General features: G+C 44.9%; 1 protein-coding gene across 1 annotated transcript; it reads right to left on the bottom strand.

Annotated features, from left to right (window-relative positions):
* Positions 1 to 37,635: 37,635 nt before the first annotated feature.
* emilin1b (elastin microfibril interfacer 1b) lies at positions 37,636 to 96,398 on the bottom strand. The gene is made up of 7 exons (XM_069930600.1): positions 95,944 to 96,398; positions 79,369 to 79,494; positions 74,717 to 74,892; positions 71,964 to 74,123; positions 60,547 to 60,588; positions 50,878 to 51,012; positions 37,636 to 38,390 (listed from the first exon to the last, which is right to left on the bottom strand). Exons 1-7 carry the CDS (start codon positions 96,096 to 96,098, stop codon positions 38,062 to 38,064), a joined length of 3,123 nt encoding a protein of 1,040 aa, XP_069786701.1. The 5' UTR covers positions 96,099 to 96,398; the 3' UTR covers positions 37,636 to 38,061.
* Positions 96,399 to 112,062: the final 15,664 nt, after the last annotated feature.

Raw genomic sequence — 112,062 nt, 5'->3', positions numbered from 1 at the left:
TGATTTCTCGCCTTTGTTTTTGTACAGGGTGATGATGGTGGCATCACGAAGATCCTGAGGCAGCTGCTGGCAAAGAAGCGAGCTGCCCACCAGGCTCACCTTACAAAGCCGTCCTGTCCAGAGAAGAAACAAGCCTTCCGCCGCGCATGCAGCCATCTTCAGCGCAAACTCCGGGAGATCCAAAATGAGTGGTGGACTAGCCTCGCCAAACGAACCCAGCTCAGCGCGGACATTGGCGACTTCAGGGGTTTCTACGAGGCTCTAAAGGCTGTGTACGGCCCCTCACCCCAAGTCCAAAGCCCGCTGCGCAGCTCAGACAGCAAAGTCCTCCTCAGCGACAAGATCTCCATCCTCAACCGATGGTCAGAACACTTCCAATCTCTTTTCAGTGCCAACCGCTCAGTCCAAGATTCCGCCCTGCTCCAGCTCCCTCAACAGCCCCTAAGGCTAGAGCTGGATGAGGTCCTCACCCAGGATGAGACATATAAGGCAATCGAGCAACTGAAAAGTGGCAAAGCAGCAGGTATGGATGGAATCCCCCCAGAGGTCTGGAAGGCTGGCGGCAAAACTCTGCATGCCAAACTGCATGAGTTTTTCAAGCTTTGTTGGGACCAAGGAAAACTGTCTCATTCTTCTAATTACAGTGAGTATAGACCCAGACAATTTCATTTGTTCTTGTGAAACTCTTCTGAATCAACTTGGGGACCCTCATCTGCACCATCTCCAAGTCCAGTTATTTTTCAAGTCCCCTGTGACTATTGCTCTACCTGACCACTCTCCCCTCTGAAGCTTGGAGCCAACCATGGTGTGGTTGGCGTGGCTGCTGCCTTACCCAGATAGGTCATCTCCTCAGCAGTGTCCAAAGGGGTATTTGTGTTGCTGTGGGGAATGGCCACAGGGGTGCCCTGCACTGCCTGCCTGCTCTCACTCCTGACTGTCACCCAGCTACCTTCCTCCTAGGTGTGATGTGTTGTGGCCACTGGAATCAATTTTCCTACAGTCTCCCTTAGCCTGTTCAACAGTTCCTTAGGATAATCACTGGAGTTGGAATGGTAGGGGATGAACTCCCCTGGGACCTCCAACGCTGTGCCATACATGAGATCCTCAGATGAAGCTTGGATGTCCTCCTTTGGAGTTGTTCTAAGGCCCAGTAATACCCAGGGCAGCTCATCAGCCCAGTTCATACTCTCTAACTGAGCCATCAAGGCTGACTTGAGATGTCGATGAAATCTTTCCACCACTCCATTGGCCTGGGATGACAGGGTTATTTTATTTAAAATATAGAAACCATGATACCTACAATCAAAAAGATAAACATTACAATCATAGTAAAAATACCCCCCAACCCATCACCCCTACCCCCCAACCCATCTCCCCTATCCCCCAACCCATCTCCCCTATCCCCAAACCCATCTCCCCTATCCCCAACCCATCTCCCCTATCCCCCAACCCATCTCCCCTATCCCAAACCCATCTCCCCTATCCCCTAACCCATTTCCCCTATCCCCCAACCTATCTCCCCTACCCTCCAACCCATCTCCCCTAGCCCCCAACCCATCTCCCCTACCCCCCAACCCATCTCCCCTACCCCCCAACCCATCTCCCCTATCCCCCAACCCATCTCCCCTATCCCCAACCCATCTCCCCTATCCCCTAACCCATCTCCCCTATCCCCCAACCCATTTCCCCATACCTATCCCTATCCTCCCACCCATATCTAACCCTTAGAAAGAAAGGAGATACAATCCACAATAACATAATTAATTAGTTACCAGGGATTAGAACACGACCACCCCAGTGGAGAATTCACAATTTTGAGCCCATATAATCCAAATAAAGGCTCCAACTTTCCGATTTAAAAAATAATTATCACGTAGATTATACGTTACTTTTTCCAACATTATACAAGATCTCAATTCCACCTGCTATCTAATGTAAAAAATCAAGCTCGATTTTCCATGTAGTTGCAATACACTTTCTAGCGAGAGCTAATGCCAATCACAAAAATGCTATTTGAAATCTAGTCAACTTCAATCCCAAATTCAATTTTTTAATACTACCTAACAAAAATAATAATAGATCCAATGGAATTTTAACCTGAAAAATATGCTCTAATAATTCTTTAAGTTGCATCCAAAAATATTCACTATGAATATAGTCGGGGTACCCGAAGAGAGTGAAGCTACTGCTCAGGGCCTTGATGACTGTAACCGAGGTCATATCCGGGAAGGGGATTACATGATCAAGTAGAATGTAAAAAAGGAACCAACCTCCTTGCGACATCTAAAACATAAATCTGAAGAAGATAAATTATATCTCTAATTTTTTCAGGGTTAAATATAATTGATGGATAAAATTATAATAAAGTAACAATCTCAGCCATACCTTCTACACAAATTCCTCCAATCATCAATCCCTAAATTTTTTTCCCATTTTATTCAAGACTTTTGCAACTCTAACTTAAGCAAATACATTTCAGATATAAATCTCTTCTTTCCACCTTCTGTAAGTAGAGTTTGAAATGGAAATGGTCAAGATAACCTCAAATTCCATCCTGGACATCCATGTCTGCACTAGGCATGCTGAGGTGCAGTGTCTCACGGACCGAGTTAGGGAACTGGAGCTGCAGCTTGATGACCTCGCTCTGGACAGGGAGAGGAGAGATAACCAGGTGGTCACACCAGGGCCACGGAGGAGAGTCAATGGGTTACAGTTAAGAGAGGGTGTTGGGTGCTATCAGTAGCCCCAATAATGACACAGATAAAGACTAAGGGGAATAATAGGCTTTATTGTACTGGAGACTGCTGGCCAGGTCCAAGGCTAAGAATGAGCGGGAAGGAGAGGGGACTCGACCTTTATGGCCTGGGGTCATATGGACAGGACTAAGGGAGGAGCCAAGGTAAAAGGACACCTGGAGGGCGGGACAGCCAGTACATATAATCATATCACTACATTCACCCCCCTTTTAAAAAAATGGAACCCATCGGAAAACAATCAACAAACTGGGGTGATAACAGCAACAAATTTGAACAATGACAGTACAGTAGCACAATAGCCGGAGTATAATCAGATAATAGAAGGGACGGAAGAACCAGACGCCCCCGCCAGCTAGAGATTGAGCCACACAGGCGGCTTCCTCTGTCTGCCGGACCGCCGTGGAACCAGTGTGTCCATAAGGCGCTCCTCCAGAGAGGGTTGTGATGAGGGAGCATCTACTGCAGGGACTGTCTGAGAAGGGGTGCCAGTGGTGGACTCCCATATTGCAGGGTGGGGGGGGGGATCCTCTGCTGCTGCATGGGGGGTAGATGTCTGGATGTCCAGCTGCAAGGCAGGCAGCTCAGGTTTCAAGGTCATGCTCTGATGCAGCACGATCGGGTCCGTGGCATGGTCAGTAGTCGACAAAGCAGTCTCAGGGTCTCCAGCCCTTGTCAGGTCTCGTATTGGCACAGTGTCCTCGTGGTCGTCTGGGTACCTCACAAATGCGTATTGAGGGTTTGCATGTATGAGGTGCACCACTTCAACCAGTGGATCCATCTTATGGCCCCTGACATACTTCCGAAGGAAAAGCGGCCCTGGGGTCATCAGCCAGGGAGGGATGGAGGAACCATTTGCCGATCTCCTTGGAAAAGCAAAGAGACGTTCATGCAGGGTGGTGTTAGTAGCGGTGCATAGTAAAGACCAGATAGGTGGAGGGCTTCGGGTAGAACATCCTGCCAGCAAGACACTGGCAAATCTTTGGATCTAAGGTCTAGGAGTGTCGCCTTCCAGATGGTGCCGTTCTCCCTTTCCACCTGGCCATTACCTCTCGGGTTGTAGCTGGTGGCCCTGTTGGTGGCTATGCCTCTGTTCAGGAAGTACTGACGCAGCTCCTCACTCACGAACGAGGTTCCCCAGTCACTATGAATATACTGCTCAGGGCCTTGATGACTGTAGCCGAGGTCATATCCGGGCAGGGGGTTACAAAGGGGAACATGGAGAATTCGTCCACCACCTTCAGGAAGTAGGCGTTCTTATTTATGGTTGGGAGGGGGCCCTTGAAATTGACACTGAGTCATTCGAAAGGGCGAGTGGCCTTGATGAGGTGTGCCTTTTCTGGCTGGTAGAACTGAGGCTTACACTCGGTGCAGATTTGGCAGCGTCTGGTCTTGGACCAGACATCCTCTACAGAGTATGGGAAATTTTGTGTCTTGACAAAATGGTACAACCTCGTGACTCTGGGATGGCACAGACTATTGTGCAGGATCTGGAGACGGTTGAGATGTGTGCTGGTGCGCGTCCCTCAGGATAGGGCATCTGGAGGGTTCTTTGAGCTTACAAGATGTCATAGTTGTAGTAGACAATTCAAACCTCCACCTCAGAATCTTGTCGTTCTTGATTTTACCCTATTGTTTGGCACTGAACATCAAGGCCACTGCCCTCTGGTCAGTCAACAGGGTAAATCTCTTACCAGCTGGGTAGTGCCACCAGTGGCGCACCGCCTCAACAATAGGTTGAGCCTCCTTCTCGACAGAGGAGTGCTAGAGTTCGGGACCGTGCAGGGTGTGGGAAAAAAATCTACCGGCCTGTCTGCCTGGTTTAATGTGGCAACCAGTGCGACATTGGAGGCATCGCTTTCCACCTGACATGCATCGTAGCCTTAGCGATGTCTCCTCGAATTTGGTCAAAAGCAGCCTGGGCCTCCACCGATAATGGGAAGGTGGTTGCACGAATTAGGGGGTGGGCCTTATCGGTGAGGTTGGGCACTCATTGTGCAAAATATGAAAACAGCCCCAGGCACCTTTTTAGTGCCTTCAGAGTGTTTGCGACAGGGAGCTCCAGAAGTGGTCGCATGCGGTCTGGGTTGGGGGCAATGACACCATGTGCCACGATGCATCCAAGAAGGGCCAGGAGCTCTGTGTTGAACACACATTTGTCCTTATTGTACATCAAGTTGAGGGACTTGGCCGTACGCAAGAACTTTGTGAGATTAGCGTCATGGTCCTGCTGGTCATGGCCGCAGATGGTGAGATTGTCAAGGTAGGGGAATATCGCCATCCTCCACCATCCAGTCCATCACTCTCTGAAAGGCAGAAACACCGTTGTAACCCCGAAAGGCACTGCAGGAAGTGAAAAAGTTTCCCGTCCGCCTCGAAGCCTGTATAGATTTGGTCGGCTGGACGGAGGGGGAGTTGGTGGTAGGCCGACTTAAGGTCAATGGTCCTTATTGATCAAGTCGGCTATCCGGGGTAGCGGGTATGCCTCCAACTGGGTGAAATGGTTGATGGTCTGACTATAATCAATTACCATCCAGGGCTTGCCCGCAACTCTGACCATGAGGCCCTCTACCCTTAAGGGACTGGTGCTAGGGGCTATGATCCCCTCCACCAGAAGTCATTGAACCTCAGCCTGGATGAATTGCATATCCTCCGAACTATCATGCCTACTCTTGGTGGTGATCGGTTTGCAATCCATGGTGAGGTTCGCGAACAGTGACATGATGGGAGGGGGGCACCCATAGCGTGGTGAGATTGCAGGATGGTGCCAGAGACTGGGTGCTGGGACCACAAGGCGGTGCCGGGGACTGGTGGTTGTGGACAGTCAGCGATGGTTGGGGGGTCCACGAACGCCGTCACGCTCCTGAACTGACTCTGAAAGTCGAGGCCCAGGAGGATCGGCGCACAGAGGCGAGGCATAATTAACAATACAAAATCATTATAACACTCCCACCCCCACACCGTCACCAACGCTACACAATAGCCCCGGATACTGGTCTGTTGGTCCCTTGCTGTCGGACCGGGAGGGAGAGTCTCTGGACCACGTCGGAGTGCATGAGCCTTTCCGTGCTGCTGCTATCGAAAAGACAGTTTATTTCATGCCCATTTACCTCGATCCACATCATGGAGTTCGAGATCGGATGAGGGCTGGCTTGATTCAGAGTGACTGATGACAGGATAGGCATCCCTTCATTGTCATCGACGGTGGGGAGGCCTTCCCAAGATGATGACCTCCATGTTGACCACGCAATGTTCAATGAGGAAGAAGGTGGAAGTGGAGTCATGGCGGTCGGAAGTGACGTCATCAGGCCGGTAGGCCGAGGTGATGACGTTGGGAGCGATGGCCAACAAGATGGGGCTCCCCTTACCATGCATGCAGTCAGCACCGGGAGCACCTCTGGAACACACGTCACACTGTTCCCGGACTGCGGTCGGGACCTGCAGACCTTCTGGTAATGGCTCCTCTTCCCACAGTCTGAACACATAGCCCGCCTCGCGGGGCAGTTGCGTCACAAATGCTTGGACTGCCCACAGAAGTTGTATCTCGACGATGCCATTGGTATGATTGCAGCCATGGTCAGGTTGGTAGCACCCGACGCTGAGTCCCAGGCCGAAGGCCCTTGTGGTGAAACATATCCAGATGGCCTGCTTCTGCTCGTGATCAACACCGCGTTGTGCTGGGCCAAGTCTAAAGTCCTGATTAAGTCAATAGCCATTCTGAGTGGGAGCGGGTCCTCCTCGAGGAGTCATTGCTAGATATAATCCGACCTCAGATCCAACACAAATGCGTTTCAAATCAGTTCTTCCACGCATTGGGTTAGGGATATAGTGGCCGTGGGTTCCCCCAAACAGTCTTTACCCAGTGTGACCAGGGACCGGATGATCTCTTCAGTGGACTCACCAGGCTGTTGATTTCTGGTCGCCAGCAGGTAACAGGAGTATACCATGTTCACTTTAGGCTTGTACAGAACCCGCAACTCAGCCATTGCCTCGTTGTAGGTCGCACTGGCTTGGATGGTCAGGAAGGCCCTCTGGCCGACTCATGTCTGAAGGATTTTTAACTTCTCATCAGAGTCGACCACCTCAGCAGCAGCGTCGAGGAAGTTATTGAAGCAGTTCATCCACTGCTCGAAGAGCACTGGCACCTGGGACTTGGGAGTCAACTTCTAGCCATTCTAGGTGCAGCAATTTCTCCATTACCAGAGACCTCCAAAATCTAGTACAATAAATTATTGGGCACAGATAAAGACTGAGGGGAACAATAGGCTTTATTGTTCTAGAAACTGCTGGCCTGGGTCCAAGGCTAGGAATGAGCGGGAAGGAGAGGGGACTTCACATTTATGGCCTGGGGTCACCTGGGCAGGACTAAGGGAGAAGCCAAGGTAGAAGAACACCTGGAGGGTGGACCAGCCAGTACATATAATCATATCACTACAGAGGGAAAGGGAGGAGACAGGTACAAGAGGGGCCCTATGACTGTAGCCCTCAACAATAGGTTCTCCTCCCTGAGTACTGTTGGTGGGTGGGGGGGGGGGGAACAGTCAGTTTTGGAGGGGGGATGATGGTAATAAATAAGAGTTGACCGTGAAGATAGGGACAAAGAGAGGCAAAGATGTGGGAAATATCTGAGATGCATTTAGTTCAATGCAAGGAGTGTTGTAAGGGTTCAAGGAGGAAGCCTGGCAACTATTGGCCTGTAAGTTTGACGTCTGTGGTAGGTAAATTAATGGAGAAAATTCTTAGAGATAGTACTTATAAACATCTGGATAGACAAGGTCTGATCAGGAGCACTCAACATGGATTTGTGGGAGGAAGGTCATGATTGGTCATGTTTGACCAATCTGATTGAATTTTTTGAAGAGGTGACTAGGAATGTGGATGAGGGTAGCGCAGTGGATGTTGTCTATATGGACTTCAGTAAGGCCTTCGATAAGGTACCACATGGAAGGTTAGTTAGGAAGGTGCAGTCTTTAGGTATAAATTTTGAGATAGTCAAATGGATTGAACATTGGCTGAAAGGGAGAGGCCAGAGAGTGGTAGTGGATAATTGTCTGTCAGGTTGGAGGCCAGTGACCAGTGGTGTGCCTCAAGGATCTGTATTGGGCCCATTGTTGTTCGTTATATACATTAATGATCTAGATGATGGGGTGGTGAATTGGATTAGTAAATATGCAGACGATACTAAGATAGGTGGAATAGTGGATAATGAAGAAGGTTTTCAAGGATTGCAGAGGGATCTGGGCTGCTTAGAAAAGTGGGCTGAAAAATGGCAGATGGAATTTAATGCTGATAAGTGTGAGGTGCTTCATTTTGGTAAGAAGAATCAGAACAGGACATACGTGGTAAATGGGAGAGCATTGAGGAATACAGAAGAGCAGAAAGATTTAGGAGTGACGGTACATCGTTCCCTGAAGGTAGAAACTCACGTGAAGAGGGTGGTGAAGAAGGCTTTTAGTATGCTGGCCTTTATCAATCATTGCATGGAATCTAGGAGTTGGGAGGTGATGTTGAGATTGTATAAGACGTTGGTGCGGCCTCATTTGGAGTTCTGTGTGCAGTTCTGGTCGCCTAATTAGAGGAAGGATATAAACAGAGTGGAGAGAGTGCAGAGAAGGTTTACCAGAATGTTACCTGGGTTTAAGCATCTAGAGTACAGGGAGAGATTGGACAGATTAGGTCTTTATTCTTTGGAGCGTAGAAGGTTGAGAGGGGATTTGATAGAAGTATTTAAGATTATGAAAGGGATAGACAGAGTGGATGTGGATAGACTATTTCCGTTAAGAGGAGGAAAGTTTAAAACAAGAGGACATGAGTTAAGAATTAAGGGGCAGAGGTTTAGAGGTAACATGAGGGGGAACTTCTTTACTCAGAGAGTGGTAGCCGTGTGGAATGATCTTCCGGGAGAAATAGTGGCGGCGGAGTCAATTGTATTATTTAAGAAAAGGTTGGACAGGTATATGGATGAGAAGAAGATGGAGGGTTATGGACATTGTGCAGGGAGGTGGGACTAGAAATGGGTGTTTGGTTCGGTGCGGACTAGAAGGGCCTAATGGCCTGTTTCCGTGCTGTAATTGTTATGTTATGTTATATATGTTATTGTGTAGGATAAGAGAAGCAAATGGGGTGATTATGGAAAATGTATGGATTAGGAAAAAATGGGTGTTGGAACTTTTGACGCATATATAGGTGGATAAATCTTCGGGTCCCAATGGGATTTTCCCCAGGACCTTTAGGAAAGTCAGGGAGGATATAGCAGAGGCTCTGACAGTGATTTTTCAAAAGTCACTAGAGGGGGGCACGATGCCGCAGGATTGGCATATCGCAAAAGTGGTTCCTCTGTTTAAAAAGGACTCCAGGTGGAGGCCCAGCAATTATTGGCCAGTAAGTCTGACATTGGTGGTCGGTAAACTAATAAAAAGTATTCTTAGAGATAATATGTATAAGTATCTAGAGGGATGGGGACTGTTCAAGGACACTCAACATGGGTTTGTGAGGGAAAGGTCATGTTTGACAAATCTTGTTGAATTTTTTTGAGGAAGTGTCTAGAAAAGTTGATGAAGGTAGAGTAGTACATGTGGTCCATTTGGATTTCAGTAAGGCTTTCGATAAGGTTCCACATGGAAGGTTGGTGAGGAAAGTTCGGCAATTGGTATAAATGTTGTGATAGTCAGATGGGTTCAGCGGTGGCTGGAAGATAGGCACCAGAGAGTCATGGTGGACCACTGTCTGTCAGGATGGAGGCCAGTGACCAGTGGTGTGCCTCAGGGATCGGTGTTGGGTCCCCTGTTGTTTGTCATTAACATTAATGATTTGGATGATGGGGTGGTAAATTTAATTAGTAAATATGCAGACGATACAAAAATAGGGGGAGTTGTGGATAGTGAGGATGGTTTCGGGGACTGCAGAACGATTTGGACTGCTTGGAAAAGTGGGCTGAAAGATGTCAGATGGAGTTTAATGTAGATAAGTGTGAGGTGCTTCATTTTGGGAAGAATAATCAAAACTGGACGTATGCAATGAAGGGGAGAGCACTGAGGAATGCAGAGGAACAGAGAGATCTTGGAATAATGGTTCATCATTCTTTGAAGGTGGAATCTCATGTAGATAGGATGGTGAAGAAGGCTTTTAGTATGCTGGCCTTTATAAATTATAGCATAGAATATAGGAGCTGGGAGATGTTAAGACTGTTCAAGGCATTGGTGAGGTCAAGTTTGAAATACTGTGTGCAGTTCTGGGCCCCAAATTATAGGAAGGATATCAACAAGGTAGAGAAGGTGCAGAGAAGATTTACGAAAATGTTGCCTGGATTGCAGTATCTAGAATATGGAGAAAGACTTGAGTAGACTGGATCTTTATTCATTGGAGTGAAGAAGGTTGAGGGGGGATTTGATCGAAGTATTTAAAATTATGAGGGGGAGAGACAGAGTAGATGTGAATAGGCTCTTCCCCTTGAGGGTAGGTGAGATGGGAAATGAGGGGCCATAAGTTAAGGGCAAAACTTTAAAAGTAACATAAGAGGAAGCTTCTTCTCTCAGAGAGAGGTGGCTGAGTGGAATAACCTTCCAGAAGTGATGGTTGAAGCAGCATCAATATTGTCATTTCAGAGGAGTTGGATAGGTGCATGGGTGTGAGGGGGTTGGAGGGTAATGGACAGGGAGCAGGTGGATGGAATTAGTGGAGTTCACATAAATCAGTGCGGACTAGTGGGGCCGAGATAGCCTGTTTCCATACTGTAATTGTTATGTGGTTATAATAGGAACATATAGGAACATAGGAAGTAGGAACAGGACTAGGCCAAAAATGGCCCATCAAGCCTGCTCCGCCATTCAATAAGATCATGGCTGATCTAATTTATGACCTAACTCCACCTACCTGCCTTCTCCCCATATCCCCTAATTCCTCTATCATGTAAAAATTTATCTGACCGAATTTTAAATATGTTTAATGAGGCAGCCTCAACCACTTCCCTGGTTAGAGAATTCCAAACATTCACTACTCTCTGGGAAAAACTATTTTTCCTCATCTCTGTCCTAAATCTACGCCCCCGAATCTTGAGACTGTGTCCTCTCGTTTTAGTTTCCCCGGCCAGCTCAAAAAACCTTCCTACATCTATCCTATCCATACCCTTCATAATCCTCTATGTTTCTATAAGATCTCCTCTCATTCTTCTGAACTCGAGCGAATACAATCCTAGATGATTTAATCTTTCATCATAAGTCAACCCCTTCATCCCAGGGATCAACCTAGTAAACCTCCTCTGGACCGTCTCCAAAGCCAGTATACCCTTCCTCAAATATGGAGACCAGAACTGGACACAGTACTCCAGGTGCGGTCTCACCAGAACCTTATACAGTTGCAACATGACCTCCCTACTCCTGAATTCAATTCCTCGAGCGATGAAGGCCAACATTCCATTTGCCTTCTTAATAACCTGCTGCACCTGCAACCTAACGTTTTGCGATTCATGCACAAGCCCTCCCAAGTCCCTCTGCACCACAGCATGCTGGAGTTTTTCACCCTTTAAATAATATTCAGCTCTTTTATTTTTCTTGCCAAAGTGGATCACCTCACACTTACTAACATTGTACTCCATCTGCCAGACCTTTGCCCACTCATCCAGATTAACTCTATCCCTCTGCAGACTCTTCACATCCTCATTACAATTTGCTCTTCCACTCAATTTGGTGTCATCCGCAAACTTGGCGACACCACATTTTGTCCCCTCCTCCAAGTCATCAATGTAAATGATGAACAGTTGTGGGCCTAACACTGACCCCTGCGGTACCCCACTTACCACTCTCTGCCAACCTGAAAAACTCCCATTTATCCCGACTTTCTGCCTCCTGTCAGACAACCAATTTTCAATCCAGGCCAATAGACTTCCCCGGACTCCACTTTCCTGTAATTTACTGAGAAGTCTCTTGTGCGGCACCTTATCAAACGCTTTCTGGAAATCCAAATAGACAACATCAACCTGTTCCCCTCTATCCATTGCACCCATTATATCCTCAAAGAATCCTAACAAGTTTGTCAAACAAGATCTTCCCTTTCTAAAACCATGTTGCGTCTGCCTGATTGAACCCTTATGTTCCAAAAGTTTCACTATTTCATCTTTAATGACGGCTTCAAGCATTTTTCCAACTACAGATGTCAAGCTAATTGGCCGATAATTTCCAGTCTTCTGCCTACATCCCTTCTTAAAAAGTGGCGTGACATTTGCTGTTTTCCAGTCTGCCGGGACCTGCCCAGAATCCAAGGAATTTTGGTCTATGACCACCAATGCATCAACTATAACTTCTGCCATTTCCTTCAGAACCCTTGGATGCATATCATCAGGATCAGGTGATTTGTCTGGCTTTATTTCTCCATCACTACTTCCTTTGTAACAACTATTTTATCAAGGCCCTCCCCAACATTTGCATCCTTAACTCCGCACTTGGGCATGCTGGACGTGTCTTCCACCGTGAAGACTGACACAAAATATTTGTTTAATGCCTCGGCCATTTCCTCATTTTTGCTACCAGTTTTCCTTTCTATCCTCCAAAGGTCCTATGTTAACTCTGGCCACCCTCTTCTGTTTTATATATTTATAAAATGTTTTTCTTTCTGTTTTTATATTTTGTGCCAATTTACTTTCATAATCCTTTTTCCCATTTCTTATTACCCGCTTTGTAACCCCTTGTTGTCTCTTAAAGTTTTCCCAATCTTCCAGTTTCCCACTGTTCTTTGCAGCTTTGTACACCTGCGCCTTCAATTTTATGCTCTCCTTTATTTCCTTTGTTAACCACGGTTGATTTTTCCCTCCCTTGCTGCCCTTTTTCCTGACCGGAATATATTTTTGTTGAGCATTCCAAAATATTTCTTTGAAAATCTTCCACTGTTCCTCAACTGTTTCATCAATGAGCCTGTGCTCCCAGTCCACTCTGCCCAATTCCTCCCTCATCCTATGGTAGTCACCCCTGTTGAAGCCTAATATATTAGTTTTAGATCGAACTATTTTCCCTTCCATCTGAATGAGAAATTCAATCCTACCATGATCGCTATTTCCCAGATGCTCTCTGACTATTACATCAATTACTCTACCTATCTCATTGCACAACACGAGATCCAGGAGAGCAGGTAAAATAAAGGTAAATAAATTAATTCATACAAATGATTAAAATTTTTGTCAACTTTAACTCTTAAATACTTAATTTGATTTGACCATCAAAATTTAACAATATCTTTACAAGAAGTATAATCTACCTCAGACAGTGACATAATCTCGCTTTTTTCCAAATTAATCTTATAACTCCATATTTCTCCATACTGTTCCTATCTGTCATATAAACCATTTTAAAGATTTCTGAGGTTCTGTTAAATATATCAAAACTTCATCAGCAAACAAATTAATTTTAAACTCATCATATTTCATTTTAATACCCTTAATATTATTATCTTGCCTTATCAATTGTGCCAAAGGTTTAATAACTAACGCAAAAAGAGTTGGTGACAACAAGCAGCCCTGTCTAGTAGATTTTCCCAATTCAAATGGTAAAGACATTTGCCCATTTGTCACAACTCTAGCAATAGGATTTTTATATAAAGCCTTAATCCATCCAATAAATACAGATCCAAATTTAAGCTTTTCAAATATTTAAACAAAAAACTCCATTCTACTCTATCAAATGCCTTTTCAGAATCTAATGATATAACCATAGGTAGGTTGGATTTCTCCCGAGAAATACGAATCAAAGAAATCAATTTAACAATATTATCTTCAGAATAATGATTTTTAATAAATCCAGCCTGATCTAAATGAATTGAAGTTGGTAAATATTTCACTAAACCATATAACTATATAACCATATAACCACTTACAGCACAGAACAGGCCAGTTCAGCCCTACTAGTCCATGCCATAGCAAATCCCCACCCTCCTAGTCCCACTGACCAGCACCCGGTCCATACCCCTCTAGTCCCCTCCTATCCATGTAATGATCCAGTCTTTCCTTAAATGTAACCAATCATCCCGCCTCGACCACGTTTGCCGGAAGCTCATTCCACATCCCCACCACCCTCTGCATAAAGAAATTTCCCCTCGTATTCCCCTTATAATTTTCCCCCTTCAATCTTAAACCATGCCCTCTAGTTTGAATCTGCCCCACTCTTAATTGAAAAAGCCTATCCACGTTTACTCTGTCTGTCCCTTTTAAAATCTTAAACACCTCTATCAAGTCCCCTCTCAATCTTCTACACTCCAGAGAAAAAAGCCCCAGTCTGCACAACCTTTCCCTGGAACTCAGACCCTGAAATCCTGTCAACATTCTCGTGAACCTATTGCTAAAATCTTTGTTAAAATCTTATAATCGACATTTGATAATGAAACAGGTCTATAAGATTCAACATTCGAAGGATCTCTATCTTTTTTAAGAATAACTGTAATTATTGCCTGTGAAAAAGAATTTGGAAATGAATGAACCTCCATCACTTGTTTCAATACTTCCATTAACAAAGGAATTAGTAAATCCTGAATTTTTAAATTAAATAAAATTCCACAGAAGATCCATCTTCACCAGGAGATATTCCATTAGGCATAGATGGAAGCACTTCCATTAGCTCTCTACAAGTAAATGAAGCTTCCAAATCTTTAATTTCCTGATTACTCAAAGAAGGTAAGTTAAGGTTAGATAAAAAAAATGATAAATTTTAGCTTCATTCTTCTCAAATCCAGAGGTGTACAATTTTGCATAAAATTCCTTAAATGCATCATTTATCTCTTAGGGTTTATACATAATCTTAGAATCTTTCCTAACTGAATTTATCATTCTAAAAGCCTGTTCCAACTTCAACTGCCAAGCTAAAACCTTATGAGCCCTTTCCCCGAATTCATAATATCTTTGATTATTTCTATGTAAATTTTCAAACTTATAACTTTGTAATGAATTATATCTTAATTTCTTATTAATTAAGTGTATTTTTTAAAATCTCAGTTGAATTCTGCTGTGTCTTTTTCAATAACTCTATCTCCTCCTCCAATTTATTAACTTCAGAAGAATACTGTTTCTTAATCTTTGATGAAAAACTAATAATTTGTCCTCTTTAATACACCTTTTAAAAACATTACATAAAACAGACTTGCTATTAACTGAATCCATATTTATTTTCAGAAATTGCCATATTTGATCTCTCATAAAATTTCAAAACTCAACATTTGTTAACAATAAAGAATTAAATCTCCATCGATATTCAGTATCTACCTTTCCCGAACCTGTACACACTATTAACAAAAGAGAATGATCTGATAACGTTTTACTTTTATATTCTGCAGATATAACGCGACCTTGCAATTGTGCTGACATTAAAAACAAATCTATTCTTGAATAAGAATCTTAGAAAAATGAATAAAACAAAAAATCTTTCTCCTCCATATATCAACTAAATTAATTTCTTTCATTAACATTGAAAGTAATGTTGCCATTTTAGTCTTAACTACTAATTTCATGGATTTATTTAATAATAGATCCAAACAGCAGTTAAAGTCCCCTCCAATTATAATTTTCTCATATGCCTTCATCAATTTAAAAAAGGAATCTAACCAAAATTTTTCATCCTCTACATTAGGGGCATAAACATTCATCAATGTCCAATACCATGAATACATTTTACAATTAACAACCAACAATCTACCCACTGACTGAATTACTGATTCCAATTTAAATGATAACCTTTTATTGATCAAAATAGCTACCCCTCTTGCCTTGGAATGAAAAGAAGAAGCTATAACTTAGCCAACCCAATCTCTTCTTAATTTCTGATGTTCCTTTTCAGTCAAATGCGTCTCCTACAAACAAGCAATATTGACCTTCACCTTTTCAGTACAAGTCAAAGCTCTCTTCCTCTTAATTGGGTTATTGAGCCTGTTAACATTAAATGTTGCAAAATTCAAATTAGACAACATTTTAATCTATACCATTAAACCTTCATGCCCGATATGGTGGAGTTCCAATCCATGGTCGTCTGAAATAAATGTTCCATCTCCTTACTAAAAAGAGAAGAAAAAGCCAGAAAAAAAGAAAGAAATCATAAGAAAGAGAAAACAAACCCCAAAAAGTTACTGAAACTGTTACCACCTCCCTCCACTGTGTGGGAAGGGACCAATGCCACAAAGTGGCCAATGACCTCAGAATGAGAAATGAACAATACCATCTCACCCAACAGAACAATAAAGGAACCATCAGAAGTAAAATAGTTCAAGTAATGGTCACCTTCCTCCAAGTTCCTGTTAACTTGGTCCTCGTCAATATCAATTTCAACTAATTGACAACATTCCTTCTCTTGCAAAACCATTTTCTTCTTTTCTTGACCAGGTTTAAATTGATAAGAAGAATGTTCTGGACTTTCCTTCTGCTTATTATCCAGCTATTATCCATCATCGTAAAAAATTGTGATTGAAAATCACCATAAAAAACTTTAAGAACAGCAGGAAATCTAAAAGCAAATTTATATCCTTTCTGCCTCAAGACAGCTTTGGCAAAATTAAACTCTTTATGGCATTTAATAATAGATTGACTCAAATCTGCATTAAAAACTCAACTATTCTTAACCACCAACGGGCCCTGATGCTTCCTTGCATTTTGAACTGTTAAGATGTTACGAGCCCAGAGGACCACAAAACCCAACAGCAATAGATATTCACAAAGACAAGTTGTTACTTAAACAAAAATTGCTTAAAATTATCTTTAAACATGAAAACAAAATCACACTTTAAGTTATCACTATTAACTTAACCTAACTTAACCCCCTTCCAATTCTAAGCGCACGTGTATGTAATGTGAGTGTGTAAGTTCAGAAAAGTTTTTTGGTTCACAGTCCAATCTCACTTCTCATTCTTCCAAGTTCACTATGTTGCAGGCAATTCTCACACTGTGCACAGAATTTAACATGAATAAAGTTCACCAGGCTTTGGTGCTTGAAAGGTAAATGGCTACCACTCAGCAAGGTTCTTGTTGGTTTTCCGAGAGAGATTTGTTGCTTGTTGGACACCCACAAAATGATTCCTTTTAATCAGCCATATCAGTGTCTTGCTGAAGAAACCTGCCCCATCAGGGTTTTCCCAGATGATAACCTCTTTCTTTCAGGTCACCACAGAGTTCGTTTTTGTTTCTCTTATTTCAATTAAAACATTCTGCAGCCGGTCCTCTCCTCTTGTTTGACCAAACTGAACTAAGCACTCATAATCCGTCTTCCAAAAGGGTTTTTCCACAAGCTTGCCAGCTTGTCCTGTTCCAGTCCCAGCTGTTGCTGCTGACTGTAAAACAGCAGAACTGAACTCCCCCCCTCTCTCTCTCTCACAGAGAAAAGCCTGTTTAACGCCCTCTCTGCTTGCAAAACCACATGACCCTCTTAGAACAGCAAACAGCACTCCCAGACAGCCTGTGGCTCTGAACCTAATCCTCCGAGTTCTTTCATCTGTTGCTTTTCAAAACAGCAATCTATTTGTGAAGTCTCTTGGGCCCTCCCCAAAGCTTTTGCAAAGGCTCTCAGAGCCAACCTGTCTGGCTTGAGCAGAGCTCCAGTATTTTAAATGAGATCTGTTTTGAAGTGTTTGTATGTGACCTACACTAAAAAACCTGCCCCAATTTATCTCCTTAAAACATATCTATAATCTGTCACAACACGTAAAATCATCTCCCTATCTTGGTAAAGCAAACACCTGAACAATTCCAAACTATTTGGGAAATATTTTTCCCCAAAAGCGTGAGGAATCTACTTCTGAAAAAATTGAACCGGATCTGGTCTTGACTATAGACATGCCAGAGAAGCAGGACACAGCATAGCAGTGGCGTCTTAACACTTTGCTATTGAAAAAGCCGGTGTTCAGTAGTTTTATAAGACCTCAATTTGTGAGGACAACTGCCCCTCCACTCCAGATAAATTCCTTCTATGGGACACCCTGAAGGTGTTCTTGAGGGGTCAGATAATTGGATAAACGAAGACGGTCAAGAAAAGTTATATGAGGGAAGTGGAGGAATTGGAAAAGGACATTACCCAATTAGAGAAGGATTTTCAGGAATCAGGCCTGGAAGACCATTATAGAGTCTCACAAACAAGAAATTGGAATATAATATGCTTCAGATGTATAGTAAAGAGAAGGCCATGATGAGGTTGAGACAAAAATATTATGAGTTGGAGAGAGCACATACGGTATTCGCCTGGCAGATGAGGGAAGAAAAAGCCTCCAGAACAATTAAAGCAATACAAACTTGGAATGGCCAGGTTTTGTATAAGCCTAAGGAAATTAATGAGACTTTCAGAGAATTTTATGAAGGATTGTATAAATCTGAATTGACTGGGGACCTCAATCAAAAGAGCAAGTTCCTGGCCAGATTAGACTTCCCATGCCTGAACCCAAAGGAACAGGCAGGATTAGAATTAGAAGGAGGTTAGTTTGGGTTAGTTAAATATAGAGATACGTTAAAGTTTGATTCTGTTTTCATGTTTAAATTTGATGAAAAATAACTTTTGTTTTAAAAACCACTTGTCTTGGTGTATGTCTATTGCTGCTGGGTTTTGGGGTCCTTTGGGCTCATAACATTTTATGGGTGATTGTCCAGTTGATTGAACATGAGCTTTGTGGGTTATTACTCAATTGGTTTTTGTTTCCAAGCTAATTTAAAGCTTGAGTGTGAAAAACAGTAGCAATGGATGTAAGTGCATTCTTGTCACAACCATCACCTGCAGAGCTGAAGAGCAAGAGAAAAGAGGGACTGATGGTTATTTCTAAGGCATTAAAACGGACTGAAGTTAAATCTTGGACGAGGAAAATATAAATTCAGAGGATTATAATGAAATATTATATAGGTGATGGTAAATTTGTTCAGAAAGACTTTGAAGATTTTCCAGAGGATAGATCTGGTAAATTGCAATTGGAATTCGAGAAATTGAGAATGGAAGAAGAAGGAGAAAAATTGAGGGTGAAAGAGGAAAGAGAGAAACGTAATTTTGAGTTGCAAAGACAATATCAGGCAGAGGAAGCTGAAAAACAGAGGAGATATGAGTTCGAGTTCGCTGAAAGACAGATTAAATTCGAGAGGATGAAAATTGACAGAGAGGGGAGTAAGAGAGCTGAGGTTGTAACTCCTGAGGAGAGGTAAATCTAGAGCCTCCTTTTGATGAGGGAGATATAGATACCTATTTTCAGCTTTTTATACATTCTATTTCAGTACAGAGATACCTCCCTGTGATAGTACAGACCTTTCACCAATGTATATAGTTATAGTATCTAGAGTGTAATGACTGTGCTTACAGCGATTGGCTGAGAGCTTAGCCACGCCTACTGTCTGGGCCTTAAAGGGTTGTGTCCCTAGCCAGGTCAGATCATTCCGGACTGGTCAGCCACCTGTGAAGAGCTCCTGTCTTTTGCTAATAACAGTTTCTTTTCTTCGGTATTCACTAAGGAGAAGGATATTGGGAGATGTGAGATAAAAAAAAGCAAATTGGGTAAATAAGGGGAATATGGAGATTACAAAAGATGTAGTTTTAGGGCTTTTGAAGAATATAAAGGTGGATAAGTCTCCGGGACCAGACGGGATCTTCCCCAGGACATTGAGAGAAGTGAAGGAGGAAATAGCAGAGGCTCTGGCGGTAATTTTCCGAATGTCATTAGATATGGGGATAGTGCCGGAGGATTGGCGCATTGCGCATGTGGTTCCGTTATTTAAAAAGGGTTCAAGGAGGAAGCCTGGCAACTATCAGCCTGTAAGTTTGACGTCTGTGGTATGTAAATTAATGGAGAAAATTCTTAGAGATAGTACTTATAAACATGTGGATAGACAGGGTCTGATCAGGAGCACTCAACATGGATTTGTGGGAGGAAGGCCATGTTTGACCAATCTGATTGAATTTTTTGAAGAGGTGACTAGGAATGTGGATGAGGCTAGCGCAGTGGATGTTGTATATATGGACTTCAGTAAGGCCTTCGATAAGGTACCACATGGAAGGTTAGTTAGGAAGGTGCAGTCTTTAGGTATAAATTTTGAGATAGTCAAATTGAGTGAACATTGGCTGAAAGGGAGAGGCCAGAGAGTGGTAGTGGATAATTGTCTGTCAGGTTGGAGGCCGGTGACCAGTGGTGTGCCTCAAGGATCTGTATTGGGCCCATTGTTGTTCGTTATATACATTAATGATCTAGATGATGGGGTGGTGAATTGGATTAGTAAATATTCAGACGATACTAAGATAGGTGGAATAGTGGATAATGAAGAAGGTTTTCTAGGATTGCAGAGGGATTTGAGCTGCTTAGAAAAGTGGGCTGAAAAATGGCAGATGGAATTTAATGCTGATAAGTGTGAGGTGCTTCATTTTGGTAAGAAGAATCAGAATAGGACATACGTGGTAAATGGGAGAGCATTGAGGAATACAGAAGAGCAGAAAGATTTAGGAGTAACGGTACATCGTTCCCTGAAGGTAGAAACTCACGTGAATAAGGTGGTGAAGAAGGCTTTTAGTATGCTGGCCTTTATCAATCATTGCATGGAATCTAGGAGTTGGGAGGTGATGTTGAGATTGTATAAGACGTTGGTGCGGCCTCATTTGGAGTTCTGTGGGCAGTTCTGGTCGCCTAATTATAGGAAGGATATAAACAGAGTGGAGAGAGTGCAGAGAAGGTTTACCAGAATGTTACCCGGGTTTAAGCATCTAGAGTATAGGGAGAGATTGGACAGACTGGGTCTTTATTCTTTGGAGCGTAGAAGGTTGAGAGGGGATTTGATAGAAGTATTTAAGATTATGAAAGGGATAGACAGAGTGGATGTGGATAGACTATTTCCGTTAAGAGGAGGAAAGATTAAAACAAGAAGAGATGAGTTAAGAATTAAGGGGCAGAGGTTTAGAGGTAACATGAGGGGGAACTTCTTTTCTCAGAGAGTGGTAGCCGTGTGGAATGAGCTTCCGGGAGAAATAGTGGCGGCGGAGTCAATTGTATTATTTATGAAAAGGTTGGACAGGTCTATGGATGACAAGAAGATGGAAGGTTATGGGCATTGTGCAGGGAGGTGGGACTAGAGAGGGGTGTTTGGTTCGGTGCGGACTAGAAGGGCCTAATGGCCTGTTTCCGTGCTGTAAATTGTTATGTTATGTTATGTTATAAAAGCCTTGGTTTGGATCAACAAGTCTTTGGTTCTTTTGACGAGCTCTACACTCCCCACTTAACATTCTTCTGCCTCCTGGATTGGTTTGACATGAGGTAATTCTGCCTACGTGCAGTTTGTGCCTTTCTGTGTGTAAACTTGTTGACCAGGAAGTGTCGCCTTTGTTCTTATTCAGAAATCTCAACCCCCAGGACTTACTAAATCTATCTACTTGCTATAAGACCCCTATTCTATTATACTTGCTTAACCCTTCCTCACACTCCATTCTACTCCACCCTTATTCACCCCATCCTAATTCATTCCTATTTAGCAATTGATTAACTTCCCATATTCCATTATCTCTCACACTGAGGAAAGATGAGGTGGAAGAGAATTGTGAGATATATCCTGCGTGTTCAGTGACAAGGTCCATGTCTAAGCAATTATGGAGAGATGAAGATGATCCAGTTGACGAGAGATTGGCCAGATGCTTCTGAAATGGTTTTGAAAGAGAAGGGTCATTGTGAGAGGAAGGATTTCTCTTTGTCAAGGAAAGATCTAATTCGGCTGCAGAGAGTAAACACAAGTCTTGCTGATTTAGCACACAAAGCAGTAACTGAACAGGAGATTAAAGAAATGGCTGGTGGTTTATTATTTTAAAGGTGATTTGTTAATGAGGAAAGGAGACCTCTTGATATTCCTGCTAATGAAGAGTGAGGGGTGATTCATCAGGTGGTTGTTCCTAGAAATTACCAAAATGAAATTTTAAATTTAGCCCTTTAGGTGGTCATCTTGGTGTAAAGAAAACCATGAATAAGATTTTGAAACAATTTTCTTGCCCTTGTTTGAGGAAGGATGTTGTAAATTGGTGCAGGGTGTGGGGAAACCTAACCAGGGTCCTCCAGTGGCTCCATTACAATCTATTCCTGTTGTTGGGGAACCTTTCTCTAGGGTTACTGTGGGTTGTGTAGGTCCCTTGCCTAAGTCTGGAAATCAGTACTTGTTAACAATTATGTGTACAGCATCAACATTTCCAGAAGCTATACCATTAAGGAATATTAAAGCCAAAACAGTGGTAAAGGCTCTGGAAAAATTTTTCACAGTTTTTGGATTACCAAAAGAGATCCAGAGTGATCAGGGATCTAATTTTATGTCTGGGTTGTTTCAACAATTTTAATTTATGAGTTGGGAATCAAACAGATCATCCTGAAACTCTGGGAGCTTTGGAAAGATTTTATTCTACTCTTAAAAATATGATGAGGATTTATTGTCTGGAGAATGGGAAAGATTGGGATGAAGGGATCATTTATTGTTACTTGCAGCAAGGGAGGGTGTGCAGGAGTCATGAGGTTTCAGCCCCTTTGAAATTGTGTTTGGACGTCAGGTTAGAGGCCCTTTAATGTTGATAAAAGAACAGTGGGTTAATGAGAATGTGCAGTTGGACTTGCTGGATTATGTTTTTAAATTTAAAGATAGGTTACAAAAAGTGTAGACTTTGGCTCAAGAGAATTTAGAAATGGCTCAGGGTAAAATGAAGCGGTTATTTGATAAGAAAACTCAAGTCTGGAATTTTAAGACAGGAAGTAAAGTTTTGATTTCGTTTCCAACACATGACAATCTTTTGAAAGCTAGATTTTCTGGTCTGTACCCAGTTAAATCAAAACTGAATGATGTTAACTGAATGTTAGAAGGAATAAAACTCAGGTTTGTCACATAAATATGTTGAAACCTTATTATGAGAATAAGGGTAGTGGAGAACAATCTGTATCAGAGGTGTTGGCTGTTGACAGACTGGAGGAAGTGGTGGATCATAAGATTATGGAAATAAAATCTTGTGAGGGTCACCTTAAAGAAACCATGGTTCCTGTGTGCCTGTCTAACTCAGAAATTTTGGAAAATTTGGAGGGAAATTCGTTCATCTTAAGTCACAAGAACAGATGCAGTTGAGGGGATTAATGTTAAAGTACGCAAATCTGTTTCCTGACGTTCCAAATAGAACAACAGTGATTTATCACAATGTGGACGTCGGAGAAGCAAATCCCATTAAACAGCACCCATACAGAATAAACCTTCAGAAAAGTAAAATCATGGATCAGCAGGTGGAATATATGTTGAGAAATGATATGATTAGACCTTCAAACTCAGATTGGAATTCTCCTTGTGTTCTGGTACCGAAACCAGATGGAACTGTTAGGTTTTGTACAGATTACAGGAAGGTTAATTCAGTAACTAAAACAGATGCTTATCCTATTCTGAGAATAGACGATTGTATTGATAAGATTGGAAAAGCTAAATTTCTTACCAAGTTGGATTTGTTGAAGGGTTACTGGTGTATGCCTTTAATTGAGAGAGAAAGGAATATTTCAGCTTTTGTTACTCCATCCAGTTTATGAGTACAATGTGTTACCTTTTGGCATGAAAAATGCCCCTGCAACATTTCAAAGAATGATTAATTCTGTAATCCAAGCATTAACACATACAGATGCTTATATTGATGACTTGGTCACAAAAAGTGACACATAAGAAGAATATCTGAAGGAATTGGACAAATTGTTTGATAGATTATCCAAAGCAAAGTTAACTGTTAACTTAGCGAAGAGTGAATTTGCAAATGCCACTGTGACATACTTGGATCACATAGTTGGTCATGGCAAAGTTGCACCTGTTCAAGCAAAAATGAATGCATTTTCTGAGTTTCCTCTTTCCTATGACAAGAAAGCAGTGAGAAGGTTTTTAGGAATGGCAGGATATTATAGGAAGTTTTTCAGAAATTTCACTGGGGTTGCTCTTCCTTTAACCAACTTTTTGAAGAAAGAGGAGAAATTTGTGTGGACAAAAGAATGGCAGAGAGCTTTAGAAAATTTAAAGGAGATGCTCTGCCATGATCCTGTATTAAAATCTCCTGAGTTTGATAAACCTTTTTCTGTAGCAGTGGACGCGAGGGAGGGAGCAGCAGGGTCAGTTTTATTGCAAAAATATAATGAAATTGACCACCCAGTTGCCTACTTTTCAAAGAAAATCAATGTTCATCAAAGGAACTGTTGGAGAAGAACTGTTGTCTATCGTGTTTTCTCTGCAGAATGTTGATGTGTATCTCAGTACATCTCAAGAACCAATTGTGATATTTACTGACCACAATCCTCTGGTGTTTTTGAATAAAATGAAGAACAAGAACAGAAGATTGTTAAACTGGAGTTTGATATTACAGGAATATAATCTGCAAATTATTCATGTCAAATAATATTATAGCGGATTGTCTGTCAAGATGGTAAAATTGATCATGTATAAAATGCTCTCAACATTGTTACTTTATTATAACATATATATTGTGAATTGTTATATATTTTGTGGTTTTAAAGACAGTTTAAGTTTTACTGAATTTTAATTCAGAGTTAAAATTCCTTTAAAGAAAAGGAGGTGTAATGGATTATAAATATTTGGGAGAATTTTGGTAAGATTAGTGGGTAACACACTGTAATGGAAGATTTAAACCGTGTTTTTAACTTTTGCAGCCTTTGCTTCTGCAGGTTGAGAACCTGCTTGTTTTTTAGAATCAGTAGACATTATCTAATTTACACCATGAGGCCCAGGGATGCAGTTGTCTTTTGTTGGTCGCAGACTGTCAGGAGACCTTGAAGATAATTAAACCATTCAAAGAGATAAGATCTGAAGTAAACAACTTTTGGGTAATTATGGTTAGCCATGGTCCCACTGCTGAAGTTTGAGACTCTCCAAGAGGTGGCAACATCTCTCAGCAAGAAGAAGAACTTCGAGTCCAGCCAACGTCCCGGTCGAGGGAGGTGGAGGAGCTGCTACTGGTGCCCCAACAACCTACTACTAGTGTGCAGTCGTTGCCTCGCTTCGGCAGTTGGGACCAGTCCAGGCGTTGAGAAGTATCATTGGGAAGGGCTTGCATATTGTAGTGTGAATTCAGCATTAGATTTAGTAATAAAGACTTGTATAAACTGAACTGCTCTCGGTGTGCGTCTATTTTCTTTCAGTAGCTCGAACACTGTGACCAATCTAAAATGAACAAAGTGAGAGGTACAAGTTTACCCAGGACACATACATACATACACACACATTTTAAAACAGATTTTATTTGAAAGTCTGAAGAATTCAATTTTAGTAACATTGCATGATCTCAGGAGAATGTGATGCACATTTCACAAGTAGGTGCTAAATGAAATGATGAACATAAAAGACTATTGTCTTAGAGGAGACAAACTGGCTACAAGTACCTTTCTGTAAAGTGCTCACAGAAAGGTCACTCCTGGGTTTTGTTTATCTAAGACAACTCATTGACCAAGGAGAAGAACTCCTGTTGTTTGCTGAAGAAGGTGGGGGTTTGCAAGTGACAGTTGGTGACAGTTGGAGAGAGAGAGAGACAAGTTAACAAGCTCTCCAAGCTGGTGTGTGGGTGATGCTGAAAAGAGACTGAACAGTCACGGCTGAAACAAGCCAGGAAGAGCTGATTGGAAACAAAGTTCCAGAACAGTAGATGCGTGGAAGTGTTAATGTTTCTCTTGGAATCAGGGAACAGAAAGGAGCTCTGTGGTAACCTTAAAGGAAGAGGTTCTCATCAGGCAAACCCTGATGGGGCAAGTTTCATCAGCGAGACCTTGAGGTGACTAATGGTGGTACCTCAGTTGTGGAAATCCTGGAACAACAAATATCTCTGAAAACCCTACACGAAATTAGAGACAGCATTAGGTCCAAAGAGAGAGCATATCAATTGGCCAAAAAAAGTTCCGCAACCGAAGACTGGGAGCAGTTCAAGATGCACCAAAGGAGGACAAAGGGATTAATCAAGAGAGCAAAAATAAATGACGAGAGTAAGCTTGCGGCAAATATAAAAACCGACTGCAAAAGCTTTTATAAATATGTCAAGAGGAAAAGATTGGTGAAATCCAGAGTAGGTCCTTTGCAGTCGGAATCAGGGGAATATATAATGGGGAATAAGGAAATGGCAGACCAATTAAATTCTTACTTTAGTTCTGTTTTCACAAGAGAGGATACAAATAACCTCCCGAGGATGTTGGGAAACATAGAGACTAATGCAAGGGAGGAACTGAAAGAAATCAGTATCTCTAAGGACATGGTCTTGGGGAAATTGATGGGATTGAAGGCAGATAAATCCCAAGGGCCTGATAATCTACATCCTAGGGTACTCAAGGAAGTGGCCATTCAGATAGCAGATGCTTTGAGAATTATTTTCCAGAACTCGATAGACTCAGGATCAGTACCCATGGATTAGAGGGTAGCTAATGTTACCCCACTATTTAAAAAGGGGTGTAGAGAAAAAGTGGGGAATTATCGGCCGGTGAGCCTTACATCAGTAGTGGGCAAAATGATGCAATCCATTATTAAGGATGGAATAGCGGAGCATATGACTAGCAGAGAAGGGATCGGACGGAGTCAACATGGATTTACAAAAGGTAAATCGTGCTTGACAAATCTATTGGAATTCTTTGAGATGGTGACAGGTAAAATAGATGGGGGAGAGCCAGTGGATGTGGTGTACCTGGACTTCCAAAAGGCCTTCGATAAGGTCCCACATAAATGACTGGCTTCCAAAATCAAGGCTCATGGGATTGGGGGCAAAGTATTGATGTGGGTTGAGAACTGGCTGGCAGGTAGAAGACAGAGAGTTGGGATAAATGGCTCGTTTTCTGAGTGGCAGGCGGTGACCAGTGGGGTGCCACAGGGATCTGTACTGGGACCCCAGCTGTTCACAATTTACATTAATGATCTGGATGAGGGGATTGGATGTCATATCTCCAAATTTACAGATGACACAAAGCTAGGAGGGGTTGTGTGCATGGAAGAGGGGGTCAGGAAGCTCCAGTGTGATTTGGATAAATTGAGGGACTGGGCAGATACATGGCAAATGCACTACAATGTGGATCAATGTGAGGTTATCCACTTTGGTAATACAAACTGGAGGGCAGATTACTATTTGAATGGCAATAGATTGGGAGATGGGGAAGTGCAGAGAGACCTAGGGGTACTTGTACACCAGTCTCTGAAGGCGAGCATGCAGGTACAGCAGGCGGTTAAAAAGGCAAATGGTATGTTGGCCTTCATATCAAGAGGGTTTGAGTCTAGGAACAAGGATACCTTACTGCAGCTGTACAGGGCCTTGGTGAGACCCCACCTGGAGTATTGTGTGCAGTTTTGGTCACCTTATCTAAGGAAGGATGTTCTTGCAATGGAGGGAGTGCAGAGGCGATTCACCAGGCTGATACCTGGAATGGCAGGAATGACTTATGAGGAAAGCTGGCGCAAATTGGGATTGTACTCGCTGGAGTTTAGAAGATTGAGAGGGGATCTCAGAGACCTATAAAATTCTGGCAGGACTGGACAGAATGGATGCGGAAGGGATGTTTCCAATGGTGGGAAAATCCAGAACCCGGGGCCATGGTTTGAGGATAATAGGCAAACCATTTAGGACCGAGATGAGGAGGAATTTCTTGACCCAGAGGGTGGTGAATCTGTGGAATTCATTGCCACAGAGGGCAGTGGAGGCAGGTTCATTAAATTTATTTAAGAGGGAATTAGATATATTTCTTCAGTATAAGGGTATTAAAGGTTACGGAGAGATGGCGGGGACGGGCTACTGAAATTTAAGATCAGCCATGATCTCGTTGAATGGCGGAGCAGGCTCGAAGGGTCGAATGACCTACTCCTGCTCCTATCTTCTATGTTTCCATGTTTCTATCTATGAACTTTCCTGAGTGGTAAACATTTTCCTTTCGAGCACCAAAGCCTGATGAACTTTATACATGTTAAATTCTGTGCACAGTATTAGAATTGCCTGCATCCAGAGAAATTGGAAGAAGGAGAAGTGAGATTGAACTGTGAACCAAAGAATTTTTCTTAAATTTACACACACATTACCTATACGTGCGCTTAGCATTAGAAGGGGGTTAATTTGAGTTAGTTAAGTATAGAGATAAATTAAAGTTTGATTCTGTTTTGATATTTAAAGTTGATTAAAAATAACTTTTGTTTTATAAACCATTTGTCTTGGTGAATATCTATTGCTGCTGGCTTTTGGGATCCTTTGGGCTCGTAACACTGTACTGATGATAACCACACCAGCAGTGTGAGTATAAGACAGCTTAAATAAACTAATATGTAGACTAAGAGGTCTTGTCTCTCTGCAAGATGAACCTGGAAGGCTAGACTGCAGCTCTGGACTGCTTTATAGACAAGGTCACCGGGATGACCCCTGGTGACCTCGTGGTGTAATTACATCTCACCACAAACACTACAAACAGGCAAATAAGTCTCTGGGGGAGGGTGGATTCCTGCCTGAGTTCTATCGAGAATTTAAGGACTTATTAATATCTCTATATATGGAGGTGATAGATCAGGCCAGGGAAACGCGGTCCCTTCCAGAATATTTTGCAATGACGATTGTTACGACAATTTTGAAGAAGGGTAAAGATCCACTTATGCCCTCTTCCTATAGGCCAATTTCTCTGCTGAATACTGATTACAAGATCAAAGCCAAAGCCTTGGCAGATTGGCATTGCATTTGCCAAAGTTGATAAACAAGGACCAGACAGGCTTTGTGCAGGGGAGGCAGGCAGCGGACAATATTGGCAGACTGCTAAGTGTAGTGCATCTGGCACAATCTAGAAATGAGAGAGGGCTGGCCATTTCCTTGGATGCAGAAAAGGCCGTTGATAGACTGGAGTGGGAATTTTTGTTCAAGGTGCTGGAGAAGGCAGGGTTGGGGCCAATCTTTCAGAATTGGATCAGGGTGCTATATCACACGCCCAAGACGAAAGTTGTAACCAATGGGCAGGTCTCTTCAGCCTTCCCACTTACCAGATCTAGTAAGCAAGGGTGTCCACTCTCATTGGCTCTTTTTGTGCTGGCTATGGAACCGATGACGGGAGCTATTCGTCAGGATCCAGCCAAAAAGAGCACAAAATTAATTTGTTTGCTGATTACGTGGCGATATATTTGACAGACCATGCCCTTCCCTGCCTAGACTGCATGGGGTACTGGAGGACTATGGGAAACTTTCTGGGTACAAGATCAATTGGGATAAGAGTGAGATGATGCCACTCACTGAGGGGAATTATAGTCAATTTAAAGAAAATAGTAGTTTAAGGTGGCCACAGAAGGGGATAAAATGCCTAGGAGTTAATATTGATGGTAATTTGAATAATTTATACAAATTAAATTATACCCCCTAGCTGGGAAGAGTCAAGGAGAATTTAAAGAGATGGATGCCCTTGCCTATCACACTGGTGGGCAGGGTTAATTGTATCAAAATGAATGTGTTGCCAAGACTCCAGTATCTTTTCCAAACATTGCCTGTGCTGTTGCCCCAGGGTTTCTTTAAACAGCTGCTACATATGGTTAGAAGGTTTATTTGGAATGGTAAGGTACCAAGGGTCTCTATGGAAAAATTAACATGGGATTATAGTCTGGGCGGATTGAGATTGCCAGACTTCAAAAAATATTATTGGGCAGCTCAGTCGAGATACATCGCCTCTCTCTTTCAGGGAGGAGATCTACCACCCTGGGCACAAATTGATCTGCACCTGGTGGGCGAGAAGATAGCAGAGGATTTTATTTATAAATGGGACACCAAATTGTTGACAGGGAAGAAAGGCAGCCCCATATTAAAACAAGTGATTAGTATCTGGGTCAAAATCAACCAATATTTGAAGGCTAAAGTGGAGCTGTCACCAAAAGTGCCCCGACTCCTAATAAATTAATACCACTCACAGTGGGTAACAGGATTCTAGACATCTGGCTCCAAACGGCATCAGATGCATAGAGAACTCTTATGAGCAAGGGTGACTAATGTCATTTGAGCATCTTAAAAATAAATATGTTTTACCTAATAAAACATTCCACTGCTATCTTCAAATAATTATTTTCTGCGGGACGTATTAGGTCCAAGTATGGCCCTACCTCAATGGAATGATCTTCCGAATGAAATAGTTGCGGGAGGGTCCCTTCTGTCATTTAAGAGAAGGTTGGATATGTACATGGAGGTGAGGGAGTTGGAGGGTTATTGGCGGAGAGCGGGAGGTTTGAGCTAGTGGAGTTTTTCTAGTGAACTGATGCGGACTCGAAAGGCCGACATGGCCTGTTTCCACTCCGTAAATGGTTATATGGTTACCTCAATGCAGTAACATAGGGGCCCTGATCTGAAGGGGGTTCAGCAAGAAATTTATTTCAACAATGTATTATCTGTTCCAGTCAGAGTGACCCAAACTGGGCCTTCATAAGTCGAGAGAAAGATGGGAGTCGTACTTGGGCATTACAACTAATGAGAGATGCTGGTCTGACTTGTGCCGGGAAAGCATGACCATGATCATTAATGCAAGGTACAGGCTGGTCCAGTATAAATTTTTGCACCAGTTATATATAATGCCGCAGAAAATCAATAGATCCAAACCAGAATTCCCAGACCAATGCTTCAGGTGTGGTGTTGCAACCGGGACGATTGTACACACAACCTGGTCATGTGCCGAGGTGAGGTCCTTTTGGGTAGATCTAGGCCAAGTCCTGGAGAAAAATATAGGCAAGCGATTCCCACAGGACCCAGAGTATTTGTTCCTGTTGGGAAATATATGGATATAGGACTTATAATGAAGCTGTCCAACTTTCAAATCCAATTTGTGTTAATCGCAATGGCCAGGAAGTGCATTGTGGTGACTTGGAAGTTCGACTCTAGCCTTAGTGTCGAGTGATGGAACAAGGAAATGCAGAGCTGTGTTCCCCTGGAGAAAATAACATAACCTGAGAAACAAATACTGCATCTTTTGTAAGATCTGGCAGCCACACATGAACTACATAGGTGCATGGCGGAGGGCTTTCTCTGTCCCCTGCTGCTGTTCCCTCTCCACCACACTGATCCCAATCAAGGAAAGCCAAGAATGAGCACCGACCCAGAGGTCATCCGTTGAGCTGCAACAGTCCCTGCCCTTTATCTATTATTTGTTTTCTTATTTATTCTCCTAATGCTAATGTTTTGTTGTTGATCGTAGTGTGAGTGAATCGTGTTGTTCTACATGTGGGAGGAGGGGGGGCGGTTTGGTAGAGACACAGGCTTGTATATATAGTCATAAAGAAAAGGAACATATGTATATGGGATTGTGATCCGCCATTGTTCACAGGACGCTGTATATGACTGAACGAGCTTGTGTGAAAATATAAATAAAATATTCCAAAAAAAATTGAACCGGATCTGGACCTTCACATTCTCCTGGTTAAACCAACAATTTTACCGTTATTTCTTTGGCTTTGATTCTCCAAAGCATCAATCTTCTTCAATAAATCATTTCTCTGAACTACCCATCCAGTAAATGAATCCTCCATCTGTCCCATCTTTTCTTTACATCGCTCTAAATCATCTTGACAATCAGGAAAATCTTCCTCAATCTTCTCAAATTTGGCTTGTACTTTATCCACTAGGTTCTCACACTTTGCCACATCAGACTTTATTGAGATAATTTCTTCTTTCAAACCAATAAATTGTTCTTTCAAATTAAAAAAAACCCTTGATTCATCTGGTTTGCCACAGTCTATTTGTTTAGATAACATACCCAACTGATTTGTTGAACCAGAATAATGAAGATCAGATTAAATTTGTACCTGCTCAGATAAAGCCCTACCCTTGTAGATTACAGTTTCTTCCTCTTCCAGTCCCCCCATCATGTCCCCTTCCTCCTCCTCCATCGATCTTGATGGCATTTCGACCTGCTGCAGGTTTTTCCTCCCCCACCGCACGGGGCGAACACGGTATAGCGTGCAGGCATGAAGTCTCGCGCGTGCGTGGTTGCTTCTCATATTCAGGAGGAGGACATCTTCGGGCTCCAGATGCTTTACGATCTCAGCGCTGGGGTCACCTGAGACTTACCCAGGGACTGCCGTTGCAGTCTCAGATGTACAAAAATCGACTCCCCAGGCTCCATTTCGAAGGTAGGCCCAAGCTCTTTAGTACTTGAAAGCTGTTTCCCGATCCTTTTTTTAAACAGTTTATGCTTTTGTTTTCCTCATTGTTACCTTCAGAAACCCTTTTACTTTATACTCAATATTTTAATCTTTTTTTAAAAAACTTTAAAATTAGTTTTTTAATAGCATCTCCCACCTATGCCATCATGCCACGCCCCCTCCCATATGATGAATTGTTGTTCTGAGCAAGTGAGACAAGGCCGTCCACAGCGAGGAAGTAATTTGTGGTCCTCTATACGAAGTTACAAACGCCAATAAACCAAAACGAGATACCCAGGAACTGAGGAACACACAAGTGTCTGCAGTAGCATCGACCATAGGCACGGCCTCGGGCCACCGCGTAAACCTGTCTATTACTGTAAAAAGATAACAGGATCCTCTTGAAACAGGAAGCAGATCAACAATGTCCACAAGGGCACGAGCAAAACGCTGAGTAACTGCCGGGAGGGACTGCAGTGATGTCTTAGTACGTTGCTGAACTTTTGCTTTCTGGCAGGCAATGCAGGACTTCGCCATTTGTGTAACGTCTTTTTTAAGACCATGCCACACAAACCTGTCGGAAACCATATGAACAGTTGATCTAATCGATGGATGTGAGAAACCATGCAAAGGGGTGAATACTCGACGTTTCCATGATGCCTGGGTTCCCTGTTGATATATCACAGAGGAGTAGTTTGCCATTAACTCCAAACTGGACATCTTTCAATTGCAGGTTCGTGATTGCAGTCTGATAAGCATTCGTCTCATGGTCATGTTCTAGGGCCGCGGCCAAAGTTGTGTCGTCAATACCTTGATCAACAGACAAAACCTTGCGTAGAGCAGAGCGGGAAACTGCATCCGCTTCTACATTGTCTTTTCCAGAAATATGTAGTTTTTTTAGGAGAATTGTGAAATGAATGATAATTTCCGTTGTTGTCGAGCTGACCAGGGCTCTGCGACCTTGGAAAATGCAAACGTCAAGGTTGGTGTATATAGTAAAATCTCTGCCCTCCAAAAAAATAATGGAAGTGTCGAATAGACAAGTAAATGGCCAAAAGCTCCTTATAAAAAGCCCTGTATTTCTTCTCTGCTCCATGAAGATGGCGGCTGAAGAATGATAACAGTTTCTATTGCCCATTAACATATTGATGAAGTGCACCTCCTCTGGCCATTCTGGAAGTGTCTGTAGAAAGGGCGGTGACTGCATTTAAAACTGGGGAACTGAGCATGGTGGCGTGAGTCAGCAAATCTTTCGTCTTCAAGAAGGCCTTGCTTCCCTCCTCAGTCCAATGGATGGTTCTGGCAATTACGGACAGTAAATCAAAAAGAGGCTTCATGATATGAGCCTGCTCCCAGAAGAAACCGATGGTAAAAATTTACCATTTCCCAAGAATTTCTGCAAGCTTTTAGCCATAGCAGGTCATGAATACTTGGTAATAGCCTCAACTTTGGATGGCAGCGGAGTCACACGTTCCTGAGTAATCCTTATGCCTCAAGAAATCAATAATTTTTTCTCCAAAAACACATTTATCCAGATTGATGGTCAGTCCAAAGTTTTGAAGATGGATAAAAAGTGTACAAAGATGTTCCAAATGTCCTTCCTTAGTCCCACTGGCTACTAAGATGTTGTGGAGTTAAATGAAGACATTGGTCATACCACGTCCTAAAACGTCCATCACCCATTGAAATGATTGAGGAGCATTCTTTAATCCGAATGGATTCATAAAAATTCAAACAACCCAAACGGGGTAATTATTGCTGTTTTTAGAATGTCTTCTGGCTCTACTGGTATTTGGTGATAGCCACACTCCAAGTATATTTTGGAGAAGATCTTTGCTCCATGCGATTTAGCCAAGAAATCCTGAATATGAGGTATTGGATAATGATCTGGGATGGTGGCATCGTTAAGCTGCCTGTAATGTCCACAAGGTCGCCAATCTCCATTGTGTTTCGGGACCATATGTAATGGAGATGTCCATGGACAGTCGGACCTATGAATTCTGTCTAATTCCTCCATCTTGGCAAACTCTTCCGTTGCTAAGCACAGCTTCTCTGGAGGCAGTGGTGCGATTTAGTATGGATAGGAGGGCCCTTAGTACAAATGTGATGGCTTTACAGTGGAGGCAGAAAATTGTATCGTAATCTCAGGGAAATCTTCCAACAGCTTGGAGAATTCATCTACTGGTTTACCTAATGTTTGAAGGCACAGAGCAGGGGTCGAGGTGTCTGCCAGAGGAATAACCTGAAAAGTAATTCCATCTATTAGCCAACACCCTTTAAAGTTGACAAGGAATGAATGAGCCCAAAGAAAATCTGGACCAGGCAAAAGTTGGGATACTGCGACTATAATGAATGGGCAAGTGTAGAGATGATTCTCGAACTTAGCTTTCAACTTTTAGGTGCTGAAAGTCGGAATGTTGGAACTGTTAACTGCTCGTAGTTACAGGTCCGGGATAGGATGGTGTGTGTCAAAACTGGTGAATGAAAATACACTGACTTCTGAACCCGTGCCCACCAGAAATTTTCACTTTAATAGGCTTGCAGGTTTCTCGCCAACTGCTGCATCCCTTACTGGCGGTTGCCTGGGTGATTCCCACAATTGAGCAGGGTGGAAGGCAGTTGTGGGCATTTACTCCCCAAAGTCTGTGATAATAACACCAAGATGAGGTGTCCACAGGCTGCTTACTTGTCTCGGGGGATTGCCTGCTTGTAGGGAGTGATATGCTAAGAACACTAGAGCGTGAAACGGGGTCAATATTTGGGTGGGGGTGGGGTTGGATGTGCAGACTTGTTTTTCTTTGCTGTGCTTTTTAGCCAGCCATAGAATGCTTGGCTCCACCACTACACCCCTTGGGTCTTCAAATAAACACTTGGATAACAAGAGCCTAATCTCATCCGGCATTCGCTCTAAAAAGAGCTGTTCGAAGAACATATTAGGCCTTTTGCCAGCTGCCAGGAACATCCATTAGTTCTGAAGCGACACAGTCTCCCCACCCACCAAAATGTAGTCGTTTGGCTGCCCTTTCCATACTATATACACGTAATAAAAGTCCTTTTAAAGTGTCGTACTTGCTGGAACGTGGTGGATCCTGTAGGAAATCGCCGACCCTCTTGACGATGGCCTGGTCTAGGGCACTGACGATTTGGCAATAACTAGTGGTGTCCAGTTCGACTTTGTGAAAGTGAAATTGTGCTTCAGCCTGTTGGAATCATAGTTCAGGCTCAGCTGTCCAGAAAGGTGGCAGCTTCATAACAATGACCGGAGAGTCCACATTTGTCCAAAAATATGTTTTTGGACCCGTCAGGGTCACCAATTGTGGCCACTGGAATTGCAGTGGACATGACGAAATAACTACACAATGCGATTCTCGAGTGAATCAAAAGGATTTACTCTTTATCACATGTACAATCTTTTAAAAGCCCAAATCATGTGCTCGACACGTACTGACGTCACATGGCCGGTTCAATGCTTCCTGGGAGTTGTGGTGCCACCATACCACTGCTACAGGGTCTCTGTAACTTCTGTCCATTACCCCTTCTTCCTCTCGAATGATCTGGAGTTCACCCAACTCCAGTTCCACTTCCCTAACCTGGTCTGTAAGAAGCTGGACTTGGGTCCACTTCTTGCAGATGAAGCCATCAGGGATACTTTTGGCTACCTTGACATTTATGTCCCTGGCCCAGCGACCATTCCCACTGTCTATTATCGAGGAAAGAGATAGAAAAACCTCACCTTGCCTTGCTCCAACATTTCATGTCCACCTCAGACTCAGATATAGACCACACCGCTCACACTTCGGACCGCTCACACACCGTCCGCCATAATGGCTGCTCCACTTTGCCATACCTTCCTTTTATTGGCTAAAGTTAATGAGCCAATGGAGAGATTTAAACAAACGCCTACCTCTTCCGTTGCTTGACAAAATCTCCTCTTTAACACTGTGCTGGGATGAGTTTTCCACCAGACTCGAAGGTTTATCATGCCCCTCTCCCTTTGTTAAACATGTCCATCCTCCTTCACCTCTTCCTGGTTCCCCAGTCCCCATACTCCTCTACGCAAGCTCTCCCGCCCTGTCTATATTTCATGTTGGAGTCAGGAGGTTGCAAGGAGGGTCTGTGTGTGAGGAACCATTTTTATTTATTTACTTTTTAACATTGGGAAGGGAGAGGGTGGGGGCTACGCAGGCACGTGACCTTGGCACAGCTGAGAGGGAGTTTGAAAAGGTAAGGAACTCTTCCCTTGCTACTTTATGAGTTGGGGACAGGAGGCTGAAATTGGTTAGGGGCAGGAGGCCATTGAGATAATCGATAAGGACGTATAAAAAAAGGGCCAAATGTTACAGTGGCCAACGTCAGGGTGAGGGTCATTGTGACCTTATCTCTAGTGGTTCAGTCGAATCGTGGGTTGTAGTGGGTGTAATCGGGGAGGTGTAGTGGGGGGACTGGAATGGAGTCTGAAGTGGGGACTGAAGTGGGTGTAGTGGGACTGGTGGATGTAGTGTGGGTGTGTAGTGGGGACTGTAGTGAATGTAGTGAGGGCTGTAGTGTGGGGGGGGGGTGAAATGGGCATCTCCTCCCCTCATCTCCCCCCACTTCCCAGGCATCTTCCCCCCCCCTTCATCTCCCTCCCCCCCACTTCCCAGGTATCTCCCCTCACTTAATCCCCCACCCCCTTCTATCCAATGTCCAGCCTCCTTTTGGCTTCCTTTTCCTTTCATGTATAAGTAATGTCACAGACCCGAAAGGTGTTTCGGGCTCTATGGTCACCTTTGTACTTGAGTTCCAGAACTGGCTTTGTTGACGGACCAGCTCTGCCCGAACGACGCTTCTCACCTGCTGACCCTCACCTGCCACATTCAAAATGGCAGCACTGCTGGAGCTGTTGGAATGGCAGTGCTGCCGTTGGGGCAGACCCACAGAGAGCGTGGAGCGGGGAGCAGAGATACAGGGATCCTGCAGCCTCCAAATGCCCAGTTCAATTGCCATCAGCTCCCTACAGGCTTTGTACGGCCTGTAAATGGAGCCGAAGGTGGTTTCATTTAAGAATACTGTGATAGTGGGGTGTGGCAGCAGGCCACGAGAGGTTACAGACTGGGAAAGCAGAGGGACACAGCAGGCTGCAGGAGACTGGTTCGAGACTGGCTGAAGGGGCACCTGGTATCGGAACCGGAATGGGAGAGGGTGCTGAAGGCTTCCTGTCTGCGTCAGAGGTTTGGATCTGGAGCTCGGGTCGCCAATGGTTCGGACTGGACTCTGTGCGACAGCGGGGGCTGGAGGCGAATCCACGGACACTCGGTGACTCAGGGGAGGCTCTTGTTTGCTTCTCTTTCTCTGACTGTAAGGGAACTTCAGGCAATTTCTACCTATGGTGAATCTGTCGGCCTCACAACAGATGAAAACACATTTAGTGTAAATTATTACATGACCGTGAAGGGATCTTGAATAATTTCCTCCACTAGCTCATTGATCGCTTCAGTAGTAACACTGGGATCTCTGAACCCTGGCATCCAGATTGAGCTCAGAAAATGGGCAGCTGCAGTTTCCAGCTTTTGTGTCTAAAGCCCTGGATTCCCCAAAACCTCTGGCTTTCTCCATTTTTTTTTTAAGATGCTCCTCAAAACCTTCTCACTTAATCTGTATTTTGTTCTGTTGTATGTTTTGTGGTTGCAGTGGAGCCTTGAGGGAATTTTCTACATTGAGGGTGTTCTAGAAAGAGGGCTGCAGGGTTGGCAGGAGAGCTGGTGAAAAATGGGCTCTGTGAAGAAGCACGTCAACTGAAGATTGAAATCAAGAACATTGCCGTCGTAAACAATGAGTGAATTTGTTTTATTTATGATCAGTCATCTGAACTTTTCAATGAAAACTCCACAACCCTGGAATCAGTCAGAGCTCCCAGCTCTGCATGCAGGACTCGGGGCACCTCACTGCCACAACCCAGACAGGTTATGACGGGATCATTTAGGGTCTTTGATTAAAAGCACATCTTCCGAACAAGATGACATAGAGGTGTAAAATCTGATTCAGGGTGCGATGACCAGCAGGTCTGCACCTCTCAGTAGCTGTTGATGTCAGACATTACATTCTATTAAATAGAGTTCAACAGCATGAACAAAAGTAATGTCGAGATTGAACTCCTGTTCTCAATCCCAGATGTGAACGGTGCTCCTAATATATTAGTGTATAAATACTTCCCCACCTCACGCACAGTGCAATGGCCAGGGAGACCATCCTTCAAATATCCTCATTCTCATACAGAAGAGCCCCGTTAAAGATGGTCAGGGGTTCATCAGAATGGGCCAGTTTTCCTGTCACAAGATCAATGCAAACGGTGTCTCCTCGGCTGAGTGGTAAGATGATATTGAAAATACCCAGAGACCCTGACACAGGTTGGGGCCCTACCACTGGCCTGTTCTCCAGCCCCTCAGGTTGGAAGCCCCCAGAGTCGATCCGTGCCAGCCCTACGTTGGATTTGGCGAGGACAGCTTCAATCCGTTGATTACGATGTCCAGTCAAAATCGCACTGATGAAGTAATGGCCGTCAAATGGGGCAGTAAATATACCTGAAGATGACAGGAAAGAACAGGAAGAGGTTAGGTAAAAAGAAGTTTCCAGAGATGGGATGTGAGTAGAGACACACAGCGTGGCAACAGAGTTTTTGGCACATTGCCCACGATGACCAAAATGTCCCACCTGACCGCATTTGGCTATAACCCTCTAAACCAGTCCCATCCATGCACCCGTTCAAATGTTTCTTAAATGTTCCATTAGTGGCTTCCTCATCAACCCCTTTCAAACACCCACCACCCTCTGCTAAAAATAGTTCCCCCTCAGGTTCCTGTTAACTCCCTCTCCCACACCTTAAACCCATATCCTCTGGTTCTCAATTCCCCGAATCTGGGCAAAGACTCTGTGTGGTCCACCCAATCTATTCCTTCCATGATTTTCAACACCTCCATGGAATCAGAATCAGGATTTATTCTCATGAACCAGTCATGAAATTCAGTGCTTGTGGCACCATCGTAGAGCAAACATTCAGATTATAACCATCTTTCAACATTACTATATAAAAGTAACAAGAATCGTGCATGAAAAGTCAGGCCGTGTCTGGGGTTCATTGATTATTCAGGAACCTGATGGCAGTGGGGAAGAAGCGGTCCTTATGCCGCTGAGGGTTCGTCTTCAAGCTCCTGTACTTTTTCCCCGATGGTAGCAGAGTGAAGAGGCATGGCCTAGGTGGTGGGGTCTTTTAGGATAGAGGCCACCTTTTTAAGACCCCGCCTCATGCTGATGTCCCCGATGGAGTGAAGTCTGGTGCCTGTCATGCCGCAGGTCAAGTTAACAACCCTCTGGAGTTTATTCTTATCCTGTGAGTTAGTGCCTCCATACCAGACTGTGATGTAACCGGCCAGAATGCTCTCCATGGTACAACTGTAGAAGTTAACGAGAGTCTTCAGTAACATACAGAATCTCCTGAAACACCTAACAAAGTCTAGCTGCTGGCGTACCTACCTTGGGATTGAATCGACATGGACAGATCCAGGATAGATCCTCGGAGATGTTTACCCCCAGGAATTTGAAATTCTTGACCCTCTCCACTACTGAAGCCTTGATGAGGACTAGGTCATGTTCCCCTGACTTTCTCCTGAAGTCCACAATCATCTTGGTTTTGATGATATTGAGCACAAGGTTGTTGTCATTACACCATTCAACGAGCTGATCTGTCTCCCTCCTGTACACTTCCTCATTGCCATCTGGGATTCTGCCGATAACCGTGGTGTCATCAGCCAACTTGTAGACAGCATTGGAATTGTGCCTGGCCCCACCACACAGTCGTGGGTGTATAACGAGTAGAGCAGTGGGCTAAGCACGAATCCTGGGGTGCACCTGTGTTGATAATCAGTGAGGAGGAGATGTTGTTTCCAATTCATACTGATCGTGGCCTTCCGGTGAGAAAGAATCCAGTTGCAGAGTGGGGTACAGAGGCCCAGGGTTTATAGCTTCTTGACCAGCACTGAGGGAATAATGGTGTTGAAGGCCGAGCTGTAGTCGATGAGTTGCTGTTTTCGAAGTGGTCCAGAGCTGAGCGGAGAGCGATATTGCATTTGCTGTGGAGCGATTGTGTCAATAAGCGAATTGGAGTGGGTCCAGATCTTTGTTTAGGTCCATGTTAACTCTGGCCATGACCAGCATCTCGAAGTATTTCCTCACAGTAGAAGTTAGTGCTACTGGGCGGTAGTTGTTGAGACAGCTCACACTACTCTTCTTGGACACCAGGATGATTGATGCCTTTTGAAGCTGATGGGAACATCTGACTGCTGCAATGAGAGGTGGAAAATGTCTGGAAACACTCCGTCTAGTTGTTTGGTGCAGATTTTCAGTACCTGCCAGATACACCATCAAGGTCTGACACCTTGTAAGGGTTCACCCTCTTGAATGATACTTTGATGTTGCCCTCAGAGACAGATATAACAGGATCTTCCTCTGTGGGCTGTAATGGGCTCTGTGGGCTGCAATGGCCTGCATTCCCTGCCATAGCTGGCGTGTATCTGTCTCTGTCTCTAGCTTCCTCCAGAATTGCCTCTTTGTTTTGGAGTTGGCCATCCTCAGCTCGTACCTGGCCGTCCTCAGCTCGTACCTGGACTTCTTGTAAAGATCTGCATCCCTGGCCTTAAACGTCCTTGTTCTCACCCTCAGCAGGTTGCGGATTCTCTGACTCATCCAGGGCTTCTGGTTGGGGAAGGCCTGGTATGTGCATGTGAGGACACATTCATTCACGCAGGTCTTGGTGAAGTCAGTGACACCTGTTGTATGTTCATTCACATCTGTGGATAAGTAATTGAACATGTTCCTGTCCACCGATTCAAAGCAGTCCTCCAGCGACTTCTCCACCTCCCTCGACCACACCTTCGCTGTCTTCACCACTGGTGCTGGTAGTTTGTCAGAACTCTTCAGATTAGCCTGATGGAAATCCCTCACAATGATCAGGAAGGCATTTGAATGTGCTGTCTCATGGCTATTTATCACTGTGTTCAGTCCTTCCAATGCCAGCCTGATGTTAGCCAGGGGCGAACTGTACACTACGACCAGGACGATGGCAGTGAATTCCCTCAGCAGGTAGAGTGGGTGACACTTGGTTGCCAGAGGTTGCAGGTCGGGGGAGCAGGTCTGGGACACGACTGTCACATCTGTGTACCACGATGAATTGATGATGATACAAATGGCACCTCCCCTGGCTTTTCTAGATGCCACCGTTCAATTAGCGAGATGGAGAGTGTAGCCCATGGGTAGCAGTGCCGTGTCCGAAATATCTGCGTTTAGCCACGTTTCTGTAAAGTACATCACGCAGAACTCCCTGATGTCTCTCCGATGTTGAAGTCTGGCTTGGAGTTCAGCAAGTTTGTTCTCCAAGGACAGAGGAAGTTAGGGATCAGAAGCCTCAGCTCCCGCCCCTCCCCCCCAACTACCCTTTTACCTGGCCCGTGGGTCCGCTGCTGTTGTTGTAAAGTGCGGGGTTGTTGTTGTACCTGCTTGAGCTGTTTAAAAGGTCCCTGGGCCGGACGGAGACTGTCGGTTCTGCCGGTTCCAAGTGATCTTGGGGCCTCCATGTAAGTTTGGTTTTGTGTTTCTCACTTATAGTTCTAATCTGAACTGAGTGGAGGGCTGCCTTTTGGGGAGACAGTTAATCCGAGAAGGGAATTTAATTTTTATTACTGAGAAATAAGGGGGACTGACTGCACAGGTGTGTGACGTCAGTGAGGAGGGTGGAGTTACAGAGTTCTGTGTTGTGTATTGGCCTCTGTGTTGTGTGGTTTTGTGTTGGAAAGTGACAGTTTGCCTGAGAGAGCCAAGGTGAAGGTGGACTGCTGAGAGAGTGGGAGACGGACTAGGCATGTGCAGAAGATGATCTAGAAATTTCTGGACTTGGAAGACAAACCACCACTGGGTGATGCTGTGGAGTGGAAGGAGGCCCAAGCAGTGTCATTGTCTGGGAGGCAGTTTAGAATGTTGGGCATTTTAAAAGGGATGAACATTCTGAAGGCAGCCAGAAGGATCCAGACCAAGCTAGTAGTTCCTCTCTCTGCAGCAACACAAGACAACTTCGAATTTTGTGCTCTCTCTCTCTCTCAAAGATCTTTTAGCTTCATTTTACCAAACAAACTGAATTTTGTTTATGATCTTTGCTTCGATTGAGATCGAAGTTTTGTGAGTCTTGTGTGTTTTGTGTTTGTTTTGTGTCTAAGTTTTTCTGTGGGCTGGTTGGAAATATAACTTGGACTTTAATTACATATGTTATATTTAGGCTGGGGTATTTATTAGTTTTACACTGTTATAGAAAATTGCATAGTAACCTGTGGGCATTGTTATAAAAGGGGGGATTTTGAATTAAAGTTTGAAGGTGAATTTTTGTTAATAAAGTAATTGTTCATCTTTACCCCTGTGAGATCTGCCTTCTTTGTGGTTGCTGGTTTGATCTTGTAACAGCTGGGAAAGGATTCGTGGATTAGTGGGGCACTTGAGGTAATTAACAAGGACAATTAAATAGAGGAGTAGTTGGATGAGCAGCCAGTGAGTGAGTGGCCCAGGGATGGAGTGGGGAGAGACTTCGGCGAGTGGAGGATAAGGAAGGTGCAGCTCCTGGGACATCGAGTTAGGGAACTGGAGATGTAGTTGGATGAGCTTTGCATCATAAGGGAGGAAGAGGTAATGATCAATCAGAGTTATGGGGAGATGGTCACCCCAGACAGACAGGAGTCAGTTGACTGGGCGACTGTGAGGAAAGGGAAGGGGGGGGGGGGGAGACAGACAGTGCAGAGTGCCCCTACGGCCGTTCCCCTTAATAATAACTCTACTGTTTGAGATACTGTGGGGGTGAGGGGCAACAGCCTACCAGAGACAAGTTGCAGTGGTCAGGTCTTTGACATAAGGACTGGCCTCTTGGATCAGAAGGGAAGGGGGGGGAAAAGAGGAGAGCTTTGTAATTGGGGACTCGCTGGTTATGGGAGCAGATAGGAGGTTTGGTGGACGAAATCGGGGCTACTAGTTGGTTTGTTACCTCCCAGGTACCAGGGTCAGGGATGTCTCTAATCAAGTTCACAGCATTCTGGAGGGGGAGGGTGACCATCCGGATGTTGTGGTCCACCTGGGGACCAATGATGTAGATAGGAGTGGGGATGAGGTCCTGTAGAGGGAATATAGGGAGATAGGGAAGTTAAAAAGCAGGACCTCAGGGTTGGAGATCTCAGGATTGGTGCCTGAGTCATGTGTCAGAGAGGGGAAGAACAAGAAGACACGGTGAATGAACGTGTGGCTGAAGAGTTGGTGCAGGGGGCAGGGATTCAGATTTGTGGATCATTGGGAACTCGACTGGGGAAAGTCTGACCTGTACAAAGGGACAGGCTACACCTGAACTGGACGGGAACCAATATCCTGGCGGGCAGTTTTGGTAGAGCTGTTGGGGAGGGTTTAAACTAGTTTGGCAGGGGTTGGGAATCAGAATGAGAGGGCAGAGATTAGGGTAGAAGGACAACTAGATTTGAAGGGAGAGAGGAATCAGATTGTTAAAGTTAATGAAGGAGGTGGGTGGTAAAAGTAGATGGTGATCAAAAGAATGAATGTGGGGACATTCTCTCGTGTCGAGATTTCAATGCAAGGAGCTCAGTGAGGAAGGGGGATGAGTTTAGGCCAGGGATCGACATGTAAACACGATATTGTGGCCATCAGTGAAACATGGTTTGCAGGAGAGGCTTGATTGGCAGCTAAATATTCCAGGATTCTGTTGTTTTAGGTGTGATGGGGTGGGGGGGGGGGGGGTGGGCAGGGAGGAGATAAAATGTGGAGGAGTCATGTTGCTTGTTAGAGAGACAAGTTGTGGGGAAGATAGATGAATGTAGTTGGAATTACATAGACCAGCAGAGGAATGGACCCTCTGGCCCACATGTCAAAATATCCCTGCATCCCCTTGAGTTTGGATTGTGTGCATCAGAGGAGAGGAGGTGTAGCAAGGCGGATATATAATCCCAAGGCAAGACCAGATGCATCCCAGAACATTATGGGAAGGATGGAAGGAAACTGTAAGGGCCTTGACAGATATTTTAAACTCGTTGCTCTGGACAGAGCTTGTGCAGGGAGGTGAATGTGCTGTTATTTAACAGGGCCATGAGGATCATCACAAGAACTTCAGTCCTGATACCGGTGGCCGAAAAAATTCTGCCAATTCTCAACATTTAGAGGCTGGGGAAATTAAAGAGAGGATTTATTTTGGGAAATCGTGATTCATGAGCTCAACAGAAATATTTGAAGAGGTGACAAAGAGAGTAGATGAGGGCAGTTGATGTAATTTCTGGATTTTGGTGAAGCATTTGGCCAAGTCCCACATGGTAGGCTGATATGGAAGGTTTGGGCACACATGAGGGAGGCCACTGGCCCACTCAATAAAACAATTGGATTGTCAGAGAGTGGTTGTGGAGGACCGTGACCGTGACCAGCAGACTGGCTCAGGGCTTGGGACTAGAACTCTGTAATACATACATGATTTGGGCAAGAATTTTTGAACAAGGCAAGTTTGCTGATTTCAGGATATGTGTATTACTTGGTTGGCATTGAGGTCGAGTCCAGATGGGAAAGGGTTAAGTAATGGCAGATGAAGATCAACTCAGAGAAGTGTAAGGTGTGGGATTTGGGTAATCGGATCAGGGTAAGACTTGGTCTGTTAAAGGTGGTGCTCTGAAGGGTGTGGTGAACCAGAGAAACCTCAGTGTGCAGGTACAGATGGCAGCACAGGTCGACAGAGTCGTGAAGTGAGCCTTTTGTACGAGAGTTGGGGCAGCATGTTGAAGCTAAACAAGATCGTGGCAAGGCCACTCTTCGACCATTATGTGCAGTTTTGCTCATCAGGAGGAACGTATAAAGTTGGAAAGGGAACAGAGAGGTTTACATTGTTGATACATAGAACATTACAGGCCCTTTAGCCCATGATGTTGTGCTGACCGAGAGGAACCTTCTCCACAAACTAAACCTCCCCTCCTGTGACAGATTATGTTGAATTTTGTATTGTATATAGATATGTTTTAAAGCAGAAATTGGGGCTTTTTTTTAAGTGTAGGTCACGTACAAACACTTCAAAACATCTCATTTAAAATGCCAGAGCTCTGCTCAAGCCAGACAGGATGGCTCCTGAGGGCCTTTACAAAAACTTTGGGGAGTGCCCATGGGACTTCACTAATGGATTGTTGTTTTGAAAAGCAACAGATGAAAGAACTCAGAGGAGTAGGTTCAGAGCTGCAGGCTGTCTGGGAGTGCTGCTTGCTGTTCTAAGAGGGTCATGTGGTTTTTTCCAAACAGAGAGGGAGTCAAATAGGCTTTTTTCAGAGAGACAGAGAGAGAGAGATCAGTTCTGCAGTTCTATAGTTCAGCAGCAGCAGCTGGGACTAGAAGAGGACAAGCTGGCAAGCTTGTGGAAAAACCCCATTTGGAAGATGGATTGTGAGTCCTTAGTTCAGCCTGGTCAAAGCCCTTGTGGTTCATACTAGAGGAGAGGACTGGCTGCTAATATTTCACTTGGAATAAGAGAAACAAAAAGGAACTCTGTGGTGACCTGAAAAAAAAGAGGTTATCATCTGGAGAACCCTGATGGGGCAAGTTACTTCGGCAAGACACTGAAGTAGCTGATTAAAAGGGAATAAATTGTGGGTCTCCAGTTAACAACAAATCTCTCTCTGGAAACCGACAAGAACCTTCCTGAGCAATAGCCATTTACCTTTTGAGCACCAAAGCCTGGTGAACTTAATACATGTTAAATTCTGTGCACGGTGTAAGAATTTCCTGATACCCGTGAACTTGGAAGAATGAGAAGTGAGATTGGACTGTGAACCAAAGAACTTTTCTGAACTTACACACACTTTACATACACGTGCGCTTAGAATTAGAAGGGGGTTAAGTCAGGTTAGGTTAAGTCATTAGTGATAAGTTAAAGTTTGATTCTGTTTTCATGTTTAAAGATAATTAAAAGCAACTTTTGTTGAAGTAACCCTTTGTCTTGGTGAATATCTATTGCTGTTGGGTTTTGGGGTCCTCTGGGCTCATCACACCCCTCACACCCATAATGCTCTATTTATCTTGTATCTATGTATCTAGCAGGCGGAGAGAAAGCTAAGATAGTCTTCATTACTTCTTCATTGGGGTAAGGGATGAGTGTTAAGCCTGTGTGTTGTCAGGAGTGCCGGATGTGGGAGGTCCTGGAGTCTTCCAGACTCCCGGATGTCCATATCTGCACTAGGTGTGTCGAGCTGCAGATTGTCAGGGACCGTGTTAGGGAACTAGAGCTGCAGCTCGATGACCTCAGGCTGGTTAGGGAAACAGAGGTAGTCATAGACAGGAGTTACAGCCAGGTGGTCACGCCAGGGCCACGGGAGGATGAAAGGTGGGTAACTGTTAGGAGAGGGACAAAAGAACGTAAGGTGCCAGAGACGAGCCCTGTGAATGTAACCCTCAGCAATAAGTACGCCTCTTTGAGCACTGTTGAGGGGGACATCAAGGTTGGGGGGAGTGACAGTGGCTGTGCCTCCGGCACGAGGTCGGCCCCTGTAGCTCAGAAAGGGAGGGAAAGGAAGAGGAGGGCAATTGTGGTAGGAGACTCCATAGTTAAGAGGACGGATAGGGGATTCTGCGGACGCAGCAAGGAGAACCGGATGGTGGTTTGCCTCCCTGGTGCCAGGGTCCAGGATGTTGCTGCTCGTGTCCCGAATATCCTAAAGTGGGAGGGACAGGAGCCAGAGGTCGTGGTACATGTAGGGACCAATGACATAGGGAGGAATAGAGAAGAGGTCCTAAAAAGTGAGTACAGGCAGTTAGGTAGGGAGTTAAAAATAAGGACCGCAAAGGGGGTAATCTCTGGATTACTCCCTGTGCCACGTGACAGTGTGAATAGAAATAGAATGAGGTGGAGGATTAACACGTGGCTGAAGGGGTGGAGTAAGGGGCAGGGTTTTAAGTTTCTGAATAACTGGGACCTTTTTTGGGGAAGATGTGACCTGTACAGTAAGGACGGGTTACACTTAAATCCCAGGGGGACCAGAATCCTGGCAGGGGTATTTGCTAGGGCTACTCAGGATCCTTTAAACTAGAATGGTTGGGGGGAGGGAGCAAAATAGTACAGAGCAGTAAGTAGAAGGTTAGAATGCAAACAATGAAAGTTTGTAGTAAGTATTTGAATATGGATGGGCAGGTGATAGAGAAGGGAAATGCTCTGGAAGAAGATGAAGGGCAATTGGCAGGAAAAGTAAATAATGTTGTTCTTAAAAATGAGGGAAAACAGGGATTAAAAATTGGGAAATCCCTGAAATTCATATATTTTAATGCCAGGAGTATTGTAAAAAAAGGTGGATGAGCTGAAGGTGTGGATTGATACTTGGAAGTATGATGTGGTAGCGATTAGTGAGACATGGTTGCAGGAGGGATGTGATTGGCAACTGAATATCCCTGGGTTTCGTTGTTTTAGGTGTGATAGAGTCGGAGGGGCAAGAGGAGGTGGGGTTGCATTGCTTGTCAGGGAAAATATTACAGCGGTGCCTCGGAAGGATAGATTAGAGGGCACGTCCACGGAGGCTATTTGGGTGGAACTGAGGAGTAGGAAAGGAGAGGTTACACTTGTAGGGGTGTATTATAGACCACCCGGAGGGGACCGAGACCTAGAGGAGCAAATCTGTAGGGAGATAGTAGATATTTGTGATAAGCACAGGGTTGTAATTATGGGAGATTTTAATTTTCCACATATAGATTGGGAAACACATTCTGTGAAAGGAATGGATGGGTTAGAGTTTGTGAAATGTGTGCAAGATAGTTTTTTACAACAATATGTAGAGGTGCCGACCAGAGAAGGAGCAGTGTTAGATCTACTGTTGGCAAATGGGATGGGTCAAGTGACGGAGGTTAGTGTTGGCGAGCACTTCGGGTCCAGTGATCATAATGCCATCAGCTTCAATGTCATTATGGAAAGAGAGAAATCAGGGCCAAGGATTGAGGTTTTTGATTGGGGAAAAGCTAGATTTGAGGAGATGCGAAAGGACTTGCAGGGTGTGCATTGGGACAATTTGTTTTATGGGCAGGATGTAGTAGAGAGATGGAAGTCTTTAAAAGATCAGATTTTGAGAGTGCAAAAGCTTTATGTTCCTGTTAGGTTAAAAGGAGGGGCAAAAGGTTTGAGAGAGCCGTGGTTTTCAAGTAATATTGGAAACTTGGTTCGAAGAAAAAGGGAGGCGTACATTAGATATAAGAAGCATGGAGTTAAGGAGATGTTTGAAAGATACATTGAATGTAAGAGGAATCTTAAGAGAGGAATTAGGAAAGCTAAAAGAAGGTACGAGAAAACTATGGCAAGCAGGGTGAAAACTAATGCAAAAGAGTTCTACAAATATGTTAATGGTAAGAGGAAAGCTAGAGACAAAATTGGTCCCTTAGAAAATCAGAGTGGAAAACTGTGTGTGGAGCCTAGAGAAATGGGGGAGATATTGAACAGTTTCTTTTCTTCGGTATTCACTAAGGAGAAGGATATTGGGAGATGTGGGATAAAAAAAGCAAATTGGGTAAATATGGGGAATATAGAGATTACAAAAGGTGTAGTTTTAAGGCTTTTGAAGAATATAAAGGTGGATAAGTCTCCGGGACCAGACGGGATCTTCCCCAGGACATTGAGAGAAGTGAAGGAGGAAATAGCAGAGGCTCTGGCGGTAATTTTCCAAATGTCATTAGATATGGGGATGGTGCCGGAGGATTGGTGCATTGCGCATGTGGTTCCGTTATTTAAAAAGGGTTCAAGGAGGAAGCCTGGCAACTATCGGCCTGTAAGTTTGACGTCTGTGGTAGGTAAATTAATGGAGAAAATTCTTAGAGATAGTACTTATAAACATCTGGATAGACAGGGTCTGATCAGGGGCACTCAACATGGATTTGTGGGAGGAAGGTCATGTTTGACCAATCTGATTGAATTTTTTGAAGAGGTGACTAGGAATGTGGATGAGGGTAGCGCAGTGGATGTTGTCTATATGGACTTCAGTAAGGCCTTCGATAAGGTACCACATGGAAGGTTAGTTAGGAAGGTGCAGTCTTTAGGTATAAATTTTAAGATAGTCAAATGGATTGAATATTGGCTGAATGGGAGAGGCCAGAGAGTGGTAGTGGATAATTGTCTGTCAAGTTGGAGGCCGGTGACCAGTGGTGTGCCTCAAGGATCTGTATTGGGCCCATTGTTGTTCGTTATATACATTAATGATCTAGATGATGGGGTGGTGAATTGGATTAGTAAATATGCAGACGATACTAAGATAGGTGGAATAGTGGATAATGAAGAAGGTTTTCAAGGATTGCAGAGGGATTTGGGCTGCTTAGAAAAGTGGGCTGAAAAATGGCAGATGGAATTTAATGCTGATAAGTGTGAGGTGCTTCATTTTGGTAAGAAGAATCAGAACAGGACATACGTGGTAAATGGGAGAGCATTGAGGAATACAGAAGAGCAGAAAGATTTAGGAGTGACGGTACATCGTTCCCTGAAGGTAGAAACTCACGTGAATAGGGTGGTGAAGAAGGCTTTTAGTATGCTGGCCTCTATCAATCATTGCATGGAATCTAGGAGTTGGGAGGTGATGTTGAGATTGTATAAGACGTTGGTGCGGCCTCATTTGGAGTTCTGTGTGCAGTTCTGGTCGCCTAATTATAGGAAGGATATAAACAGAGTGGATAGAGTGCAGAGAAGGTTTACCAGAATGTTGCCTGGGTTTAAGCATCTGGAGTATGGGGAGAGATTGGACAGATTAGGTCTTTATTCTTTGGAGCGTAGAAGGTTGAGAGGGGATTTGATAGAAGTATTTAAGATTATGAAAGGGATAGACAGAATGGATGTGGATAGACTATTTCCATTAAGAGGAGGAAAGATTAAAACAAGAGGACATGAGTTAAGAATTAAGGGGCAGAGGTTTAGAGGTAACATGAGGGGGAACTTCTTTACTCAGAGAGTGGTAGCTGTGTGGAATCATCTTCCGGGAGAAATAGTGGCGGCGGAGTCAATTGTATTATTTAAGAAAAGGTTGGACAGGTATATGGATGAGAAGAAGATGGAGGGTTATGGGCATTGTGCAGGGAGGTGGGACTAGAAAGGGGTGTTTGGTTCGGTGCGGACTAGAAGGGCCTAATGGCCTGTTTCCGTACTGTAATTGTTATGTTATGTTATGTTATGTTATGTGGCTGTCCAAGAATCATTTAAACGCTCCTCCACCATCACCCCCAGTGATTCATTCCAGCCACCCACCTCTCTGTGTAAAAATGTATCTCTGACATCCCCCTGAACTCTCCTCCCTTCACCTTGTACAGATGTCCTCTGAGGTTTGATATTATTGACTTGGATACAGGTACTGACTGTCCACCCAGTCTATGCCTTTCACAATCTTGTCGACCTCTATTAAGTCTCCCCTCATTCTTCTTCACTCCAAAGAGAAATGTCCCAGCTCTGCTGACCTTGCATCATTATACACATTGTCCATATCCAGCAACATCCTGGTGAATCTCCTCTGCCCCCTCTCCACAGCTTCCACATCCTTCCTATAATGAGGTGACCAGAACTGAACACAATAAGTGTGGCCTTATTAAAGTTGCCAGGATTGGAGAAATTGAATCATCATGTGAATGGAAAAACCAGGCTTGTTTTCCTTAGAGGGTAGGATTTTGAGAGGGGATTTATTGAGGTCTATAAAATCAGGTTAATTGTAAGAATCCGTTTCCCAGAGTGGGAAAATCTCAGACAAGAGAGCACAATTTAGAAAGGGGTTTGTTCTCCATTCAGATGGAATAGGTACATTAGCTTTCTTTAAGAAACACCTGGATGATTTCTTGGATTGGATGGGTAAGGGCCTAATATGGGCCTAATCTGCCCAAAGCAGGAGGGCACATTGTTTAGCATGGAGAAGCTGGGTCTGTGGCCCTGTCCCACTTTGTGAAACTCCATGAGTCAATGCAAGGAGCAGGCAGACACTGGCATGGATCATACACTGTGGACCTTACCTGTGCCTGGATCATAATGTCTTCCTTCATTCACCAGCACTTTGTCAAACAAGATGGTTCCTGGATTGTGTTGTGGAGTGGTAAGTGCAGCTGAAAATGAAATCCGTTCAATGTAGGCATTTACACCTGGGGGACCTGGGAAGAAATTAAAGCACAAGGAACAAGCACACAGCGTTCAGATAAATTATACATCGTAAAGTTTCGACCAGAAGACATCGGCCTTTCTTCCACTCAACCCCACTGCCTGGCTTTCTCCCCATAAACTTTGATGTCCTGACTAATCAAGAACCAATCTCTGCCTTAAACCCACGAAGACACTGGGAGAATGTGCAAATTCCTTACAGACAGCACTAGGTTCAAACCCGTTCCACTGACGCTGCTATACCATCAAGCTAACTGCTAGCTAAAATAATCTGTGCGTTTATTTCTTTTACCAAAGGGCCTAGGATGTCATCAGTGCCCTGTGGTTAGTAAGGGATTATCGAAGTTGGTATGTCAATGGAAAAAAAGGTTGAGAACCCTGTCCTCATCTGTTCAAGTCCTTCTGTAGACTCCCTGTTCCCCCTAAACGACCTGCTCCTCCAACTCCCTTCATGTCATCTGCAAAATTGGCCACAAAGCCATTCATTCCAGAATCCAAATCATTAATATACAATATAAAAAGAAGTGGCCCCAACCCCGACCCCTGTGGACACCACCAGCAATTGGCAGCCGAACAGAATATGGGCCCTGTATTCCGACTCTCTGCTTCCTGCCAATCAGCCAATGCTCTCCCTATGCTGGTATGTTTCCTGTTACACCGCGGGCTCTTGTTTTTCCACAGTGAAGCAAAACGCTCATTTATTTTCTCCGCCATCTCCTTGTCTCCCATTATGGTTTCTCTAGCGGCATTTTCTTCAAGTTGTCCTACATCTTCTCTCACCTCTCTTTTACTCTTTATATACTTGAAGAAATTGGTAGTTGCCTCCTCAGGGACGTCTCTGACCCAGTTCACTGTATTCTGGAGGGGGAGGGGGAGCAGCCGGATGTCATGGTCCTTGTGGACCAATGTCATAGATAGGAGTGGGGATGAGGTCCTGAAGGAAGAGTATAGGGAGAGAGGGAAGAAGTTAAAAAGCAGGACCTCGAGATTGGAGATCTCGGGATTGGTGCCTGTACCATGTTCCAGAGAGGGTAGGAACAGGAACAGGAAGTTGTGGCAGATGAACGTGTGACTGGTGCAGGGGGCAGAGGTTCAGATTTGTGGACCATTGGGAACTCGTCTGGTGAAGGTCAAAGGAGGGGAACTGGGGTGGGGGGGGGGGAAACCAATATCCTCCTGGCAGGCAGGTTTGGTAGAACTGTTGGGGAGGATTTAAACTAGTTTGGCAGGGGGTGGGAATCAGAATGAGAGGGCAGAGATTAGGGTAGAAGGACAACTAGATTTGAAGGGAGATTGTTAAAGTTAATGAAGGAGGGGGGTGGTAAAAATAGAAGGTGATCAAAGGAATTAATGTAGGGACATTCTCTCAAGTGTCGAGATTCAATGCAAGGAGCTCGGTGAGGAAGCGGGATGAGCTTAGAGCAGTGATTGACACATAGAAACATGATATTGTGGAAATGTTCCAGGATTCTTTTGTTTAAGGTGTGATAGAACGGGGGAGGGGATAAAAGGTGGAGGATTCACATTGCTTGTTAGAGAGACATTACAGCGGGGCTGTGGTGGAATAAATCGGAGGGATCGTCCAGAGAGGAGATTTGGGTGGAAATGAGGAATGGGAAAGGCATGAAAACACTAATGGGGATGTATTGTAGACCCCTAATGGACGGAGGGAATTAGAGGAGCAAAAGGAGATGGCATATATGTGTAGTCAACATTAGGAGGTGATTAGAGGAGATTTTAACTTTCCACACATTGTCTGGGACGTCCCTACTGTAAAAGGGCTGAATGGATTGAAGTTTGTCAAATGTGTTCAGGAAAGTTGACTAAATTAATACATAGAATAACTGACTCGAAAGGGGGCTGCACTGGATCTCCTGTAAGGGAACGAGATAGGTCAGGGGACAGAGGTTTATGTTGGGGACTTTGGGTCCAGTGATCACAATACTGTTAGTTTTAGGGGAGGATCGGGCTGGGCCTCAGGTCATAGAAACATAGAAGATAGGAGCAGGAGTAGGTCATTCGGCCCTTCGAGCCTGCTCCGCAATTCAATGAGATCATGGCTGATCTTAAATTTCAGTAGCCTGTCCCTGCCATCTCTCTGTAACCCCTAATTCCTTTATACTGAAGAAACATATCTAATTCCTTCTTAAATATATTTAATGAACTTGCCTCTACTGCTCTCTGTGGCAATGAATTCCACATATTCCCCACTCTGGGAAAAGAAATTCCTCCTCATCTTGGTTCTAAATGGTTTGCCTATTATCCTCGAACCATGGCCCTGGGTTCTGGACTCCCCCACCATTGGAAACATCCCTTCCACATCCATTCTGTCCAGTTCTGTCAGAATTTTATAGGTCTCTATGAGATCCCCTCTCAATCTTCTAAACTCCAGCGAGTACAATCCCAATTTGCGCAAGCTTTCCTCATAAGTCATTCCTGCCATTCCAGGTATCAGCCTGGTGAATCGCCACTGCACTCCCTCCATTGCAAGAACATCCTTCCTTAGATAAGGTGACCAAAACTGCACACAATACTCCAGGTGGGGTCTCACCAAGGCCCTGTACAGCTGCAGTAAGGTATCCTTGTTCCTATACTCAAACCCTCTTGATATGAAGGCCAACATACCATTTGCCTTTTTAACCGCCTGCTGTACCTGCATGCTCGCCTTCAGAGACTGGTGTACAAGTACCCCTAGGTCTCTCTGCACTTCCCCATCTCCCAATCTATTGCCATTCAAATAGTAATCTGCCCTCCGGTTTGTATTACCAAAGTGGATAACCTCACATTTATCCACATTGTAGTGCATTTGCCATGTATCTGCCCAGTCCCCCAATTTATAAAAATCACACTGGAGCTTCCTGACCCCCTCTTCCGTGCACACAACCCCTTCTAGCTTAGTGTCATCTGCAAATTTGGAGATATTACATCCAATCCCCTCATCCAGATCATTAATGTAAATTGTGAACAGCTGGGGTCCCAGTACAGATCCTTGTGGCACCCCACTGGTCACCGCCTGCCACTCAGAAAACGAGTCAGTTATCCCAACTCTCTGTCTTCTACCTGCCAGGCAGTTCTCAATCCACATCAATACTTTGCCCCCAATCCCATGAGCCTTGATTTTTCATGCCAGTCATTTATGTAGGACCTTATCAAAAGCCTTTTGGAAGTCCAGGTACACCATATCCACTGGCTCTCCACCATCTATTTTACCTGTCACCATCTCAAAGAATTCCAATAGATTTGTCAAGCACGATTTACCTTTTGTAAATCCATGTTGACTCTGTCCGATCCCTTCTCTGCTAGTCATATGCTCCGCTATTCCATCCTTAATAATGGATTCCATCATTTTGCCCACTACTGATGTAAGGCTCACCGGCCGATAATTCCCCGCTTTTTCTCTACACCCCTTTTTAAATAGTGGGGTAACATTAGCTACCCTCCAATCCATGGGTACTGATCCTGAGTCTATCGAGTTCTGGAAAATAATTCTTAAAGCATTTGCTATCTGAATGTCCACTTCCTTAAGTACCCTAGGATGTAGATTATCAGGCCCTTGGGATTTATCTGCCTTCAATCCCATCAATTTCCCCAAGACCATGTCCTTAGAGATACTGATTTCTTTCAGTTCCTCCCTTGCATTAGTCTCTATGTTTCCCAACATCCTCGGGAGGTTATTTGTATCCTCTCTTGTGAAAACAGAACTAAAGTAAGAATTTAATTGGTCTGCCATTTCCTTATTCCCCATTAAAAATTCCCCTGATTCTGACTGCAAGGGACCTACTCTGGATTTCACCAATCTTTTCCTCTTGACATATTTATAAAAGCTTTTGCAGTCAGTTTTTATGTTTGCCGCAAGCTTACTTTCGTCATTTATTTTTGCTCTCTTGATTAATCCCTTTGTCCTCCTTTGGTGCATCTTGAACTGCTCCCAGTCTTTGGTTGTGGTACTTTTTTTGGCCAATTGATATGCTCTCTCTTTGGACCTAATGCTGTCTCTAATTTCCCTTGTTATCCACGGTTGAGTCACCTTTTTTGGTTTATTTTTATGCCAAACCGATATAAACGACTTTGCAATTTCTCCATTAGATCTGTGAATGCTTTCCATTGTCTGTCCACCATCAACCCCCCCATAAACACTACCCAATCAATCTTACTCAACTCCCGTCTCATACCATCATAATTCCCTTTATTTAAATTCAGGACCTTAGTCTCGGTTTTAATTTCTTCACTCTCCATGTCGAGTGAGAATTTGATCATATTGTGATCGCTCCTACCCAAAGGGCCTCGTACAACAAGATTGTTGATTAGCTCCTTTTCATTGCATAATACCCAATCTAAAATGGCCTGCTCCCGAGTTGGTTCCTCGACATATTGGTCTAGATAACCATCCCGTAAACATTCAAGGAATTCCTCCTCCTCAGTATTTTTACCAATTTGACTAGTCCAATCTATATGCAAATTAAAGTCTCCCATGATGACAGCTGTTCCCTTATTGCACGCTTCTCTAATTTCTCTTTTAATGCCTTCCCTCACCTCTACACTACTATTTGGAGGCCTATATACCACCCCCACTAACGTTTTCCACCCCTTGCTATTCCTCAGTTCTACCCATATAGATTCCGCATCTTCCGAGTTAATATCCTTCCTGTCAATCGTGTCGGTCCCTTCTCTCACCATCAATGCCACCCCACCCCCTTTTCTTTCTTGCCGATCCCTCCTAAATATCATATACCCCGGGATGTTAAGTTCCCAGGCTTGCCCACCCTGCAGCCATGTTTCTGTAATCCCAATCAAATCATATTTGTTTATTTCAATTTCCACAGCTAATTCATCTACCTTGTTCCGAATGCTTCTTGCATTAAGATATAAAGCCTTCAGATTTGCTTTTTTCACCCTCCTTGCTCTTTCTGATTTTTTACTTTCGCTGCCTAAACTAACTTTTCCTGTTTTATCTTTTCTGTCCTTTGCCCTATCATACAGGTTCCCACCCCCCTGCCATATTAGTTTAAACCACATACGACGGCTGTATCAAACCTAGCTGCCAATATATTGACCCCTTTTCGGTTTAGGTGTTACCCATCCTTCTTGTAAAGGTCATGCCTTCCCCAAAAGAGATCCCAATGGTCCAAGAAGCCAAAATCCTGTCTTTTACACCAGCCCCTCAGCCACACATTCATTTTTCTTAACCTTCCATTTTTGTCCTCAGTTGCACTTGGCACAGGTAGCAATCCAGGGATCACCATCCTGGCGGTCCTGTTTCTTAGCTTCTATCCTAGCTCGCTGTAATCCTTTTTCAGTACCTCCTCCCTCTTTTTTTTTCCAAGGTCGAGATACTTGATTGGAACAAGGCAAATTTTGAGGAGATGCGGAAGGATTTAGAGGGTGTGGATTGGGAGAATTTATTTTCTGGGAAGGATGTAACAGATAAATGGAGGATGTTCAAAGGGGAAATGTTGAGAGTCCAGAGTGGGTCTGTCCCCGTGAGGATTAAAGGTAAGGTTAGAAAACATAAGGAGCCTTGGTTTTCAAAGGATGTTGGGATTTTGGTTCGGAGGAAGAGGGATGTGAACAACAGGTAGATACAGCGGGGAATGGATGAGGTGCTTGAGGAATGTAAAGAGCGCAAAAAAATCTGAAGAAAGAAATTAGAACAGCTAAAAGGAGATACGAGGCTCCTTTGGCAGGAAAAGTAAAAATAAATCCAAAGGGTTTCTACAGGAATATTAAAAGTAAAATAATAGTGAGGGATAAAATTGGGCCCCTTGAGGATCAGAGGGGTCGGCTCTGTGAGGATCAGAAGAGATGGGGAAATTTTAAATGACTTTTTTCTTCAATATTCACTAGGGAAAGGAATATTGAGGCAGGTGAAGTGGGGAAATCTGGTAGTGAGGCCATAGATAATATTCAGATTAATGAGGAGGTCGTACTGGCTATTTTAAAGAGAATCAAGGTGGATAAATCTCCGGGTCTTGACAAGATATTCCCTTGGACCCTGAGGGAGGTTAATGAACAAATAGTGGGGGCGTTGACAGAAATATTTAAAATGTCACTGGCCACGGGGGAGGTGCCGGGGGATTGGAGGGTGGATCAGGTTGTTCCACTTCTCACAAAAAAAAGACCCAAAAGTAAACCTGGTAATTATAGGCCTCACAGTCTGACGTCAGTGGTGGGTAAATTAATAGCAAGTGTTGTTAGAGATGTTATATACAATTATTTGGAAAGACAGGACTGATTAGGTTTTGTACGGGGTATATTATGTTTAACAAATCTTATAGAGTTAGTGTGGAAGTTACTCAGAAGGTTGATGAGGGGAAGGCAGTGGATGTTGTCTATATGGACTTCAGTAAAGCCTTTGGCAAGGTTCCCCATAAGAGGTTAGTAAGGAAGGAGGAAGCATTAGGGATTAATGATGAAGTAGTGAAATGGATTCAACTGCAGTTGGATTGGAGATGCCAGAGAGTAGTTGCGGAAAATTGTTTGTCGAATTGGAGGCCAGTGTCGAGTGGATATGCCTCAGGGATCGGTACTAGGTCCACTGCTGTTTGACATATCTAGATGAGAGGGTGGAAAGTTGGATTAGTAAATTTGCAGATGATACAAAGGTTGGCGGTGTTGTGGACAGTGAGGAAGATTATCAAAGCTTACAGGGTGATATAGGACAGTTAGAAGAGTGGGCTGAAAGATGGCAGATGGAGTTTAATACTGATAAATATGAGGTGCTACATTTTGGTAGGAATAATTAAAATAGGACATACATTTTAAATGGTCGACAATCGAGGGGAGCAGTGGAACAAAGGGATTTAGGAGCCATGGTACATAATTCCCTGAAAGTTGAATCACATGTGGATAGGGTGGTGAAGGAGGCATTTAGTCTGTTGGCTTCATAAATCAGTGTATAGAACACAGGAGTTGGGATGTTATGTTGAAGTTGTACAAGGCATTGGTGAGGCCCAATTTGGAATATTGTGTGCAGTTTTGGTGGCTGAATTACAGGAAGGATATAACCAGTATAGAGAGAGTGTAGAGGAGGTTTACGAGAATGTTACCGGGGTTTCAGGGTTTGAGTTACAGGGAAAGGTTGTGCAGTCTGGGGCTTTTTTCTCTGGAGCGTAGAAGGTGGAGGGGGGACTTGATAGAGGTGTTTATGATTATAGGGGGGACAGTGAGAGTGAATGTGGACAGGCTTTACCCACTGAGAGTGGGGAAGATTCAAAGAGGGCACGGATTGAGATTGAAGGGGGAAAAGTTTAGGGGAAACATGAAGGGGAATTTCTTCATGCAGAGGGTGGTGGGGGTACGGAATGAATTCTGGCAGTGGTGGTAGAAGCGAGATCGATGTTAATATTTAAGGATAGATTGGATAGGTACGTGGACGGGAGAGGTGTGGAGGGTTATGGACTGGGTGTGGGTCAATGGGACTAGGTGAGAGATGTTCAGCATGGACTAGAAGGGCCGAACTGACCTGTTTCCGTGCTGTCATGTTCAAATTGTACCAGGGGTTGTCAGTTAATTAGGGTGGTTGGACTCATGGGCCTGTTACTGTGCTGTATGTTTCAAATTAAAAAATTTTAATTAAAAAAATTTGATCGAGTTATTTAAAATTATGAGGGGGACAGACAGAGTAAATGTAGGTCGACTTTTTCCACTGAGGGTGGGTGAGATACAAACCAGAGGACATGGGTTAAGGGTGAAAGGGGAAAAGTTTAGGGGGAACTTCTTCACACAGAGAGTGGTGGGGAGTGTGGAATGAGCTGCCAGCTGAAGTGGTGAATCTGGGCTCAATTTTAATATTGAAGAAGAATTTGGACAGGTACGGAGGGCGATGGACTGGATGCAGGTCAGAGGGACAAGGCAAAAACAATGGCTCAGCACAGACTAGAAGGGCTGAAAGGGCCTGTTTCTGTGCTGTAGTGTTCTAGGGTTCTAAACAGGAAGGCTGCAGAAGGACTTAGACAGATGAGGAGAATGGGCAGAGAAGTGGAAAATGAAACACAATGTCTCAATGTACGGTCGTGCACTTTGGTAAAAATATAAATGAACAGACTATTTTCTAAATGGAGAGAAAATTGAAAGTCCCCAGATGCAAAGGGAGATGGGAGTCCTTGTGCAGGAGCCTGAGGGTAAAATTGTATCGATGGGATGGACAGCCAGCACATTTATCCTGGGGTGAAAGTAGCAAACACCAGAGGACATCTGTACAAGGTGAGGGGAGGAACGTTTCTGGGAGGCATCAGGGGTAAATTGTTTTACCTGAAGAGTTCTGGGAGCCTGGAATGCATTACCTGGGGGGGCAGAGGCTGGTAAAATAGGGACATTAAAATACTCTTAGACAGGAACATGAAACCAAGAAAAATAGATATAGGGAAGGTTTAGTTATTGGTTAGTATAACATCATGGGCTGAAGGGCCTACACTGTGCTGGAAGGTTCTGTGCTTTATTGTAGGTGTTATTTGTGATATAGGAGACAGTGGATTGATGCCAGGACATCGGCCCTTCCTTCAATGTCAGCATGACTAGGGAGCTGGTCACAAAGGGTCCTCATCCGTGATACTGAAGAGGGGAGAGTAGGCAGCTGGAAGCACCATTAAAAGTAAACATCTCCACAAATCTCTCCTGCTCCTCACATATTGGCAAAGCCAAGTAAACACCTCTCCTTCCTCAATATCCTGAGGAAATTTGTTAGCTATCTAAGTCCCTCAAATTCTACAAATGCACTGGTAAAAGTATCTGGTCCAGGTGCATCACTGTGTGGTTCAGGAACTCCTCTGTCCAAGGCCATCAGGACATCACACAAACCTCCTTTCCTTTCATCAATTCCATCTATAATTGCTGCTGCCCTGGAACAGACTCATCTCCTCCCGGCTACACTCCCCTCCCAGCAGGACAAAGATACACGAGAGTGGGATCACACCCCACCAGATTCAAGGACCCTTTCTTTCCCACTGTTATCAGCTGCCTGAATGGACCCGACACTCTTGAAATAATATTGCCTTTGCTTGACCTCTCTGAACTCTGTACGATGCTTCATGTCCAGTACTAACTTTGGGTTGATGAACTGGGCTGCTTGCAAATCAAATGGCACCTGAACCTTGGCAGAAGTGACATCAACTTGAACTGGAACTGAAACCTCATGCTTGACACAGTGGAGGAATATAACAAGACTGTTTCAATGTTCTACATTGCAAAACTTCAACAATTACTGTTTTCTTTCTTTTCGCTTTCGTAGGTAGTTGGGTGACAGATGCAACTTTCTGGTTGATAGGAGTGGTTTCTGAATGAGCACAGTTTTTAAGTCTATAATTTAAGGACCTGAATGTTTTCATTGACCTTGTTTCAAGCCCTGGCTTCAGCAGGTTATTGATAAGTAAGTGTTTGCCATGACCCCCGATACTTCTCTGAGGATTCATGGCTCAGTGAACACTCGTGACCCAGAACATATTCAGGAAGGACATCATGGGTGTGAGACGGCTGGAACTGATGAAGGAAAAGAAGACCATGAGAAAAGGCCACAGGGATGTGTGCACTACCTTGTGGTCCAGGAAGTCCAGGAGATCCAGGGGGTCCAGTTTCTGGAAGAGACAAGAGGGAAGAAACAGGTTTTATCTCTGCACTGTGGCCATTTCCATGTGGAGATAAAGTGTGAAAACAGTCCCAGTTCCCTGGAGTGTCACCTACCTGAACTCAGCTGCAAACTGAGATGCCTTTTCGCTCTTCCCACTTGCCCCACCATGACTCAGCTTTTCTTCTCCCCAGATGTCACATCACCTCCTCCTCGTATCTGAACCACCAGGGCATCGGCACCGGAGATGCATTTGGATGCTTGATGCTTGAAGCCAGCAAACCCACAACACAGCTGATGTGTTGACTCCCAGGAATCAATTACCCCCTTTCAGTACCAACAGACAGGCTGCAAAAATTTGGATGCCACTTGATTGGAAGAGGTTGTTTGCAGGTGAGGCATGTCTGGCAAGTGGGTGAGGCATAAAAACAGGCCCTTCCAATTAATGCCCATGTTGACAAAATCACCTCGCCTCCACTAGGAGGGAGTTTATGTGGAAGGACAGGCAGACAGGGTAACATTGCATCCATGGGGATGAGTTGTAATGCAACAAGGACACAGAGCCTAATATAACAGACACAGGGTAAAGGTTTTGTATTTATATGAACGCAGAATAAGGAATAAAGTGGATGAACATAGTTCAGCTACAGACCGGTAGGTATGATGTAGCCATCAATGAGTCACGGCTAAAGGATGGACGTCATTGGGAACTGAATGTTCAAGGATGTTTCAGTGTATTGAAAGGTCAGGCAGGTAAGCAAAGGGGATGGTAGCTCTGTTGGTCAGGAACAAGATTAAATCATGAGAGAGGTCATATTGGATCAGATGATATAGTGCGTTGAGTTAAGGAATGGCAAGAGTTATATCCAGACCTCCAAAGAGTTGACGGGATGTGGACAGAAAATTACAACAGCAAATAGAAAAGGTGTGTCAGAAGGGCAAATTTCTGCAGAGATGTGGTGGAAAATGTTCTGACTGGCTGCATCATGGGTGACTGACGAAGAAGTGAGGAGGGGGTGGTAGGTAAATTAATGGAGAAAATGTGGTAGGTAAATTAATGGAGAAAATGTGGTAGGTAAATTAATGGAGAAAATGTGGTAGGTAAATTAATGGAGAAAATGTGGTAGGTAAATTAATGGAGAAAATGTGGTAGGTAAATTAATGGAGAAAATGTGGTAGGTAAATTAATGGAGAAAATGTGGTAGGTAAATTAATGGAGAAAATGTGGTAGGTAAATTAATGGAGAAAATGTGGTAGGTAAATTAATGGAGAAAATTCTTAGAGATAGTACTTATAAACATCTGGATAGACAGGGTCTGATCAGGAGCACTCAACATGGATTTGTGGGAGGAAGGTCATGTTTGACCAATCTGATTGAATTTTTTGAAGAGGTGACTAGGAATGTGGATGAGGGAAGCGCAGTGGATGTTGTCTATATGGACTTCAGTAAGGCCTTCGATAAGGTACCACATGGAAGGTTAGTTAGGAAGGTGCAGTCTTTAGGTATAAATTTTAAGATAGTCAAATGGATTGAACATTGGCTGAAAGGGAGAGGCCAAAGAGTGGTAGTGGATAATTGTCTGTCAGGTTGGAGGCCGGTGACCAGTGGTGTGCCTCAAGGATCTGTATTGGGCCCAATGTTGTTCGTTATATACATTAATGATCTAGATGATGGGGTGGTGAATTGGATTAGTAAATATGCAGATGATACTAAGATAGGTGGAATAATGGATAATGAAGAAGGTTTTCAAGGATTGCAGAGGGATTTGGGCTGCTTAGAAAAGTGGGCTGAAAAATGGCAGATGGAATTTAATGCTGATAAGTGTGAGGTGCTTCATTTTGGTAAGAAGAATCGGAATAGGACATACGTGGTAAATGGGAGAGCACTGAGGAATACAGAAGAGGAGAAAGATTTAGGAGTAACGGTACATCGTTCCCTGAAGGTAGAAACTCACGTGAATAAGGTGGTGAAGAAGGCTTTTAGTATGCTGGCCTTTATCAATCATTGCATGGAATCTAGGAGTTGGGAGGTGATGTTGAGATTGTATAAGACGTTGGTGCGGCCTCATTTGGAGTTCTGTGTGCAGTTCTGGTCGCCTAATTATAGGAAGGATATAAACAGAGTGGAGAGAGTGCAGAGAAGGTTTACCAGAATGTTGCCTGGGTTTAAGCATCTGGAGTATGGGGAGAGATTGGACAGATTGGGTCTTTATTCTTTGGAGCGTAGAAGGTTGAGAGGGGATTTGATAGAAGTATTTAAGATTATGAAAGGGATAGACAGAATGGATGTGGATAGACTATTTCCGTTAAGAGGAGGAAAGATTAAAACAAGAGGACATGAGTTAAGAATTAAGGGGCAGAGTTTAGAGGTAACATGAGGGGGAACTTCTTTACTCAGAGAGTGGTAGCTGTGTGGAATGATCTTCCGGGAGAAATAGTGGCGGCGGAGTCAATTGTATTATTTAAGAAAAGGTTGGACAGGTCCATGGATGAGAAGAAGATGGAGGGTTATGGGCATTGTGCAGGGAGGTGGGACTAGAAAGGGGTGCTTGGTTCGGTGCGGACTAGAAGGGCCTAATGGCCTGTTTCCGTGCTGTAATTGTTATGTTATGTTATGTTATGTTAACATAACTGCACAATTTGTTCAAGTTATTTTTGTTAAAGAAAACCAGAGAAGTCTATGTTAATTCCATTTGGTTGGAGGGGCCCATTCAGAAGATGAGGTGTTGTTCCTCCAGTTTATGGGTGGTCTCAGTCTGAGACCAGGGACAGACAGGTCAGTAAGGGAATGGGGAGGGGAAATGAAATAGAAAGCCATTGTGAGATCCATGCTATTGTGGCAAACAGAGCTGGGGTGCTCAGCAAAGCGACCTCCCAGTCTCTCCCATGTAGAGGAGACCACAATGGGAGCACCGGATACAGTAAATGACCCCTGCAGATTAACAAGAGTTGCTTCACTTGGAAGGACTGTTTGGGGCCCTAAATGGTGGTGAGGGAGATGTGGAGCATCTCCCGTGGTCATGGCGGTAGATACGAAAGGGATGATTGGTGGGGAGGGAGGAGTTGATGAGAGTCACGGAGGGAGCGGTCCCTGTGGAAGGCGGAGAGGGGAAATATGTGTCTCGTGGTAGGATCAGGTAGTAGGTGTTGGAAATGGCAGAGATGGATGTGTTGGATGCGGAGGCTAGTGGGGTGGTTGGAGACGGAGTCCTGTCCTTGTGTGGGTGGGACCGGAGGGAGCCAGTGCAGACGTGCAGATAATGGAGGGGATGAGGGTGAGCCCCAAGGTGGCAGAGGGAAACGCACATAGTTTGAAGAAGGAGACATCTCTGATAATTGGGCGTGGAAGTCCTTGTCCAGGGTGCAGATGCGATAGAGACGGAGGAACTGAGCGAATGAAATCCTCACACGGGACCAATGTAGTCGAGGTGGGTGGCTGTGGGAGTTGGTGGGCTTGTAGTAGATATCTGTCGAGAGTTTGTCTCCTTAGATGGAGAGAGACTGATCTAGAAAAGGGAGAGTGTTGCTAGAGATGAACCCAGTGAATTTGAGGTCAGGGTGGAAGTTGGTAGCAAAATGGATGAAGTCAATGAGCTCATCAAGGGGATGAGGTAGCACCAAAGCAACCCTAACCCTAACCCTAACCCTTAACCCTAACCCTAACCCTAACCCTTAACCCTAAACCCTAACCCTAACCCTAACCCTTAACCCTAACCCTTCTGTGTTGGCTTCCAGCATGGATTGCTTCACGTGGCCAACAAAAGATCACCTCTTTCACCTGGAGAAAATGCAGTGAGTCAAAGGAGAAATTACTGAGGGCGAGGACAGATTCTGCTGGCCGGAGGAGGGGGCTGGTGGAGGGGGCTGGTTGGTTCTGTTGTCCAGAAGGAAATGAAGGTCTTTGAGCCATCAGTTTTGGGGATGGAGGTGTGTAGGGATTGGATGTCCATGGTAAACATGAGGCGATCAAGTTCAGGGAACTAGAAGTTATTGAAGTGAGGAAGGGCTGGACCAGGGGGACAAAACAGAGTCAAGATCAGAGTGGTCAACTTTGTATGGAGCAAAGGGAGATGGGAAAGAACTTAAATGCTTTTTTTTTAACCTCAGTATTCACTCAGGAAATGGGAACAGGGTTGTGAGAAGTAAGGAAAACGAGCAGTGAGGTCATGGAACCAACACAGATTAAAGAGGAGGAAGTGCTTGCTGTCTCAAAGCAAATAAGGGTGGATACTTCCCCAAGACCTGACAAGATATTTCCTCGGACATTGAGGGAGGCTAGTGTAGAAATTACAGAGGCAGAAATATTTAAAATGCCCTTTTCCATGGGTAAAATGCTGGAGGATTAGAGGGTAACTCATGTTGTTCTGTTGTTTAAAAATGGCTCCAAGAGTAACCCTGGAAATTACAGGCGGGTGAGCCTCACGTCAGTTGTAGGTAAATTCTTGGAAGGTGTTCTAAGAGATTGGATATACAAATATTTGGATGCCAGGGACCGATTAGGGTTAGTCAACATGGTTTTGTGTGTGGTAGGTCGTGCGTAACCAATCTTATAGAGTTTTTTGGGGAGATAACCAAAAAAGATGAAAGAAAGGCTGTGGACTTTAATAAGGTTTGTGACAAAGTCCAACACGAGAGGTTAGTTATGGGAAGAATGTCAGAGAGTGGGGCTGAATGGGAAAATGGATCAGCTCATGATTGAATGGTGGGGCAGACTCAAAGGGCTGAATGGCCTCTTTCTGTTCTTGGGTCTTATGGACCATCACTCTGACTTCAACTTTCCCTTGTCAGGCTCAGAGCCGATCACTATGCTATTGGTCTGCCTACTGATTGGCCCAGGTAGGTCACCCACCTCTGAGGAACAACTTCCATCATTGTTCAACTTCTGTCGAGGGGAGGTTGTTCCTCACCCTTGTCAGACACATTTGGAATACGCAATAGCTGTATGGGACCCAGACACACACAAAAACACTCCTCCCATTGAATGAGTCCGAAGACAGGCAGCCCAATTCGACACAATACAGATGGGCGAGAAGCGAGTGTTACAGAGCTCTCGGATTCATTAGTGTGGAGCTCTCTCCAAGACAGATGGGACGCTCACCACCTGGCCTGTTTTCACAAAATGATAAATGCTAGATTGATACCGATGACCAGTCCTACACAGATTCCAAGCCTGTTTGGAGCAGACAAAGACATGCAGTCCAATTTGTAGTGCCATCTTCAAAGATGGATGTGTTAAACAATTCATTCTTCTCCGTACATTTGAGGCACGGCATAATCTTCATACTACCAGACTCACAACAACCAGACTCAATGACACACTCACACAACTGGACCCAATTATACACTCACAACAACCGGACCCAATGACACACTCACTCAAACCGGACCCAATGACACACTCACTCAAACCGGACCCAATGACACACTCACTCAAACCGGACCCAATGACACACTCACTCAAACCGGACCCAATGACACACTCATCACCCAGACCCAATTACACACTCACCACCTGGACCCAATTACACACTCACCACCCAGACCCAATTACACACTCAACAACCAGACCCAAATACACACTCACTCAACCAGACCCAATTACACACTCACACAACCAGATACAATGACACACTCACTCAACAGGACCCAATGACACACTCACCCACCTGGACCAAATTACACACTCACACAACCAGGCCCAATTACACACTCATACAGTCAGACCCAATTGCACCTTCAACCTACCACACTCACAACAACCAGACCCAATGACACATTCACTCAACCAGACCCAATGACACACTCACTCAACCAGACCCAATGACACACTCACTCAACAGGACCTAATGACACACTCACCCACCTGGACCAAATTACACACTCACAACAACCAGACCCAATTACACACTCATTCAACCAGACCCAATTACACACACACAACCAGACCCAATTACACACTCACACGACCAGACCCAATTACACACTCACACGACCAGACCCAATTACACACTCACACAACCGGACCCAATTACACGCTCACAACAATCGGTCCCAATTACACGCTCACACAACCGGACCCAATTACACACTCACACAACCAGACCCAATTACACACTCACATAACCAGACCCAATTACACACTCACACAACTGGACCCAATTACACACTCACACAACCAGACCCAACTACACACTCACACAACCGGACCCAATTACACACTCACACAACCAGACCCAATTACACACTCACACAACCGGACCCAATTACACACTCACACAACCAGACCCAATTACACACTCACACAACCAGACCCAATTACACACTCACACAACCGGACCCAATTACACACTCACACAACCGGACCCAATTACACACTCACACAACCGGACCCAATTACACACTCACACAACTGGACCCAATTACACACTCACATAACCAGACCCAATTACACACTCACAACAACTGGTCCCAATTATACACTCACTAAATCAGACCCAATTGCACACTCAATGATCCAGACCCAATTATAAACTTACTAAACCAGTTCCAATTACACACTCACTCAACAGGACCCAATTACACACTCACACAACCAGACACCATTACACACTCACTCAACTGGACCCAATTACACACTCACTCAACTAGACCCAATTACACACTCACTCAACTGGACCCAATTACAGTCTCACCCTACCACACTCACACAACCAGACCCAATTACACACTCATACAGCCAGATTCAATTGTACCCTCACCCTACCACTGACACAACTGGACAGAATTACATACTCACACAACCAACCCAATTACACACTCACACAACCAGACCCAATAACACTCCAACCCTACCACACTCACACAACCAGACACAATTACAAACTTACACAACCATAACCAATTACACACTCACTCAACCAGATCCAATTGCATATTCATTCGACTAGACCCAATTATACACTCACACAACCAGACGCAATTACACACTCACAAAACCACACCAAATTACACACACAAAACTGGACCCAATTACACACTCACACAACCAGACCCAATTACACACTCACAACAACCGGACCCAATTACACACTCACTCAACTGGATCCAATTACACACTCACTCAACCAGACCCAATTACATACTCACACAACCAGACCCAATTACACTCCAACCCTAAAACACTCACACAACCAGACATAATTACACACTCACACAACCATAACCAATTACCCACTCACTCAACCAGACTCAATTACACATTCACTCAACCGGACCCAATTACGCACTCTCACAACCGGATCCAATTACATATTAACAACAACTGGACCCAATTACACACTCACACAACCAGACCCAATTACACACTCACAACGACCGGTCCCAATTACATATTAACAACAACTCAACCCAATTACACACTCACAACAACCAGACCCAATTATACACACAACTGGACCCAATTACACGCTCACAACAACCGGTCCCAATTATACATTCACTAAACCAGACCCAATTGCACACTCAATGATCCAGACCCAATTATACACTTACTAAACCAGATCCAATGACACACTCACTCAACAGGACCCAATGACACACTCACCCACCTGGACCAAATTACACACTCACTCAACAGGACCCAATGACACACTCACTCAACAGGACCCAATGACACACTCACCCACCAGGACCAAATTACACACTCACTCAACAGGACCCAATGACACACTCACTCAACAGGACCCAATGACACACTCACCCACCTGGACCAAATTACACACTCACAACAACCAGACCCAATTACGCACTCACTCAATCAGACCCAATTACACACACACAACCAGACCCAATTATACCCCACCCTACCACACTCACACAACCAGACCCAATTACACACTCATACAGCCAGAACCAATTGCATCTTCAACCTACCACACTCACAACAACCAGACCCAATTACACACTCACTCAACCAGACCCAATTACACACTCACTCAACTAGACCCAATTACACACCCACAACAATCGGACCCAATTACACTCACAATAATCGGACCCATTTACACACTCACAATAATCGGACCCATTTACACACTCACAATAATCGGACCCATTTACACACTCACAATAATCGGACCCATTTACACACTCAACAACCAGACCCAATTACACACTCACAACAACCAGACCCAATTACACACTCACAACAACCAGACCCAATTACACACTCACAACAACCAGACCCAATTACATACTCACAACAACCAGACCCAATTACATACTCACAACAACCAGACCCAATTACACACTCACACAAACAGACCCAATTACACACTCACAAAACTGCACCAAATTACACACTCACAAAACTGAACCAAATTAGGCACTCGCACAACCAGATCCAATTACACACTCACTCAACCAAACCCAATTACACCCCATCCTACCACACTCACACAACTGGACCCAATTACACACTCACACGACCGGACCCAATTACACACTCACACGACTGGACCCAATTACACACTTACAACAATCGGACCCATGACACACTCACTCAGCTGGACCCAAATACACTCTCACCCAACCACACTCACACAACCAGACACAAATACACACTCACTCAACCGGACCCAATTACACACTCACACAACTGGACCCAATTACACACTCACACAACCGGACCCAATTACACACTCACACAACTGGACCCAATTACACACTCACGCAATCTGATTCAATTACACTCCCACCCTACAACACTCACACAACCAGACCCCATTACACACTCACACAACCAGACCCAATTAGACACTCACACAACCACACCCAATTACACACTCATACAACCAGACCCAATTACACACTCACTCAACTGAACCCAATTACATACTCACTCAACTGGACCCAATTACACACTCACTCAACTGGACCCAATTACAAACTCACTCAACTGGACCCAATTACACACTCACTCAACTGGACCCAATTACACACTCACACAACTGGACCCAATTACACACTCACACAACCGGACCCAATTACACACTCACACAACTGGACCCAATTACACACTCACGCAATCTGATTCAATTACACTCCCACCCTACAACACTCACACAACCAGACCCCATTACACACTCACACAACCAGACCCAATTAGACACTCACACAACCACACCCAATTACACACTCATACAACCAGACCCAATTACACACTCACTCAACTGAACCCAATTACATACTCACTCAACTGGACCCAATTACACACTCACTCAACTGGACCCAATTACAAACTCACTCAACTGGACCCAATTACACACTCACTCAACTGGACCCAATTACACACTCACTCAACTGGACCCAATTACACACTCACTCAACTGGACCCAATTACAAACTCACTCAACTGGACCCAATTACACTCTCACCCAACCACACTCACACAACCAGACCCAATGACATTGAACACAGGTCTTCTTTAAAATTCTCCTCCTGAAGCACACCCTCCCCCACCTCCCTTTTAAATTCCACATGGGATATTTTGGAGGATCATACATGTTGCTGAATGGAACAGCCACAGGGATCACCTGCACTGCCTGCCTGTTCCATTTCCCTCTCCTGACTGACCCCCATCTACCCACCTCCTGCCTCCTAGGTGTGATGGTGTCCCTGTAACTCCTGTCTATCACCCCCTCTGCCTCCTGAATGATCTGGAGTTCATTCCCCTCCAACTCCACTTCCTTCACTTGGTTTGTCAGGAGCTGTAGCTGGATGCCTTCTCACAGATAAAATTGTCAGGGATCCTGCTGGCTTCCCTGACAATCCACTTCCGCAAGAGGAGTGTCTCCCTGCCTTGGCTGCCATTCCCACTGTTTAATAAAGAAAGAGTGAGAATCAGTCGTCCTTACCTTGCTTCATCTCCTATACCTCAGCCTCAGCTCATCAAAGACTCTCGAGCCAAAGCCTTAGATTCCCGCACACATATGCTCGTACACACGTGCATGCGCGCACTGACCACACATGCACTGACTACACTCACATACACACACACGTGCGGTGATCACACGCACACGCTGGCCACACACACGCTGGCCACACACACGCTGGCCACACACACGCTGGCCACACACACGCTGGCCACACACACGCTGGCCACACACACGCTGGCCACACACACGCTGGCCACACACACGCTGGCCACACACACGCTGGCCACACACACGCTGGCCACACACACGCTGGCCACACACACGCTGGCCACACACACGCTGGCCACATGTGCGTGCGCGCTGACCACACACGCACTGGCTACACACGCTGACAATACACACACACATGCTGCCCACACAGACTGGCTGCACACACACTGACCATTCCTACACTGACCATTCACATTGACCCCACACACACTGGCCTCGCAGACATGCACAAACACACGCTGACCACACTCACGCTGACCACATACACTGATCACTAGTACTGAACCCCGGTGTTACAGAGGGACAGACCAGTCCTCACCCAGTAATGTATCCCAGTGTTACATGGTGACAGACCCTGGTGCTACACAGTGACAGATCCGTCCGCACCATACTGTACCCTGGCGTTACACAAGGACAGACCCGTCCCCACCAGTACTGATCCTCAGTGTTACACAGGGAGAGATCCATCCCCATCAGTATTGTACTCCGGTGTTACACAGTAACAGACCTTTACCCCAGTGTTACATAGTGAGAGATCCGTCCCCACCAATACTGTACTCCGGTGTTACACAGTGACAGACCCATCCCCATCAGTACTATACCTCAGTGTTACACACATCCCCACCAGGTCTGTATCCCAGTGTGTTATGGTGACAGACCTGTCCCCATCTTGACTGTTAACACCCATTCCTATCCTCCCTCCATTTAGTGACAGACCTACACCCTCCAGCTCTCTCTCCGAGAACTATGAACTGATAGAATGGTATTTAATTTGTGTTGTTCCTGTACTGGTGTTGATGGTTTTACTATTATGTGTCTGGCTGTGGCTTGGCCCTAGAGTATTTAGTCAGAAACCAGAGGACATGGGTTAAGGGTGAAAGGGGAAAGGTTCTTCTTGACACAGAGAGTGGTGGGGGTGTGGAACGAGCTGCCAGCTGAAGTGGTGAATGTGGGCTCAATTTTAACATTTAAGAGGAATTCGGACAGGTACTTGGATGGGATGGGTATGGATCAGGTACAGGTCAGTGCGACTAGGCAGAAAAATGGTTCGGTACAGACTAGAAGGGCCAAAGGGGCCTGTTCTGTGCTTTAATGTTATCTGGTTGTAAATGTACAGAAAACCTTACTCTATCCTTGGAAGTGAGTGGTGGAATAGACGAACCTCCAGAGGTTCACTCACCAGTGGCGATATTGTGAATATCAGTGTACATCTCGATCAAGGAATGATTCAGTTTAGATATTTTCTGATTCAGGTTTGTCAGGTGAGTATCCTTGATATTTTCTAACACACCAGACTGTCTCTGCAGTGTAGTATTGAGTTCCTTCTGACAGTTCCACAGGCTGGAGACATGCCGATTTAAGCCCTCTTTGATCTTCGCCAGATTCTGAGAGACAGAATCCAGTTTGATGCAGACTTCCTCCAGCTTTGACACTCGTTGTTCGAGCTCTGTGCCAGAATTTTTGCATTCCTGGTACTCCACCACCATATGACCTTTGACCTTTCCCAACTCATTCTGGAAGATGACAAATTTATTGTAAGTGTCCTCCACGTGATCAGTGACTTCTTCTTGTACTCTACTGAGGTCCGCATTCAATTCGTTGGTAGTTCTGGAGAGGGTAGTGTTCAGTTGATGCATGTTGTAGTCTTGGTGATGAATGATGCTTTGGAGGGCCTTCAACGAGTTATTTACTGAGTTGAAGTTTAATAGGACATCTCGCAGCTCCCCTTGCATTGATCCCAGATCAGCCAAACTGCCCCCAACTATCCCATACCTTTGCAGGGTATTGTTGAAAGTTTCTATTTTACGCAGTAGGTCCTTATAACATCCGGCTGGGTCACTGAGCTCCTCTTTTAATGTATCCAATTCTATCTGGAACGCTGAGCATGAAGAGTTGAAATCATTCTCAAAACGATTGAATCTGAGCTTCACTCCTTCCAGCTCCTCAGTCAATGTGCTGACATGACCCTCTGTTTCTGCCCTGCCCCTGATGGCTTCATCTTTAACTGTGTTACAGAATGTGAAACTGCTCTCAACTGATGTCTGCAACCTGTCTTCCAAGTCCTTAAGCTTAGAGTTTACGTGGTTCATTTGCTTCTCGCTTGAATGGACAATTGATTTCAACCATTTTACTTCTTGACCAAACCCTAGCAGTTGATTTCTTAATGAGGCTTCTCCTAGCGCCAGGTTGTGAACAGTTCTCCCTGTGCTCCGAATGCCAGCCTCATTGTCCTCAACCTTCTTCTGAAGTCGCGCTAAAATATCTGCCACTTCAGCAACATCTTGGCCAGACTGAGTGAGGAGCGACGGGCTGCAGTGTTGGGCACACCCATCAACAGCCGCTTGCACTCTGGACTCCAGCTCATGCAACTGCCTCACGACGGACCTCAGGCCTTCTCCATCTGCTGCCAACTTCTCCTTCAACCTTTTAACATCCTCATCTAGTGCTCTCATGGTCTCTTGCAGCCAGTCATCCAGAGCCGTGCTGTTGCCCAGAACGTACACCACTGTGCTGAGACGCTCCTCATTCTCTTGGATTCTTTCTCCAAATTCTTGCCTCAGGCCCTCAAGGTGGGACTGGAAGTGTTTCTTCAGGTTTCTCTCAGTCAGGTCCAGTTTATCTTCAATATCCTGGAATTGTTTCTGGTGTTGCTCACCTAACCGAGTGGGGATTGAAGTTGAATTAGGAGACTTGCTGTTCGTCAATGCAGCCAAAGCATCTGAGAGAGACACCAGCTTTCTCTCCACATCCTCCACCTTCGCCTTCATGCTCTCTGTTTCTCCGCAGCAAGAGTTGTCCATAGACCCAGTCAGCCCACTGATGTGCTTGTGCATGCCTTCAATGAGAAGCCGGTTGTGTTCCTCAGTGCTGTTGAAGATTCTGCCCAGCTCTCGCAGTCTCTGCCTGAACTTCTCCTGCTGTTGGCGGATAAGCTGCAATTCAGCGTGACAGGAGTAGCAGGAGTTTGCCATCCGCAGCTCCACTTCCCGCACAAGCTCTTCCTTCAGATTGGACAGCTTTTCGCCAACGTCAGTCTGGGCGGTGCCTGACCCAGACGTTCTGATGGTATTTAAGAGATCAATCTCTCCATCATGCTCCCTCACCCGGTTATCAATCTGATGCAGTTTGATCTGAATCTCATTGATGGTCTCCTTCATGTCTGGGTGAGATGCAGCATCGGCCGGCTGCCTCCCATTCAGGGCTCCCTCAATCCCCTTCTGTATCTCTTCTTGGAACTTGCCATTCATCGATATGATGGTTGACTGCAGCATGTGGACTTGTTGAGTCAGTCTCTGAATTTGCTCTTCCATCTGACGAGATTTATCCCAGTTGCTTCTGCCTGTAAAACCACAATGACATAGGAACAGGTCCAGTTACAGGATCTCAGCTCACCTGAGCCAAGATTAGAAGCCTCATGTGGAGGACGGGACATTTTTGGGCTCCTTATTTAAGAAAGGATGTGCTGGCATTGGAGAGGGTTCAGAGAAGATTCACCAGAATGATTCCTGGAATGAAGGGATTAGCACATGAAGAAAGATTGTCAGCTCTTGGACTGGACTTGGAATGAGGGGGGGACCTCATGGAAGCATTTCGAACATCGAAAGGCCGGGACAGAGTAGATGTGGCAAAGTTGTTTCCCAAGGTAAGACAGTGACGGAGAAGGGAGCACAACTTCAGGATTAAAGGGAGCCCATTTAAAACAGAGATGCAGAGGGCGGTGAACCTGTGGAATTTGCTGCCATGGGCAGCTGTGGAGGCCGGGTTGTTGGGTGAATTTAAGGTAGAGGTTGATGGGTATCTGATTGTCAGGGTTATGTAGAGAAGGCCGGAGAGTTGGGCTGACTGGGGGAATGGATCAACTCATGATGGAATGGTGGAGCGGCCTCAGTAGACCGAATAGACAACTTCTGCTCCAATATCATGTGGTCTTACCTTCCTCTGGTGACCCTATTGGTTGTCTGGTGCTGGGCCTGGGAGTCTCTTCCTCAGAGAGTCCGGGTAGACTCACTGAACAGTCATCTCCAGAGTAACCATGACAACACCTCCATTCCATTTCAGACACCATTTTGTAGGCCACCTTGTATCGTGGCCTCATAAAGGAGCGATACCTGTCAGAGGCAAATTCACAACAGGACACATTCAGCATCCAGCAGACACAACATTAATGTCTTCATAGAAATACAAATATAAGCAAACTATAAAATGTTTACTGTGATTCATCCAATATGGCCGGGCACTGAGGAGTGCGGTAGAACAGAGGGATCTGGGAATACAGATACATAATTCCCCTGAAAGTGGCATCACAGGTGGACAGGGTTGGAAAGAGGGTTTTTGGCATCTTGGCCTTCATAAATCACAGTATTGAGTACAGGAGTTGGGATGTTATGGTAAAGTTGTACAAGACATTGGTGAGGTCATATTTGGAGAATTGTGTACAGCTTTGCTCACCGAACTACAGGAAAGATATCAATAAGATAGAAAAAATGCAGAGAAGATTTACTAAGATGTTGCCTGGACTTCAGGAACCGAGTTACAGGGAAAGGTTAAACAGATTAGGACTTTATTCCCTGAAGAGAAGAATGAGGAGAGATTTGATCGAGGTATTTAAAATTATAAGGGGGACAGACAGAGTAAATGTAGGTTGGCTTTTTCCACTGAGGGTGTGTGAGATACAAACCAGAAGATGTAGGTTAAAGGTGAAAGGGGAAAAGTTTAGGGGCCACATGAGGGAAAACTTCTTCAAACAGAGAGTGGTAGGGGTGTGGAATGAGCTGCCAGCTGAAGTGGTGAATGTGGGCTCAATTTGGACAGGTACATGGATGGGAGAGTGATGGAGGGGTATGGACTGGGTGCAGGTCAGTGTGATGAGGCAAGAAAAGTTACTGGAGACTATTCTGAGAGAGAAGATGGACAAGGCTGTGGAGAAATAGTCAGGATTTGTCGATCAGGTCATCATAGAGTTCGGAAGTGTGGAAACAGGCCCTTCACCCCAACGACAAAAATGTTCCACCCACATTCAACCCACCCACCTGCATTTAGCCCATGCCTCTCTCAACCCATCCTAGCCATGTATCTGTCTATTATTTCTGAAATATTGTAATAGCACCTCCCTCAACTATCTCCTCTGATGGCTCATTCCATGTACCCGTCTCACTGCTTTAAAAAAAATCTCCCCTTCAGGTTCCTGGTGAAAAAGGCTTTCAGCACATTGGGCTTCATTGGCCAGAGTATTGAGAAGAGAGATTGGGAGGTCATGTTGCAGTTGTATGAGACATTGATGAGGCTCCATTTGGAGCATTGTGCTCAGTTTTGGTCACCATACTAAAGGAGAGATGTCGTTGAGCTGGAGAGGGAATAGAGAAGATTTATGAGGATGTGGCCAGGACTCGGGGGCCTGAGTTACAGAGAGTGGGGAGCAGACTGGGGCTTTATTCCTTGGAGCACAGGAGGATGAGGGGAGATCTCACAGAGGTGGACGACATCATGAGACGAATAGATCGGGTGAACACAGAGTAGGGGAATCGGTAACCAGAGGACATGGGTTTAAGGCGAGGGGGGATAAATTTAACAGGAACCTGAGGGGTAATGTTTTTACACAGAGGATGGTGGGAGTATGGAACAAGCGGCTGGAGGAGGTGGTTGAGGCAGGGACTATTGCAACAGATGCATGGATAGGATGGGTTTAAAGGGATATGGACCATTTGGTCATCTTGGGCAAGTTGGCACTCCTTGCATCCCAACCGTTCATCCCTAGATTCAGAACTGGTTTACATGTAGAAAGCAGAGAGTAGTAGTGGAAGGAAAGTATCTGCCTGGAGGTCGGTGTCTAATGGAGGGGCCACAGGGATCTGTTTTGGGACCCCTGCTCTTTGTGATTTTTATAAATGAGCTGGATAAAGAGGCGGAAGGATGGGCCAGTAAGTTTGCGGATGATACGAAGATTGGAGGAGTTGTGGATGGAGCAGAAGGTTGTCGAAGGTTTCAAGAGGATATAGACAGGATGCAGAGTTGGGCAGAAAAGTGGCAGCTGGAGTTCAACCTGGATAAGTGTGAGGTGATGCATTTTGGAAGGACAAACCAGAAGGCTGAGTCCAGGATTAATGGTCGGTTACTTAAGAGTGTGGATAAATAAAGGGATCTTGGGGTCCAAATCATACATCCCTCAAGGTGGCCGCACGGGTTGATATGATAGTTAAGAAGGCCAATGGGATTCTGGGCTTCTTTAGTCGGGGGATTGAGTTCAGGAGTCATGATGAAATGTTGCAACCCTATAAACCTCTGGTGAGACCACACTTAGAGAACTGTGTTCAGTTCTAGTCACTTAATTACAGGAAGGATGTTGAAGCTGTGGAGAGGGGACAGAGGAGATTCACCAGCACGTCACCTGGATTGGAGACAGTGTTTCATGAGGCCAGGTTAACAGTCGGGTTGGTGAAACATGATCTTCACTTACAAAACCGAGCTGACTATCTCTAATCAGCCCTTGTCAACCTTTCCTTTGGAAATCCTCTCCCTCAGAATGCCCTCTCGTATGTTACCAACTGCAGACGTTCAGCTCACTGGCCTTCAATTCCCTGGCTGCTCCATGGAGATCATCTTGAACAGAGGAACAACATTTGCCACACTCCCATCATCTAGAACCTCACCTATACTTCATGATGACACATAAAATTCAGCATGAGATGGTGTCCTCGGGTATACAAGCCTATCCAGGCCCAGGAAATCCGTCTGCTTTCATACACAGCACCTCCCCAAATGTAATTCACCCTATGTCTCCACATAGAGTATTCACGCTGATTTCTGATGGGTCCTGTTTTTCCTCTGGTCACCCTTTTTGTACTTACAGAATGTCTTGGGATTAACCTTGATGTTATTTGCTAGAGCTATCTCCAGTCTCCTTTTTGCCACTCTGATTTCCTTTCTCAGCTTGTTCTTCAGTTCCCAAACCTCCTCCAGACGTTCACCATTGTAGGCATGGCTCTCTGCAGCAACAAATTCCCCACCATCCCCACCCGCTGGCTAAAGACATTTCTCCGCACGTTGGTTCCAAAAGATCAGCCTTTTATTCTGAGGCCCAGGTACATCAAATGCTCGTCACGCATTAATCCTCTCATCCCCAAGATGATTCTTGTAAACTTCCTCTGGACTCTCTCCAACACCAGCACATCCTTCCTTATATGTGGGACCCAAAACTGCTCACAACGATCCAAATGTGGTCTGACCAAGGCCTTCTAACATCTCGTCCTGCTTCGCGTCCTCGTGGGATTGGTAAAGCAGTACGAGCAAACCATGATGTACACATCCCAGACCAAGGGAAAGAGAGCAAGAGAAAACCAAGAGGTCAGGTAGAGAAGAGTTACATAGGGGAGGTGGGGGGGTTAGATACAAAGGCTGCCAGTGCTGGGACAATGATGGTACAAGAAGAGAACAGATGGAACTGACGTGGGTGGGGGAGGGGGAAATGACAGGATGGAAGAAGCCACCTGGGAGATGGGATGGATGGGGACGCACCAAAGAGAGAGGCAATCAGAATTGGGTCTGGTCTGGATGGGGTGGGGGGGGGGTGGGATGGAAGGGTAAAGGTAGGATGAATTGAAGTGGGGGGAGGGAGCTCGTTAACTGAAATTAAATTTTAAATATAGACATCCAGCGTGGTAACAGGCTGTTCCTGCCCACAAGCCCATGCGGTCCGATGACATGCAGAGAGAGCGTACAAACTTCTTACAGACAGCGCAGGATTCGAACCCCAGTCCCATTGCTGGCGTGCAACGGCGTTGCTCTAACCTCTACACTAACCATGCCCCGCCCCCATTAGAAAATGAGCAGACTCTTTGTTCGTGGGCTTGGGTGGGAGCCTACCCAGGCTCAGTCTGACGTGGCGGGTCTGGCTGTGGAGAAGGCCCAGGTGTAAGTTGGGAATGGGAAGGGGAGGTAAAATGGCAACAGCTGGTCACTCCGGATGGTCTCTGCGGACAGTGGGTATATATTCTGTGACGTGGTCCCCAGCTCTGCATTTGATCCCACAGATGTAGAAGGCCACATCGGGAACACCGAGAGCAGTTGCTGAGGTTGGAGGAGGAGGATGGGAATCCTTGCCTTGCCTTGATGGGCTGTGTGGGACCCTGGGTGGTGCTGAGGAAGGAGGGGTGAGAGCAGATGCAGCAGAATTACCCCATCACAGAGAAGTGGGTTGGGAGGGACGGGACAAGGGAATCACAGAGAGAGGCAGAAAAGGGTGGGGAGGGGGAGATGTATCTGGGGGTTGGGTCAAGTTACAGCAAGTGGAAATGATGGAGAATTATGTGCTGAATGCAGAGGCTAGAAGGGTGAAAGATGAGGATACAAAGAACCTTATTCTTGTTCTATATGGGGGGAAGGTACCAACAGGATTTCGAGAAACAAAAGAAACGTGGGTGATAGTTCTGTTGACCACAATAGAGGGGAAACTTCATTGCTTGAAAAAGGAGGACAGTTCAGATTTGTCCTGGACTGGAAGCTCTCATCTTCAGGGTGAACTAACCCATTAGATGAACTTTGAGGCCTATTACCAATACTTCTTGTCCCAAGCACCAGAATACACTCACGTCACTGTCCGTGCGCACTGGATCAGGCCCCATCCGCAGGGCTGATACTCTGGCTTAACGTACGTTGACACACCATCCTCAATGACACAGGACGCCACCCGTGTCACAACATAAGCACACCAGTTCCTGTGGAAGAGAAAACAAATTAGACCTGGGCACCAACTGCTTGAACCATGGAGAGTTCAGACGTGGCTTCACCGACAACCCTGAGATTCTTTGTTTTGTGCGCCTGGCAAAATTTCTACTTCTCAGTAATGTAAAAATCTGTACTGAAGAAAAGATAGGTACAAGATGTAAACAAGAAGGAAGTGCAAACAAACACTACGGGTGGCACAGCATCAGCGATCGGGACCAGGGTTCAAATCCCACACTATCTGTCAGGAGTTTGTCCACTTTCCCGTGTCTGTGTGAGTTTTCCCTGGGGGCTCTGGTTTCCTCCCACCCTCCGAAAGTACCGGGGGGTGTAGGTCAATTGGGAGTAAATTGGGCAGCTTGGGCTCATGGGCCGAAAGGGTCTGTTACCATGTTGTATGCCTAAATTAAAAATGTAATTAAATGAACGGTTGGGGGAGCTGAAATGGTTGGCTGCAGGATAGTAAAGTTTACACCCACACACAAAGCACAAGTGTTTGGCACAGTGGTCACCTACTGTGTGGGTTGTGGAGGGTCACAGACCTCTCTGCCTGGAACTTAGATGAAAGTCACATCACCTGTCAATCATGGCTGGACTCCGCCCACCCATTTGTGCTCACCTGACCATCAATCCCTTGAAACATCTAGCAATCACCTGGGCCGGACCCTCCAGCTGCTGTTCTATAAAGTCCAGCCCATGGAGTAACTCTCTCTTGTTGCTCTTCAGTCCTGAGACAAACCCTGCTCCACTCCAGGCTGCAAACTGTGGACTGTACTGGAGAAGTTGCTGATAAAGTGTCCACTACATCGGGATCAGGGCTGTTAGACAGCATTGGAACGGAGCCTATGCCAGACAAGGAATGGTGGGCAGCGTATTGTAGTCCTTGGTTATTACAAGTCTGTACACAGCTGTCGTATTGGTAGTGCCAAGTCCAATATGTTGCGGGATTGAGAGGGAGGACTAAATTCAGTAGATTAGGTTGGTCAACTTGTGTAAGGTTCTGCCTCGTCTGGAAGATGAGATTTTGGCCTGGATGGGGGTGTGAGAGGAGATGTGGGGACATTTTGCACCTTCTGCAATTACAGTAGGAAGTGCCAGAGCAGTCAGGTGGTGTTGAGGTCTGAGGAGATGTTCATTTCGGCAGGGGAAGGACTGTCAGAGGATATAGGCAGTGGGGGTGGGCGAACTATCAGGTTGGAGGCAGTGGCAGGGAGGTCATCTGAACTGATGGTCTGGGAGATGATCTGATGATGGTGGGTGAGGTCTTGGGTTAGGGTAAGGTATGAGGTGGTGTCCAAGAGCAGATGACCTTTGACAATTGGTGAAGCAGGTTCAAGGGGCTGAGTTGCTCATCTTTGGTCCTAATTCACATGTTCATGTAAAGAACAGTCCTTAATGCTCAATGGCAAAGGGGCTGCAATTTTCATGTGAGCAATCCCAAGGACAGCGGTGTCAACAAAGATCGCTCTCTACTCTACTGAAATAGACCATTTCAATACAAACCTTGACATCAATACCTGCTCTGACAAACCACAGCCGATTCAGAGAAGTGACTTTTGCCTCAGTTGGCAGCACCACATAGATTGGGGCACAGCGGCGCGTAGATTGGGGCACAGCGGCGCGTAGATTGGGGCACAGCGGCGCGTAGATTGGGGCACAGCGGCGCGTAGATTGGGGCACAGCGGCGCGTAGATTGGGGCACAGCGGCGCGTAGATTGGGGCACAGCGGCGCGTAGATTGGGGCACAGCTTTGTGATAAGGAACTTTATTGAGGAGGAGAGATGTCCATCGATGTTACTCTTAATCCTCCAACATCAGCCATTGGAACAGTTCTTGGATGAACCCACATATCAACGTCACAACTTCCACTGGTCACCACCATCCAGGCTCAAGGGACAGTGTCCTCTCACCTCTCACCTCCCTCTCAACATGCAAATCCACCACCAATAGGCAACAGAAAAAGCCCCGTAACTCCTTGAAGCCGGAAGATCTTGCCTGATTGGAAGGCTGCCTCAACTTCACCTCTGCATTCAGCCCCAGTCCCTTCCAGCCTCTCACACTTAAGCCCTAAATATATTTCAACACTTTGCCTCCACCAGTCTGAGGGCGAGAACTCCAAAGGTTGTGGGTCCTGTGACAGAGTAAAACATTGCCTTGTAGCGGCAGCTCCACCTGCTCCTGCAATAACATACGCAACCAAACGGGTTGAGCTCAGTGAGCGGACTAGTTTATTGCAGACTGCTGGGCCGCACTTATACCCCCCAGCCCGGACCTGGCTGAGAACCGGGCTGGAGGACGCTGACGTCATCCGGGCATCACGTGGTCCCCAAGCGCGGGTTTCTGAGCCCTGAGCAGGAAGGAAGGGAAACCCCCCGACGGCGCCATTTTGTCCGGCTGCCCTGCCGCGTGGCTTACAAGCGGGTCCGGTTCGCCTGCCTTGTGGTGAGCCGCCACAGCCTCACCTCTTTATTTAATAGGTGAGCTGTTAGCAAATTCGGTAAACAACGTGCTGACAAATGTGAAAAGGGTGGGGAACTCGGGAGTGGAGGTGTAGTATTGAAGTGTATGCAGTTCACAAAACGAGGTAGATGAGCTGAAAGCACAGTTAGAAATTGGCAAGGACAGTGTTGAGGACATAACAGAGAGGTGGCTGAAGGAGGATTACAACTGGGAGCAAAACACACAAGGGAACCGCATCCTGTCAGAAAGACAAGAGGGCAGAGGGGCTGGGGCGGCTCTGCTGGTAAAAAATGACATCAAATAATCAGCAAAAAGGGATACGTGATCAGAGGGTGGGGAATCAGTATAGAAATCTACAGCACAGTCCAGGCCCTTCAGCCCACAATGTTGTGCTGGCCCAATAACCTAATCTAACCATTGACTAGAATTTCCCCTCTGCCTTGTATGTGTAGAGTTAAGAAAATGAAAGGGTATAAATGACCTGATGGAGGGCTCCATCTAGCAGCTAGAATGTGGGGAGCAACAAGAGTTAGAGAGGGCATGTCCGAAAGGCAATGGTCATGTGGAACTTCAATCTACAGGTTAGGTCACAATCTCAGAGGATCTTTCCTGGGCCCAACACACTAATGACATTGTGAAAAAAGCTCGTCAACACCTCTACTTCCTCAGGAGTTTGCGGAGGTTTGGTTTGACTTCGTAAACCCTGAAAAATCTCAGAAGTTCACAAGACCATAAAACATAGGAGCCGAATAGGCCATTCAGCCCATCGAGTCTGCCCCTGCCATTCAATCATGAGCTGATCCATTTCCCCACTCAGCCCACTGCCCACCCTTTGCCCTGTAGCCTTTGATGCCCTGGCTAATCAAGAATCTGTAAATTTCTGCTTTAAATACACTCGATGAACCGGCCTCTACAACCACCTGTGGCAACAAATTCCATAGATTCACCGCCCTCTGGCAGAAGAAATTCCTGTTCTAAGTGGACACCCTTCAATCTGATGTTTTGCCCTCTTGGACTCTCCCACCGTGGGATACAACTTTTCTACACCAAAAACATGAAAGTCTGCAGACACTGTGATTGAAGTAAAAACATAATGCAAGATGTCAGTAGTAGGTAAATTATTGGAAAGAGTTCCGAGAGATAGGATATCTAGGAACTTGGACAGCCATGAGCTGACTCAGGACGGTCAGCATGGCTTTGTGTGCGGTAAGTCCTGTTTAATGAATCTTGTAGAGTTTTTTGAGGAGGTGACCAAGAAAGTTGATGAAGGAAAGGTTGTGGATATTGTCTACATGCACTTTAGTAAGGCCTTCAACAGGTCCCACATGGGAGGTTAGTTCAGAAGGTTAAGACACTAGGTATCTCCAGAGGGGTTGAAAACTGGATTTGAAATTGGCTGAGTTGGAGAACACAGAGTGGTGGTGGAGGATGATGCTTCTCAGACTGGAGGCCTGTGATTAGTGGTGTTTCAGGGTCTGATGCTGGGACCATTGTTGTTTGTTTTCTTTCATACTCACAGTGACTGACAGAGGTTATGAAGAATGCTATGGCGATTTCACAAGTGGCTGTTAATTGAAGTGAATGAATGGACTATTGTCTTTAAAGCCACAGCAAGAGACAGGCCATCTCCTAATACAAAAAGGTCATTGAGAGGTTATTGTTTTCCTAAACACAGATGAACCTGGAGACAGATAGAGAGAGAGAGAGAAAGAGAGAGGAATCTTGGACTGTGTGTGACACAGAAAGCTGTAACAAGCCAGGAGAAACTTGTTGGAACTGAAATAGAAGCTCCAGAGCGGCGGATGGCTGGAAGTGTCATCTGTCTATGGTTTCTCTTAGAATAAGGGAAACAGAAAGGAACTCTGTGATAGCCTGAAAGAAAGAGGTTATCAACTTACCCTGATGGGGTAAGTTTCAACAGCAAGACATTGAGGTGACTAATGGTGGTACCTCAGTTGTGGAAATCCTGGAACAACAAATCTCTCTCTGCAAACCTACAAGAACTTTCCTGAGCGGTGGAAAGCCTGATGAACTTTATAAATGTTAAATTCTGTGCACCGTAATAAGAATTGCCTGCATCCAGAGAACTTGGAGGAATAAGAAGTGAGATTGAATTGTGAACCAAAGAAGTTTTCTTAAATTTACACACACATTACATAAACATGCGCTTAGAATTAAAAGGGGGTTAAGTTGGTTAGTGAATAGTGATAAGTTAAAGTTTGATTGTTTTCATGTTTAAAGATAATTAAAAGCAACTTTTGTTTAAGTAACTATTTGTCGTGGTGAAGATCTATTGCTGCTGGGTTTTGGGGTCCTTTGGGCTCATAACAGAACGAAGAAGAATGAGGGGAGATTTGATTGAGGTTTACAAAATGATAAGGAGTATTGACAGTAAATGTGAGTGGGCTCTTTCAGCTGAGATTTGGCCTGTTCTGTCATGTGCCTCCAAGTCCTCTGTAACCCCATCCTTTACAATTGATTCCATCATCTTCCCAACCACTGACGTCAGGCTAACTGGTCTATAAATTCCTTTCTGCTGCCTCCCTCCCTCCTGAATAGAGGGGTGACATTTGCAAATTTCTAATCCTCCAAGACTATGCCAAAATCTATCATTTCCTGAAAGATCATGACCAATGCGTCCACAATCTCTACCACCACCTCTTTCAGATCCCGAGGGTGGGATCTATCTGGTCTGAGAGTCCCATCCACCCTGAGACCATCCAGCTTTCTGAGCACCTTCTCCCTTGAAATAGTAACTGCACTCATTTTCCTTCCCTGACACTTTTCGACATCCAGCACATGGCTCATGTCTTCCACAGTGAAGACTGAGGCAAGACACTTCAGCCTTCAATATTCCAGCCAAATAAAAAATCTAAACCTTCCCTACCCCATACCCTCTATTTTACTTCCATCCATGTGTCTGTCCAAGAGTCTCTTAAATGCCCCTAATATTCCAGCGTCCACCACCATGCCCGACAACGCATTCCAGGCTCCCACAACACTCTGTGTAAAAATAACTTACCCCTGACATCTCCCCTAAACTTCCCTCCATTCACTTTGTACACACGTCCTCTGGTGTTTTCTATTCCTGACCTGGGAAACAGGCACTGGCCGTCCACCCTATCTATGCCTCTCATAACTTTATAGAACTTTATCAAGTCTCCTCTCATCCTTCTACACTCCAAAATGAGAAGTCCCAGCCCTGCTAACCTTGCCTCATTGACTTGTTGCCCAATCCAGGCAACATCCTTGTAAATCTCCTCTGAACCCTCTCCACAGCTTCCACATCCTTCCTATACTGAGGTGACCAGAACTGAACACAATACTCGAAGTGTGGTCTCACCAGAGATTTGTACAGTTGCAACATGACCTCTGTACTGAACTCAATCCCCCCATTAATGAATCCCAGCGTCCCATAGGCCTTCTTAACTATCCTATCAACCTGTGTGGTGTCCCTCTGTTCTGACCATTAACCCTGTACCCAGCCTCCTGGTTTGTCCTTCCAAAATGCATCACCTCACACTTATCCGGATTTATCTCCAGGTGCCACTTTTCTACCCAACTCTGCATCCTGTCTCTATCTTCTTGTAACCTTCAACAACGTTCAGCTCCATCCACAACTCCTCCAACCTTCGTATCATCCGCAAACTTACTGACCCATCCTTCCGCCTCTTCATCCAGGTCATTTATAAAAATCACAAAGAACAGGGGGTCCCAGAACAAATCCCTGTGGCCCCTCCACTAGTCACCGACCTCCAGGCAGAAAACTTTCCTTCCAGTGCTACTCTCTGCTTTCTCTCTACAAGCCAATATTTTAGTCAATGGCCAAGTTTCCACTGACTTTCTGGATGAGCTTCTTGTGGGAAACCTTATCAAATGGCTTGCTAAAATCCATGTCGACCACATATACCGCCCAACCCTCATCAATATTTTTTGTTACCTCCTCAAAAAACTCAATTAGGTTCGTGAGGCATGGCCTTCCCTACACAAAGTCATGCTGACTATCCTTGAGTAGACTGGACTTCTCCAAATTCACATGGATCCTATCCTATTCTATCCCAGGTACCAGCATCAGGGACATCTCTGATCAAGTTCACTGCATTCTGCAGGGGGAGGGTGAGGAGCCGGTGTTGTGGTCTACATGGGGATCAATAACATAGATAGGAGTGGGGATGAGGTCCCGGAGGGAATATAGGGAGAGAGGGAAAAGCAGGTCTTCAGGGTTGTGATCTCGCGATTGGTGCCTGTGTCACGCGCCAGAGAGGGGAGGAACAGGAAGTTGTGGCAGATGAATGTGTGGTTGAAGAGTTGGTGCAGGAGGCAGGGGTTCAGATTTGTGGATCATTGGGAACTCGTCTGGGGAAGGTCTGACCAGTACAAAAAGGATGGGTAGCACCTGAACTGGAGGGGAACTAATATCCTGGTGGGCAGGTTTGTTAGAGCTATTGGGGGGGGTTTAAATTAGTTTGGCAGGGGATGGGAACCAGAATGTGAGGACAGAGAAAAGGGCAGGTTAAAAGCATGATACTGTGTGTTCTGAGTTGGGGAGGAAGGGCGGCCAGGGGACAAGATATAAAGGGAGCCAGTTAGAGGGGTGGAAATGTGTCTATTTCAATGCTAGGAGTATTAGGAATAAAGGGGATGAACTTAGAGCTTGGATCAGTACGTGGAACCATGATATTGTGTCCGTTACTGAGATTTGGCTGGAGGAAGGGCAGGATTGGCTGATGCAGGTTCTGGGGTTTAGGAGTATTAAAAGGGATAGGATGGGAGGAAAATTGAGCAGGGGAGTAGCATCACTGGTCAGGGACAGTACCATGGCTGTAGAAAGGGAGGAGGCTGTAGAGGGAGGGTCCACTAAGTATGAAGTTATGGGCATGCAGAGAGAAGACAGAGAAGTCATGAATGAGCTGGATGAGATCGGACTGAGACCTGCTTCCTGTATCCAGCTTGTCTGAGGGTCACTTTGAATTCGATGAATGAAACACACAAAATCCTGGAAGATTCTCCTTCAACTTCAATATGAACTAATAGTTTGTGTCTGAAATTTTTTTCTATTTTGAAGGTTTTTTTGTGTGGGGGAAGAGTCTGGTTGCTCTTTGGTTAATTGAGTGGTTCATTGATTTAATCATTTTGTGTTTTTTATAACTTTGGCTTATTTTTCTTTGATATTAAAGATTTAAATGGATTGTATTCATTTTACTTTTGTTGACGTTGACAGTATTTACCGGTTTTGATTCTTCATTTACTAAAAGTGCCAATGAGATAATGTATGTTCACATTGAAATCGTGTGGACGTGTATAGTTTATTTTAGGTCTGGAAAATGTGATAAGTTATAGTTTCCAAGTGACTGAGTTTGGGAAGTTAAATGTGGATCTTTTTAGTTTATGGTGCCTTCCTCTTTAACTATTAACGATTTGGCATTAGCTTGAAAGTTTGAGGTTTGAAAGTTTTGATGATACTAATACATCAACGTATATTTGTTTCCTTTTGGTGGATGGTGGGAAGGTGGGAATCTATTCTGCATGTGTTTGGATTATGTATCTTTATAGCAAATCTATAATTTCTCACTTTGGTTAGATTTTTTTATAGAATTTGTTTTCTTTGGGAAAAATTATACTTAAGAAGGAAATCAGGAAGGGTAAAAGAAGACATGAGGCAGCTGTGACAGATAATGTGAGGGTAAAGCTGTGATCGTACAGATCTATCACCAATGTACATAGTGTATATAGTTACTGTATCTAGACTGTGCTTACAGCGATTGGCTGAGAGCTAAGCCACGCCTACTGTCTGGGCCTTAAAGGGTTGTGTCCCTAGCCAGGTCGGATCATTCCGGACTGGTCGGCCACCTGTGAAGAGCTCCTGTCTTTTGCTAATAAAAGCCTTGGTTTGGATCAACAAGTCTTTGATTCTTTCAACGAGCTCTACAAAAGCTGAAGGGGTTCTACGAGGATATTAAGAGTAGAAGGATAATAAGGGGACAAAATGGGTCCACTGGAGGATCAGAATGGTCAACTCTATGTGTGGAGCCTCATGAGATGGGGGAGAATTTGAACAGTTTTTTTGCATCAGTATCTACTCAGGAAACTGGCAAATTGAGGAAGGAAGGGAAACAAACAAAAGAGTCATATAAATCATATAACAATTACAGCCCAAAAAGGCCAGGAAGGAGCTGAAAAAAGGACAGGAGAGCTCAAAGGGGGCATGAGAAGGCCTTGACATGTAGGATCAAGACGTTCTATGTATATGTGAAGAACAGAGAAGGCCTTGACATGTAGGATCAAGACGTTCTATGTATATGTGAAGAACAGAAGGATGATGAGAATGAAGGTGGGACCACTAGGGGATAAAGGTGCCAATATGTACCTGGAGGTGGAGGAGGTTGGGGAGGCCCTAAATGAACACTTTGCATCAGTATTCACAAGAGAAAAGGACCTTGATCAGGGTGAGGCTGGAATAGAACAGGCCTGTGTGATGGACAATGTGGAGTTTAAGGAAGAGGAAGTGTTGGATCTTCTTAAAAACCTGAAGATTGATAAGTCCCTGGGTCTGGATGTGATAAACCCCAGGCTGCTGTGGGAAGGGAGGAAAGAGAGAGCTGGGGCAGTAGCTATGATCTTTGAATCCTCCTTGGCCACAGTGGAGGTGCCAGAGGATTGGAAAATGGCAAATGTAGTCCCCTTGTTTAAAAAAGGTAACGGAGAATCCTGGGAATCATAGACCGGGTGAGTCTTACGTCAGTGGTGTGTAAACTAATAGAGAGGGTTCTTAAGGATAGGATCTATGAGCATTTGGAGAAGTCCAGTCTACTCAAGGATAGTCAGCATGGCTTTGTGAAGGGAAGGTCATGCCTCATGGGTCTAATTAAGTTTTTTGAGGAGGTAACAAAAGAAATCGAAGAGGGTCGGGCGGTAGATGTGGTCGACGTGGATTTTAGCAAGCATTTGACAAGATTCCCCATGAGAGATTCATCCAGAAATTCATGAGGCTCGGGATCAGTGGAACCTTGGCCGAGTAGATAAAAATTTGGGTTGTAGGATGAGAGCAGAGAGTAGTAGTGGAAGGAAAGTTTTATGCCTGGAGGTCAGTGACGAGTGGAGGGGCCACAGGGATCTGTTCTGGGACCCCTGCTCTTTGTGATTTTTATAAATGACCTGGATGAAGAGGCTGACGGATGGGTCAGTAAGTTTGTGGATGACATGAAGGTTGGAGGCGTTGTGGATGGAGCTGAAGGTTGTTGAAGGTTACAAGAAGATAGAGACAGGATGCAGAGTTGGGCAGAGAAGTGGCAGATGGAGTTCAATCCGGATAAGTGGAAGGTCATGCATTTTGGAAGGACAAACCAGAAGGCTCAATCCAGAGTTAATGGTCGGTTATTTAAGCGTGTGGATGAACAGAGGGATCTTGGGGTCCAAATCCATACATCTCTCAAGGTCACCACACAGGTTGATGGGATAGTTAAGAAGGTCTATAGGATGCTGGGATTCATCAATAGGGGGACTGAGTTCAGGAGTTTGGAGGTCAAGTTACAACTGTACAAACCTCTGTTGAGACCACACTTAGAGAATTTTGTTCAGTTCTGGTCACCTCAATGAATGTGGAAGGATGTGGAAGCTGTGGAGAGGGGGCAGAGGAGATTCACCAGGACGTTGCCTAGATTGGAAAACATCTTATGGGGCAGTGCTGGGACTCTTCACTTTGGAGTGTAGCAAATGAGAAGAGATTTAATAGATGTCTACAAGATTCTGAGAGGCATAGATGGGGGTCAGTCAGCGCCTGTTTCCCAGGGCAGGATCAACAAACACCAGAGGATGTGTGTACAAAGTGAAGGGAGGGAAGTTTAGGAGAGACGACAGGGGTAAGTTCTTTTTACACCGAGAGTTGTGGGGTCCTGGAATGTGTTGCCAGGGATGCTGGTGGACACTGGAACATTGGGGGCATTTAAGAATCTTAGACAGACATGGGAAGACAGAGGGTTATGGGGTAGGAGGGTTTAATTCTTTTTTTTAGGATGGACTGAACATGGATCGGCAAAACATCGAGTGCCAAAGGGCCTGTATTGGGCTGTATTGTTCTATGTTAAGAATCCTCTCCATTAGTTTACGCACCACTGATGCAAGACTCACTGGTCTAGAATTCCCAAGATTCTCCCTGTTACCTTTTTTAAACAAGGGGATTACATTTGCCATTCTCAATTCCTCCGCACCTCCCCTGTGGCCAAGGAGGATTCAAAGATCATAGCTACTGCCCCAGCTCTCTCTTCCCTCCCTTCCCACAGCAGCCTGGGGTTTATCACATCCAGACCCAGGGACTTATCAATCTTCAGGTTTTTAAGAAGATCCAACACTTCCTCTTCCTTAATCTCCACATTCTCCATCACACAGGCCTGTTCTATTTCAGCCTCACCCTGATCAAGGTCCTTTTCTCTTGAGAATACTGACGCAAAGTATTCATTGAGGACCTCCCCAACCTCCTCCACCTTGAGGTACATATTGGCACCTTTATCCCCTAGTGGTCCCACCTTCATTCTCATCATCCTTCTGTTCTTCACATATACATAGTCACTAGTCACAGGCCTCCAGTCTGAAAAGCATCATCCACCACTACTCTCTGGCTTCTCCCGTCCAGCCATTTTCGAATCCAGTTCACTACTTCACCATGAATATGTACCGTCTGAACCTTCCTGACTAACTTCCCATATGGTATCTGGGCCTTACTAAAGTCCATGTAGACAACATCCATAGCCTTCCCTACATCAAATTTCCTTAAAAAAACCTACACGATTGATTAAACACGACCTATCACACACAAAGCCATGTTGACTGTCCCTAATCAGTCCCTGGTTATCCAAATTGTACATTCAAACTTTTAGAACACCCTCCAATAATTTACCTACTACAGACAACAGCCTCACTGGCCTGTAATTTCCAGGGTTACCTTTGGAGCCTTTTTTTTTAAACAACGTGAGCTACCCTCCAATGCTCCGGCACCTCACCCGCGGAAAAGGACATTTTAAATATTTCTGCCAGAGCCACTGCAATTTCTACACCAGCCTCCCTCAAGGCCTGAGGGAATATCTTGCCGGGCCCTGGGGATTTATCCATCCTTATTTGCTTTCAGACTGCAAGCCTTTCCTTCTCTTTAATCTGTACAGGTTCCATGACCTCACTGCTTGTGGTCCACGCTTCCCATAACCTTGTTCCTGTTTCCTGAGTGAATACTGATGAAAAAAACATTTAAGATTTCCCCATCTCTTTTGACTCCATACAAAGCCCACCACTCTGATCTTCTAAGGGACCAATTTTATCCCTAACTATCCTTTTGCTCTTAATCTACTTGTGGAAACCCTGAGGATTTTCCTTCACGTCGTCACCAAAGCACCTCATATCTCTTTGATTCTTCCTGATTTCTTTCTTGAGGTTTTTCTTGCATTTTTTATTCTCCTCAAGTACCTCATTTGCTCTGTGTTGCCTGTCCCTGTTCTACACCTCTCTCTTCTTCCGAACCAGATCCCCAATATCCCTCGATAACCAAGGTTCCCTCTGCCTGCGAACCTTGCCTTTAATCCTGACAGGAACATACAAACTTTGTACTTTCAAAATTTCACCTTTGAAGGTCATCCATTTACCTCGCACGTCCTTGCCCGAAAACAACTTCTCCCAATCCACGAATTCTAGATCCTTTCTCATTTCCTCAAAATTGGCCTTTCTCCAATTTAGAATCTCAACCTGAGGACCAGACCCATCCTTCTCCATCATTAACTTGTAACTGATAACATTATGATCACTGGACCCAAAATGTTCCCCTACACATACTTCAGTCACCTGTCCTGTCTCGTTCCCAAATAGGAGATCCAGAATTGCCCTCTCTCTAGTTGGTCCCTTTATATATTGATTTAGAAGACTTTCCCATACACACTTGAGAAACTCCAAGCCATCCAGCCCTTTTACAGTCTGGAAGTCCCAGTCACTATGGGGAAAATTAAAATCCCTACGATCACAACCTTCTGTTTCCTGCAGCTGTCTGCTATCCCTCTACAGATTTGCTCCTCCAATGCTCATTGATCATTGGATGGTCTATAATACAACCCATGAATGTGGTCATACCTTCCCCGTTCCTCAGCTCCACCCATAAAGCCTCAGTGGATGAGCGCTCTGGCCTGTCCTTCATGAGCACAGCTGTGATATTTTCCCTGACAAGGAATGCCATTCCTCCCCCTTTCATCCCCCTCCTTCCCCATTCTCTCATGTGTAAAGCAACAGAAGCCCGGAACATTGAGCTGCCAGTCCTGCCCGTCCTGCAACCAAGTTTCACTAATGACCACAGTCATAATTCTACGTGCCAACCCACACTCTAAGCTTGTCTGCCTTTCCTACAATACTCCTTGCATTGAAATAGATGCACCTGAGAATATTTCCACCAGGTTAACCCGATGACTTCTTTTTCAATATTTTTATTAATTTCATTTAGCTAATGTTACATTGTTAAATAAACATGAATAGACCAATAATCAAATTTATACGATAATATCAGTAATGACAAAACCTCCGTTACGTTTATAAAAATAGAACATGCAAAAAGAAAAAAACTAGGAACTGGCTCATCTACAAATTGGCCCACTGACCTACAGAGGCTGTTGGCAAAATACATCATTCACCATCTGATAACAAAGAAAAAATAAACAATGTGGCCAAGAATCAAAAACTGGTGAAGCTTCCATTTATGGGAAATAATTAAGGAAAAATCCCCATGAAGAAATAAAGTTTAAATTCATTACAGCCGTGGAACATCTCATTTTTTTCTAATGACAAATAAGCCATTGTATTAGACAGGCATTTAGTGGGAGTGGGAAGTACAGCATCTTTCCATCTCATTCACACAGTCCTTCTGGCCATCAGGGAGTGAAAAGCTACTACATGGGATTGTGAAGAATTCAATATCAGATCCTTGGGCCAAACACAACAAAAAAGGAGATGGGGCCAAATTAACATCAAGAACTATTGTGTTTGAAATATGTCGTCCCAATAATTGAGAAGGTCACAACGAAAACCTATGATATAATGAACCATCTTCAGTTTTGCATTTATCACATTGAGAAATAAGTTGGGATAGAATTTAGCCAATTGGGATTTGGAACAGTGGGCACGATGCACTACTTTAAGTTGCAATAGCGAGTGTTGAGCACAGAGAGAGAATCCCATGTAGTGCCCCTTGACTCTAATGGTTCATGTAATTTTCACATCATCTTTTCCTTCCTCCACTCCTCTCTCTGCTCTGATTCCCCTCCCCCTGCAAATCTAGTTTAAACCCACCGGATCAGCACTAGCTAACCTTCCCACAAGGATATTAGTCCCCTCCGATTCAGATGTAAACCGTCCTGTCAGAACCAGTCCCACCTTCCCTGGCAGAGCCCAATGATCCAGAAACCTGAAGCCCTCCCTCCTGCACCAGGTCTTCAGCCACGTGTTGAGGTGCATCATCCTCCTATTTCTCACCTCACCAGCATGTGGTAGAAATCCTGAGATCACTACCCAGAAGGGTCCTGTCCTTCAAATTAGTGCCCACTCCCTGAACTCTCCTCGCAGGACCTCCTCACTCTTCCTACCCACATCATTGTTCTCTACATGGACCACGACATCTGGCTGCTCACCCTCCCTCCTGAGAATGCTGTGAATTCGATCTGAGATATCTCGGACCCTGGCACCAGGGAGGCAACAGACCATACTGGATACTCGATCTCTTCCACAGAATCTCTTATCTGTCCCCATAACTATGGAATTCCCCCATCACTGCAGCTCGCCTCTTCTCCCTTCCCTTCTTAGCCACAGGACCAGACTCTGTGCCAGAGACCTGATCTCTGTGGCTTGTACCTGGTAGGACCCCCTCCCCCCACAACAGTATCCAAAATAGTATACTTGCTATTGAGGGGAGCGACCACAGGGGTGCCCTGCACTGTCTGCCTGACAGTCCCTCTCCTGACAGTCACCTATCTACCCTCCTCCTGCCTCCAAGGTGTGATGGTGTCCCTGTAACTCCTGTCTATCACCCCCTCTGCCTCCTGAATAATCTGGAGCTTATTCCCCTCCAACTCCAATCCCTTAACTCTGCTTGTAAAGAGCTGTAGCTGGATGCACTTCTCGCAGATAAAGTTGTCAGGGATGCTGCTGGCTTCCCCGATGACCCACTTTCTGCAAGAGGAGTGCCCCCTACCTTGGCTGCCATTCCCACTATTTATAACAAGAGGAACAAAATATATTTGATATCTAAAACCCACCCTCACCTGCTGAATGCCTTATGTTCCTTGAATAGGGTGGTCCTTTCAACTCGTACTATCCCTCACCTCTTACCTGTTCTTGCCAAAGCCCCTTGAGCCAAATCCTCACCTCTCCGATTCAGCCCACTCCCACGATGACTGCTCCGCTACACAGTCCCTCACTTTTATAGTGATGTTTGGGTCACCTGACCTCGAATCCCCTTCAACTGTTGAAATCACTTGCCCAATCAACTGCTATCTGTCGAGACTCTCCTTTTCGACCTTTACTAAAATCCACGTCGACCACATCAACCACCCGACCTTCCTGAATTTCTTTTGTTACCTCCTCAAAAAACTCAGTTAGACCCACGAGGCATGACCTTCCCTTCAAAGAGCCCTGCTGGGTATCCTTGAGTAGACTGGACTTCTCCAAATGCTCATAGATCATATCGTTAAGAACCCTCTCCATCAGTTTACACACCACTGACGTAAGACTCACTGGTCTAGAATCCCCAGGATTCTCCCTATTACCTTTTTCAAACAAGGCAACTACATTTGCCGTTCTCCAATCCTCTGGCACTTTCCGGGACCAAAGAGGATTCATAGATCATAGCTACTGCCCCAGATATCTCTTCCCTCCCTTCTCACAGCAGCCTGGGGTTTCTCACATCCGGACCCTGGGGGACATCAATCAATGTTTTTAAGAAGATCCAGCATTTCCTCTTTCCAAATATCAACATGGTCCAGCACACAGGCCTGTTCTATTCTGACCTCACCTTTATTCCAAAGAGAACAGTCCCAGCTCTGTTAACCTTATCTCATAAGACATGTTTTGCAGGCATCACGCTCATAAACCTCCTCTGCACCTTCTCCAACATTTCCACATGCTTTCTGTATTCCAGTGTCCAGAACTGAACACAATATTCCAAAGGTGGTCTCACCAGAGTTTTATAAAGCTGCAACATGATCTCTCTACTGAACTCAATCCCCCATTAATAAAGCCCAGCGTCCCATTGGCCTTCTTAACTATCCTATCAACCTGTGCGGTGACCTTGATAAACACATATGGATTTGGACCCCAAGGCCCCTCTGTTCATCCACACTCTAAAGTAACCATCCATGAACCCTGGACTCCACCTTCTGGTTTATCCTTCCAAAATCCATCACCTCACACTTAACCGGATTGAACTCCATCCGCCACTTCTCCGCCCAACTCTGCATCCTGTCTCTATCCTCTTGTAACCTTGGACAACGTTCAGCTCCATCCACAACTCCTCCAACCTTCCTGTCATCCGCAGACTTACTGACCCATCCGTCCACCTCTTCATCCAGGTCATTTATAAAAATCACAAAGAGCAGGGGTCCCAGAACAGATCCACTAGTCACCGACCTCCAGGCAGAAAACTTTCCTTCCACCACTACTCTCTGCTTTCTACAGACGAGCCAGATTTTATCCCCACGGCCAAGGTTCCACTGATCCCGAACCTCATGACTTTCTGGATGAGTCTCTCGTGGGGAATCTTGTCAAACCTCGACCACATCGACGGCCCGACCCCCACCCTGCTCTCGTTGCCAGCAGGATACATTCGTGTTTCTCCCATTGATGCTACTGCAAATCCCAGCGCCTGCGGCCACTCGGGGGTCGGCGGAGAACCTGGCCCGTGCGGAGGCTGGACCGACTCTCCCTCGTCCCATCTCCATGCTCCGCTCCCCCCTCGCCAGCCTCACCTGTATCTGCTGGTCGCCCTCTGCGGACTGTCCTGTGCCGACGGGCTCCCGGCTCCTGCAGAGTAGAGGCTGTACCTCTGCTGGGAAGCGCCCCGGCCGGCGCAGAGCCACAGGGAGAGCAGGCAGAGAAGGGCTGCGGGCGCCGAGCCAGACATGCCCGTGTCCTGGAGCCGACTCGCAGCCTGGCTTCACCTCGCTCCTGCGGGGCGATAACCCCGAATAACGAGAGAGGAGCGTGATCTGGGACGGGCAGGATCTCACTGGACCCGCTCCTGGTGGCCAACGGGAATGTGTGGGACCCCCGTCCCGGGACTCCAGCAAAGCTGCCCCCTTTGAGCCGAACTTCTCGCAGTCTGGTGCCGAGGGCGGCCCGCTGCCTTCTCTCTGTCTCCCTCTATGTGTCCTCCCTTCGCCGCCCTGTTTTTCTCTCTCGCTCACATCTGTTCCTTGTTAAACTGGCTCCGGAATGTAAGAAAATATCTGTTGCCAAATGCGATTTATTCCAGGAAACCCCCGCCTTCCCGGGGATGAGAGCTCGTCCCACTCAACATGCAGCCACTTCCTTCTGTCCAGAATACCACCCGACCCATCACTGCAATCCCACGCCGCCCAGGATCCCGACCCATCACAACACCCACCTTCCCCGAGTCTAGTTTGGTCCAGGTAGAGTGAGTCCTTCCCCAAGTCTAACGGTGCAGGTAGAGTGAGTCCTTCCCCGAGTCTAACTTGGTCCAGGTAGAATGAGTCCTTCCCTGAGTCTAACTTGGTCCAGGTCGAGTGACTCCTTCCCCGAGTCTAACTTGGTCCAGGTAGAATGAGTCCTTCCCTGAGTCTAACTTGGTCCAGGTAGAGTGAGTCCTTCCCCAAGTCTAACTTGGTCCAGGTAGAATGAGTCCTTTCCTGAGTCTAACTTGGTCCAGGTAGAATGAGTCCTTCCCTGAGTCTAACTTGGTCCAGGTCAAATGAGTCCTTCCCTGAGTCTAACTTGGTCCAGGTAGAATGAGTCCTTCCCTGAGTCTAACTTGGTCCAGGTAGAATGAGTCCTTCCCTGAGTCTAACTTGGTCCAGGTAGAATGAGTCCTTCCCTGAGTCTAACTTGGTCCAGGTAGAATGAGTCCTTTCCTGAGTCTAACTTGGTCCAGGTAGAGTGAATCCTTCCCTGAGTCTAACTTGGTCCAGGTAGTGTGAGTCCTTCCCCGAGTCTACCTTGGTCCAGAGAGAGTGAGCCCTTACGCGTCTACCTTGGTGCAGGTAGAGTGAGTCCTTCCCCAAGTCTAACTTGGTCCAGGTAGAGTGAATCCTTCCCTAAGTCTAACTTGGTCCAGGTAGAGCGAGTCATTCCCCAAGTCTAACTTGGTCTAACTTGGTGCAGGTAGAGTGAGTCCTTCCCCAAGTCTAACTTGGTCCAGGTAAAGTGAATCCTTCCCTGAGTCTAACTTGGTGCAGGAAGAGTGAGTCCTTCCCCAAGTCTAACTTGGTGCAGGTAGAGTGAGTCCTTCCCCAAGTCTACCTTGGTCCAGATAGAGTGAGCCCTTGTGCAAGTCTACCTTGGTGTAGGTAGAGTGAGTCCTTCCCCAAGTCTAACTTGGTGCAGATAGAGTGAGCCCTTGCGCAAGTCTACCTTGGTCCAGGTAGAATGAGTCCTTCCCCAAGTCTAACTTGGTGCAGGTAGAGTGAATCCTTCCCTGAGTCTAACTTGGTCCAGGTAGTGTGAGTCCTTCCCCGAGTCTACCTTGGTCCAGAGAGAGTGAGCTCTTACGCGTCTACCTTGGTGCAGGTAGAGTGAGTCCTTCCCCAAGTCTAACTTGGTCCAGGTAGAGTGAATCCTTCCCTAAGTCTAACTTGGTCCAGGTAGAGTGAGTCCTTCCTCAAGTCTAACTTGGTGCAGGTAGAGTGAGTCATTCCCCAAGTCTAACTTGGTCTAACTTGGTGCAGGTAGAGTGAGTCCTTCCCCAAGTCTAACTTGGTCCAGGTAAAGTGAATCCTTCCCTGAGTCTAACTTGGTGCAGGAAGAGTGAGTCCTTCCCCAAGTCTAACTTGGTGCAGGTAGAGTGAGTCCTTCCCCAAGTCTACCTTGGTCCAGATAGAGTGAGCCCTTGTGCAAGTCTACCTTGGTGTAGGTAGAGTGAGTCCTTCCCCAAGTCTAACTTGGTGCAGGTAGAGTGAGTCCTTCCCCGAGTCTACCTTGGTCCAGATAGAGTGAGCCCTTGCGCAAGTCTACCTTGGTCCAGGTAGAATGAGTCCTTCCCCAAGTCTAACTTGGTGCAGGTAGAGTGAATCCTTCCCTGAGTCTAACTTGGTCCAGGTGGAGTGAATCCTTCCCTGAGTCTAACTTGATCCAGGTAGAGTGAGTCCTTCCCCGAGTCTAACTTGGTCCAGGTAGAGTGAGCACTTCCCCAAGTCTACCTTGGTATAGGAGAGTGAGTCCTTCCCCGATTCTACCTATGTTCAGGTGGAATGAGTCTTTCATGAGTTTAACTTGGTCCAGGTAGAGTGAGCCCTTCCCCGAGTCTAACTTGATTCAGGTAGAGTGAGCCCTTCCCTGAGTCTAACTTGGTCCAGGTAGAGTGAGTCCTTCCCCGAGTCTAACTTGGTCCAGGTAGAGTGAGCACATCCCCAAGTCTACCTTGGTATAGGAGAGTGAGTCCTTCCCCGATTCTACCTAGGTTCAGGTGGAATGAGTCTTTCATGAGTTTAACTTGGTCCAGGTAGAGTGAGCCCTTCCCCGAGTCTAACTTGATTCAGGTAGAGTGAGCCCTTCCCTGAGTCTAACTTGGTCCAGGTAGAGTGAGTCCTTCCCCGAGTCTAACTTGGTCCAGGTAGAGTGAGCACTTCCCCAAGTCTACCTTGGTATAGGAGAGTGAGTCCTTCCCCGATTCTACCTAGGTGCAGGTGGAATGAGTCTTTCATGAGTTTAACTTGGTCCAGGTAGAGTGAGCCCTTCCCCGAGTCTAACTTGATTCAGGTAGAGTGAGCCCTTCCCTGAGTCTAACTTGGTCCAGGTAGAGTGAGTCCTTCCCCGAGTCTAACTTGGTCCAGGTAGAGTGAGCACATCCCCAAGTCTACCTTGGTATAGGAGAGTGAGTCCTTCCCCGATTCTACCTAGGTGCAGGTGGAATGAGTCTTTCATGAGTTTAACTTGGTCCAGGTAGAGTGAGCCCTTCCCTGAGTTTAACTTGGTCCAGGTAGAGTGGGTCCTTCACAAGTTTAACTTGATTCAGGTAGAGTGAGCCCTTCCCTGAGTCTAACTTGGTCCAGGTAGAGTGAGTCCTTCCCCGAGTCTAACTTGGTCCAGGTAGAGTGGGCCCTTCCCGCGCGTTGCAAAAATTCAACTTGGATACGTCACTGGTGAGAGAAAGTCTCCAGCGGGTGGAGAGTGGCCGGGAATTGGCAGATGAGGACAGTGGGGAGGAGAGGATGACCGCGCCTTGGTGGGAGGGGTAAAGGTGCAGATTCTTCTTGGAGGGTTAGGGTTAGGGTCAAGGTCAGAAAAGGTAATGTGCTCATTCACGGGGACTGGAATATCAAAGCTGGAATATATAAGACCACCCAGTGCTGTGTGAGCAGTTCTGGGCTCCTCACCAAAGGAAGGATGTGGGAATGAGAGAGTCTCCAGATGGTGTTCACCAGTAGGGTCCCTGGAGTGAAAGGGAGTTCCTCTGCCGAATGATTGAAGGCACTGGGACTTGTCTGGCTGGAATTCAGGAGAAATGGGGATCTCATTGAAATCTCTCCATTACTGACAGGCGTGGACAGGGTGGACTTGGAGAAGATGTTTCTTGTGGTGGGGGAGTCTGGGCCCAGGGGGCGCAGCTTTCCAATACAAATATGTCCCTCTGGAGCAGAGATGAGGAGCAATTTCTTGACCAAGAGGGAGATGAATCTGTGGACTTCATTGCTGCGGCCAACTATGGAGGCCAAGTCATTGGGTGTATTTAAGGTGGAGGTAGAGAGGTCCCTCAGGGTTGGCAGCAGAATGCATGTTAGAGGGGGGCATAAGCGTGTTGGGGGATGCACCATACAACACTCACAAACTTGCTCAATGGGGATGTGAGGTTGGATGCTGGGATCTACCTGTCGACCAACGTTGACACCATCTGCCCCTCTGATGTAAGAGATGAAGGTGCTGCTTTGATTGCGTCAAGAGTCACTAGATGCTACTAATGCATTACGCTCTCTTGTGACGCGGCCAGGGGCAGGTGGAGAGTCGCTCGCGTGCTTCCAGCTAGTGATGCAGTTGGAACTGATGGTGAGCAATGGCTCTGACTGTATGGGGGGAACACAATACCTGGCTGGGGGGGCAATATTCATGGATGCCCCCCCTTGGAATCGACCCTGAGGTTTTTCATGAGAACCATAGAACCATTGAACACACAGAAACAGGCCCTTTAGCCCTTCTAGTCGGTGCTGAACCATTTTTTCCCCACTGGCCTGCACCCAGTCCATAGCCCTCCATACCCCTCCCATCCATGGACCTGTCCAAATTCCTCTGAAATGTTAAAATTGAGCCCACATTCACCACTTCAGCTGGCAGCTTGTTCCACACCCCCACCACTCTCTGTGTGAAGAAGTATCCCTGAATGTTCCCCTAAATCTTTTTCCTTTCAGCTTAAAACTATGGACCTCTCATATTTATCTCTGCCAATCGAAGTGGAAAATGCCTATTCACATTTACTCTGTCTGTACCTCTCATAATCTCGTAAACCTCGATCAAATCTCCCCTCATGATTCTATGCTCCAGGGAATAAAGTCCTAACCTGTTTAACCTTTCCCTGTAACTCAGTTCCCAAAGTCTGGGCAACATCCCAGTAAATCTTCTCTGCACTCTTTCTATCTTATTGATATCTTTCCTGTAGTTCGGTGACCAAAACTCCCCACAACAGTCGAAATTTGACCTCACCAATGTCTTATACAACCTTACCATAACAAGATGAATTAAACCTACCGTACACAAAACCACGCTGACTGTCCTTAATGAGCCCATGACTGTCCAAATACCTACGTATCCTATCTCTCAGAACTCCTTCCAATAATTTACCTACTACTGATGTCCGGCTCACCAGCCTGTAGTTACCTGATTTATTTTTGGAGTCCTTTTTAAACAATGGGACAAAATGAGCTACCTCTGACACGTGCTTCGCGGCCAGGGTATTTGAATATATCTGTCAGGGCCCCTGCAATTTCAACCCTAGTCTCCCACAAGGTCCAAGGAAATATCATATCCAGCCCAGGGGATTTGTCTACTTTTATTCATTGTGAGGCATTAATTTCCATATGGCCACAACGGCTCATTTCCTAACCCTAACCCTAACCCAACACCCACCCCAACCAACCAATTTTCCCTTGCAACCGCTGCAACCGTGTCTGCCTGTCCCGCATCGGACTTGTCAGCCACAAACCAGCCTGCAGCTGACGTGGACATTTACCCCCTCCATAAATCTTCGTCCGTGAAGCCAAGCCAAAGAAGAAGAAGATCCTTTTAATATATTTGTAGAACTGTAGAGCTCATCGAAAGAACCAAAGACTTCTTGATCCAAACCAAGGCTTTTATTAGCAAAAGACAGGAGCTCCTCATAGGTGGCCGACCAGTCCGGAATGATCCGACCTGGCTAGGGACACAACCCTTGAAGGCCCAGACAGTAGGCATGGCTAAGCTCTCAGCCAATCGCTGTAAGCACAGTCATTACACTCTAGATATTGTAACTATATACATTGGTGATAGGTCTGTATTAGCACAAGAACCTCTTTAGCTTTACCTTCACATTATCTGCCACAGCTGCCTCATGTCTTCTTTTACCCTTCCTCATTTCCTTCTTAAGTATTTCCTTCCATTTTCTGTTCCCTTCTAGTACCTCATTTTCTCCTTGTTACCAATACCTGTTCGACACCTCTCTCTTCTACACTAGATCCCCATTATCCCTTGAAAACCAATGTTCCCAATGCCTGCTATCCTCGCCTTTAACCCTGACAGGAACATACAAACTCTGTACTCTCAACATTTCACCTTTGAAGATCATCCACTTACCTCGCACATCCTCACCCAAAAACAACTTGTCCCAATCCACACATTCTAGATCCTTTCTCATTTCCACAGAATTGATCTTTCTCCAATTTAGAATCTCAACCTGAGGCCCAGACCCATCCTTCTCCATAATTAATTTGTAACTAATGGCATTATGGTCACTGGACCCAAAATGTTCCCCTACACATACTTCTGTCACCTGTCCTGTCTCAGTTCCTGATAGGAGATCCAGTATTGCACTCTCTCTAGTTGGTCCCTCTATAGATTGATTTATATATATATATATATATATATATATATATATAAAACCATATATAACAATTACAGCATGGAAACAGGCCAATTTGGCCCTTCTAGTCCGCACTGATCAAAGTACCCTCCTCTAATCCCACTTACCACCACTCTGCCCATATCACTCCATCCCCCTTCCATCCATATACTTATCCAACTCTTTCTTAAATGACAAAATTGACCCTGCCTCCACCACCTTTCCCGGAAGCCCATTCCACACAGTAACCACTCTCTGAGTAAAGAAGTTCCCCCTCATGTTACTCCAAAACCTTTGCCCGTCAACTCTCAATCCATGACCTCTTGTATCCATCTCTCCTACTCTCAATGGGAAAAGCCTTTCCACATCAACTCTATCTACCCCTCTCATTATCTTAAACACCTCTATTAAATCCCCTCCCAGCCTTCTACATTCCAAGAAATAAAGACCTAATTTGCTCAATCTCTCCTTGTATTCCAGATGCTGAAACCCAGGCAACATTTTTGTAAATCTTCTCTGCACTCTCTCTATCTTGTTAATATCCTTCCTATAAATTGGTGACCAGAACTGCACACAGTCCTCTAAATTTGCCCTCACCAATGCCTTGTACAGTTTCATTATTTCTTCCCAACTCCTATATTCTATATACTGGTTTACATAGGCAATTTTCCTGAACACATTTGTAAAGCTCCAAGCCATCCAGCCCTTTTGCAATGTGGGCGTCCCAGTCAATATGTGGGAAGTTAAAATCCCCTACTATCACAACCTTCTGCTTCTTACATCGGTCTGCTATCTCTTTACAGATTTTCTCCTCCAATTCTCCTGGACTATTGGATGGTCCAACCCCATCAGTGTGCTCACACCTTCCTTCCTCAGCTCCACCCATAAAGCCTCTGTAGACAAGCTCTCATTCCGTAACCCTCCAGACAATTATATATCCAGTTTATTTTTAAAACTTAAGGGTAAGCCTTTAGCAGTACGCTTGGAGGGAGTGGGCACAGCCAGCGCTAACAGCTCGCGTCTTGTGAGAGCTAGACACAACAGCTTCCTATCTACTTGCAACTAGTTCTTGCAGCCATGAGGTACAGTGACTCAGCCACACCCATAGGTCTACTGAGATGCCCTGGCCTACTCAACATAGCTATAGCATGAGATTATTAGCAGTTCAGATGTCATGATGTTAGGTCACATGTTGTATGTCTATATCAAGCCTGATATCACTGTAATAAACACTTTTCTCTTCACTGGCTGAGAACTTCAGGTGTGGTCTCGTTATTTCAACATGATGGCATACAAGTACAAACATCATCCGCCACAAGCCCACATTTACCATGTCAGATGGCAGCTTGTTCCACACTTCAACCACTCTCTGAGCGAAGACGTTCTCCCTAATGTTCCCCCTAAACCTTTCCCCTTTCACCCTAGAGCATGTATTTGTCTCCTAATTTCAGTGGAAAGAGCCTACTCACATTTACTCTGTCTATACCCTTCATAATTTTGTAAACCTCGATCAAATCTCCCCTCATTCTTCTACGCTCCAGGGAATGGAGTCCTAACCTGTTTAATCTTTCCCTGGATCTCAGTTCCTGAAGACTCAGAAACATCCTAGTAAATCTTCTCCACACTCTTTCAATCTTACTGATATCCTTCCTGAAGTTTGGCGACTAGAACTGCACACAATTCTTCAGATTTGGCCTCACCAATGTCTTATACAACCTTACCATAACATCCCAACTCCTAGACTCAATACTTTAATTTATAAAGGTCAAGATGCCAAAAGCTCTCTTCACAACCCTGTCCACCTGTGACACCACTTTCAAGGAATTATGTATCTGAATTCCCAGAACCCTCTGTTCTACTGAACTCCTCAGTGCCCGACCATTACACATATCTCCTACCTTGGTTTGCACTCCCAAAATCTGCCATTTTTCAGCCAATTTTTCCAGCTGGTCCAGATCCCTCTGCAAACTTTGAAAATCTTCCTCACTGTCCACAACGTCTCCAATCTTAGTGTCATCTGCAAACCTGCTGATCAAATTTACCAAATTATCATCCAAATGTAGACAAGAAACAAGAATAGTCCCAGCACCAATCCCTGAGGAACAGGCCTCCAGTCTGTGAAGCAACTATCCACCACCACTCTGTTTTCTCCCATACAGCTAATTTCAAATCCAATTTACAACCTCTCCATGGATACCTAACTTCTGAACCTTCCTGACTAATTTAGATAGAATGTAAAAAGGTTCCAGTTTCTGAAGTGCAGTTTGGATATTTCAGATTTTGATTTATGTAGTTTATGTGGCGTGATATGTAATTGAAGTAAAAAATGGTATTGAACCTGTCCATATCTCGCATTAATCGTTGATGTCATACTATCCAAACACCAATCAGACCAACACTCCCCTTGGTATTATAACACCCAGGTCCAACTTTTCCCCTTGGAAAACAAAACAAAATACATCCTCGTTATAAATTTAGGCATATTTCCCAGCCGAAGCATCCACTTCATCTCATTACTTGAGGGTAGAACCATTGCGGGAATCCCATCTTTCTCACAAGAAGGACCTTAATTGAAGAACACAGTGTAAGTTCTATTCAACAAGTCATATTTCTGTTTTAATTGCTCAAAGGACATAAGTAGTCCTTCCTCGTAACAATCTTCAATATGCCTAATTCCTTTCTCATGCCATGTATTTAGAATTCTATTCCCCAAATTCACGGACAATAATTCATTCTGGCATAATGGTGCTTTTAGTGACATCCCCACTTCTTTTCCCAATACATTCATTAATCTCACACCAAATTTTAATCGAACATATTAAAATGGGCTTATCCTTTTTTTGTTATTAATTTGACATTCCATTTGTAAATAAAAATCCTTCGCTACCCCCTCACTCACTGTGTGTGATCCTATTTGGGCCCAGGAGATTGAGCTCTCTTCTTCAAAAAAAGAATGACAGAATCTCGCCTGGGCAGCAAGATAAATTTTTTTTTAATTCAAGCAATCTTAATTCCCCCCCCCCCCCCCCCATTTATATTCCCAATCAGTTTCTCCATGAGGATCCTCGGCATTTTATTATTCCAAAGAAATTGAATATCTTAAAAAAATTCTGAGGCAAGGGAGAAAATGGAAGAGGGCTGCAGTCTCGGCATCACTTTCATTTTCACACAATTTACCCTCCCAACTAAAGTCATAGGCAAATTTTCCCATCTTCATAGATCATCTTAGGTGTTTCCAAGCAGAGAGAGATAGTTAAGTCTGTTCAGATTTTGTAAGTTAATATCCAATATTATTGGTAAATATTTAATTCCTTCCAGTTTCCATTTAAACCAACTTCCTTTTTGTTATCTTTCATAATCAAAATGGCATAATTTTGCTTTTTTCCAAATTAATTTTATAACCAGAAACTCTTCCATATTTCTCCATTGTGGACTATAGTTTGGCCAAAGACTCATCAGTGTCTGATAAATAGAACAGCACATAATCTGCAAACAGATTAATTTTATGTTCTTCCTGGTCAACTCTGAATCCCTTTATGTCTGGATCCCTCCTTATAACCTCTGCTAATGGTTCAATCACCAAAACAAAGAGACTAACCTACTCGATCTACTCAAGGGAAACATCAACGACATCTGCCAATCAGATATAATGTTGGCCCATGGCTAATGATAAAGGATTTTTGCCCATTTAATAAATATTTGGCCCATTTAAAACTTTTCTAATAAATTAAATAGAAATTTCAACTCTAACTGATCAAATGCTTTTTTTTCTGGATCCATAAATACAGTTATATTCGGGTCCACTTTAGAATTAGCCAGATGAATTATACTGCATTATCTGCCCAAAATTATCTGCAGAGTTTCTTTTTGTAATGTAGTCTACCTGATCCAGATTTATCAATTTAGGTAAATATTGCCTTAGTCTATTAGCTAGCACTTTAGCCAGAATATTGCAATCCTCATTTAATAAAGACATCGGCCTATATGAGGATAGTTTCAGTGGATCTCTGTTCTTTTTCATTAGCTCCATAATAATAGCTGTTGAGAAGGATTCCAGGAAAGCCTGAGTCTCTGCTGCCTGGTTTAGCACGTCCATGATAAGAGGCATCAAAAGACCTTTAAATTGTCTGTAAAACTTGGGTGGAAAACCATCCTCCCCTGGTGATATGTTCACCTGTAATGTATTCAAGGCTCTTTCAATCTCTTTAGTAAGGGGGAATCCAACTCCATCTGATCTTTATTTTCCAATTTTGGCAATTCAATAGCTGAGAAAAATTCATCTATCTCCCTAGTGTCCCCTAGCAATTCTCACTTATACAGTTTTGTATAATATTGTTTAAAAGTGTCATTAATTTATTTTGGATTGTATGTTAATTTATCAGGCTCTGTTTGGATTGCATTAATCATCCTTGATGTCTTTTCCATCTTCAATTGCCACAACAGAACTTTATGTGCTCTATCTCCCAACTCATAATCTTTCTATTTTCATTTAAAAATAATTCTTTCTTTTTTTATATGTTTGCAATGTATTATATTTCAGTTTTTTCCAAGGTTTGAAAATGATCTTTCGAACCTGATCTCTGGTACTCTTTTTACAGCTCTGTTATTTCTTTCTCCAGACCATTAACCTCCGCTATGTGTTCTTTCTTTATTTTTAGTATATGACATTATCTATCCCATATCACCATATACAGCACAGAACAGGCCAGTTTTGCCCTACTAGTCCATGGTGGAACAAATCCCCACCCTCCTCGTCCCACTGACCAGCACCTGGTCCATTCTCCTCCAGTCCTCTCCCCTCCATGTAATTATCCAGTCTTTCCTTAAATGTAAATAATGTCCTTGCTTCAACCACCACTGCTGGAAGCTTATTCCACCCCTTAAATAAGCCTGGAGTGGGTCCCGTATTAAAGAATCTATCACTAGTAGGAGGGGCAATTAGTTTCACAAAACAATTCTACTTGTCCCCTGATAAAATTACAGAAATCTGTCCTTCTCAATGGTGTAGAATTCAGACACCATCTACGAACATGCTCTTATTTCTCTAGTATCATTACGGTTAGCGGTGCATGATCAGATAGCGATCAAGGCAGGTTCTCCGGTTCAACCATTCTATTTTCCAATTGTGAAGACATTAAAAAAGATCAATTCTTGTTTGAGAGTCATGAACCTTTGAGTAGAATGAATAATCAATCACCCTGGGCTGTGACTGTCTCCACACATCTATCAAATTTAAATCCTTCACAAAAGATAAAGTAACTTTTGCAGCTTTCGATTCATCAAGGATGGGGTCCAAGCAAAAATTAAGGTCTCCCCCACCAATATATTTTATCTTCCTTCCACTGTTTTTAAGAAGACATTCTGCATAAAGGATTCATCATCAAAGTTCGGAGCATAAATATTCAGAAACGTCCAGGATTCTGTGTATCTGACAATGTACCATTATGAATCTTCCCACTGAATCAATGGTCGTGTCCTCAATCAACACTGGTATATTTTTGTTAATTAAAATTGCCATTCCTCTTGCTTTGGAATTGAAAGAAGAAAAAATGACTTGTCCCACCCATTTCCTTTTTAATTTATCATGTTCTCATTTTGTAAGGAGTATTTCCTGTAGGAAAACAATGTCGGCCTTTAATTTTTTTCAAGTGTGCCAAGTCTCTTTCCTCTTTATGTGTCCATTTATACCATTAACATTATAACTAATAAATTATTAATTTTTTACTCATATTCATATTCACACATATCCAGTTCTACCATATGATTATCCATATAGTAGTGATTTTCCCTTTAAAAAAAACACGTGTGATGCATTTACATGGATAAGAAATCCCAGAAGCCTGTGAAAAAAGCCCATGGTACCATTTAAGAGAAAACCCCTCCCCCCACCTTTGGTGTCACTCTGCAAAAATGCTCCTTATCTGGCACCATTAATCCCCTTAAATTGGGGTATTTTCCCTGCTACTACTTTACTAAGTATTCACCCTTTCTCAAACATCCTTATACATTTCAATATTAATTTAATTAACCGATAAAAGACGATTTAAAACATAGCTCTCTTTACTTTTACCCAGATTTTTGAATTCGCAGTTCTGGAATCCATTCTGAATAATCCTTGTGAATATCTTTCTACCTCCTCCCTCCGACACATCAATCCTCAACGCCGCTGGGTTTAACATCAAGTACTTTACCTTCCGTGTTCACTTGATGCCATAAAATTCCATTTTGTTTAATCAAGTTTGCACTAGGGTCTTGAAAAAAACAGCTCGTTTCCACCCTCTAACTCGACTGGGCCATTTTGTCCCCCTGGCATATTTGGCCACAGCTCCCAATCCTGGTAGCTCAGAAATCTTACAAGGACCAATCATGGTCTTTGATCATCTGGTTTTCTGGGGTCGAGGGTCCGGTGGGCTCTCTCCACAAGCAAGTTTTCTTTGAATCTTGCTGTTCCCAACACTCGTGGGGTCCATTCCTCGAAGAACCCACTGGATCATCCCTTCAGTCCCTTCTTTTAGCTCAATGGCACGGACATTATTCCCCTCCTGTAATTCTCCATGTGACCTATCTTATCCAGCAGCAGTTGCTTGTCCAGTTTCCAGGCCGTTGCATTTTCTTCCAGGGCCTCAGATTTCCATGAGCCGTTATCAGATCATTTTTGACGTGGGTCACCCGAGTCATCAGGATTTCAAGCACCATTGCCATCGCCATGTTTTCTACCTTAGAAAATCACCCACTCAATGTCTCCATTGTTTCCAGCACCTTCTGCAGATTTGGTGTTGACTCGAGTCTGCTCCGACATCCTGACAGCTCCTTCTCCACCATTCCCTTGTGGACTCTCTGTCAACAATCTCAGTGACCCTTGAACTTCTTCAGCCCAAGTATTTTGGGTCTTATTTTTCTTACCTGTCATTTTCTACTTTTAGTACGTAAAATCTTTAGTCTAATAACTTTGAATTGTTTTTTAATCATTCTTCACAGAGAACTCTTCTAACCCACGTCTGACTAGATCATTTGCATGGCCACACCTCCCCCCCACCCCCATGCTGAATGTCCTTAATCAGCCCTTGGCTGTCCAAATACTTGTATATCTGATCTCTCAGAACAGCCTCCAATAATGTACCTACTTCTGACGTCAGGCTTATCCATCTGCAATTTCCTGATTTACTTTTGGAGCCTTTTTTAAACAACGGAACAACATGAACTACCCTCCAATCCTCCAGCACCTCACCTGTGGTGAAGGACAATTTAAATATTTCTGCCTGGGCCCCTGCAATTTCTACACTCGTCTCCCTCAAGGTCCGAGGGAATATCATGTCAGGCCCTGGGGATTTATCTACCTTTACCCACTGTAAGGCAGCAAGCCCCTCCTCCCCTTTAATCTGCATATGTTCCATGTTACTAATGTTTGTTTCCCTTCCTTCCTCATTCTGCCAGCTTCCTGAGTAGATACTGATACAAAAAACTGTTTAAGATCTCCCCCATCTCGTCAAGCTCCACGCATAGATGACCTCTAGGGGACCCATTTTGTCCCTTATTATCTTTTTACTCTTAACATACTCATAGAACCCCTTCGGGTTTACCCTCACATTATCTGTCACAGCATGCTCATGTCTTACCCTTCCTCATTTCCTTCTTAAGTATTTCCTTCCATTTTCTGTTCCCTTCTAGTACCTCATTTGCTCCTTGATGCCGATACCTGTTCTACCCCTCTCTCTTCTTCTACACCAGATCCCCAATATCCCTTGAAAACCAATGTTCCCGATGCCTACTAACCTCGCCTTTAACCCTGACAGGAACATACAAACTCTGTACTCTCAACATTTCACCTTTGAAGGTCGTCCACTTACCTCGCACATCCTTGCCCAAAAACAACTTATCCCAATCCACACATTCTAGATCCTTTCTCATTTCCACAGAATTGGCCTTTCTCCAATTCAGAATCTCAACTTGAGACCCAGACTCATCCTTCTCCATAATTAACTGAAACTAATGGAATTATGATCACTGGATCCAAAATGTTCGCCAACACATACTTTTGTCACCTGTCCTGTCTCATTCCCTAATAGGAGATCTAGTATTGCCCTCTCTCTAGTTGGTCCTTCTATATACTGATTTAGAAAACTTTCCTGAACACATTTGACAAACTCCAAGCTGTCCAGCCCTTTTACAGTCTGGGAGTCCCAGTCAATACGTGGGAAGTTAAAATCCCCGACGATAAGAACCTTGTGTTTCCTGAAACAGTCAGCTATGTCTCACAGATTTGCTCCTCCAATTCTCGCTCACTATTGGATGGTCTATCAGTGTGGTCAAACAGTTTTCAGTCCTCCCCCTTTCATCTCTACCCCCATCACGTCTGAAACAACAGAATCCTGGAACATTGAGCTGCTGGTCCTGCCCCTCCAGCAACCAAGTCCCACTAATAGCCATAATGTCATAATCCCACGTGTCAATCCACGCCCTAAGTTCGTCTTCCTTCCCGACAATACCCCTCGCATTGAAATAAATACACCTGAGAACACTTCTATCATGTACAAACCTTTGATTTATGTCTAGACAAACAGTCCTTGCATGAGCTTTACCCTCCTCCATCTCACTATCTGCTCTAACACTCTGGATCCCCTCCCCCTGTCAAACTAGTTTAAATCCCCCCAGAGCAGCACTAACAAACCTACCCGCAAGGATGTTAGTCCCCTCCAGTTCAGGTGCAAATTTTTCCTGGGCCCAACACACCAATGGCATCGTTAAGGAAGCAGGTCAGCACCTCTACTTCCTCAGGAGTTTGTGGAGGTTTGGTACGACACCAGAAACCCTGGCAAATTTCCACAGGGGTGTGGGGGAAAGTGAGCTGACCACCTGCATCATGGTCTGATGTGGGGACACCAATACTCCTAAGCATAAAGCCCTCCAAAAGTAGTGGACACAGCCCAGGACATCAAAAATTATGTTATATTTTATATTGTATATACATATACATATGTTTTAAAGGAGATAAATTGTGTGGGGGTTTTAGTTTAGGTGACACAGATACAAACACTTCAAAACAGATCTCATTTAAAATGCCAGAGCTCTGCTCAAGGCAGACAGTCCAGGCTCTGGGTACCTTTGCAAAAACTTTGAAGAATGCCTATAAGGACTTCACAAGTAGATGTTAATTGGACATGCTGTAAAGTAATGGATTATTGTTTTGGAAAGCAACAGATGACCGAACTCAGAAGATTAGATCAGGAGCCACAGTCTGTCTGAGTGCAGTTGGCTATTCTAAGAGTGTCATGTGGTTTTCCAGAGAGAGTGAGAGAGAGAGAGAGAGAGAGAGAGAATTCAGTTCTACAGTTCAGTAACAGCAGCTGGGACTGGAACAGGACAAGCTGGCAAGCTTGTAGAAAACTCCCATTTGGAAGATGGGCTGTGAGTGCTTAGTTCAGCCTGGACATAGCCATAGTAGTTCATGCAAGAGGAGAGGAATGGCTGTCTAATGTTTCACTTGGAATAGGGGAAACAAGAAGGAACTCTGTAATGACCTGAAAGAAAGAGGTTATCATCTGGATTATCCTGAAGGGGAAAGTTTCTTCAGCAAGATGGAAGAAACTTCTGGAGTGGCTGGGTGTCCAGCGTACAACAAATCTCTCTCTGAAAACTGACAAGAACCTTCCTGAGCGGTAACCAATCAACACCAAAGCTTGGTGAAATTCATAAATATTACAGAGTCTAAGAATTGATTGATACCAGTGAACTTGGAGGAAAGAGAAGTGAGATTGGATTGTGAACCAAAGAACTTTTCTGAACTTACACACACATTACATACATGTGCGTTTAGAATTAGAAGGGGGGG

The sequence above is a fragment of the Narcine bancroftii genome, chromosome 4 (genome assembly GCF_036971445.1).
Source record: "Narcine bancroftii isolate sNarBan1 chromosome 4, sNarBan1.hap1, whole genome shotgun sequence".
Lineage (NCBI taxonomy): Eukaryota > Metazoa > Chordata > Chondrichthyes > Torpediniformes > Narcinidae > Narcine > Narcine bancroftii.
The sequence above is the reverse complement of the archived record's forward strand: the minus strand, read 5'-3'. Positions and strand labels throughout refer to the sequence as shown.

Coding starts and splice junctions, on each gene's coding strand:
- emilin1b (XM_069930600.1), bottom strand. CDS start 96,098: ATGTCTGGCTCGGCGCCCGCAGCCCTTCTCTGCCTGCTCTCCCTGTGG. Junction 79,495..95,943: donor AGGGCGACCAGCAGATACAG/GTGAGGCTGGCG, acceptor TCTCTTCCACAG/GAACTGGTGTGCTTATGTTG. Junction 51,013..60,546: donor TGGACTTCCTGGACCACAAG/GTAGTGCACACA, acceptor ATTTCTTCCCAG/GTCCCCCAGGTGTAAATGCC.